This window comes from Bos taurus, chromosome 25, assembly GCF_002263795.3.
Source record: "Bos taurus isolate L1 Dominette 01449 registration number 42190680 breed Hereford chromosome 25, ARS-UCD2.0, whole genome shotgun sequence".
NCBI classification, from domain to species: domain Eukaryota; kingdom Metazoa; phylum Chordata; class Mammalia; order Artiodactyla; family Bovidae; genus Bos; species Bos taurus.
Window position 1 is genome coordinate 26,515,525 of NC_037352.1, and position 138,097 is coordinate 26,653,621.

At 47.6% G+C, this 138,097-nt stretch overlaps 9 protein-coding genes and 4 non-coding genes across 20 annotated transcripts; 7 read left to right on the forward strand and 6 right to left on the reverse strand.

The window, feature by feature from the left end:
- Positions 1-6,922: 6,922 nt before the first annotated feature.
- Positions 6,923-7,029, reverse strand: LOC112444366 (U6 spliceosomal RNA). Its single transcript, XR_003032696.1, has one exon. It is a non-coding gene; the product is annotated as a U6 spliceosomal RNA (small nuclear RNA).
- An 18,032-nt stretch (positions 7,030-25,061) lies between these two features.
- On the reverse strand, positions 25,062-28,615 carry CD2BP2 (CD2 cytoplasmic tail binding protein 2). Of its 4 annotated transcripts, none has more exons than XM_005224901.5 (7): positions 28,527-28,615; positions 26,758-26,857; positions 26,388-26,526; positions 26,105-26,262; positions 25,587-26,022; positions 25,398-25,504; positions 25,062-25,310 (listed from the first exon to the last, which is right to left on the reverse strand). In XM_005224901.5, exons 2-7 carry the CDS (start codon positions 26,830-26,832, stop codon positions 25,200-25,202), a joined length of 1,026 nt encoding a protein of 341 aa, XP_005224958.1. In that variant the 5' UTR covers positions 26,833-26,857; positions 28,527-28,615; the 3' UTR covers positions 25,062-25,199.
- On the forward strand, positions 28,041-29,200 carry LOC614614 (sesquipedalian-1). The gene is made up of 2 exons (XM_002698061.7): positions 28,041-28,129; positions 28,402-29,200. The coding sequence occupies exon 2, from the start codon at positions 28,426-28,428 to the stop codon at positions 29,044-29,046; it is 621 nt and encodes a 206-aa protein (XP_002698107.3). The 5' UTR covers positions 28,041-28,129; positions 28,402-28,425; the 3' UTR covers positions 29,047-29,200.
- TBC1D10B (TBC1 domain family member 10B) lies at positions 28,679-39,926 on the reverse strand. The gene is made up of 9 exons (NM_001205771.1): positions 38,967-39,926; positions 35,744-35,843; positions 35,366-35,473; positions 35,158-35,264; positions 31,825-31,939; positions 31,645-31,710; positions 31,236-31,425; positions 30,747-30,901; positions 28,679-30,658 (listed from the first exon to the last, which is right to left on the reverse strand). The coding sequence occupies exons 1-9, from the start codon at positions 39,896-39,898 to the stop codon at positions 30,023-30,025; spliced, it is 2,409 nt and encodes an 802-aa protein (NP_001192700.1). The 5' UTR covers positions 39,899-39,926; the 3' UTR covers positions 28,679-30,022.
- Positions 39,927-43,870: 3,944 nt separating this feature from the next.
- MYL11 (myosin light chain 11) lies at positions 43,871-46,333 on the forward strand. The gene is made up of 7 exons (NM_001075647.1): positions 43,871-43,910; positions 44,523-44,618; positions 44,870-44,945; positions 45,178-45,282; positions 45,398-45,476; positions 45,995-46,043; positions 46,134-46,333. Exons 1-7 carry the CDS (start codon positions 43,908-43,910, stop codon positions 46,236-46,238), a joined length of 513 nt encoding a protein of 170 aa, NP_001069115.1. The 5' UTR covers positions 43,871-43,907; the 3' UTR covers positions 46,239-46,333.
- Positions 46,334-46,516: 183 nt separating this feature from the next.
- On the reverse strand, positions 46,517-65,012 carry SEPTIN1 (septin 1). Of its 2 annotated transcripts, none has more exons than NM_001098947.2 (11): positions 50,082-50,132; positions 49,819-49,909; positions 49,640-49,726; positions 49,262-49,385; positions 48,820-48,954; positions 48,606-48,723; positions 47,875-47,976; positions 47,652-47,751; positions 47,305-47,470; positions 46,972-47,062; positions 46,517-46,877 (listed from the first exon to the last, which is right to left on the reverse strand). In NM_001098947.2, the coding sequence occupies exons 1-11, from the start codon at positions 50,082-50,084 to the stop codon at positions 46,791-46,793; spliced, it is 1,104 nt and encodes a 367-aa protein (NP_001092417.1). In that variant the 5' UTR covers positions 50,085-50,132; the 3' UTR covers positions 46,517-46,790. The 2 variants fall into 2 exon arrangements, with proteins under 2 accessions (NP_001092417.1, XP_059737254.1); XM_059881271.1 differs by lacking the exon at positions 50,082-50,132 and adding an exon at positions 64,750-65,012 and having other exon boundaries at positions 46,518-46,877.
- ZNF48 (zinc finger protein 48) lies at positions 58,037-64,109 on the forward strand. 3 transcript variants are annotated; one of them, XM_005224886.5, is made up of 4 exons: positions 58,037-59,142; positions 59,433-59,549; positions 60,099-60,225; positions 61,511-64,108. In XM_005224886.5, exons 3-4 carry the CDS (start codon positions 60,114-60,116, stop codon positions 63,310-63,312), a joined length of 1,914 nt encoding a protein of 637 aa, XP_005224943.2. In that variant the 5' UTR covers positions 58,037-59,142; positions 59,433-59,549; positions 60,099-60,113; the 3' UTR covers positions 63,313-64,108.
- Positions 65,013-68,281: 3,269 nt separating the features above from the next.
- ZNF771 (zinc finger protein 771) lies at positions 68,282-76,657 on the forward strand. Of its 2 annotated transcripts, none has more exon segments than NM_001113729.2 (3): positions 68,282-68,360; positions 69,014-69,163; positions 75,598-76,657. In NM_001113729.2, coding segments are annotated over 2 exon segments (945 nt in total). In that variant the 5' UTR covers positions 68,282-68,360; positions 69,014-69,022; the 3' UTR covers positions 76,402-76,657.
- Positions 76,658-80,015: 3,358 nt separating this feature from the next.
- Positions 80,016-83,675, reverse strand: DCTPP1 (dCTP pyrophosphatase 1). Its single transcript, NM_001038202.2, is given in 3 exon segments — positions 80,016-80,507; positions 82,744-82,854; positions 83,538-83,675. Coding segments are annotated over 3 exon segments (510 nt in total). The 5' UTR covers positions 83,636-83,675; the 3' UTR covers positions 80,016-80,206.
- Positions 83,676-94,981: 11,306 nt separating this feature from the next.
- Positions 94,982-97,265, reverse strand: SEPHS2 (selenophosphate synthetase 2). The gene has a single exon (NM_001114732.3). It carries the CDS (start codon positions 97,057-97,059, stop codon positions 95,704-95,706), a length of 1,356 nt encoding a protein of 451 aa, NP_001108204.2. The 5' UTR covers positions 97,060-97,265; the 3' UTR covers positions 94,982-95,703.
- A 2,305-nt stretch (positions 97,266-99,570) lies between these two features.
- Positions 99,571-99,643, forward strand: TRNAR-UCG (transfer RNA arginine (anticodon UCG)). The gene has a single exon. It is a non-coding gene; the product is annotated as a tRNA-Arg (tRNA).
- Positions 99,644-100,279: 636 nt separating this feature from the next.
- TRNAR-UCG (transfer RNA arginine (anticodon UCG)) lies at positions 100,280-100,352 on the forward strand. The gene has a single exon. It is a non-coding gene; the product is annotated as a tRNA-Arg (tRNA).
- Positions 100,353-105,505: 5,153 nt separating this feature from the next.
- Positions 105,506-105,578, forward strand: TRNAR-UCG (transfer RNA arginine (anticodon UCG)). The gene has a single exon. It is a non-coding gene; the product is annotated as a tRNA-Arg (tRNA).
- Positions 105,579-138,097: the final 32,519 nt, after the last annotated feature.

Genomic DNA, 138,097 nt, shown 5'->3' on the forward strand with positions numbered 1-138,097 from the left:
GGCAGAAGAGCCTGGTGGACTACAGGCCATAGGGTCACAAAGAGGTGGACACAACTTAGAGACTGAGCATGCGTGGACATACGCACACATAGCAAGAGTGTGCAAGTGTGCTCTGGGCTGAGGTGGATCGCCTCTTCCACCAGACTCCTTGGAAAACGGCTGATCCCAGGGCTGGAGCCTGGAAAGTATACGATGAACGCCAAGAACTATCTTGTTCCCTGATTTCAAGCTATATCTCATGCTCCAGTAATCAAAACAGCATGGCACTGGCATAAAAACAGAGACATAGACCAATGAAACAGAATAGAGAGCCCAGAAACAAACTCACACTTAATTAATTAATCAATCTGTCAATTAACCTATGACAAATGAGTCAAGAATATGCTATAGAGAAAAGAGCCTCCTCATTAAATGGTGTTGGGGAAACTATACTACTTACAAAAGAGACAAACTGGACTACTTTCTCACACCATAGGCAAAAGTAAACTCAAAATAATTTAAAGACTTGAATGTAAGACTTGAAATCATAAAACTCCTAGAAGAAAATATAGATGATAATCTCGACATTGGTGTTGACAATGACTTTTTAGATTTGACATTAAAAGCAAAAGTCAATAGGACTACATCAAACTAGAAAGCTTATCCACAAAGGAAACCATCAACAAAACAAAAAGACAACCTACAGAATAGGAGAAAATATTTGCAAATCATGCATCTGATAAGGAGTTAATATCCAAAATACATAAGGAACTCATGCAACTCAATAACAACAACAACAAAATCTGATTTAAAAATGGGCAGAGGAGGCTGGTCGGGTCTCTTGAGCCGGTTTGACGGAAGAAGCGGCACGGCAGCGGTGGCTGCGGCGGCGGCAAATTTTAAAAAAAAAAAAAAAAATGGGCAGAGGAAAAAGAAAACTCAAAAAGAATAGAAATGGGCAGAGGACTCAAATAGGCATTTTTTCAAAGAAGACATACAGATGGCCAACAGACATATGAAAAGATGTTCAATATCACTAATCATCAAGGAAATGCAAATCAAAACCACAATGAGATTATCACCTCGCACCTGTCAGAATGACTACTATCAAAAAGACAAGAGGGACCTTGGCGGTCCAGTGGTTAAGACTCCCAGCTCCCACTGCAGGGGGCAGGGGTTCAGCCCCTGGTGAGGGATCTAAGATACCACAGGGCACAACTAAGAATTTGTACATTGGAACTAAAAAAAATTCCTGCTTGCCACAACTAGGACCTGGTGTGGCCAAATAAATAGATATTTAAAATAATGATAATAAAGATAAAAAGACCAAGTTACAACCAACATAATAATAATGGATTCAGATAAGAATGAATATTTAAAACCATTGGGTGAAACTGGAGCAGGGAGGTGTGGCATGCACATAAGGTGTTTTTATAGTGTTAAAGCTATGTATTTATAGTCCACAAGCTATGTATTCATTAAGGGAAAGTAGCAACTTTACAGGCAATGGCACCCCACTCCAGTACTCTTGCCTGGAAAATCCCATGGACGGAGGAGCCTGGAAGGCGGCAGTCCATGGGGTCGCTGAGGGTCGGACATGACTGAGCGACTTCACTTTCACTTTTCACCTCCATGCATTGGAGAAGAAAATGGCAACCCACTCCAGTGTTCTTGCCTGGAGAATCCCAGGGATGGAGGAGCCTGGTGGGCTGCCGTCCATTGGATCGCACAGAGTTGGACATGACTGAAGTGACTTAGCAGCAGCAGCAGCAGCAACTTTACAGTGGAAAAAACTAACAGACACTATCTTACCAGAGCGATCAAAGTTCACATCACCAGTGATGGGACAAACCCAACAAAAGGCTCCAGATATGATGCACTGAGAAGGGTCGCTTCTGTCTTAGCAAACAAATGCAAAACCTGAATCTAATCACTGAGAAATATCAGGCAGATCCAAGTTGAAGGGCACTTTACAAAACCAACTGTCCCTTACTCTTCAAAAATGTCAGTGGCAGGAAGAACAAAGAAAGCCTGAGACACTCTTTCAGAATTTAAGAGTAGAGACTTGAGGACTAAATGCAATATGCGATCGTCAACCGGAAAAAAAAAGATGCTGTAAAGGACACCAAGGGATAACTGGCAAAACTTGACTAGACTGTAGAATAGATAATAATGTTGTTGAGGTAACATTAATTCCTTAAATTTGATAAGCATATTATGGCTATATTCCTAGTTTGAAGGAAATAACATGTTTAAAGAATGTAGGCATCATGGTGCATAATCCAGCAAGTTCCTCTTCAACAGTTTCACACACACAATAATAACAATAGAAAATTTAAAAATTTGGAAGATAAAAACAAAGCACATATGGAAAAATAATATGAAGTGAGGGGGCTTCCAGGTTGATGAACACGCAGAGATGGGGCGAGATGGGGGCGGAGCCTGGAAGCTCCATCCCCTTCCCCCCAGACCTTGCCCTTTTCCTCTCTTCCAACTCGCTGTTCCTGCATTATAAATTTTGATAACAAACCGGTTATCGAATATATCTTAACATTTTCCTAAGCCACCATTTCCCTCTATATATTTAGCACCTGGCCTGATATTTGAGAAGAACTCGACTTCAAAATGAGAAAGCAGAAAGAACTCGACTTCAAAATGAGAAAGCAGAAACGCGTATCTTGCAAATCTCTTCGCAGGTGCCCATAAAAGAAGAAAAAAAAAGGTTTCTAGTTAGCGGTCATTACCAAAAAGGTGAATGGCGTCATTATGTTTCCCCTAAGTCAGGAACAAAGAGGACTCAGAGCTTCTGAGTTTTTAACATGTATCCATATACCCTTCTGAAAATGGAATTTCATCATTCTTCTCTTCTTTTCTTCTATTCTACCCTATTCTTTGTCGTTTAGTTACTGAGTTGTGTCTGACAATCTTTGCCACCCCATGGACTGTAGCCCACCAGGTTCCTCTGTCCATGGGATTTCGCAGGTACGAATACTGGAGTGGGTTGTCATTTTCTTCTCCAGGATATCCTCCCGAAACAGGGATCAAACCTGCGTCTCCTGAATTGCAGGCAAATTCTTTACCTCTGAGCCACCAGGGAAGCCCATTACGTGCTCAGGCATCTAATGAAAGGATTTTTTTTTTTTTTTTTAAGTGGTGAAGACATGTGAAAGATCTGCGGGTGTTCACTATATTATTCTTGGGACTTTTATCTGAAAAATTTCGAAATAAAAGAACATACTTGAAATTCCTTGGCAGTCCAGTGGTTAAGACTCTAGGCTTTCACTGCCAAGGACACGGCTTTGATCTCTGGTCAGAGAACTAAGATCTTGCAAGCCCTGTGGCATACCTCCCCCGACACACACACACACAAAAGATAATAGAAAGACCTAGAATCTGATTACTCTTCCCCCACCTTCACTGTTGTCTCCCTGCTCTCAGCCTTGTCTTTCATCACCTCCTTTGGGCTCTTAGCCAAGGAGCAGCCAGAGGGGCCCGGGTCAAACATCTGATCTCACCCATCCCCTACCCTAAACTCTGAGACAGCCACCCACAGCAAAAGCCCAAGTCCTCAAAGTGGACAACAAGGCCACGTCAATCTGACCCTCCCTCCCTTCCTGCCCTCATTCCCTCTGCTCCTGCCACCCAGGCCTCCAAGCTGTCCCTGGAGAATCTGAGCCCGGAGGCCTTTGTGCCATTTGTGAAGCTGCCTAGAAGGCTCTTCCCCGTTATCTACATGGGTCAAGTGTCGCCTTCTCAGTACGTCTTAAAGGCCTGGCTACTCTACGGTATTGTGCGGGGGGAGGGGGCTAAAACTGCTCTCCCCTCACCCCAGCCTGCATGTCCCAGCCCCTACCCCTGCTTTCTATGGCACTTTTTATTTACTTTTTTTTTAGTTTTGGTTTCGCTGGGTCTTTGTTGATGCACATGGGCTTTCTCTAGTTTTGGCGAACAGGGGCTACTCTCCAGTTGTGGTACGCAAGCTTCTCATTGTGGTGGCTTCTCTTGTTTCCAAGCACAGACTCTAGGGCACGCTGGTTTTACTAACTGTGGCTTGTGGGGTCAGTACTTGTAGCTCATGGGCTCCAGAGTGCTGGCTCATGAGTTGTGGTGCATGGGCTCAGTTGCCCGCGGCCTGTGGGATCTTCCTGAACCAGGGATCAAACTGGCGTTCCTTGCATTGCAAGGTGGATTCTTAACCACTGGGTCACCAGGGAACCCTCGTTGGCTTGCTCGGTAAACAGTAGGTGCTCAGTGATGTTTACTGGCTGACAAGGAGTTCTCTGGCTGAGAGAAGGAAGAAGGCATAGGGTGAAGAATTGTGCCATTGAAGCAAGACTGCTGAAAGGGACCAGACGAAGGTGGAGCTGTGAGCACTGGGTGTGCCTGTAATTGTGAAGTATGCACCCAGCCCACAGACCTCCAGGAAGTCCCGTGAGGTCTTCAGAGTCTGAAGGTGCTAGAGCGGGGCAAGCGACTTGTGTTCTATGAAGATAATATTTCTGCCCTCCCCAGGGTTTGGGCTTTCAGCTCTGATATCCTGCAGGTCTCTGAGGGGCTGTTTCCAGGCAGACATCCAAGCAGATGGGAGCCTGCTCCTCCCTGCCCCTAAGCCTGAGGCCAAGGAAGCCTCAGATGAGGGATCACTGGCACCTGAACTGCATCACTTACCGTCCGCATGGCCTGGGGTCAGTTGTGTCATCTCTCTGACTCAGTTTCTTCATCTATAAATAGGGACAATAATACTATTTTTGGGGACTTCCCTGGCGGTCCAGTGGTTAAGACTCCACGCTTCAGGGACTTCCCTGGTGGTCCAGTGGTTAAGAACCTGCCTCGCAATGCAAGGCATTGCGAGTCTGATCCCTGGTCAGGGAGCTAAGATTCTCTCATGCTGTGTGGCACAGCCAATATATACATATATACATATAATATTTTTCAAAGTTCATAGGAAGATTAAATTAGATAGTGTAGGGGGGCGGGGCAGTCCCTTAGTAAGAGCCTAGTAAACAATAACTGATGTGTATGAGCTGCGTTGTGATGTCCCATCTAATCCTCCAAAGCCTGGGCCTTTTCCTCCCATCCACAGCCCTCTCCAGGAACAGGGCTGACAAGTCAGGCAGCCCTTCCCTCCCTGCCACCTGCCCCCTCCCAGGGACTTTTTATCTAGTCAGAGGGGTGTTTATGTACTACTAATTTATCATTGAATGTAATGGTTTCTCAATTTTTATCAAAGTAACGCATATTATAAGCACAGAGTGTTTATCATGGAGGGTAATACTCCTCCCTCCCCTTTCCCTGCCAAGTCCTAGTCCTGGAAAGGAACCATTCTTTAATCTCCTTAATTTATTCTAGTCTCAATTCTTCTGGTGCCTCCATATTCCTCAACAACATGTTAATTCTGCTGTTTCTAGAACTATCCTTCCTGCCTGTCATTAATCCACTGGCTTCTAGCTCCAATAGAAAAGTATTTGACCCACTGGCCCTGTCCCACTTCCCAGGTCAGTGCCATCTCTCTTTTTTAGGCCCTCTGGAGAAGGCAATGGCACCCCACTCCAGTACTCTTGCCTGGAAAATCCCATGGACGGAGGAGCCTGGTGGGCTTCAGTCCATGGGGTTGCTAAGAGTCGGACACGGCTGAGCGACTTCACTTTCACTTTTCATTTCATGCATTGGAGAAGGAAATGGCAACCCACTCCAGTGTTCTTGCCTGGAGAATCCCAGGGACAGAGGAGCCTAGTGGGCTGCCGTCTATGGGGTCGCACAGAGTCGGCCACGACTGAAGCGACTTAGCAGCAGCAGCAGCAACTGTAACTACAGTTGTTTTTGTTGCTGTAAATTTAGTAGCTCATGGTCATTTTGGTGTCAGCTGTCATGTGTGGTGAGATGATGGTTGGAGAGGACTCTGAGGCCAGACTTCCTAGGGCCAGACCCCGAGACTCAGCCGCTGACAGAGTGTGTGACCCTGGGCAACAAATGCCACCTTCCTGTGCCTCAGGCTACTGAGCTGTGCAAAGGGTTAGCCTTGTCCTAAGGATTCGGTGAGCTAAGCCAGGGGTAGCTGTGCCATCGACCTGTTAAAGAGTAAACTCAACTGAGGACCTAATTGGCTTTATATTAAACAACCCATGAATCCAGCAGCATCTCACCTAGCCAGGAGAAAGGCGCTCTGAGGGGCTGTACAAATCGATGGCTTTTATAGGCCTAAGTTGGGCAGGATGAGGAGGCGATTAGTCAAAGAAAAAAAAGGATTATTTTAGTCAATTATTTCCTTACAGGCAGGGGTCAGGAAAGATAGAAGTCTTATCAAGGAAATTACCTCACTAGTGTTGATCAAGAAGTTCCAGACTGGTTAATTAATTAATTTATTTTTTTAATTTTATTTTATTTTTAAACTTTACAATATTGTATTAGTTTTGCCAAATATCGAAATGAATCCACCACAGGTATACCTGTGTTCCCCATCCTGAACCCTCCTCCCTCCTCCCTCCCCATACCCTCCCTCTGGGTCGTCCCAGTGCACCAGCCCCAAGCATCCAGTATCATGCATCGAACCTGGACTGGCGACTTGTTTCATACATGATATTATACATGTTTCAATGCCATTCTCCCAAATCTCCCCACCCTCTCCCTCTCCCACAGAGTCCATAAGACTGATCTATACATCAGTGTCTCTTTTGCTGTCTCGTACACAGGGTTATTGTTACCATCTTTCTAAATTCCATATATATGCGTTAGTATACTGCATTGGTGTTTTTCTTTCTGGCTTACTTCACTCTGTATAATAGGTTCCAGTTTCATCCATCTCATTAGAACTGATTCAAATGTATTCTTTTTTTTTTTTTTTCCAAATGTATTCTTTTTAATGGCTGAGTAATACTCCATTGTGTATATGTACCACAGCTTTCTTATCCATTCATCTGCTGATGGGCATCTAGGTTGCTTCCATAAAAATATGGAACGCTTCACGAATTTGCGTGTCATCCTTGCACAGGGGCCATGCTAATCTCCTCTGTATCGTTCCAATTTTAGTATATGTGCTGCAGAAGCGAGCACCAGACTGGTTAATTTAAACTTTCATGCCTGGGAACAGCTGAAATTATAATCAGGTTAGGTATTAAGTTTTGGTTTGAATGACTTGGCTCAATACAAATGGACTCCATTTGAGGCCTGTTGCCTCATTTTTAATAGATCATAAGTTCTATGTAAATGTTGGCAATTATAAATCCTTTTTTAGAAAAATATTTATTTATTTGGTCATGCCAGGTCTTACTGCAGCATGTGGGATCTAGTTCCCTGACCAGGGATCGAATCTGGGCCCCCTGCACTGGGGGCATGGAGTATTAGCTGCTGAACCACCAGGGAAGTCCATTTAAAAAAAAATTTTTTTTTTTCTTTTTTCTAATGTCAGTGGCTGGAAACTTTTGTTTATTTATTTTTGGCTGCACCGTGCAGTATGCGGGAATCTTGGTTCCCCAACCAGGAATTGAACCCCATGCAGTAGAAGTGCAGTATCCTAACCACTGGACCACGGGAGTCCCCTCTTATATAGCAACTTCTTGACTGTTGCTTCATGGTTTCCCTTTCCTGATCTCTCTTCTGCCTAGTTTCTGATATGCGCACATTTAGTTTTATAATGCTTAAAGTAGTGAATACTTGCATTCTCTTCTTTGCATTGTCTAGAGCTGTACTGTCCAATACAACACCAACTAGCCAAGTGGGACTATTTTAATTTAAATTAATTAAAATTCATTAAGATTTAAAATTCAATGGAAAGAAAGATGTGGCTTTTATACACACACACACACACACACACACACACACCCCTACACACAATGGAATACTACTCAGTCAAAACAAGAATAAAATAATGCATTTGCAGTAACATGGATGGACCCCTAGGGATTATCACACAAAGTGAAATAAGTCAGAAAAAGACGAATATCATATGATATCACTTATATGTGGAATCTAAAAAAATGATACAAATGAACTTATTTATAAAACTCACAGTCATAGAAAACAAACTTATGGTTATCAAAGGTGAAAGAGATGGGGGAGGGATAAATTAGGAATTTATTTAGGGATAAATTGGGATTAACAGGTACACATCACTGTATATACAATAGATAAATAACAAAGACCTATTTATAGCACAGGGAAACTATATTCAATATCTTATTATATACTGAAAAGAATCTGGAAAAGAATCTGAAAAAGTATATATTATATAATATACATATTTTTATTCTATACATTATATAATATACATATAGGATAAAAGAATATATATATATATATAGCTTCCCAGGTGGCACTAGCGGTAAAGAACCCGTCTTCCAATGCAGAAGACATAAGAGATGTGGGTTCAATCCCTGGGTGGGGAAGATCCTCTGGAGGAGGGCATGGCAACCCACTCAAGTATTCTTGCCTGGAGAACCCCATGGACAGAGGAGCCTGGTGGGCTATAATCCACAGGACTGCAAAGAGTCAGACATGACTGAAGCAATTTAGCATGCATATGTTGTTGTATGGCAGAAACCAACACAACATTGTAAATCAACTATACTTCAATTAAAATTTTTTAGCTAATTAATTTATTTTGGCTACACTGGGTCTTTGTTGCTTAGAATGGGCTTTCTCTGGTTGTGGCGAACAGGGGCTACTTTCTAGTTGCGGTGTGTGGCTTCTCATTGTGGTGGCTCCTCTTGTCGCAGAGCACAGGCTCTAGGGAGTTCGGGCTTCAGCGGTTGTGGCGCACAGGCTTAGCTGCCCTGCGGCATGTGGGATCCTCCCAGACCAGGGATCGAACATGTGTCTCCTGCATCGGCAGGCAGATTCTTAACCACTGGACCAATGTAAAAACCAATGGGAAAAACCAGTGTAAAAAAAAAATTGTTTTAAAGATTTAAAATTCATCTCCTTGGTTGCAACTAGCCAGCTGCATTTCAAGTTCTCAAAAACAACACATGGCCAATGGCTTCACTGTACTGATTAGCACAGAAGTAGAATATTTCAATTATCTCAGAAATTCAAGATCAGCACAGTCTGATCTAGAGTCTGGATCAGCAATGTCTGGTCCAGGGTTTGAGTCTAAAAATGGAACACTATTCATTTTCTTTCCTTTAAATATTATACCAATATTATTCAGTGCACAGTCTAATAATTTACTAAGATTACCCACTCTTAATTATGCTTCTTTATTTTTTCCTAGAATATCAAATTGCTTTTCCTAGTTGCTTGCTCTGAGTGGCCTATCTGTTCCCCTGCCTCTCCTCATGGCTACACAGCTTCATCCTGGGACTGGTGGTTATTTCTCTTGAAAGTGGAATCCCCTGTTACCTGAACCCTACATCCTTCTTTCATGATTTATCCCTCATTTTTGTTGGAACACATCCTCAAGTCACTTCCTAAGAAAGTGACCTTTCTAAGAAGAAGTTAAACTTTCTAAGTAATCTTACACCCTAATATGTCTTTATTTTATTCTTATACTTGCTTGATACAGAATTCTTGGCTAAAAATAATTTTCTTTAGAATCTAGAGGGTGTGGTCTGATCTTCTTCTACTATCTGAATACTTGATTTTGCTGATGAAAAGTCTTTGCAGATGAACAGTCTGATGCTAATCCAGGAGTTTTTTTCTCAAAAAAAAAAAAAAAGGAAAAATTGAATGCTTTCAAGTTGGGAAGCCCTACTCCAGTACCTAAATCCCCAATTAGCTTTATTAGTTCACTGTAAAGTATGAATATACTTAAAATAAATACCAGACAGTCAACAAAAAAGCCCTTGAAATGTGAAAAGAAAGTGCCCAGATTAACCAACCCCATCATCCATCCTGCCTTCCTCCTTCCTCAGAGAACCCCAGTTCATTCAGATGGCCACTCTTTCTGCATATCAGGGACACTGACACACCCTTTCAGCTCCAGGAAAAAGTCTGATGATCTAAAGAAACCACCACCACTTCTACCCACGATTGGATCAGAAAAGAGAATGTGACTCCATTCTAGCCACTGAGTTGCAAACTTAGAAGGTTTGAAAGTTCTTCTTTGCCTAAAACAAAAACAAACAAACAAACAAAACAGGAGAGATGACTTTTCTTTCTTACCACGTGATTAAAACACATCCTACAACTCTGAGAAAAACCAGCCCTAAGATGCTGACAACGTTATGGGTACAGAGAATGGAGACAAATAGCATGGGATCCTGGAGGCATTATAAAAACCCAATCAATGAATCCTGAGTCCCCTTTGGTCCCCTTCTATGGGCTTCCTATTAGTTGGTAAAGTTGCAGAATACAAAATCAGTACCTAAAAATCAACTGTGTTCACATACACTAGTAACAGACTATCAGAAAGAGGAATTAAGAAAACAATCCCATTTATAATTGCATCAAAAAGAATGAAATACCTAGGAATAGATTTAACCAAGGAGGCAAAAGATCTGTACACTGAAAACTCTAAGGCATTCATGAAAGAAACTGAAAAAGACAGAAAAATGACATTATATTTCATGTTCACAGATTAGAAGAATTAATATTGTTAAAATGTCCATACCACCAAAAATAATCTAGATTAAATACAATCCATATCAAAATTCTAGTAGCATTTTTCACAGAAATAGAACAAACAATTCTAAAATTTGCAAGGGATCACAAAAGACCCCAAGAGCCAATGCGGTCTTGAGAAAGAACAAAGCTGGAGGCATTACACCTCCTGACTTCAGCCTATATTACAAAGCTACAATAATCAAAGCAGTATGGCACTGGCATAAAAACAGACACACAAATCAATGAAACAGAATAGAGAGCACAAAAATAAATCCACAAAATATGGTCAATTAATTTACAACAACAAACCTAAGAATATACAATGAAGAAAGGAAAGTTCTTCAATTAATGGTGTTGGGAAAACTGGACAATCACATGTAAAAAAATTAGTCTTTGTTGTTTAGTGACTAAGTCGTGTCTGACTCTTTTATGACCCCATAGCCTGTAGCTCACCAGGCTCTTCTTTCCATGGGATTTTTCAGGGAAGGATACTGGAGTGGGTTGCCATTTCCTTCTGCAAAGGATCTTCCCAACCCAGGGATTGAACCTGCATCTCCTGAATTGGCAGGTGGATTCTTTACCACTGAGCCACCAGGGAAGCCTTAACCTGCACCCTTATCTTACATCATACACAAAAAATATCTCAGAATGGACTGAGGCTGGAACTTAAGACCTGAAACCATAAAACTCCTGGAAGATAACATAGGCAATAAGCTCCTTGACATTGGTTACGACAATGACTTTTTGAACTTAATACCAAAAACAAAAGTAAACAAGTGGGACTACATTAAACTAGAAAGTTTCTGCACAGCAAAGAAAACTATCAATAAAATGAAAAAGCAGGGACTTCCCTGCTGGTCCAGTGGTTAAGAATCCACCTTCCAATTCAGAGGACTCTGGTTTGATCCTTGGTCAGGGAACTAAGACCCCACATGTTGATGAGCAACTGAGCCCACACACCCCAACTAAGACCCAATGCAGCCAAACAAACAAAATCCAAGGCTAAGAAAGAGTAAGTAGAGTGACGAACTCCACATTTGACTATGAACTTCCTGGGGCCGACCCCCAAAGGGACAATTTATATGATGAGTTCTCTTATTCAAGGAGGAAGAAATACAATAGTTCCTCAGAGGAGTCTGGTGTTTTCCTGGCACTCACTTATAAAATTACTTTTCACATGAGAATATCCTTCATGCTGGTTAATGTCAGGGATGACATCAACCAACAACATGTCAGTCATGAGTAAGGTCTAGGCCTTGAAGGCAAACATTCTAGCCTGATTCCCTGACCTTAACTGTGTGAAGTTGGGCACATTTCTTTTCTTTTTTCTTTTTATGGCTGTGCCACGCAGCTTGCAGGATTAGTTCCCCAACCAAAGATGGAACCCTGGCTCCCCCGCAGTTAAAGCACTGGGTCCTAACCACTGGGCCACCAGGCAATTCCCTTGGGCACATTTCTGAGTCTGTTTTCTAGACCTTTGAAATGAGAATAAAGAATCTACCTCACAATGTTATTTAATTTGTTCATTTATTTCATAAATATTTGTTGAACGCTACAGTAAATTCCCCGGTGACTCAGCAGCAAAGAATCTGCCTACAATGCAGATGATGCAGAAGATTCGGGTTTTTTCCCTGGGTGGGGAAGATCCCCTGGAGGAGGGCATGGCAACCCACTCCAGTATTCTTGCCTGGAGAATCCCATGGATAGAGAAGTCTGGAGGGCTACAGTCCATGGGGTCGCAGAGTCGGACACAACTGAAGCCACTGAGCATGAAAGCAACCATGAGTTAGGCATAGTTTGTAATCATGAACCAAAGAAAGTGCCAGTCACCTGTCCTCCTGGAGGTGACCGTCTCCCAAGGGGAGACAGAGTCTAGACAAATCTACAGTGTTTGCTATTATGGAGAACAAAGTCAAATCAAAGATCCTATCAGCAGATCATGCCTGGCGTGTTCTGGGAACCCCAAGGAAGCCAGCATGTCTGAAGCAGAGTGCATGCCAGGGAGAGGGTGGGAGGGGAGGTAGGAGAGAAAATAGGGCCAGATCCTGAGGGCAGGAGTTCCTGCACTGGGTCAGGTGAGAGATGAAGGAGTCCAAACCAGGACGATGGGCAATGTGGAGGGCAGTTCAACTGTTGCTTATTTTCTGAGGTAGAACCAGTGGAATTTCTTAGCCTATTAGCTTTGGTGGGGGTAGGGGGGTGTTGTGAGAGAGAGGATCTGACAACACCAAGATTTCTGTCACAACTAACTGTAAGAACCAAATTGTGGTTTTCAGATACGGGAAGGCTGGGGATGGAGCAGGTTTGGGGGAGAAGATAAAGAATTCATCTGGGAACATGCTAAATTCGATACGCCTCTTAGACACCCAAGTGGAGGTTCCAAGTAAGCAATTCTCTATGAGCCCCTACCAGCTCCCAGAAGACACCCACTCTGAAGTATGAATTTGGGGGTCATCAGACCATGGGGTTGCTAAGAGTTGGACATGACTGAGCAGCTTCACTTTCACTTTTCACTTTTCACTTTCATGCATTGGAGAAGGAAATGACAACCCACTCCAGCGTTCTTACCTGGAGAATCCCAGAGATGGGGGAGCCTGGTGGGCTGCCATCTATGGGGTCGCTAAGTCAGACTAAAGCGACTTGGCAGCAGCAGCAGCAGCAACAGAATATGGTTGGTATTTAAAGCCATGTCCAGATGAGCTCAGCTCAAGAGTGAGTGTGGATGAAGAGATGAGGACATATGAGATGGGTATTACTCCAGTGAAGAATGGGCCACAGTGGCTCAGAGAGGTTAAGTGACTTATCTAAGGTCACACAGCTGGTATGGGGTAGAATCTGCATTGACAACTAGGTCCTGGTACTGCATTCACAAGGGTCTTAGATCTTAAGTACTGCTTTAGAGTTGTCCTTGCAGGCTTCTCTTTATCCAATTGACCTGGGGCTATCATTAAGTGTTTAAAGGGTTTGTGTGCGTGCGTGCTAAGTTGTTTCAGTTGTGTCTGACTCTGTGCAACCCTATGGATTGTATGTATATTTGATTTACAATGTTATGTTAGTTTCAGGTATACAGCAAAGTGATTCAGGTGTGTATATATATTCGTGCAAGCTAAATCGCTTCAGTCGTGTCCAACTCTTTGCGACCCTATGGACTGTAGCCCACCAGGCTCCTCTGTCCATGGGGATTCTCCAGGCAAGAATACTAGAGTGGGTTGCCATGTCTTCCTCCCAGGGATCTTCCCAATCCAGGGATCAAACCTGTGTATCTTAAATCCACCTGTATTGGCAGGCAGGTTCTTTACCATAAGCACCACCTGGGAAACCCTTAGAGGGTTTAACTGGTGTTTAACTGGTGGGCTCTAAAGCCCTTGATGTTTCCAGCTGAGCTTTGAGAAAAGCCAGAGAATCAGGAGTCCAAGTTCAGGCCTGGAGGTCTGATGGGATTCCCACACACCAAGACAGTGAAGATCTGTGTGCTTCGCAAAGCCAGAGGTCGTAGGAATTGAAATACTAGATTTTGGAAGCTAGAGGACCTGGCTGACCAGGTATTGGCCATTAAGGCATGTTTTTGGATCCATTCCAGCCCCAGAATAATTAATGAAGTACTCAGTACACCCGTGCGGCTTTCCTCCAGTCTGGAAAATGTCACCAACGGGTGTCACCAACTGCTTGCCCTCATCCCAGCTCTAAATTGAAGAGAATGGTAAAATGATAAATGACAAATGGTAAGATGGTAAATGATAAAACAAAGATAATGCTTGTCTCTCCAGGAATGCTATAAGGTTAAACAAGAAAATGTCAATGAAATCACCCAGCTTAGGTCAAGCCCTGGCACAGAGTTGAATTCCTTCTCCTGCCTCGGCCATTAAGAATCTCCGCAGAGATCCCTCACAAGCCGTAAGACTTCCAGGGGTCCCCTGTTGCCTTTGCCCCAGGCACTTGTTCAGTTGGACACATCCCACCTAGGAAGTGGTCTTCAGAGTTCCATAGACCCTGGGGTTCAGAAGTGGTGCTTTGGGGCTTGTCACCCTAGCCTGATTAGTCATCTGCCTTCCACCCCGCAGACCCTTCTCTGCCCTGCTCTCTACCCTGGAGGCTCCTTTGCTCTCTGGCTCCCACTTGGGTTCAGCTAAAGGTAGGACAGGCTGGAGATCAGAGGGAAAGAAAAGAGAGGACATTTCTGCCCCGCTCTAGTCACACTTCTGACTTTATCTCTCTGCTCATGTCTATACGATCTGTGAGGTGACCTCCTGTGATACTGTGATTCAAAATAAGAAATATATATTTGACCTTTGTCTCATTTCTGGCACAGAACTCCCCCATACCACACACACACACTGGAATTGATGATCAGAATTATACCCCCTCCTAAGTGTTTCTAGCTTTCACGGGGTTCAGCAACACTATTTCTTCCCTTAAATCTTGGAATTAGTAACATTTTCCCTTTATTGTTAGCCTCTGGGGGCTTCAACATTCTTTGTAGGTTCCTTTAATATCATACCTATAACTCTACCAGGAGTCCCTATATTAAAGCCTCTGGAATTGTGCTGTCCCATACAATAATCACTGCAATTTAACTTACAATAATTAAAATTAAATACAATTTGGGACTTCCCTGGTGGTCCAGTGGTTAAGAATCTGCCTTGCAAGGAAAGGACACTGATTCGATCCCTAGTGGGGGAACTAAAATCCCACATGCCTTTGAGCAACTAAGCCTCAGAGCCACAGCTAGAGAGTCCTCACTACACAACAAAAGATCCCTCATGAAGCAAGGAAGATCCTGTGTGGCACAACTAAGACCTGATACAGCCAAATAAAATAAATTAATTAATTAAAAAAAAAAAAGCCACTGGCCCAAGCCATCCCTCCATTACCCGCCATGGAGTCATTCTGGCTACTCCTTCAGGAAACTCCAGAAGGCCCCACATTCCTGCTACTGATGGGTTTACACCCATATAACAACTGGAGAATGGAATGTAAACCCACTCCAGTACTCTTGTCTGGCAAATCCCATGGACAGAGGAGCCTAGTAGGCTTCAGTCCATGGGGTCGCTAAGAATCGGACACGACTGAGTGACTTCATTTTCACTTTTCACTTTCATGCATTGGAGAAGGAAATGGCAACCTACTCCAGTGTTCTTGCCTGGAGAATCCCAGGGACGGGGGGAGCCTGGTGGGCTGCCATCTATGGGGTCGCACAGAGTCGGACACGACTGAAGTGACTTAGCAGCAGCAGCAGCAGCAGGCATTAAACAAAGTCAAGGACCTTTAGTTCCCTTTCTTATCAAGGGCTACAGATAATACTTGGATCTATTTTGCAGATACTTTCTATTTGCAGAAATCCCCTCCAGGTGGAAGAAGTTCACTATATATTGCCCACAAGCACATAGAACCCAGACAGGTTAGAACCAGAAGGTTGATGATGCTGACTTCCGTCACCTCACTGCAAACCAATCAGAAGAATAACCACATGCTGATCATGGGCCCCGCAACCCTCTCTTCAACATGTAGCTGCTTCCTCTTTCCCCTATACAATCTCCAAGCAAAAACTTGGGAAATGGGAAGTTGGTTTTTTTGGATGTGAGTCCACCTTCTCCCTAGGATTGCCAGCTTCCTCAATAAAGGTGTCTTTCCTTATGTAGCACTTGTCTCGTACTGGACTCTTGAGCAATGAGCAGCCAAAACTGAGTTCAGTAACAAGCCCACAGCCATGACACTCAAGGACTGGCTCCTTCCACCACCCTGTTTCCCCATGCCTGCCTCTAGCCCACACGGCATGGGTGCTCATGAACACAGAGAATGGGGGCTTTCTGCTGACCTCTGTGGAGAACTCTGGGGACATTTGTAGAAGACCAAAAGCTGCCCTCTACTGTCTCAACAGCCACTGATCTGGGGACACAAGGTGGGGCTGGGCTGGGGTGCCACACAGTGTAACCAGAGAGCCTGCCTGAGCTCTGATCAGAATGCAGTAACAGGGGCTGGATATACCTACTTTTAAATTTAAAAAAATTTTAATTTTTTTAAATATTTATCTATTTGGCTGCATCGAGTCAAAGTGGACAAGGATGGGATCTTTCATTGCAGCATCCAGGCTTCTCTAGTTGAGGCACTTGGGATCTAGCATGTTCAGGTTCAGTAGTTGTAATGCGTGGACTTGGTTGTCTCTCTGCATGTGGGATCTTAGTTTCCCAACCAGGGATCGGACCCGCATCTCTTATGTCTCCTGCATTGCAGGTGGATTCTTTATCCACTGAACCATCTGGGAAGCCCTCCAGTCCTGTCTAAGGAATTGTAAAAACAAGTTTTGAAAGCATCAAACTGTTTTCAAGGCACTATGAACCCCCCACTTCCAAACTTCTTGGCCAAGTAATAAAACTGGTTTTTAATTAATTATTTTTGGTTGCACTTGGTGTTTGTCGCTGCGTGTGGGCTTTCTCAAGCTGTGGTGCATGGGCTCAGCTGTCCCCCAGGCCTGTGGAATCTTCTCTGACCAGGAATCAAACCTGTGTCCTCTACATTGACAGGCAGATTCCCGGGACCACTAGGGAAGTCCCAACATAACTGTTTTTGAGAACAAAGTTCAAAATATTTAAAGGAAGAGGTTGCCACCTATGTTTGAGTGAGGAGGTCAGCAAATCCTCTCCCCAAAGGTAACTATAAATCTGGGTAAAACAGACAAAACAGTCACTTTGGAGCTCTGAAACTGACCAAACACATGCCCCAATCTAAGAAGGAATTGACTTGAAAACTGCTCAACTTTGAGTTAGAACTGGGGGAGGCTGTTCCTGTGTTCTTGCTTGAGGCTGCTTCATCTCATCTCATCCCAGCTGCCAAGGTGGGACAGTGTTGAGGACCAGCAGATTCACTGATGAAGGGGGCTCATTGGATTTAGAGATGCAGACAGTGCCCACACCAAGCAATGTTGCTGGTAGAAGTAGCCAAATTGGGGGTGTGCAAGTGAGAAGAGCTGATGCTTTTACTAGCCTGATGCTGTGGTTGAGATTGAGGCACGCATACTCCTAGCTGAGGCTGTGTGCATTTGCAGCGGAGGGCAGGGGGGCCCACTCCATCCTTCCACGCTTGGCTAACCCTGGGGCCACATGCGCAGAGAAGCTTCAAAAGGGCTCAGAGGAAAGTAAATCTGGGGCCAACTTGAAAACAGCTTGAACTTTGTACTCTCCTACCCACACACAGATTTGTTGGCAGAGAACAGAATTCGCACTGATGCGAGGTAACTGAGTACAGCCTCCATTCAATAAGTGGCTGACCATTAAGTGACACTGACACAGAGGTCTTCCTAGGAACCCAAGCTTAAAAATAAAAACATCAATTGGTTAAAAAACAAAACACAAAAAAACAGGGTAGAGACCATGGCCACACGGCATGAAGGAGGCAGATTTCACAGATACTGCCTACCAGGCTAATTATTAAACAAACAAACAAACAAACAAACAAACCAACAACAACCTTTAGGGGGCATCAGTCCAAACTCAGTGGGAAAAAAAATGTAATAGACCAAGACTTTGAAGTACCTATTATAAATATGTTCAAAGAACTAACAAAGAAAAGTGTGACAACAAAACAAAGACTTAAAGCATGCCAATGAATCAAAAATAGATCTTGAGAAGGGGGAGAAATCATGGATTTTTTTCAAAGGAAAGAAGTTCTGATACCTTCTACGACACGGACGAAGCTTCAAAACAGTATGCTAAGTGGAATAAGTCGGACACAAAAGGGCAAATTCAGAGAAACAGCAAAAATGGAGACTACCAGGGATTGGAGGGAGAGAGGAATGGGGAGTTTTTTGTTTAGTGAGGGTACAGAGTGTCTGTTAGGATGGTAAAAAATTTCTGAAGGACTTCCCTGGCAGTTCCGTGGTTAGGAATCTGCCTGCCAACATGGGAGACAAAGGTGTGATCCCTGGTCTGGGAAGATTCCACTTGTCGTGGAGCCACGAAGCCCAGGAGCCACAACTACCAAGACTTGAGCGCCCTAGAGTTCATGCTCTGAAACAAGAGAAGCCACCACAAGGAGAAGTTCGAGCACCGCAACTAGAGAAAGCCCACACATACAGCAACGCAGACTCAGCACAGCCAAAAATAAATACATCATTTTTAAAAATTAGAAAAAAATAAAATAGGCCATAAATTGGGTCAGTTCACTCATCAAAAATCCTGGCTAGACTTCAGGATCACACAGGCCTGGGTTCTATCACTCTCTCATTTTCAGATTCTTCAATATGGGGCAGGTCAGTTTTCCTCACCTCTCTGAGCCTCATTTTTCTCATCAGCAAGATGGGGAAAATATGTAGCTAACTAGTAGGTTGTTGGGAAGATGAAATATAATACTCCTAACTTATTTAGATACTTAAGAAATGTCAGAAATTCCCCGGTGGTCCAGCAGTTGGGACCCTGTGCTAGCACTGCTGAGGGCCTGGGTTCGATCCCTGATCTGGGAACTAAGATCCCACAAGCATGGGAAAAGAAAAGGAAAAGAAAAGAGAGATGTCAAATGACTTCCTCTTCTCTTATCAAATAGAGATGGGTTTAGAGTAGGAAGTCTGAGTCAGATAAGAGGCCTTTAGGTCAGAGGGCAAAAGCCCACATCGTGTCCAAGTGACCATGGAGAGCTTGAAATAGAGAAAGGTGTCCAAAACAGGGAGCCACAGGGCCGGATGCCACAGAGTTGAGTGGGGCAGAGACATGCAGGGTAGTGGGTGGAGAACAGGAAAGTGAGAGCAAGGACGATAGCATCAGAACAGGAAGACCAGATGCTGCCCAAGCAAATCTCAGTCAGCATCAGCATCTGCAGCTAGATTTTACACACTGGTCACATGCAGGGTTTACACAGAGAAAGTGTTAGTTGCTCAGTGGTGTCCAATTCTTTGCCACCCCATGGACTGCAACCCACCAGGCTCCTCTGCACATGGGATTAACCTGGTAAGGATACTGGAGTGGGTTGCCATTTCCTCCTCCAGTGGATCTTCCCAACCCAGGGATGGAACCCGGGTCTCCTACACTGCAGGCACTACACCATCTGAGCCCCCAGGGCAGCTGTGGCTTACACAAGGAGGTGGGCCTTACCTACAGGGCAGGCTGGGCCAGACAAGCCTCCTGGAGAACGGGGTCGTGTCGGCCCCCAGCCAGCCAACTGGAGATGTGAGCTGGGATGTTCCCCCTGAAGGAGGTTGGTGGTGATCTGGGAAGTGGTGAACCTACCACAGTGAAAGTGTATCACTGAACTTGGGGAATAGTCAAAAAGGACCAGGAGCAGCCCAGCCTCTGTGGGGAGTTCAGAAATGGCTACTGACTTTGTCCTTTATCCACCCTCGAATCATGCGCAAAACGTACATGCTCCGACTCCATCAACTGCAGCCCACCAGGCCCCTCTGTCCATGGGATTTTCCTGGCCAGAATACTGGAGTGGGTTGCCATTTCCTCCCCCAGGGATCTTCCCAAAACAGGGATCAAATCTGTGTCTCTGTGTCTCCTGCATTGACAGGCAAATTCTTTACCACTGAGCCACCTGGGAAGCCCTCCATGTGTAAAACATCTGCTACTAAATCCACTCTTGAGGGAATTCCCTGGCAGTTCAGGGGTTAGGACTTTGCACTTTCATTGCTGAGGACACAAGTTCAATCCTGGTCAGGGAACTAAGATCCCGAAAGCTTCTGGGTATGGCCAAGAACAAACCAACCCACACTTGAAAGGAATTCCTCTTGGGTCTCAGCATCAGGAAGAGATGGGCATCTCCAGGGCTCTAGCTTGGTTCTGGCTGGGAGCAGAGTGGAAGGCAGGCTGCCAGGTTCAGGCCTCCCCACTGCCTAGGAGCCTGGGGTTCAGTGACTGTGCAATGAGGCGTCAAGCCAGCCAGGCGGGTCTAGAATGGAGGGCACGTGTGTCAAAGGTATGAATACACCAAACCTCCTCAGGCTTTGTGGATTCTGACTCTTCATTAATCTTAACCCCTTTTGGGGCTCCTTCCCAGACCTCATCTCCCTCAGGACCCCACCAGAGGCCCAGGGCAAAGTGTGATACCCTGGAGTATCCAGACTCCCCTCCCCGAATCCTGCTACTCTTCCAGAAAACAGCCTGCCAAAGGCAAGAGGCTGCATTTCAGAGGGGCAAGTGTCCGATGCAGTAATGACACCTGCAACTTTGACCTTGAACTCTCCTGTAAATCTGCCCCTGGCTCAATGATACCTCAGGATTTAGAATGAAACTAACGACCCCTCAGCCCTGCCTCCCTGGAAGATGCTTGGCCTTCCCAGGTGGCCCAGTGATAAAGAACCTGGCAAGCTGTAGTCCACGGGGTCACTAAGAGCCAGACAGGACTGAGCAACTGAACAAAGCCCTGCTTGTACTCTAATCTTGTCAGAGACCTCACCTGTGAACCACGTTATAAATCCATCATTAAATTCTCCCAGGTTGGGGCACATAGTTTTTAGAGGCAGAATCCCAGTGTGTCCCCCTTCGTCTGGCAAAGTAATAAAGCTCTCCTTTTCTATTCCACCCAAAACTCTGTCTCTGAGATTTGATTTAGCACTGGGGTAGAGAGGCTGAACTTTTGGTAATGGAGCCTGGAGCCTGGAGCTGAGGGAGGCAGCAGGGAAGAGACATGTGGAGCTGGAAGGGCTGGTTCAGGCCAGGCCATAGGAAACCCATCAGCTTCAAGTTTTCAAACTTGATCTTGAGGGCAATGGGGAGCCTTGAAAAAGTTTCAGTGAGGGGCTTCCCTGGTGGCTCAGTGGTAAAGAATCCACCTGCCAATGCTGGAGATGCGGGTTCAATCCTTGGGCCGGGAAGATCCTTCATGCTGCGGAGCAATTAAGCCCGTGCGCCACAACCACTGAACCTGTGCCCTCAAGCCTGTGCACCCCAACTACTGAAGCCTGACTGTCCAAGAGCCTGTGCTCCACACCAACAGAAGCCACAGCAATGAGAAGTCTTCGCACCTCAACTAGAGAGCAGCACCCTGCTCACAACTAGAGATACGCCTGCACAGCAATGAAGACCCAGCATAGCCATAGATAGATAAAAACCAATTCCATTTATATAACATAAAAAAGATGTAAATACTTAAAAGTTTCAGTGAAAGGCAAGGTTCTTCACTTCTGACTTCCTATTCCAAACCCATAACCCAATGGGGATGAATCATAGGGGAAATTTCAGACAAGTCCAAATTTTAGGAATTTGACCAAAAACCACACCAGCACTCCTCAAATTGGTCAAGGTCAGTGAAAACAAGTCGGAGGAGCAGTCAGAACAGAGAAAGCTAAGGAGACAGGACAGCTAAATGTACCGCGGTGTTCCAGACAGGATTCTGAAACAGAAGAGGGATGTTACGGAAAGTTAGTAAAACATAAATAAAAGTTTAATCCATCCACACAATGGAATGTTACCCAACAATAAAGGTACTATTATACATTACATAGATGAATCTTAGAAACATGCCAAGTACAAGAAGCACACACAGAAAACACATTAGACCACATACGGGATGATTCCATTTGTGTGAAATGCCCAAAACAGGCAAATCTCGAGACAGGAAGTAGGTTAGAGGCTCGCAGGGGCTGGAGGGTGTGGGGATGGGGAGAAATGGGGGAGGAACTACTGCCGAGTGGGGTTTCTTTTAGACAAAATTCTAAAATGAGGTTGTAACAATGCTTTCGCAACCCTGTGAATGTACTAAACACAATGGTGCTTTAAGTGGGTGGATTCTATTGCAGTAAAGCTATTTAAAAATAGTAATGTCGAAAACAAAAAGTAAAAAAATAAAAATAGTAATAACATTGGTTCATGGGTTAACAAATGTTCCACTGAAAGATGTTAACAATAGGGGAAACTGGATGTATGCTCTGTGATATTTTTGTAAATCTACAAAACAACTGTAAGATACAAAAAGCTTATTTATATAAAAATTATATAGTGATTTCCCTGGCACTTCAGTGGTTAAGAATCTGTCTGCTAATGCAGGAGACAATGCAGGTTTGATTCCTAGTTTGGGAAGATTCCATATGCTTTAGGGCAGTGGAGACCCCTGTGCCATAACTGTTGAGCCTGTGCTCTGGAGCTCACAAAACACAACCCCTGAGGCCTGAGTGCCCTGGAGCCTGTGCTCTGCAAAAAGAGAAGCCTGTGCACCATAACAAAGAGTAGCCCCCACCCACTGAAACCAGAGAAAGCCCAAACACAACAACGAAGAGCCAGTGCAGCCAAAAATAAATAAAATTAAAACAGGGAAAAGACTCTGTACCTCCAATGCGTGAACGTGAGTTCGATCCCTGGTCAGGGAACTAAGGTCCCACATGCTGTGGGGTGTGGCAAAAAATATTATATACTCACATGTAAAAATTATATATATATATACACACACATATATATACACAGTTTGTTTGGTTTAAGGCAAGGGAGTTAAGTGTTGATAGGGGCTTGAAATAGGGACATGGCCAATGAAGAACTGAGTGAGGTTTAAGATGGGGAGAGGCATTCAGCTGGATGGAGTGCTAGTTTCCTATTGAAGCTGTTAACACAAGACCTCAAACTTATCACAGCACAATTTTATTAGTTCTAGCAGTGGTCAAAAGTCCCAAATGGTTTCACTGGGCCAAAACCCATGGTGGAGCTGCGTTTCTTTGTTTCAGCCTCTACAGGTACCTGCATTCCTTGGTATCTGGCCCCATCTTCCAACTGCAAAGCCAGCAGCAGGTGTAATATCTTCACCTCCTGCTCACTTGGACCCTCCTCAGTCCCGTTCACTTAATAGGACCCATGTGGACATACTGGGCCCACCTCACTAATCCAGGACACATCATTAACGTGATTGTGTCTGCAAGCTCCCTTTTGCCAGAGAGCCATACATTCACAACTTCTGAGGCTTAGGATGTGGCCATTTTGGGGGGCCATTAATCTGCCCACACCTGTTGTCCTCAGGGATGTAAACACAGACGGGATGTGTCCTCAGCTTTGGATGGAGCCTGGGATGCCTGCAGGATATCTGGGGAACTTCCCCTTGGCTTCCATCTATTCACCAAACACTACACACCTCCCATGAGTCAGTTACCGGAGATATAAATGTGAATACTGTATTTCATTGGTTCTAAAACATCTGTTTTTTCACTTTGGAACATATCTGCAATCAGGATGCAGCTTTGAATCAATGACATCTTACAACCGCAACAGGCAGGGTTTTCTTTCTAACACATGAAGACATCTTACAACTGAAGGTATCTTGAAATCAGTGAAATCCAGGTCTGGATGGAGCCCTAGTGTGGGCCCCACTGCTATAGACATTAATTACAGAAGGTAGCTGCCTCACCAGAGAATCAAGTATCCCCACCCAGCCCCTCCATCCTTTCCTGGTTCTGGGCCTGCCTCCTTCCACCCCAGGATGCCCACTGCCCCATGGCTCTGCTGCTCGACTCTTGGCTAACCGAGGCCACCAGAACTTTGGCCACACCCATGTTCAACTCTAACACATGAACTGGTCCGTGAACCGGCCCCTCTCCCGAGGTGTAACCTCGAGCTGGGCCTGTGGTTTTCCACTTGGATGCACATGGGAAACACCTGGGAGTTTTTCAAAGACCCAGGCTATCCCTAGACCCAATCATTCATAATGTCTGAGGAGTGAGATTACAGTTTCCCATAGACTCCATCAGAGAGCCAGGTGGAGGACTAACTGGTGTGAGTGAGGAGAGGCATGAGGCAGCACCGGGGGTAGGTGGAAAGTGTTAGGTCCAGACTACACAATGACACCTATCAGTCTTCCTCCCAATCCTCCCCAGGCGCACTCTGAATGGAGAGGACCAGCCCAGTTCTCGCAGTTTCCTAAAGGAACTAAACTGAGTCAAATATATTATAGGAGCCCAGGAAATGTAAGCTGCACAGACTCCAAGGCCATTCAGAAAAGGCCTGGTGCCCAGAAAGGCCTTCAAAGGGAGTCCTCTGGGTCGGGGACAGTCCTCTGATTCACTGTGTAACCTCCGCGAGACACGGCCCATCTCTGGGCCTGTGCAGACTGGCCCAGGTGGCCTTGAAAGTCCTTTAGGTGCCAACAATGAGTTTAGACTTTACCTCAGAGACCATTTCTATCTGCTTCTAAGAAACCTGAGACAGTGGGGAGCAAGCCAGTGAGCATCAGCCTTTGTGCTCACTCCCAACAGATGTCCCCGCCCATCCAAGCCTCAAGATTCCACTTCTGGGGCTCTATCCTATATTGGTTACAAAGCAGAACATCTTTGGTCCTAGGAGCCAAAGACCTAAGAACAGCAAAACAGGAACCCCCAGGGGATTCTGGAGAACAGCATGTGAGTGGAGAGATTTTTCAGTTGAGAACAAAGTCGGGATTGGGAGGCCACAGGACACCTGACAGGCCCGGCTCTGCCCCAAGGAGTGGGAAACAAAGGTGAGTTGGTTCGAGGGACCAGAGAGAAACTCGCAAGGAGGAAATTCATGAGAGGAAACACTAAGGGCAAGAACAAGTCCAAAGGGACCCGGAAGAGGTTCCCAGCTCCAGCTTCTGGCCATCAGCACAGCCAAGGCCCCTAATACACAACTAAAGGCTTTTATTGGGAAAAGGAAGTTGACTGAAAAGTGGCCCCCAACATCTTCACTGCCTGAGGCAGCTGGGGCCTCCTCCACAGAGTCCAGCAAAGAAGGGACCACCAAACTGGGCCCTCAGGAAGCTCAGGTGTAGAGGTCAAAGTCAATCCGTTTGGAGTTGTAGAACTGGCCACCCGGGGGGTCCAGCTTCCGGCAATAAACGCCATCTGGGAAGTAGCCTTCGTTCACCCAGGTCTGCAGGAAGAGAGGGCAGAGGTGGGAGAGGACTGATGGGGTGGGGGGAGGGAGAGAAGAGGCACAGCAAAGTAGAGGGGAGCTTACCTGCATCTGGGTGCTGGTGAAGGGCCCGTACAGCTCAGCATCCCCTGTGTTCTCCCACTTATACTCCCACATCACATCCGCCAGACCATCTCCGGGTGACTCTACTTCTAAAATAACAGGCCGAGTCATTTGGGCCTCCAGTGGCCTGCCCCCTGTCCACAACCCCACTCCTCTGCCCTTCAATCTTACCTTCCCTCTGGGCAGGGGTTGGGGTCTGCAGCTCCCCTTCCGCCACTTCCTCAGCAAACATGTCCAGGGAGGGGGGCGGTGTGGGGTCACGGGGTCCCTGGGTCTGGCACGCCAACCCCTTCAGTCGCATGGCCAACCGTTCCCTTGTCTCCTGATACACTCCCAGGTTGCCCTGGGCCACCATCTGGTCGGCCAACCCGGAGAGCCGGTCAAGGCGCTGAGGGGAACTGGGCCGCCCGGGCCCCTTGCTGCCTTCTTTCCCTCCCCCTCGGGCTCCCAGACGCCTCAGTGCCCCAGCCACTGTCTCTCTTGGCAACATCAGTTCCAGAAGGCCCTCCAGGAGGGCTTGGGTGCTCATTGGTGTCTGGCCCAGGCTGTCCTCCTCCTCTGAGTCTGACGGTGGCCGCTGATCAGGTGGCCGCTCCCTGATCTTTACCTGCAATGGGAAAACACGAAGGTTTTATTTCTGACAAACTGCCAGCAAAGCCCAGGCCCAGATGCTAATCTCCGGGCCTCACCCAGTCAATGTTATCCAGCCAGCTGTCTCGGATTTGAGCATCCCGGTTCAGGAAATAGTTGCCGTCTGCATCAAAGTGGCCTTCCTCCATCTCTTCCTGCAAGTTGAAGGGTGTGATCCGCACACCTCCCTCACTGGGGAGCGTGGCTGCTTCCTGACCTGCACCCAGACAGACACAAGAATCCCATGCTAGGCGTGCAAGAGACAGGAGCCTCCCGTCCTCTACGACCCCAGAGGTCCCTGTTTGTTCCCCCAGCAAAAAGTCAATTCTTGGTACAGCTCACCTTCCACATCCTCTGAGGCCAAGATGTCATATTTGCTGGACCCTTCCTCCTCCTCCTCCTCCTCCTCATCGCTGTCCAAAGAGTGTTTGCCTTTGAAGCGGCTCCCGGGACCCCCTACCCCAGCTACAGGGTCCACCAACTGTGGGCAGGAGACAGAAGTTAAGAAAGAAGCATGTTACTGACTATGACCCCAAATACTCTTAGGATCTACACTCAAACTGAAAATCTTGCAAAACCGTATCTCAGAAATACACGGAAAAGCTGGCCCTTCCCATCCTTTCTTTGTCCCTCCAATCTCTCTTCTGGCTTCTAATTTATTTTTTTTCTCCCCTCATTCCGCCACAGAACAGAGGAGTCTGGCCCCCCTCACCTTTTTCTTGGGGACACTGATTTCATCCTCGTCATCATCTCCCACGCCTTGGAAGGTCACTTTCCTCTTTGGCATGACTGGACAGAAGGGCTTTTCCAAACTGAGCAGAAAGGGTGCAGATTAAGGGAACTGGGTGAGCAGGCAACTCCCCGCGAGGGGGCCCCCTGCACAACAGATCTTTCACTTGGCGGGTACTAGATCCACTTTGGGAAGGGAGGGAGTACAGAATCAGGAGCCGAAAGGGGAGCTGGCAGTCCACAAACCCCGTGGGACTTGGCTTAGCATCTACAGGAGCCGCTGGAGCGGAGACCCAAGAGCGGACGGGCGGAGGAGCTCCTACGGGCAACCCCCACCCTAGACGAGAGGAGACGGGCTCCCCCACGTGACCACCCTTATTCCAGGCCCCAGCAGTGCTGGGCGCGATGTGCTTCGCGGGCAAACACCCGCTCCACCACCCCCAGCTTCCTCAGAACCCGAGGGGCCCCGGCGGACCCAGGACCTAGCGCCCTGGCAGCCCCGCTCCTCCCTGCGCCGAACTCCCAACTCCGCGGGGTGACTCCCAACTGTCTTGGGCTGTGTACAAATTAGAAAGGCGGCAGGGCCACGGGGACACCAGCAGTCCCGCCGGCACGCGCTCACCTAAGGATCCAGGAAAGGTGGGGGAAGAAAAGGAGAGGTTTTCACCAGGGCTACATCCGGGCCACCCGCCCGCCACCACCCGGAAGAGAACTGCCGAAGGCGTCGGGGAAAGCCGGAAGTGGCTTCACTCGGGTTAGAACAACAACTGAAGGAGCGGGCGGAAGTACGCGCCGAGTGGGGAGAGACGCCCCCTCCCAGAAGTGACGCGAGCCGTGTGGGGCGACTGTGGTGACAAGAGGGGACATTTGAACGCCTAGACCCTGATCGGACGAGGATGGCCGGAAGTGGGCTCGGTTTCCTCCTACAACAGTAGAGGCTCTGAGGAGAAAGGGGCGCCCAGGTTCATGATGGAGGAACAAAGTCCCAGCAGGGCCGGTGGGTTCCTGCCCTAGTTTTCTCTTTCCCGGGTTGAGTCTCCTTTTCCCCACGGCTGGCTCTGCGCCCTTCATCATCTCATTAGAAATCCTGCCTTCCTGCTCTTGGCGTCCAGTTGTCCGTCCTTTGCTAGTCCGAGGTGTTGCCTTGCTCTTGTCCCAGAGGTTCTCCTGGAGGCTCCTGGGACACTTTCCGAACCCAGCTCCTTTTAGGACCCAGGGGAAGTCTAAAATCAGCCGCCTCCTAGCCCCTGGGCAAGTTCCTGGTTTGTGAGGTGGGAAGAGTCAAAAATAGGAGAGGTGGCAGTGGCACCTGTTCCCGGTACCGAGGCCTGAAGTCCCTTGTGCCCTCATCTCAGGTAGGCCTGGGAAAGGACTGTAGTGGACATCCGCCCCCCCACCCCACCCCAAACAGGACCCCAGCCCTACAGTCCTGCCCAGGTTTTGTAATTTGGCTCAAGGGGTAGAGCTGAGGTTGGGAGGTGGGTGGGAGGTCCCTCTTGAGAACTCAAGAGTTTGAATCCCTCTAGACCAAGACAGTGCCCAGAAAGAGCCTATTGGAGCCAGAGGAGGGCAGTGCGGGGGTACCCCAGATAACCAAATGAACCACTCCTCCTTTGTCTGCTCCTAGGGTTTCTTCCCACAGTGGGCTACCATGAAACTGCACCGAAAGTCCGTGCTCCGTTTCTTCCGTGGGTACAGAACACAGGCTCCAGACCGGGAGGGCATCCTGCTAAAGAAGGGGGCCCGAAATACCAGTTATCAGCGCCGCTGGTTCATCCTGCGAGGAAATCTCCTCTTCTACCTGGAACACCAGGCTGACCACACACCCCTGGGTCTCATCCTATTAGAGAACTGCCAGGTGGAGCCACGCCTTGGAGCCACAGAACCCTATGCCTTTACCATTCGGACTCCAGGGGGAGAAGGTGGGCGGGCCTACAGGCTGGCAGCAGAAAACCCGGAGGAGCTGAGAGCCTGGCTGTGGGCGTTGGCCAGAGCCACCTGGACGCGGCTGGCTGAGCTGCTACGCCCCCTGGAGGCCCAGTACCGGGAGCTGTGCCAGGCAGCTGGCCAAGAGCCCGGCTCACCCCCAGAGGACTGTGGCTCCCTAGCCATCCCCAGGACCCTTTTCAGCTTCCAGGAGTTGCACGAGCACTTTGGAAAGGAGATCCGGATGCTGCAGGCTGTCCACAGACAGTTTCAGGAGGCCAGTGACAACGGAGGCAGCAGATCCCCAACAGGTGGAGGTGAAGCAGGAACTCAACAACTGTGTTGATGAGCGACTAATAGACTAAAGGCCCAAAGGTACCTGCCAAGACCAGTCAACAGCTTCCAGAGACACCCAGATCCTTGCTAACTCATCACTCCCTCCCTCCTTGTCCTTAACCCCACTCATCAAATAACAAAGCAGAAGACAGGCCCAGGTACAACAGCAGGTTCTTTTCTGGTTCCTCAAAGCGCCGCACAGGGTTGGGGCAGAGACAGAAGAACATGTAAACATTGGGTTCCACCCCCTGGAGCTTGGGGGAAGACCCCTTACCCAGGAAGGGTAAGGACTGGAAGAGACAAAGTGAAAGGCAGGGGCCCTGGTCAGACAAAGCAGGGGAGGCCTGAGAATACAGAGAAAGGTGGGTGAAGAGGAAGGAGAGCAAGGAGGGTGGTGGTGGGAGGTGGGAGACATTTCCTGTTCCAGTGCGTGTCCCCTTAAATAAACTAGAGTGCAAGAACACTGGGGAGGGGGAACCAGAGAACAGAAGGAGGAGTGAACACCCCCACCCTGCGCCAACCAGGTCCTCTGTACATAATTACAACACAGAGATGTCCAGAAGGAGAGCAAGAAGGGCCTGGGCCCCCAGCCAGGAGCTGGGGAGACAGGCAGGACTGAAGGGGGTAAAGGAACCCAGATTCACTTCACGGGTAAGGGGAGTGACTGGAGTGTAAGAATCTGAAAACTGCTGACTCCCACTGCCACAAGTCACCCCTGTGATGACCAAAGGCCAATCAGGAGGGTGGCACCTGGGAAGGGACCCCACTTGGGCCGAGCTGGAAGTGAGGTGTCCACTGCTTCCCCCCGTTCTCTGACTGTCCTGGCCACGTGGGGATCAGTGGCTGGCACGGAGACGGCGAACAAGCCACTTTCCTCAGAAAGAGGGACAGCCTGCCAAGGGTGGGTTGGGAGCAACACCCCAGGCTAGGTCTGCTCTTGACTGAGGGAAAAGAGGGGGCCACGCAGTCCAGCCCCAGGGCAGAGGTCAGAAGTACGCATCCTGCCGGGCCTCTGATGCTGAGGACCTGTCCCCGCCGTCCTGGGGGGTGGGCGGTCCATCTGCCTTTCGACGCAGCGAGAGCTTCCTGCCCTGGGCCTTCTTCTCCTGCTTCTGCCGCTCCTTCTCCTGTTTCTGCTGCTCCTTCTCCTGCTTCTGCCGCTCCTTCTCCTGCTTCTCCCGTTCTTTTTCCTGTTTCTGCCGCTCCTTCTCGCGTTCCTTTTCCTGTTTTTGCCGCTCCTTCTCCTGCCTCCGGGCCTCCTTGCTGCTGGGGGCCAGAGGGGCGCTGTTGCCAGTAGGCGAAGGAAGGGATGGACGCAGTCCCTCGGCGGTGACCACGGGCCCTGGGGCAGGCCCCGCGCTGGCCCTGCGGACGGGAGGGGGTGGGGAGGGGACCCCTCCACCTGCCCGGGAGCCCCGGCTCTTGAGGCCAGGGAGGCTGAGGAGGCTGGAGGAGGGGCCCAGGGGGGGCAGCTGCCGCCGGCGCTCCTCGTGGATGGCTCGGGAACCGTGTAATCTCCGTGAGGGCCGATACTGCAGCTCGCCCCGGGTCTCCAGCCACTTCTTGAGCTGGGCTGCGTTCTCTCGCTCAATCAGTGCTTCTGTCACTTGGAGGTTGGTCACCTAGATGGAGAAGACATGGGTACCAGGGTGAGGTGGGGGGTGGGGATCTACTGAAGCGGGTGTGAGGTACGCTAAGGCCAGGACCTACCTCATGCACCAGGAAGTCCTCCTGCATGCACTGCTGGGGCAAGTTCCGCAGCTGCTCCATGGTCTCATACATGCCTTGGCAGGAGCGCAGCTTTTCCACCGAGCCCAGCGTGTGCCGCAGCAGCACCAGGGCCACCCGGAAGATGATCTTGACGCCTGCAGGCCCAAAGAGAAGAGGCCATGGGTGATCAGCCTAGGGGTCTCAGCCTGGCCCGTGCACGCGGTACTCACAGCCCCCATCCCTGTGTATTGCTGACCCGACAGATGAGGAAATGGAGGCCTCAAGAAGGAGAAAATGAGCTGCCATGGGTTTTAGGTTCCTGGGAGGTAAAGCAAGCTGTGGCTGGTGGCAGAGCCAATAAGATCAAGTCTCAGTTTCTCCAGCCCCAAGATGGATCTCAGTGAAGCAGCCTTCCGTCAGCAGGCCCCACTCTGGCAGCCACCATGGAAACCCCAGTCCCCCTCCTGGCCTGCGTGGCTACAGAAGTACCTTCACAGAAGAACATATCCCAGACCCGGAGCACTGAAGCCCAGGGCAGGGTGCGGGCGAAGATGCACATGAACCACTCTGTCATGTAGAGCACGGGATCGATGCGCTGCCGTCGTAGGTGCCGATGCGCCAGTGGGGAGGCCCGGCGCAACAGGGCGAAGAAGATCTCTCCGTCCAGCTGAATGGCCTCCTGGAGATGGGATGAGCCATGAGAAGAGGCCCCTGGGTGTGGGCCCCCTGGGGTGGGACTGGTGCTGGCAGTTGGATCCCATCCATGAGGCGGGATGCTCAGCTCTGCAGAGGGCCCAGAACAGCCAGCCAGAAGGGCACCGGGTGAGGCAGGCCCAGCCTGCGCCGCAGTCCTAGGGACAAACCGTAGCCCCAGGCGCACCAGCCTCCACACACTCACCAGCCCTGCGCTGTAGTAACCAGGGAGGTACTTGTCGCAGATCTGCACCAGGCACCAGAAGGCTTGCTGAGAAGGACAAGAACAAGGAGGGAGGGGTGGGGCCAGAGGAACGGGGCAGGGAGCTCCCCCGTCACCCCTGCAGACCCGGCCCCTCCCCGACCAGGTCCGGCGTCTGCTGACCTCGGCAGGCATGTGCATGAGCAACACCGCGGCCACGGGGGCCTGGGCCTGGCAGTAGCCCTCGTCAGGCCGGTAGATCGTGTAGGCCTTCAGGATTCGATACAGGTCCTGCTGCCTGTGGGCATAGGGAAAGACCATAGGGGCAATCACAGCAGTTGGGAGCTCCCTGTCCCCAAACAAACCCCCCACCAACCCCACCCCAGACTCCCCCAGAGCTTGTGCAGGATCAGCCCCGGAGCTGTACCACCACACACCTGATCTAGCTACCTTCCTGATCCTGCCTCCTGAGCTTAAGCCAAAGTCTCAGATCATCATGGAGGCTTTCTCCCAGGTTCCGGCCTTCTACCCTTGCTGCACACCCACGTGCTCCCTACCCATTCCCCACACAGGCTCTGCTCTCTCTCCATCTGCCACCATCCGTAAACCCTCAAGGTCACCTTCTCCAGGAAGCTCTCGACAACCGCGGCATCGGCCCTCCTCTGGCACTGTCTGCATGCTTTAACCTCCCGGCAGGCACTCTCCCAGGGCAGGGCCCGCCGTATCTGTCTGACTGGATTTCATCAGTTTCCCCCCAGGCCAGGGCCTTGGTTCTCATGGAGTCCTGGGAAGCCAGCTGGGCCTCAGATTTTCCTCTTATCTCTGCATCCAGAAGAATACACTCTGCCCCAGATCTGTCCCTTTTGCTTGAGGGTGCTCCATGGCTCCCTCCATGGTATGAGGGAACTCCAACCCCTCAGCTCCCCATTAGACAGCAGAGGGCCCGCCACCCCTCCCCACGGCTGGTCGTCACATCCATCAACACTACATTCTGGATTTCACTCGTGTCTAGGCCTTCTTTCCACCTCCACAGTTACTGAGCAGCAGCCCTTCATCTCTTAACTAGGGAAATGTTCATAACCTCCCAGATCCTCTCCCTGCCTCCAGTCACACACTCCTGACCACAGCCTACAACAGTGTTTCTCAAAATTCAGTCACTGAAGTGTGACCTTCATTTGTGCTTTATCTGCACCCTGCCCCACTGTTATTTTTTCTCTACTTTGTAATAACATCCATGAAATGACAGGTTTGATATACTAGTTATTTCACCTAATATGTATTAAATATGTAACTTCCACAAGCTCTCACGCTACTTTGACCCATCTGCCTGATTCTGTGCCTCTGCCTCCTCCCGCTGCTATGAGTGAACTATTTGTGAATCTGACCAACCACAGCCTTTCCACTGGGTCCCATCCCCTCTTGCCTACATAGGCCATCCTTCCAGCAACCTTCCGATCACTTGTGTATCATCCATTTTTCTCTAACTACAGATGCTGGCAGCATACCAACATGTCAGCTTATAAAAAATAAAAAAATCTATCTATCCAACTTTCTCCTCTGAATATCACACCATTTCTTTCCTGCCTGTTCAGGCAAACCCACCCAGAGTACAGACTTGCTATCCTCAGTTTCTTTCCTCCCATCCTCCAGTTGGACTTTAGTCCTTGCTCCACACAAAACCGCTTTTATCAAGGTCACCAATGACCTCCACATTGCTAAATCCGGAGGTCAGTTTACAGATTTGACTTGAGTCGATCCATCAGCAGCACTTCAAAGAGCTGATCCTGAAACTTCTCTTCACTTTCCTTCCAGGAAACACTCTCCTGGTTTTCCTTCTAGCTTTTTCCAGTCTCCTTTACAGGTCCTTTCCCATCTTCCTATTCTTGAAACATTAGCACTGTAGGCTCAGTCTCTGAACACCTTCCTTTCATACCTACACTTCCTGCTTTGATGACCTCATATAGTCCCACGGGTGAGATCTGGTCCCATCTAGAGGCAGACATCTCTCAACTTCCAATTTATCTCCAGTTTAAATCTCTCCCAGACTTCTCTGGTGGTCCAGTGCTTAAGACTCCACACTCCTAGTGCAGGGGGCACAGCTTTGATTCCTGGTTGGGGAACTAAGATTCTACATGCCAAATAGCATGACCAAAAAAAAACCTCTCCCTGGATGTTGTGTATATTGTATATCCAGCTTACCTGGCATCTCACCTGGATGTCCAGTGAGTATTTCAAACTTCACATTCACAAAATGAGTTCCTGATATACCCCTCAAGGTTACTTTTCCCCATCTACCCATATCAATATATTGTAACTACATTCATTCTAGTTTCTAAGACCAAGAACCTTAAGAGTCTTCCTTATCTACTCTCTCTTCTACTCTCTCTCACACACCACTCCACATCTAATCCACTGGCAAATCCTTTTGGTTCTACCTTGAAAATATATTCAGAGTTCAACCCCTCCTCCCCACAGTTCCACTGCTACCACCCTGGTCTATCTACCATTGTCTCTGTCTGGGATTATGGCAACAGTCAACCTGGTCTCTGTTTCTGCCCTTGTCTCCAATCGTCTATTCTCACCACAGCAGCCAGAACAATCCTAGGGGTTTTTTTTGGCAGAGTTGCACAGTATGTGGGATCTTAGTTCCCAACCAGGAATCCCAGGAATCAAACCCATGCCCCCAGCAGTGGAAGCATGAGTCTTAGCCACTGGACCACCTGGGAAGTCCCAGAATGATTCTTTTAAAACACAAGTCAGATCAGGTCACTTGTAACCCCATATCCACTCACGTTCTCTATTGGCCTTTCTTGCTTTAAACTCTTCTATTTATCACCATTGTACATACAACATATTTTCATTCTTTGTTGTCTATCCCTACTAAAATATAATAAGCCTGGAGAGGGCAGGAATTTTTATCTTTCATTCACTGCTATCATCTGTAACTAAAACAATACCTAGAAGATAGCAGGTGCTTGATAAGCACTTGCTGAGAGGATGAACTTACTGTTAAAGTTTATCCACGTGCTCCCACATGGAGCTGAGAACCATCTAAAAACATCTGGCACACTACTAGGGAGCGATATATAGACTTCTTGAGGAAGTCTGGCAAACAGAACAAAAACCGAACGGCCCTGGCACAGCATTTAAGGGCCCTTAACTACTTTGCCAGCTTCAGCAGCTCTATCCAATGCCACTGCCCAGACAGAGCTTACATAACCCCCGAGCCAGGAAAAACCCTGCCCCTTGCTCTGCTTCTATCTATCCTTCAAAACCTCACTCACATGCAACCTCCCCATTGAGGCTTTGATGTGTCCCACCTCCCCGTCACCAGTACCCCCACACCTCTCCCCCATCACCCCAAGTCAGTGTCTCCCTCCCTGGACCCATCCTTCAGTATGTCTTAATACTCAACTCATGAAAGACCACTCCTGCAGAATTCCTGGAAGGCAAGAACTGTTTTAAGCCCAGCCCTGCATCCACCCACCACGGACTCACACAATCAGGTTGCCTTACCCGTGCCCGCCTCGAGCAGCAAACATCTCGTGGAAAGGGAACTGGCGGTGCAGGTCCTTCTCGATCACATCCAGCCACTTAGGGTCCCCAGGAGCTCGTTCCAGCTCCTGCAGTGGGACAGCTGAGATTACCTCAGACTCTGGGGGTATGGATGATGGCCCTCACACAGACTGTGTCACATAGCCCCACACCCTGGAGCTGTGCGCACCTCAAACTTGCCCGGGTTCTGCTCCAGGAGTTCCTTGCTATTGGACAGGTATTGCCAGGCCTTGGCTCTGAGGGAGGAGGGGATCCCCTTCCGGCAACGCAGCTTCACCTAAGGCAGGGTGGCCAGCAGGGGAACAGCTTCAGGGATAGCCACAGCCTCCAAGCCTTCCCCTGAAGCCCTCAGGCTCCCTGGGACACCTGACCTGGCCTTCTATCTTTTAAAGTTACTCCTTCCCCAGGCCCAAGAACCACCTACCCGCAACATGGTCCAGAGAGCAGGTAAGATCAGGTTCCTGGGCTTCCCCAGAGCCCGTGGGCCCACCCTGTCCTCCCCACCCCTACCACATCCACGGCCCTGCCCACCACAGCCTTCTCAAACCTTCTGGAAACGCCGTGACAGCCACTTATCCCAGTGACTGAACATCTCCAGCCATTTGAGCTCCCGCTGCCGAGCCACATCCACAGGAATGGAGCTTTCTCTGAGGATATGGGGAGTAGGAAAAAAGTCAGTAGCAGCAGTATAAATCCTGATTGCTGGAGGAACTGAGGCAAGCCACCTCCCAATCTCCAACGAGAGCCCAGACCACAAACACATTCTGTGAGCTATCAACACATCAGGATGTCTGGTCACTGGGCCCTTCAAGGCCCTAATTCACCACACTGAAAGAAATTCCTTTTGGACGGAATCTCCGAACAGAGATCACATTCTCATGTTGGACCTCTGTACAGAGGCTGTGTTCAAATCCCACTTCTGACACATAAAAGTTGGGGAGAGAGTACAGGATATGTATAAAGTATACTTTGTACTGGGGCTTCCTGGGTGGCTTAGGTGGTAAAGAACCTGCCTGCAACGCAGGAGACACAGGTTCGATCCCTGGGTTGGGAAGATCCCCCCTGGAGAGGGGAATGGCTACCCACTCCAGTATTCTTGTCTGGAGAATTCCATGGACAAAGGAGCCTGGCAGGCTACAGTCCATGGGGTCGCAAAGAGTCAGACACAACTTAGCAGCTAACACTTTCACTTTCACTTCACATATTTTGCATTAGATCTTCACCACTTACTCACTGTGTGGCCTTGGGCAAGTCATTCTCTAAGCCCCAGTTTCCTCATTTGTAAGATGGAGGAAAAAACAGTATCACCTAGCACGGCCTCAGTGAGTAAACAGCAATTATTATCCACAAAATTAAACACAGAACAAATATCTGTCTCCTTAGAAGCCACTGAGTTTCCTTCTACCAGACTCTTGAGATCCCTTGAACCATCTGCAATTTCCTCTACCTCCTCCTCCTTGGAATCACCCCAGATTACCAAGCAAATGAAGCTCTCCTTGCACTGCCTGCTCACTGTTCTAGCAAAGCTTCACTCACACTCAAGATACCGCATCAGTCTTAAAACAGTTACTTGGAGGAGCCAGCACTAGGTGAGTGGAATGGAAGAAAATGCATGTTCCCAGATAGACCTGAGCTCAAATCCCACTTGTCCCTTGGAAACTGGGGAGTCTTAGTAAGTGAGAATCAAGTCTCTTCCTTATCTGTTAAAAGGGATGCCACTGCCTACATCACCAAGTTAGAAGAGGACTACTGAGAAACTGTATATAAAGGACTGTTAAATGGGAGGTTTAATGTTAGTTTCTTCTGTCCCAGAAGCTCCTTAAACTGAAAGGTGATTTCTCATTAATCTCTATCTTAAAAGTCAATTCCAAACTCTACTAAAGGCCAGGAGGAGTAAGATCCCTTTCCGGCCCTCGAAATGTCAGAAGCTAGCAGAGGGATGACTGCAATGTGATGAGGGAAACGCAATGACAAAGATGCACTGAAGAGGCAGCTAACTGAAGTAGGGGCAACAGATATCAGAGGTTTCCTGGAGGAAAGGACATCAGAGGGAAGCCATGAAGGACTGAGTAAAAGATGGCAGGAAAAGACCAGGAGAAGGGCATTCCTGGCTGATGATACAGCCTGAGTATGCAGGGAGAAAGACCACAATCACTTCAACAGGACACAGCCCACAGCACACGGTGAAAAGTGGTGGGGAAGAGGACCAGAGAGGCTGTCAGGGCTGATAATGAGGAACCTGTGTCCAGGCTAAAGCTTAAACTTTATCCTGTGGACAGTGGGGAGCCGCCAAAAGCTTGTAAGATAACGTGCCCCACGGTCAGCCTGACCTCAGAAGTAGATTCTGCCAGCGTGAAGATGGATTTTAGAAGGACAAAATCACAAAGCTGAGAGTTAGCACCCAGCACAGTGCCCGGTACACAAGAGGGGCTCACTAAAATCCAATTCAATCCAAGTTCCTTAGGGCAGGATAGCTCGGAGGAGAGCACCATAGGTCACGCGGATCCAAATGATTTGAATGGGGCAATTCACTCGATTGCTCTAATCCTGTTTCTTCATCTGTGAATTAGGTACAACAATGCCTCCGTCATGCATGGGAAAGCACCAGCCTTCCCCGCACAGGACCGTGAATGTTGATGTTCGAAGATTTTCTGAAATTTTGTTGTTGTTGTTGGATTATACACCCTGCATTCTTTAGAATACCCTCCCACAGGGCTTCCCCCAACTGACCCCAACACATACAGCCATGACTAAATCCTCCTCGTTCTCCACAATTCAGATCAGTCTGGCTAAATTCCCAGCCTGGGCACAAGATTCCCTCCCCTAGGTGCTCACAAAACCCCGTGATGATCTCCAGGCTAAACCTAACATATGATGTCGAAACCAACGGTTTAAGTATTTGTCTCTCCCTCTAGATGATGAGCACCTTGAAATGCCTATTTGATCCTTAGTACCCAGCACAGGGCCTGGCACCGGGGTTCTCTGGCAAAGCTGTACACTGAACTGACCAGCAGGTTAAAGGGGTACAGGACCAATGGGCAGCATCCAAAGAGAGGAAAGGAAGAAGTCAGAAGTAATTACACCCCCACCTTAGGAGTGACTCAGGCGCCTGGAGGGAACTAGGAAAGAGTAAGCCCGGCTAGGGAGATGAGGAAATGGGGAAGAGGCCTCCCCACCCCCTTTCCTTCAGTGAAAACACAAGCCTGCTCTTCTGTTTCACAGAGATGCCCTGCCTTCAGGTCTCTCTTCCATCACACTTCCCCAACTCATCACCCCATCAGACCTAGGGCTACTGGGGACAGGTGCTTGCATCCCTCCAGACTTTGCCCCTGAGGGGCCAACAATCTCTATCAGAACCCCGGTCTGGTCAAACCTCCAGACTATCCGGCCTGTAGCTGGAGACTCCCATCAAGGAGCTGTGACAACCGGAGTATCATCTCATTCTACCTTTCACTTCATAGAGGAGGCAAGTGAGGCCCTAACTCCAATGGAGAAGGCACTCACTCGAGGGCACGCAACACACCACCAAAGGCAAGGCTTAGACTCAAACCCAGAACTCCTGACACCTGGTCTGAAACCTTAACAGGCTGGTGCCACAGAAAACCTCAGGATGCTCTAGGCAGGATAGGATCCTTAAGCATCCCACTCCCACTGGTCACTCCCTGGATCCTCAGAGGAGGATGCGCTGAGACAGTGCAGGCAAGGTGTATCCTTTCCTCCCCATCCCGCCCCACCTCTGCTTCCTTGAAACAGGCCCACTGGGTACTCACAGGCTGCCTGAATACTGGCTGCCCCCAAGGAAGCCGTACTTGTCCGTCTTGCGCAGAGCCAGACCGTTTATCTCAGAGTCTGAGCCCATGGAGCTCACATCATCCGCCAAGGACTCCAGGGTCCCAGACATGAGGCTCACGGAGTCCAAGTAGCTCAGGGTGTCTGGGGCCTGCCCTCGAGGCCCAGAGATGCCAGGTCCCAGGCTGGACATGGAGCCTAGGTCCTGAGAGTTTTCAGCGGGCTCCGGAGCTGGGGTCACCGTCACGACAGCTACCTGGGCCTCACATGTCCCTGGAGGGCCTGTGCCAGGCCCTGAAGGGTCCTCGGGAGCCTGTCCGGTTGATGCTGATGTTGCTGCCGCAGCTCCATGTCCACTTGTCACCTGTCCTGCTGTCACAGCTGCAATCCGTGCAGTCACACCTGAGGCCACTGTGGTTCCCGGCTTGGGGGCGAGAGGGGGTTTGGCTGTCAGGGCCCCAGGAGCCGTTCTTGAAGGGGTCCTGGTGAGGGTCCCGGGTCCAGGATCGGGTGAGGTTATAGCCTCCTCCGTCTTCGGAGGGTCTGCCCCTGGGGCCTGAGGCACGGACATCTCGGCTCCAGCCACAGCCTCGGGCACCAAGGGCTCCGGGCCGGAGACCTGCGCCCTGGGGGCATCGGGTGAGGCCTCCAGAGTCAGTCCCACCTCCGTGCTGGCTGTGACCGTCGGGCCGGGGACCGAGTCTGAGGTCTGGGTCAGACCCGGTACCCATGCGGGCCGCGCCTCCCCGGGGGCCACCAGGGTGACCGGGGCCGAAGTGGCCGTGGTCACTGGCGGCCCCGGAGCCACCACCAGGACGGGCCCGGCCCGAGAGCCGCGGGGCGGCGGCGAAGGGGCCGCGGGGGCGCCATGACGGCGCGGCGGGGCCACCAGGGGCGCCGGGCCCGTCTCCATGTCCGCGGGCCGCCCCTCACATCCCCCCGCAGCGGCGGCCGCAAAAGGCGCCGCCCCTCAGGCCGCTCCGCGCCGCCCGCCGAGGAAGGGGAGAAGGCGAAGGGCGCGGCCCGGCGCGCGCCGGGGTCGAGGGCGGCGCGCGGGCGGCTGCCCAGCGCGCGGAGCCGGGGAAAGGGTCCCGGGTCGCCAGGCGCCGGGGTCTCGCTCGCGCCCTCTACCTCCCTCTCGCTCTCTCGCCGCCGCCCCCTCCCTCCCGCTTCGGGCGAGCGGCCGACCTCGCGCCTGCGCACACGCCCCGGTGCCGGCCAAGGGGCCTGCGTCTCGGCGCTTTACGCCTGCGCACGGGCAGTCCCATCGCGCTCCTTTTTTCTCCCGCCTCGTCAGAGGTCTTGGACGAATAATAGGAGAGAGGGAACTGGGTTTCTGCCAATCGTTGGGAGGGTGGGTGGGGCTGGAGGTGGGAAGGGGGTGGGTAATTTGGGAAGAGGAAACAGAGAAGGCGGAGGGTTATAAAACCAATGAGAGGGCGGGTGAAACCTAGAGGAGGCGGGACGAAGGGATTAACTAATAGAAAAGCGGAAAGCCGAACCTCCTGGCCAATAAAGATGACTGAAGAGTGACAGACCGTGGAAGGAGGCGGGTGCTGTGCGAGAAGAGGCGGGCCTACCTAAAAAAGAATGGTTAAAAGGGAGCCAATGAAAAGGGAAGTGGGCGGAGGTCAGGTTGACAGACAGAGATAGCTATTTGGGCGACGACAGACAGCATCCGCAGTCAATAGCAGCTGAGGGATTCTTTGGGTCTTCCAAGAAGGTCTGGAAGGAATGACAGCTGCGAGGGGCGGGCCAAATTTGCGATTAATTTGCCTCATCAGCCAATGAATGCATCCTCTCACTTTAGCAATAAGGGAGGGAGAGAGACAGCTGTCTCAGCCAATGGCAACATCCAAAGGAAAGGGGTGCTACCAGCAGACGGTGCCAAGCCAGGGATGTCGGTGACAACCGGAGACAAGCGCGGGAGGGGGTGACAGTTGGGGACAGCGCGGAGAGGGGCGGGGTTCGGGGGCATTGGTGAAACCCTTAGCCAATAAGCGCCACGCTGTCCTGCCTGAGTCCTCTCTTGGGCCAGTTCTCCTTTCAGCTCCCAAACCCACCACGGGGCACTTGATTAGGTGCTCTCTGATCAAGTACTCTTGCCCTTCACTCTGTCTCCAATTCTTATCCCAGTCCGCTACAAACCCCAGGTGACTATAACAAGAGCCCCCAAATCCTGTAAGTGACTCATCCTTCTGGATCCACCATTTCCTGCGGGTATCCCAACCCCTAGGTCCCTGTCCTCAGATCCATCTATCTGAGCTCCTCCCAGAATCCAGGCTCCAGTTCCTCAGAACTCATCCTCCGAGTGCCCCCTCCATTCTAGTGGGGATCCCAGACCCCAAATCATGGATTCCCACTACGATGAACTCCCATATCTCTGTTCTTATTCTTTGGAGGATGCAGAATAAACCCTCTGGACTCCTCTCTCCTCATTGATACACAGTTCTGTGCTCCTCCTTCTCTGCTAGGAAACCAGACCCTAATCTCATAATCCCCCTACTCCCCCCGTACCCCACCCCAGGCTACCCTAGACCACAAACACAAAGCCCAGATTTTACCAGCCCCTCCTCTCTCTGGGCTCCATCTCCCTGGGGCCCAGGATTCAGGATTCATCCCCAGAAGGGCTCCAATTTCTGTGCAAAATCCACCATCCTGAAATTTCAGTCAGGCCTAGCTAGCTCTCAGTTTCCCAGTTCCTTGGTCTCTGAGTTCTCTGAGGCTCCTTTCCCCAGCTCAGACTCAGATCCTGTGAACTCCAGTGTCTGAGATCTGCCGTTCTTGATCTCATTCTCTTCAAACTCCCCACTTTGCATTAGGCCCAAGCTTCCTAAGCACTTCCTCCATTCCCCTCTATTGAGTTCTCCTCCCCTCCCACAACCCAGTAAGAAGTGGGCTCTTCCCTGTGCCTGGACCCCCATGGTAACCTTATAAGGTGAGGCAGCTGTCAACTGAGGCAGGGAGGGGCCAGTGCAGGAGGCCAAGGGCAGCTGCTAAGTTTAGGGTGGCTCCTTCTCCCTTCTTAGAGACAACAGGTGGTTCGACCTCAGTGCCCAGAAGAGAAACTGTCTTAGAGGCATTGGCATGAGTCTGGAGGAGGGAGTAGGGCGGAGGCAACTTCTTCAGGACATCAGGTCCTAAAGGGAGCAGGAGGAGGAGGAGACACAGGTGTCCTTGCCAACCTTGAACCTTCTGGGGCTTCCTCAGCCACTATTTCCCCAGACCTCCACTGTATGGAATGGACAGGCACTGAGGCCCAGAGGGTTGGGAGAGGGGACCTCAAAATCACACAGTCAACCAAGCTGGTTCTTGCCCAGATTGGAGAGAGAAGCCATTGGCCATCCAGCCACCAAGGTGGAGGTGATTAATTCGCTTCTCTCTTGGTGTCTTTGACTCCCTTCCTCTTGAGTTCCAACTTTTACATCCATATCCAAAAAAGTGATTATAGACTCACACTAGACCATGTCCTTCTCCTGTTTCAAAACTTTTCAAGGCTCTCAAGGTCTCAGCCCTCAGTCTGGCATTGAAGACCCTCCAATCTCTGGTGTCCAGGCCCTTGTATCCTCTGCTCAAGCCCCATCCCAACTCTGGCGAGCTGAACACTTCTGATCTTTGATTTTTCCAGGGCTTTGTCCATCCTTGCCCTCCACTTAGCATGCCTGTTCCTCCACTTCTACCTGACACTTCCAGCGGCCTTCATAAGGTCACTTCAGTACTCCTACACAGGCCTGCTATGCCCTCTACTTCTATATTCCAACTGGTGCGTCATTTTCTGCATTAACCCTCTCTCCACAGCTAGACTGTAAGTTCTACCAAGGCAGGGCCTGAATATTAACTGTAATGATTGTAAGAATTCCCTGGATGTCCAGTGGTTAGGACTCCAGGCTTTCACTGCCGAAGGCCCAAGTTCAATCCCTAGTCAGGGAACTAAGATCCCACAAATTGTGCAGTGCTACCAAAAAAAAGAAAAGAAATTATAATGATCATACATCACTAATTGTTTCCCAATATGTTCACATCCACAAGTTCTTTGGCCTGGGAATTACCTTCCCATTTTACAGAGCCGGAAACCAGGGCCCAGAGAGTTGGAACACAAAACCCAATGTCACAGAGGAGACTCTCTGCTCCAGGCTGTCTAGTCTCTTCATACTTAGTGATTCCATGCCCCACATCTTCCCTCACAGACTCCCCTCTCTCCTTGAAGGGGATGTAGAAGACTTCCTGATCCTTCAGCTTCCCCAGATAGCTCTCTCCCACTTTTAACCTCCGTCACTACCCAGACACATACATACTCTTGACTGTGAACTCCACAATGGAGGAGGACTGTGTTTGTCCAAGTGCACCCACGTGGTGCACTTGGAGGGACAGCAAGGGGTGTCTTTGGTCAGCCTTCAGCCTCCCTTCTCCAATGCCTCCATGTTTGATCAGACCCAGATCCAGGAGTTCAAAGAGGTGAATATGGGGAGAAGGGAGACTGAAGTATGGTCCAGTGCCTGGTACACCATTGATGCTTAATAAATTTACTGGGTTTAAACCTTGCAGGGATGCAGGAGCCTGGTTCCTCTCTCTCCTAGTCCTGTGTCTCAGCCTGGGCCCTCTCTGAAATCTGGCACATTCCAGCCTCCTTTGGGGAGTAAGAACATCCCTTCCTGCTCAGGTCCTAGTGAGACATGCAGCCCAAGACACCCTCCCTCCTTTGTCCCTCCCTAGGCTCCAGCTGCTGCTGGCCCTCCAAGAAAGGAGAGGCCCTGAGCTGGGCTATTTTGGTATCTGGGGTGGGCACCCACAGGGCTAAGGTTACAGTGGTATGTTAAGGGCTCCCTGGGGCAGGACTATATAACTCCAGAGGGAGTGCTCCAGACGGACTCTCTGCTCCCTTCCAGCCAGAGCCACTGCCTTGCCCACAGGAGACCTAAGACATGGTGAGTGAAAATCCCCCAGCCCAAGCTCAGATCTCTCAGACCTCAGGGAAGCCTCACCCCTTGAAAGAAAGGAGCTGGTTCCAAGTCTGGCAAGAGGAAAAAAGATGAATCTTCCCTTTCTTGGTATCGTTAATGGGGAATATATAGAATGATGCCCTAAAGGACCCAACCAAGGATAATCTGCCCAGACACTCCACTCTCAGGAGCCTAGTCCCTCTGAAAGCACACTCCTCCACCTTCCTAAATCCCCTGGAACCAGCCAGGCCAGGATTCCCACTCCCATTTTATAAATGAGAAGGTAGAGTTTCAGACAAGGTGAATAAGTGGATCAGGGACACACAGCAAGTCTAGGACTCAGAGGAGCCAGGCTCAGGGCACTCAGAAGGCAAGAAACATTTCAGTTGTTGGGTAGGGTGGAAGGATGGGTACTTGAGGGCTTCAGATAGAAATCTGACAATCAAACTGAAACAAGTCCCCTCAGCAAAGAGTCGTAAGGAAGGGGAAGCCTAGAGCCAGAAGAGTTGCTTTAGAAGAATGAACTCAAAGAATCCACTGCCTTCAGAGGAGTAAGGATGGGTCCACGAACCCCTCTGCCCAACCCTCACCTTTCAGGCACCCAAGAAGGCCAAGAGAAGGGCAGCGGCAGAGGGCGGAAGCTCCAGTGTCTTCTCCATGTTTGATCAGACCCAAATCCAGGAGTTCAAGGAGGTAAGTGTGGGCAGAAGGGAGACTGAAGGCTGACCAAAGGCACCCCTTGCTGCCCCTCCCCCACCCCTCCCTGGAATGTGCACCTGTTTGGGGGAAGGAGAAGGGCTTAGATTCCTTACTCCCCTCCCTGCTTGGAGTGTAAGAGGACCTCTGGCTGGCAACCAGAATCTCAGAATCTGATCTGCCTGGAATAAGGATGCTGAAACTCAGCCACGGGAGACCTAATCTCTCCTTGCCTCTGCCCTCCACAGGCCTTCACAGTAATTGACCAGAACCGGGATGGCATTATTGACAAGGAAGACCTGCGGGACACTTTTGCAGCCATGGGTGAGCTGCCTCCTCTACCTGGAAAGATTCAAGGCTGCAGAGTCCTGGGAGTTCAGCAGCTGTGGGTCCCAGTCCTGCCAGGCCACCTTGGGACTCAGTCTATCCAGGATAAAATTGGATGGGATAAAAAAAAAAAAAAAAAAAATGGATGGGATGATCTGAATTTATAGGAAGCATTATTCTCTGGCCGCAAGACCCCACTCCAGCCCCTGCTTTCCCAACCCTGTTCCAGGGCGTCTCAATGTGAAGAATGAGGAGCTAGACGCCATGATGAAGGAAGCCAGTGGGCCCATCAACTTCACTGTCTTCCTGAACATGTTTGGGGAGAAGCTCAAAGGTGAATGAAGTATGACGTGTCCTTGGTCCAACCCCTCAGCTGCCTCTTCTCAGAACTTTCAGGGACTGACCCCTTAGCAACCTTTCAGCTACATGTGCCCTCTGACCCCCTCTAGGTGCCGACCCTGAGGATGTGATCACTGGAGCCTTCAAGGTCTTAGACCCTGAGGGAAAAGGCACCATCAAGAAAAAATTGTAAGTGACACTCTCCAGCTGCTCCCACAAAGAAAGCCTCTTTCAATTCCCACCAAGAATAGGCACTGCCAGGGATAAGGGTGGCTCAGACAGTAAAGAATCTGCCTGCAATGCGGGAGACCTGGGTTTGATCCTTGGGTTGGGAAGAACCCCTGGAGGAGGGCATAGTAACCCATTCCAGTATTCTTGCCTGTATTCGAGAATTCAAGAATCCCTTGAGAAGCTCTTCAGAGGAACCTGGCAGGCTACAGTCCATGGGGTCTTAAAGAGTCGGACACGACTAAGCACGGCACAGCACAGGGATAAGGGAAAAATCAGGACTGTGGAAATGGGCGATGGGACACAGGAAGAAGGGCAAAAGGGGAGGCCAGAGTGTTTGGGAGACCAATGAGGAATCCAGAGTGACCCTGGTTTTCAAGACGAGACTGGGAATGGCAAGGGGGATGAGGTGGGAGGGCATGGAATGGAATCACAAAGTCCAATCTCAAACCTCCTGTATATCAATCACCTCTCTCCAGCCTGGAGGAGCTGCTGACCACTCAGTGTGACCGCTTCTCCCAGGAAGAGGTGAGTGGAGGAGGGGTCTGGGAGAAGCGGAAGGATGGGGGAAGGGGAACGTAAGGAACCAGTTGGTGATACTCTGCCTATTTTCCGCAGATCAAGAACATGTGGGCTGCCTTCCCCCCCGACGTGGGCGGCAACGTAGACTACAAGAACATCTGCTACGTCATCACGCATGGTGACGCCAAGGACCAGGAGTAGAGCGGGCCCTTTTCGGTCTCTGCTAATCAACACCTTCCTGCCAGTCCGACCTCCCCACCCAGACTCCTAATAAATTGAAAGGGTCTCATTTCTTATCCGCGGCGCCTTCAGTGCGTTTGTGCGAGTGGGACTCAGGTGGGAGGCTGGGCAGACACACTGGCACGAAAGGAGTGCCCAGCAAATGAATGAATAAATAGTGGCCCGGAGGCCTGGGTGGAGCGGTTCCACCCGCTAAGCTCGCCACTTATTCCCGCTGGGAAACAGAAGATTTGCGTGGCCTCAGAGAAACTCAGTTTTTTATTGAAGTCACGGATAGGGAGAAGTGGGGAGGGGATGGGGGTGTTCAGGGTTGGAAGAGGAGGTCGCGCTCCAGAAGTGAGCCGGGGTGGAGCCAAAGGCGGGGCTACAAATTCCAGGATTGGGAGAACCTGAGAAGGGCGGGCCTTACAGGCTGGGGCTCCGAGATTAGGCGCCTGGCAGTCTGGGGCTCAGGGATTGGACAAGAGACGAACCGAAGGCGGACGCGAGGAAAAGAAAACCCCGATGGGGGCCTCAGAGAGCGTCCGACTGCTCGCCTTGAGCCTGGCTTAGCTGCATCTGGGCCTGCATCTTCTCCAACATCTCTTGCATGCGGCGAAGCTGTGCGGGGCAAGATTGCAGGCATTGGGTCCGGGCGAGGCCAGAAAGGGACTCCGAAGAGGACTTGGGGGTCTTGATCTGGGGGAAAGCTCACCTCTTCGTCTTTCTCGCGAATCAACTTTTCCGTGTCTGCCAGAGGCAGCATGGGCAGTGGGATCTCTGTGGCGCTTTGGCGGGAAAGCTTACTAGGGGATGGGAGAGAAGGAAAGGAATCAAAGGCGAGGGCCTTGGTTGAGTCACCGCTGCGAGACAGGATCTGGAGTTTGAGAGTCTAGGAGGCGGAGCCATATCCTTAGGTTAGGGAGGTAAGCAAAGGGGATGGGGAAAGAAAGGCCCTGGGAGAGAGAGGTCTAGAAGGTGAAGGTCGAGGTCATGGAGAGTGAGGGTGGGGCCTTGGAAGCATCTAACTGTCCGCGCTGGCTCTCACCTCCGGCTGGCTCGATCCCGCGCCCCGGGCCGGGCCAGGCTCTGTAGGCAGCGGGCCCGGTAGCCCTCGTAGAGCAGGTCGTGTGTCACCTCCTTCAGGTCCTGCAGGTGTGTCTGCACGAGCATCCGTCGCAGGTTCAGGAAATCGCAGTGATGTGGGTTCTCCACTGGGGGGCGGACCCGCGAGCGTCAGGGAACTTAGGTCGGGTCGGCTGCCAAGGACCCCTCTTTGGGCTCCTAGGACCCCTGGGACCAGAACTTTCCCCAACTTCACATGTTGGGTACGGTTGGCTGGGAGGCGGCCTCGGCTCCCTGCTGGCCTCAGAACGCGTACCCGGCCTTACTCACCCTCTACAGTGCCCCAGGAGTAGTGGCGTCCCCTCACCGGTCGGGGCCCGCCGTCCCGCACTACTTCGCAGGAACCGACGACGGCAAAAGGGATGCTTTCCTAAAGGGGAGGAGTCAACGATCTCCATCCTCTCCCCGCCCCGTGGACAGAAACCTTTCTCAGCTCCCACCTCCACATCCGCCTCCCCTGGCTTCTCAGTCTCGTCCTGCTTTGCCTCTGTACCTTCATCTCTGCATCCTGCCTCTTGAAGTCTTCATCCTCATCAGAGTCACATTCAGGGAACTGGTAGATATTGATCTCTTCCTCCTTCAACTGTTCTCGGATCTTGGAGGAGACAGATGCAGACAGAAACTGTGAGCCACAAAGACATTGCCTGACCAGAGACAGTGAGATCTAGATACAGACAGGGGATGAAAGAGACAGAGAGGAAGGCGTGAAAAACAAAGATGGTGAGAGATGGGCATCCAGGAAGACTGAAAACAAAATCTCAGACGATGAGAGAAAGAGACATAGATGATGAAAAACTGAGACCTTCCCCTAAGAGGAAAAAGACTGATGTTTGCAAAGTCTTAAAGATGAGCAGACACCAAAAGACTAGGAGAGAGAGACATAAGTAGAAACAGTGGGAGAGGGCGCTGAAGAAGTGGGGAAATGGGGGCATGGTGAGCATCCTGGGGCCAGACGGATAACATGGGTTGTTATGTCCACACTTCTGCCCTCAGACAGATCTTAGCCAAGCATCCAGCCCAGGGATTCTGTTCTGAGCCTCCAGAGATGTGGCTTCCTGAGGCAGCTAATGACCCACCTTTCTCAAAAACTTTCTTCCAGTCTAGCCTGACATATCACACTCCGAAAAGGCTACCCCGAGATCAAAGAAGTCAAAGCTGAGCTCAGCTTTCGTCATGACTTTTGGCTTCATGTGCAGACCAAAGGTCAGAGGCCACCACACATACCTTCTGTTTGAGGGCCTGCGTTTCCTTTGGCATCAGGGCATCTGCTTTGCCAATGACTGGGATGATGTTTACCTTCTCGTGCACTGCCCGGAGGAAGGCCACATCTAGGGGACGGAGTCTGCACCCAGAAATTGGTCAGGGCTCAGTTTCAGGGCACAGAGACCCACCCCCCACCCTCCCCAAATGTCCCAACCCCCTAGGGTGTCCCACAGACCCCCGGCCAAAGGGTGAGATGAAATAGAGGCAGCAGTGGACACGGGAATCCTGGATGTTCTTCCGGTTCAGGCCACTCTCATCCCGAAGATACTGCTCAAACTGCTCCTCGATGAAGCGCACCACAGGTAGCCAGCTGGGGGTGTGGGGAGAGTGCCGGCAGTCAGAGATCCGGACCACAGTAGAGGGCAAGGGGCAAGGCTAGCCAGGACTGTAGGGGTGAGAAGCAGGGTCTTTGGCTACAACCAAAGATGTCAGAGGAAACTGGCAGGAGAGATGTTGGGAAGCACAAGGCGTTTTGGGCCCCAAGACCACCAGAAACAGCTCCTGCTGTTGCAGGGGCGTGAGTAGGGCAGGGCAGACCAGCCCTGAATCCGACCCCTTGGTCTCCACAGAGTAGCCACATTGGGAAGCTGAGTCCTGGGCTCTCCCCAATTCCTCACCAGTCTGAACAGTCCACTGAGTCCCCAAAGCCAGGTGTGTCCACCACAGTCAGCTTCACCTTAATACCCCCCTCCTCGATCTCCACGCCCCGGCGCTCGATGGTCAGCGTTTGCGTCAAGCGAGCTATGAGGATGGGGAGAGGTCAGGGAGCTGGCGAGGGGTCTGAAGCAGGACTAATTTCCTTTCTCAGACTCACAGTTGCCCCCCACCCATTTTTCAGGGGAGGAGACTGAGTCTCAGAGAAAAGCAATGAGCTGCCTGAGTTCCCCAGAATGTCATGGGAGACCCAGAAGGAAAGGAAGAGTGTGCAGTCTGGGGACATGGGAGGAGAGGGGTCAGAGGGCATGGGCAGCGTGGTGGGGAGAGGGGCATCTTACCACTGGCTTCTGGTATTTGCCGATCCTCATAGAGGTTGGTGAGAAATAGGCTGTTGATGAGGGTAGATTTTCCCAGGCCTGACTCCCCTGTGGACAGGTCAAGCCCAGCTGGTCAGGTGAGGGGACAGCCAAGGTCTCTTGAGGACACCCTACCAGGCCCCTCTCCAAAACCCTCAGACCTGCCACCATGAGTGTGAAGTCAAACCCCTTCTTGACAGACTTGCGATGCAGCTGGTTGGGGAGGGCGGCAAACCCCACATACTCCTTGTCCTGTTGGTGAAGGTGGACGATATGAGGCTGCTGGGGGTGGCAGGCAGGGTCCCCCAGTATGACCTGACCTCAGAAGCTAGGAGAAGTCAGCCTACTGTGGGTTGACCAGGACCTGGCTACCCTGCTGGCTGGGGACGGAGAGATGCCTGGATTCCTGGGCATAAGGACTCACCATGGCCCCGATAGCTGTTGCTGCACCTGATGGCTCTCCCCACTTCCTCTGGTGGGCAGGAAGTTGAGGGCGGCAAACAAGGGGGCGGGCAGTATAGGAGCTGAGATGCTCCAACTGGCCCAGAGAGTGGGGAAAACCAAGATTGAGATCAGCTGGTTCTCGATTCCTGGGTCCCTTTGCCCATCACCCTGATAGGAAGCCTCAATCCCTCTGTTCTCTGTACACGTTTATTCCAAGCCCTGCTGTGGCCCCATCACCCTGATGGAAGGTAGGGTGTAAGCAGAGAGGAAGGAAGTGGGTTGATCTCTCTAGCAAGTGAGGTGAAGGCTTGGATAAAGACAGTTTAAAACAGTTTCAGCCTGGTGCTCTGTGATGACCTCAAGGGGTGTGATGGGGGTGAGGTAGGGAGAAGGCTCAAAAGAGAGGGGATATATACATACTTATGACTGATTCATGCTGTGGTATGGCAGAAACCAACACACCATTGTAAAACAATTATCTTCCAATTAAAAAATAATAAAATTTTAAACAATTTCCAAGGGTCTGAGTGGACCAAAAGCAACAAGATTGAGGGTAGGAGGGACCATCAATTTTCCTCCCCAGCTCATGCACTGGATTCTTAAAAAAGGACTTCAGATCTTTGGACACTACTGCCAGAGAGCCTGCTTTCAAAATCCTAGCCAAGGCACTCCTCTGCTCAAAACCCTTCACGGACTTCCCAGTGATCTTAGAATCAAGTCTGAGAGTCCTGGCCAAAGCCTCCTGCATCTGACCTCATCACCTCCTTTTTGATTCGCCCTTGGCAAGTGCCCACATCCTTGGCTCTGTCTACAATTTTGTTTATTTTTGCCTGTGCTGGGTCTTCATTGCTGCAAAGGCTTTTCTCTAGTTTCAGTGAGCAAGGACTTCTCTCCAGTTGGGACGTACAGGCTTCTCATTGCGATGGCTCCTCTTGTTGCAAAGCACAGGCTCTGGGCGCAAGGGCTTCAGTAGTTGCTGCCCCTGGGCTCTAGAGCAGTCTCAGTAGTGGTGCACAGGCTTAGTTACTCCTTGGCGCGTGGGGTCTTCCCAGATCAGGGATGGAACCCATGTCTCCTGCACTGACAGGTGGATTCTTTACCACTGAGTCACCAGGGTAGCACCCTTGGCTCTGTCTATATTGGGCTTTTCCTTCTTCTGCACAGGTGAACTCTGTCTTTCAAGAGTTTGATTCAAAGGGTTCTTCTTCCTCCTGTATGAAATCTTCCCCACCCACAAAAGGTAGAGTCATTTTCCATCCTCTGGACTCCCCAGCACCTTTCATAGCCCATCCAATGCCCACCTTTGCTTACCTGGCTGTCTCTTCTACTCCTGGCTGAACTTTCTGAGGGCAGGAACTATGTCTTCCTAACGTTTACATCCCTGGTGTCTTGCACAGGGCCTGGCACCAAGAAGGTGCCAATAAATAATATACCAGATGAATGAATGCATAAAAGAGTGAGTGATTGAAGTTAGTTAGGGAAAAGGCAGGGAGGCTGCAGAATATGTAAAAGGAGCTTGTCTTTGGAGTCAGAAAGAACTTCCCAGACTTCAGTTCTATCACTTGCTGTGTGATCTTGGGCGAGTCATTTGCCCTCTCTGAACTCCATTTTTTTCATAGTAAGATGAAATGCACACACTTAGACTTTCTATCAGGAATTAGAGTGGTTTTGGATGACACAGGCTTTGGAGCTAATCATTTATGTATACAACATACCATATATACATATATATATATATTAATATATATGTACACATGTTGTTGTTGTTTAGTCGCTAAGTTGTGCCTGACTTGTTTGCAACTCCATGGACTGTAGCCCGCCAGGCTCCTCTATCCATGAAATTTGCCAGGTAAGAATACTGGAGTGGGTTGCCATTTCCTTCTCCAGGGGATCATCCTGACCCAGGGATTGAACCTGCATCTCCTGCTTGGTGCACACACACACACACACACACACACACATATATACATCCCAACTTTAGAATTTATGAACTGAAAGGCCTCTCTGAACCTTAATATGACCTATAAAGCATTGTTTGGTTTGTGTGTGTGTGTGTTAGTCACTCATTCATGTCTGACTCTGCAACTCCATGGGCTATAGCCTGCCAGGCTCCTCTGTCCATGAGATTTTCCTGACAAGAATACTGGAGTGGGTAGCCATTCCCTTTTCCATGAGATCTTCCCAACCCAGGGATAGAACCCACGTCTCCTGCATTGCAGGCAGATTCTTTACCATCTGAGCCACCAGGGAAGCCCATTGCTTGGTCTAGATCCTGCCTATTGCTCCAACCCCATTTTCGTCCTTCACTCCTTGTGGTTCTGTTTATCATTTCCCATTTAGCCCCTGTTGTGTCCCTCCCCCACCTTCTTGTGTTGGAGCCCTAACCCCCATGTGACTACATTTGGAAGTAAAACCTTTAAGGAGGTAATTAAGGTTAAATGAGGTCAGGAGGGTGGGGCCCTGATTGGATAGATCTGGTGTCCTTATAAGAAAAGACACCAGCCATCTCTGCGCACGCACAGAGAAAAGGCCATGTGAGGACATAGTGAGAAGGTGGCTGTCTGCAACCCAAGAAAAGAGGCCTCACCAGAAACCGCCTCTGCTGGCATTTTGATCTTGGACCTCCAGTCTCCAGAATTATGAGAAAATAAATATCTGTTGTTTAAGACTTCTAGTCTGTGGTTCTCTGTTATGCCAGCCTGAGTTAATACAGCTTCATAGCACCCTCCTTTCCCCTTATCCTAAGGCAACCACTCTAATGTGCACAATATGTAATTTTTTTTTGGTTCGTATATATTTTGAAAAATGTGTAGTACATGGTACACAAATGTTTATAGAAATAGTTGTATGTGTTTACATATGTGTTATATATATGTTATGTATGTAATGGGCTTCACTGGTGGTTCAGAAGGTAAAGAATCTGCCTGCAATGCAGGAGACCTGGGTTCAATCCCTGGGTTGGGAAGATTCCCTGGAGAAGGGAACAGCTACCCACTCCAGTATTCTGTTCTGGAGAATTCCATAGACAGAGGAGCCTGGCAGGCTACAGTCCACGGGGCCACAAAGAGTTGGACACGACTGAGCGACTTCCGCTATGTATGTAATATATGTACACGGTACACAAACGTTTACACAAATAGCAGTGTAGTAGTGAAAGTCACTCAGTCGTGTCCGACTCTTTGTGACCCCATGGACTATACAGTTCATGCAATTCTCCAGGCCAGAATACTGGAGTGGGTAGCTGTTCCCTTCTCCAGGGGATCTTCCCAACCCAGGAATCAAACCCAGGTCTCCTGCATTGCAGACTGATTCTTTACCAGTTAAGCCACAAATAGTTATCTGTGTTAATATATATTTCTACTTATTAATTTATTCAATTAGCATTAACTTTTAAGACCCATCCATGCTGCCACCTTATCCTTGTTTCAACCTCATTTTTATTATATACATGTCTATTTCAAATTATTAATCTTTGGCTGTGCTGGGTCTTAGTTGCTGCACGCAGGCTTTCCCTAGTTGCAGCGAGTGGGGGCTACTCTCTAGTTGCTGAGCACAGCCTCTAGAGTGTGGGCTTCAGCAGTTGTAGGGCATGAGTTCTGTAGTTGTGGCACACGGGCTTAGTTGCCCCAGAGCATGTGGGATCTCCCCAGACCAGGGATCAAATGCATGTCTTTGGCAGGCAGATTCAAAACCACTGGACCACCAGGGAAGTCCTTCAACCTCATTTTTAGTACTCCCTTTCTGTAACCCTGTGAAAACCACCCCTCTGGGCCTTACTTTCCTCATCTATCATATGGGATTGCATACTCCTGCCACACTGAATTCACAGAAGTTGTTCAAGTTTCCTATGCTTATAAAGACATATAGGGATTAAGAGCTGTGTGACCCTGGGCATCTTACTTTCCTGTGACTTGGTTTCTGCATCTGTTAAATGATTCATTAATAATTTCACCTCATAGGGCCATGATGAGGATTATGTATCTGACACACATAAAACTCTTAGCGGAGCCTGACATAAAAGATGAGCTTGAATGCCAGCTTGCTATGACATGAGCTGAGAGGTGTGACAGTGCCAATGATCCAACCTAGCGACTGCTCTTCTGGATCAGTTGCTGAGAATCCAGACGGAGTGAATCAGTCAGGGTTGCCGCCCTCTGGGGAGACGGAGACAGCCACAGGTAAGGCTGACACACAGCACTGGCGCTAAAAATGTAGCGTAAGAAGGAGATAAACAGAGTGCTCTGAGAAGCCGAGGGACGGGATAATTACACCCTTCCCCTGCACCACAACCCTTCCTTCTGCACTTCTCATCAGGCCAAGCAGCCCTACCATTTTAGTTAAAACTCTGAAGCCTCCCTCCCTTGCCCTCTGCAAATATATCCAGTTGATTTTCAAGTCCTTTCTACTGATGAGAAAAAGCAGCCCTTCCTGCCTACATCCCTTACTGTTTTGCCCCTGCCCTGGTTTCAGACTCAAATCAGGCTCTTGCCCCAATTACTCAACAACCTTTAAGAAAATAACATGGGCACACCTGTCAGAATGGCTATCATCAAAAAGACCACAAATAACAAATGCTGGCGAGGATGTAGAGAAAAGAGAACTCTCGTACACTGTCGGTGGGGATGTAAATTGGTGTAGGCAATGTGGAAAACAGTATGGAGGTTCTGTAAACAACTAAAAATAGACCCACCATGTGATCCAACAATACCACTCATGGGAATGGATCTGAAGAAAATAAAAGCACTAACTCAGAAAGATACACGCACCCCAGTGTCCGAAGTATGGAAGCAATAACAGCCAAAATGTGGAGCAACCGGTGTCCATCAACAGATGAATGGATAAATAAGATGTGGTGTTACACACACACACACACACACACACACACACACACACAATGGAATACTACCTACTCAGTCATAAAAAAGAATAAAATTTTGCCATTTGCAACAACATGGATGGACTTGGAGAGTATTATACTTAGTGAAATAAGTCAGACAAAGACAAAGACTATATACTATCACTTACATATGGAATCTAAAAAATAAAACAAGCTAATGAATATAACAAAACAGAAAGAGATTCCCAGATCTAGAGAGTAAACTGGTGGTTACCAGCAGGGAGTTGAGGGGGAGAAGGGCAAGATAGGGCTGAGAGATTAAGAGATACAAGCTCCTATGTGTAAAATAAATAAACCACAAGGATATATTGTACAGCACAAGAAATAGGGCCAACATTTTATAATAACTATAAATGCAGTATAATCTTTAAAAATTGTGAATCACTAGGTCACAGACCTGAAGCTTATATAATATTGTAAATCAACTATACCTCAACAAAAAAAGAAAACAAAAGAAAAATAACATGTATATTCATTTATTGTATAAGCAATACATATTCTCATGGAAAAATGAGCAACTGCAAATGGTTAGAAAAACATACATCTAATATCATTACTGATATAACCTCATTTTGATTTTCATCCTTTTGGATTTTCTCATATGCCTATGCATATGAATAAATATATATTCACAAAACTAAGATTATACTATAATTTTAGAAACCTGTTTTTGTCATTTAATATGTCCTGTAAGTCTATGATCATAAACACACATCTACATTATCATTTTTTAATAATTTTATTTATCATTTATATACACTTATATTTCATTTGTATTTATTTATTTGGCTGTGCCAGGTCTTAATTGCGGCATGGGGGAGAGAAGCTGGGCCCCGTGCATTGGGAGTGTGGCGTCTTAGCCTACATTATCGTTTTCATAGCTGCTTAGTATTTAGGTGGCACTAGTAAAGAACCCGCCTGCCAACGCAGAAGACGTTAAGACATATAGATTCAATCCCTGGGTCCGGAAGATACCTTGGAGGAGGAAATGGAGTGAAAGTGTTTGGGCTGTATTCTTGCCAGGAGAATCCCACTCCAGTATTCTTGGCAGGAGAATCTCACGGACAGAGAAGCCTGGCAGGCTACGGTCCCTATAGCAGGACGTGACTGAAGCGACTTAGTGCACACACACACACACATTTAGGTTGATTCCCACTCTTCCCCATGATAAACAACACTGAGCTGGGATGACTATGTGGTGCTATCATTGTGCACTTGTCCAAACCATTTCCTGGGGCCTCATTTCTATAAGGGGAATTACTGAGTCAAAGGAAGTCACATATTTAAGGCATTTGTGCATATTAACAAATGCCCTCAAAAAAGGTTCGTGGCCTGGTTAAGTTCAGAAATGACACGAATTAGTAGTGACTTTTCACTTTCATGCATTGGAGGAGGAAATGGCAACCCACTCCAGTGTTCTTGCCTGGAGAAACCCATGGACAGAGGAGCCTGGTGGGCTGCCATCTATGGGGTCGCGCAGAGTCAGACACGACTGAAGCGACTTAGCAGCAGCAGCAGCAGTGACACAGTATTCCATTTACATGCTTATTAATTCCAACAAATTATGCTCAGTCCTTCCTGGGATAAAGACTTTATAATGATAAAATTTGGGGCCTGTTTGGAAGGTTTCTATGGGGCAGTGAATGGTAGGCAGCAGTCTTTCCATTTCATGGTCATCTGGATCACTTCTTTTTCATCTCAGCATATCTTCATAACCACCTATGGCCCTACCAGACATCCCTGGAAGGGCTTCTGTATCTTTAGACCTGAGTTCAGATTCAGACCCAATAACTCCAGGTTTCATCTTCTCAAAGTTAGACCTTGTTCTACAAGTAACTATGGCATGAAGGCTGACCAGCCTTTGGGGGGCTCCCTCCAAGAGGGGCTGGCTCTTTGCCATTTTGGTGCCCTCTCACCTCTGTTTCCCAGCAATGTGCCTGGTACATGTTGGACCCCCAGGAAATGTTTGTGGAACTAATCATTAACTTACCATCTTATCTGCAGCTTCCATTACTTTCCTATTATATAAACTTATGACACACTAATCAGAGCTATTATTTATTTTCCTCTTTTGAGGATTGATCGTGATCATGGAGGATATATATATATATATATAAAGATAAATACAGTCTATATAGGGCTTCCCTGGTGGCTCAGACAGTAAAATATCTGCAGAATTTGCCTGCAATGCAGGAGGTCCGGGTTTGATCCCTGGTTTGGGAAGATCCCCTAGAGAAGGGAATGACTTACCCACTCCTTCCCACTATTCTTACCTGGAGAATTCCATGGACAGAGGAATCTGGCAGGCTACAGTCCATGGGACTGCAGAGTTGGACACAACTGAGCGACTAACACATTTTTTCATATCTATATATGTATGTATTTGCCTGCTCCAAGTCTTAGCTGCAGCATGCAGGATCTTCAATCTTCATTGCACATTAGGGATCTCTTAGTTACAGCATGTGGGATCTACCTTCCCAACCAGGAATTGAATCCGTGTCCTCTGCATTGGGAGCTTGGAGTCTTAGCCACCAGATGACCAGGAAAGTCCCCTTAATCATCTTTGGATCCCCAAGCTTCTAGCGCATAGTAGGTTCTCCATTAGTGTGTGAGCGACTGTGCCTGGAGTTCTTCATTCAGGATCCCCTTCAGCCAGGCTCTGGACTTTGCTGAAATCTTAGCTGATTGAAAGGATCAGCTTGAAAACACCACCTTCTTCCTTGGTTACTTCAGCCCAAAGAGTCACAACTGATATTTTTTACTGAGTACTTTACACATATTATTCTCAACCATTCAAATTAGGTAGTATTTCCATTTTACAGTTCAGGAAACAGAAGTAACTTCCCCACCCAAGGTTAAAGGGAGTAAATGACGAGATCAGGAATAAAACTCTTCATGAATGACCTTAAAGATAATGTCCGCAGCCACTAAACTCTACAGGTTTCTCTCTGTACTACATTCCTATCATATCTTTGTTCATTAGGTCAATGTAGACTGTCCACACATCTGTATGTCTCCATGTTCTAGATGTGAGAAATTGGGCCATAAAGAAGGCTGAGCACCAAAGAATTAATGCTTTCAAACTGCAGTACTGGAGAAGACTTTTGAGAGTCTCTTGGACAGCAAGGAGACCAAACCAGTCAATCCTAAAGGAAATCAACCCTGAATATTAACTGGAAGGATTGATGCTGAAGTTTAAGCTCCGATACTTTGGCCCCTGATGCAAAGAGCTGACTCATGGGAAAAGACCCTGATGCCGGGAAAGATTGAGGGCAGGAGGAGAAGCGGGCAACAGAGCATGAGATGGTTAGATAGCATCACCAACTCAATGAACATGAATTTAAGCAAACTCCGGGAGACAGTGAAGGACAGGGAAGCTTGTCTTGGGGTCACAAAGAGTTGGACATGACTTAGCAACTAAACAACAAATATTTGTGCACACTCATTCCCACAAATAAGACCTCTTCCTGGTCTCCCATACTATAATATCTTGAATTAGTGCACATAACTCTCACGCCCTTACAGTTCTTATTTATCATGAATTGTGTGCTTGCCCCTTTAAATTGGTAGCACCCCAAAGACAACCCTTACACGTGTTTTCTCTCTTTATCAAACTGTTGGCATAGTACTGAGGCACTAATAATTGTTGATTAATACACAAATCTTAATTAACCCTCTCCATCATTAGATGAGCTGCAAACAGAGGCACCCCACCCGCTCCCCAAAGGCAAACATGCCCAGAGGAGATACTGGGGATCACACCCCTGGGTCCACTGAAACAGCCCCAACCAGGGCCGCACCAAGCTAGGAAACAAGGTTTAATGTTTTCGCTTCTCCCTGGGTTCTTTTGTAGCGCCGTAGACCTGTCCCTAGTCTTCCCATGGCCTCTTTTCTATGCGTCTGTCTCTCTTTGTCTCTGCCAGCTTCACTCTTTGTTCCTCTGCCTCCGGGCTTGTTTCTCACCAGGTGCCCTGCCCAGTTCCTCCGACTCTGCTTCAACGACTTTATATCTCTCTTATCTGTTTCTACATGTCTTTGTTTCAGGAGGCCAGTCTTTTGCTCCTGTGTGTTTGGTCCGCTGCAGTCTCTCGGTCTCTCTGCCTCTGCATCCTCTCTGACTGGGGGCTCTTCGGGTTACGACTCTGTGAGTCTCCGGATCCAAGTCTAAGTCCATCGGCCTGCCTCTCCCCAGCATTTATCTGGCGTCTGCCACTAGCTCCCGATCCCGCCTCGGTCTCCCCCAGCCCAGCCCAGCCCAGCCCCCACCCTCGGCCCCCGGCCTCGCCGACCAGACCGGCTTTGTTTCCTGCGTCTCGGCGCCCCGCCCCCGCCCCGTCTGGGGTCTCCGCCGCCCTCTGCCGCCCTTTGTCTGCCTCGGTCTTTCCCCCACCCCTTTCCCTGGGTCTGTCTTTGGCTGTCTCTTTGTTTCTCCAGGCTGGGGTGGCTGGAGCTGTTTGCCACCTCTGAAGGTCGGCGCGTGTGGCAGGACACAGCGACAATTAGAAAGAGTCTTCGGCCCTCCGCATCCAGCTCCAGCCCAGGAAACACACGGTTAATACCACAGAGTTCGGGCAATTGGACTTGGCTCAGAGTAGCCCTCTCCGCGGCACGCGGCTGCCCGCCGGCTACCGAGCTCCAGAGGACACGGGCGGCTCCCACAGGCGTGCAGCTCCTCCAGGGTCCTAGAGCGGCCCGGTGCCGCCTGGCGCTTCCGCTTCCCGTCCCCGCCCCCGGCGGCCGCCCCCGGGACGCCCGGGTCCGAGCCCCCTCCCCGTTTGGCGCCGAGCCCGATCCCCGAGCCACTAGTGGCACGGGCACCGGAGCCCCGCGGAGGAGCTCTGGAGGGCCCCAGACTGGCGAAAGTGGAGGCTGAAGCAGCGGCGGCAGCGGCGGGAGGGGAAGGGGGCGGCTGCGCGCCGGAAGGAGCAGCAGGTGCAGGGGCGGCCGGTGGCGCGGGCGGGGGTCACCGGAGCCGCGCCCCGTATCTCGGACACCCGAATGCTGTCCGGTGCCCGTGCCGGCCGGCAGAGGGCAGCGGCAGGGCCCCGCCGTCCGCACATGGCTGTGTGACCGTGAAACTGTGTTTGTCTCCTTGCTCAGGGCGGCGTGCCGGCGATGGAGCGCGCGGTGGGGCCCTGGGGTTCGGATCTCCGTAGCTCAGAGGAGAGAGAGCAGCTGAGAGGCGCCCGCACAGGTGAGGGCCGAAGCGGTGCACCTCCATGGGCAGGTAATGGCCGGGTGGGGCCCCCGGTTCTGGGCTTTGCGTAGCCCAGACCCAGAAAAATAGGACGTGAACTGTGCTTCCAGGGAGGGGGAGGGAACCAGTGTTTCTGAGCACCTACTAAGCGACACGCCTTGAGGGGCATCATTTCAAGGACTCTCCCCATCCCCTGCAGTCACCATCATCCTCGCTGCTTCAGTCCTACTTCAGGCCTCGTTCTGTCTCATCCTGGCAAATGCAACGGCCTCCCCTCAGCCCTTTTCTCTCCAGTGTTGCACCCACTGTGCAGCCACATTGATCTGAGTCCTGGTCTAATCCTGTCTCCCTCCACAAAAGTCTTCCCTAGCTCCCTTCTGCTACTAATTAAAAGCGTTAGTCTAGCGTTCAATTCAGATCTCCCATGCTTTATCTAGTCCCAACATCCTTTTCCAGCTTTATCACACATTCCTTTCCATGGCTTACTTTTTTTCTGCACTGTGAAAGCCTAGCCCTATCTCTCTAATGTCCTCTCTCTAGTGACAGCACAGTTCATTCTGAGCCTGCAATTATAATTATTTGTGTTTTATCTTATTTCTCCTACCAACGTTAAGTATCCTGAGGGACATCTTTGTGTCTGGCTCCTTTCAGGTACATACAAGATGATTGAAGAAATAAACTACAGATTGGGCTAATAAAAGATAAAATCTAATTAGTAAATACCAGGCTTTCCACATAGAATATAAGGTAGGGCTTAACAGCAGGCTTGGGAATTAGACCTGAGTTAGAAACATGGCTTTGTTACTTTATAACCTTGAGCGAGTGACTTAGAATTCTCAGAGACTGCATGTCTGTAAAATGGGGACAGTTAATAGTATTACCTCATAGGATTGTTTGCAAGGATTCAGTAATGCTTACTTAAGTGATTGGCACATATGAAAGGCATGGTAAAAGGAGGTTACTGTTACTGAGAGGCACAGACAATATAAGGGCTTTGGAAATTCAGAGGAGAGAGATCTTTGCGACCACAGATTGTCAGGGATGCCTTTCGGGGGAGACTGCTATTGAAGATAGTGTGTTAATCGCTCAGTCATGTCCGACTCTGCGATCCCATGGACCCACCAGGCTTCTCTGTCTGTGGAATTCTCCAGGCCAGAATACTGGAGTGGGTGGCCATTCCCTTTTCCAGGTGGTCTTCCCAACCCAGGGATCGAACTTGTTTCTCCCACGTCACAGGCTGATTGTTTACCATCTGAGCCTCAGTGGGAAGGCTGAGCCAAAAGGCAGGATCTACCGCTCCTTTTTCTTTCCCCAGGTCTAGGGAGTGAGCATGCGGAGATTTCTCAGCCAGATGAGTTTGAACATGCCCCACAGGAGGATGACTTGGAGTTCAAGGAAGAGGAAGATTTGGCCCCAGGTCATGAAGTAGGAAATGCCTCTCTCAAACCTGAAGGCATTCAGACTTGGGATGACCTGTGGGTCCAGAGGGAGGGGCCTGGAAAACCTCAGGCTCGGGACAGAGGCCCTCGGCTCCTAGGAGAACCACGCTGGGGCCAGGCTAGTGATCGGGCTGCTGTATGTGGCGAGTGTGGCAAGAGCTTTCGGCAGATGTCAGATCTGGTGAAACACCAGCGAACCCACACCGGGGAGAAGCCCTACAAGTGCGGGGTCTGTGGCAAGGGCTTTGGGGACAGCTCTGCCCGGATCAAACACCAACGAACTCATAGTGGTGAAAAGCCCTACAGAGCCCGGGCGCCAGCCCAGGGGCCCCCAAAGATTCCTCGGTCCAGGATCCCAGCTGGCGAGCGCCCCACTATCTGCGGTGAATGTGGCAAGAGCTTCCGGCAGAGTTCGGACCTGGTGAAACACCAGCGGACACACACGGGCGAGAAGCCGTACAAGTGTGGCATCTGTGGCAAGGGCTTTGGCGACAGTTCTGCCCGCATAAAGCACCAGCGGACACACCGAGGGGAGCAGCCCCCCCGGCCCGTGGTGCCCCGGCGGCAGCCATCTCGAGCTGCCACGGCAGCCGCCCAGGGACCTAAGGCCCAGGACAAGCCATACATCTGCACCGATTGTGGCAAAAGATTTGTGCTCAGCTGCAGCCTCCTGAGCCACCAACGCAGTCACCTGGGGCCCAAGCCCTTCGGCTGCGATGTGTGTGGAAAGGAGTTTGCCCGGGGCTCAGATCTGGTGAAGCACCTGCGAGTGCACACGGGAGAGAAGCCCTACCTCTGCCCCGAGTGTGGCAAGGGCTTCGCTGACAGCTCTGCGCGGGTCAAGCACCTCCGCACCCACAGTGGCGAAAGGCCTCACGCCTGTCCCGAGTGTGACCGTACCTTCAGCCTCAGCTCCACCCTCCTCCGCCACCGCCTCACTCACATGGAGCCCCAGGACTTCAGCTTCCCAGGCTACCCTCTGGCCCCCCTGATCCCCAGCCCACCCCCCAGCTCCAGCCCGCCCCCACCTCCTCTAGGCACCAGCCCCCCGCTGACGCCTCGAAGCCCTTCACACTCAGGAGATGGCCCTTTTGGCCTGCCTGGCTTGGAGCCGGAGCCCGGGGGCCCACAGGCTGGAGAGCCGCCACCACCACTGGAGGGTGACAAGCCCCACAAGTGCCCTGAGTGTGGCAAGGGCTTCCGCCGGAGCTCGGACCTGATGAAACACCATCGTGTACACACGGGGGAAAAACCCTACCTCTGCCCAGAATGCGGCAAAGGTTTTGCCGACAGCTCAGCCCGAGTCAAGCACCTCCGCACCCATCGTGGGGAACGGGCTAGGCCACCACCACCATCCACTCTCCTGAGGCCACATAACCCCCCTGGCCCAGCACCCACTGCCCCTCGATCACGAGTCCGGGCTCAGCCCTCTGGACCCAGCCAGCCCCATGTGTGCGGCTTCTGCGGGAAGGAGTTTCCCCGGAGCTCAGACCTGGTCAAACACAGGCGCACACACACTGGGGAGAAGCCATACAAGTGTGCAGAGTGTGGCAAGGGCTTTGGTGACAGTTCTGCCCGTATCAAGCACCAGCGTGGGCACCTGATCCTGAGGCCCTTTGGAACAGGAGATGGTCGGGCAAGGCCCCTCAAAGAGGAGCCACCAATGGGACTGGAATGATGGGGTCCAGGGAGGGTGGAGGCCCAAGAGACCAAAGGGAGGGTATCTGCTGCTTAAGCAGAGAAGAAAGGGCCTGGGAGGTGGTGGGAGGGAGAAGGAAGGGAAGAAACAAAGGGAAGAAAGGAGTGAATAGATAGAAATAGAGATTTGGAGACAAACGATCTTGAAGCTCAGGAAACAGTCCTGGCTGGGCTGGGTCAGGACCTTGCCAGTTTGGTTTATACCCCCAGCTTCTAGAACACTGCCTGGAATACAGTAGGCAATAAATACTTGTTGATAAACTAGCGTTAGCCTGAGGGCCCTTAAAGAATTCTAAATTCCTACTGCCTCTTAACCTGTAAATTGACCCCTCCCGACCTTGCCTTCCCCCCCACCCCGACCACCCAGACCGGCATCCTGAACCAGGTTTGTTAGACCTAGGAGCAGTGAGACTTCTGAGGTTAAGGGTAAGAGTGAGGCAGGGCCATCTTGACCATCTGCTGATGGGGAGAGTACTGTTGGTAGGCAGGCAGTACCCAGCCTCGGGCCACTGGACATGGTCGGAGCCAGGAAGAGGACACTTGGAGTGAGTCCAGGCCCAACTGCCCTGACCACCTGGACACAACAGAATAGGAGGGAGACAGCGGAATGAGCACTCATTTGCTCTGGATGCCAAGCCCAGGTCCTGGTGGATGGCAGCAGAGACACGTTGGCTGGAAGAAGGGCAGTATAGGAGTGAGGAAAGGCCAGGGAAGTACCAAGGCCTGACAGCCACATCTCCATATGTCTTCTCGCCAATAAACTGCTTCTTATCTGAGGCTTGGACTGGTGTGTGCGTGTGTGTGCATCGTGAGGGGTGAAAAAGCTGAAGGGTCACCACAGGCAAAACCCACAAGCCATGTGTAAACTTGGCCTCTTTGAGCCCGTCAAAGAAATTGGGTGGTCAAAGCTGCTTTTTAGCTCAGGCAACGGGTTAAAAAACGGCCCCCAGGTCTGTCAGTTGATGCCCTAGACCTGAGTGCTGGCTGCCCACAGGCGCCACCTACGCCACAGGATCTAGCGCGACCCTTAAAAGGAAAAACGCGACGCCACGGGTGGGAGCGTGAGGGGTCGGTGTTAGGCAAGCGCTGTTGCTATGGCGACAAGTACCCGGAGAAAAGTGGCCAGCGGGTCTGGTAGGGGCGCAGAAGACCCAGACGCTGATGCTCTGCCTTCAGGGAAACCCCGCCTCCCTACGATCCCTTTTTATTTGTCGAGAAACGGGTCATTAGGCTGCATAGCCCGAAGGCGATGTCTCTATCCCCCGGAAGAGGCAACCATATTTCCCAGCCATCCGTGCGTCGTTAGATGCTGGACTCTTAATTCCCAGCTTTTTCCAAGGAGGGCGCCAGTAGGGAGGAAAGGGGAAAAAGGAACTGACCTGATTGGCCAGGGACCAAAAAGACTAGGGCGGCTCACCCATCTAAGAAACGAAGTACAAGACTGCTCTGCAACTTCGCTGGCTTGGCATTTCAGCTAATCTGCGTGCGGTAACGGTCCCTGGGTAGAAGCTCTCGCGACATCTTACCCATTAGCCGGGCTTCCCTAGAAACCAATGAAAGCTTGCTGCAGCGCGGTTCCTCCCAGCCTTCCCATCCCTACCAAGTTGTTACACAGACTCGAAATCCCAGTGTTTTGACTTCAGCCCCGGGGTTCTTTGCGGCTTCTGTCCTTAGATACACACACCCCTCAAAGACTTTAATGGAGGCCTTTGGGCAGGTCGTTTCTGCTGGTTTCCGTGTCTCCCCACACTACCAGGTCGGCTTCCAAGCTAATCTGCAGTGAACTTTGTAAAAATTTGACCACATCGCTCCCCTATTAAAAACCCTGCCGTATAGCAGCATGCCCTGTCTGTAAAACTTAACTCCTTAGTTGGCATTCAAGACCTTCCACTTGTGTGGTTTCAACTCTGTGCCTCTTAAATGTTTTGTTTTCGTAACTTGGAATGCTCCCCACCCCCAATCCAAATACCTTAAGCGTTACTTCCTCCCAGAAGCCTTCCCTAAACTTCCAACCTGGGTTAGAACCCCCTTCCTCTGAGCCCTTAACACATCAAGAGCTTCTTTAGGATAAAGAGACACTCAACAACAGCATTACCTACTGCTGCTGGGTATTGGGCATAGAATAGATGAACGAGACAAAATGTCTGCCCTCAGTTTCTATGCAGAAGATAAACATTGAACAAATATTTTCAAGTGTGGTAAAGACTATGCAGGAAGCTTGCAGGTAGGAGAGAATCCTACATGATCCAATGCCTCTTCAAAGAAGTGGCAATTATGTTAAGACGTAAAGAATGATGGATGGCGGATGGTGTGTTCCCTGTACCAAGTCCTTAGGGATTCAGGAGCCCAAGTAAACCACTGAGGCTGAAGGCAAATAGTGAAATGCAGAATAGTGAAAAGTAAGATAAAGACTTTTCCAAATTCAACTTTCCACTGCCTAGTCCTAAACGGGGCCTGGCACATAATAACCCTCCCTCAATACTTTGGTGAATGATGTCCTTGAACATGATGTGCTCTTCACAAGAGTTCATAATCTCACAAACTGCTACCTGTTTGTCCATCTGGCAAACCCCCACTCATCTTTGAAGGTCCATTATCTCTTCAGTGGAGAAGGAAATGGCAACCCACTCCAGTACTCTTGCCTGGAAAATTCCATGGACTGAGGAGCCTGGTAGCCTACAGTCCAGGGGTCAGAAAGAGTCGGACACGACTGAGCGACTTCACTCACTCACTATCTCTTCAGTGAGTCCTGCACCCAATATCCACTCCCTTCCAGGGAGTTATTCACTCACCCCACTATTCTGCCAGAACATCTATTATTTCTTTTTCATATGTATATTATATATAAAATATTATCTAGGCTTCCCTGGTGGCTCAGACAGTAAAGAATCTGCCCACAATGCAGGAGACCCGGGTTCGATCCCTGGGTTGGGAAGATCCCCTGGAGAATATATTACTGGGTTTTAAAACTTTTTATTTTTGGCTGTGCTGGGTCTTTGTTGCTGCACGGGCCACTCTCTAGTTGCAATGTGCAGGTTTCTCATTTCAGTGGCTTCTCGCTATGGAGCACAGGCTGTAGTCGCACAGGCTCCAGTAGTTGCGGCTCCCCAGCTCTAGAGCACAGGCTCAATAGTTGTGGCACACAGGCTTAGTTGCTCAATGGCATGTGGAATCTTCTCCGATTAGGGATTGAACCTGTGTCTCCTGCACTGGCAGGGGGATTCTTTACCACTTAGCCCCTAGGGAAGCCCTACATGTGTGTTTTAAAATCATGATCTTCTTTACTAAACAAAGAGATTCTCAGGAACAAGCTCGGATTCCAGATAGGTACTTGTTCATGATCTTCCTTCTACAAGTGTCTATTCCCAAATCCTCCCACAGTAGGAGGACCTTCCAGTAGGGACTTTCACTGCTCTCGGCTGAGTCTCCTCACTGATTCTCCAAACCCGGGGGAAGCATGTCTGGCCTTTTGCTAGATTTCCAGCCATAATCTGGCCCCTGCCTGCCTCTTTTCCAATTCCCACATGACATTTCTCCTCACTTGGCTCCAGCCACACGTCTTCTCTCTTTCCCTCAGACATGCCAACTTTAATCTCACTGTAAAGTTTCTGTAGTTCTGTCTAGAACATTCTTCATCTAGATTTTCAAATGATTAACCCTTTCTCATTATTCAAGTTTCATTTCATGTATTATTTCCTAAGAGATGCCTTCCATGCTCACATTAAAGAAGCCCCCAACCATAGCCACCCCCTGTTGCACCATCTGATCCTATTTCCTTCTGATACTTATCCTTAGCTGAAATTACCTTATTTACTTGTTGACATTTTGTACACCCTGAGAAGTGCCATAGTAGTCAAGGTTTTCATCTCTTTTGTTCATGCCTGCATCTCCAATATCTAAAATGGTGTCAGGCACACAGTAGGGCTCAATAAATATTTGATGAGAGAACGAACACAAAGTGATTTTGGGGATCCTGATTGTATCATACTCATTTACCCTCTTTTCACAGCTCTGAGGAAGAGCAAAACTTTGACCAGATGTAATCCCAACATCCAAATTATGCTCTGGGTTCTGCAGACTGAGGATCAGGCTTCACTCCTGGCTCTGCTACAATTTCCTCATGTAACCTCAGTTCTGAGAGATAGTTTGGTGCAACAGAAACAATATGAGCTTTGGAATTTGTTACTTACCAGCTATGTGACTTTGAGAAATTACTTAAGCTCTCTAAGCTTTTAGTTCCCTCATTTGTCAAAGGAAGATAATATTATTGATCCCCACAGGGTTGTTGTAAGGACACTAGGGATTGTAAGCACTTACTGAATGTTATTTCTCTTTCTTTCGTCATTTCTGAATCCACATTGCCCCATTCATAAAATGGGAGAATTAAGTATCTTTTTCAAGAGAAGTGGGAAAATACAGATCTTTATATATGAACTATCTCAATTTTTAAATGTTGGGAATTAAAATTTGTAAAAGACCTCTCAGGCTTTTTTTGAAGTTTACTTTTAAACTTGAGGGCCAAAATACTTCTGTGGACTGGATCTGGTCTGTGTGCTATAAATTTCCACTTCGGCTACTGGGCTGTCAGAGATGCTATGACGACACTTACTGTGGAACTTAGGTAAATCAGTTTACCTCCTTGAACATCAGTTAGCTCATCTGTGAAATGGACCCACCTTTGTGAGATCAGGGGTGTAAAAGGTTTAGCATAACGATGGCGCCCAAGAGGCGCACCACACAATAAATGGCAGCGATAACTTGGGTGCCTGTTGTTAATTATGTACTAAAGGGGCAAGCTATCCCAGAGACCAATGCCCCAAGGCAGTGCCGGGAAAGCAGAAAAGATGGAAGAAGAAGCAAAAAGAGGGAAGGAAAGAGGTAAGGAGGCAACAGGGTCCGCCCTCCAGGCGGGGCGCCAGCGAGAGGCCCAGGCAGGGGCGGGAGTGCACGTGGCCTATTTCGGGCGGAGCAGACGCGCTTGGCCGCCACGGAGACCTCCGAGCCGGCCACAGGAAACGAGCCTTGAAGGTAGGTCACAACTGGACTGTGAGGACGTTGAACACCGAGTAGGCCGGCCTGGGGTCTTTGGGAGTTAGGGAAGAGCGGAAGGCGCTGGGTGTGGGCTTGCCACCCTCCCAGGGCAGTTTGGGCCGGACGCCTGGGTCCTCTGACCCCTCCCCCTCGGGGGCGGAGTTATGTGTTCTGAACCAATGGCCGGTCGCCTCTGAGGCCCCGCCCACGCCCCGCCCCCGGAGTCGCGGCGTCGCAGAGTGCCCAACCGCCCGGCGCCCTGGCCTGGGGCAGCGCGAGCGCCCGAACCTGCGGCTGGTGAGTGCGCAGCCCCCAGGGTCTCCGCCCCGATCCCGCCTCCAGCCCGTGCCCTAGAGCTCCGGGCCGCTGACCCAGGCTCCTGGGAGTGACTCAGCGCGGGGAGGGTGGCGTCTCACTGGGGCTGGAGATTCGAAGTGTTCAGGGCCTTGAATGCCAGGATGAGTAGCGTGAACGAGTCTTTCGAGCTGGTCCCGGGACAAGGCTGGGGCCTAGGGCCGGGCTGGGATACAGGGAAGAGGGTCAGACACAGATCTGGGCATGGGAGGAGAAGCCACGGCTGCATCGCCTTGTGTGGGCCAGAGCCATGGTCGGGGGGGCGGGTCCTGAGCTGACTCAGCTCCCTGCCCCAGGACACCAAGATGCCCGGTGAACAGCAGACGGAGGAGGAGGAGGAGGAAGAGATGCAAGAGGAGATGGTGCTGCTGGTGAAGGGTGAGGAGGAAGAGGGTGAAGAGAAGTATGAAGTGGTGAAACTCAAGATCCCTATGGACAACAAGGAGGTACGTGTCCCACACCACGGGGGTCCCATCGGTCCTAAATCTGGTGCAGGTCCATCCTCCCTCAGTCAGAAGCCGGGGATCCTGCCCCTACTTTGCCTGGACTCTCAGGCTTAGAATCTCAGAGTTGGCCACCCATCCTTCTGTCCCATTGTCCATTCTGCCACAATACAGATGTCACGCCTACTGTGCCAGGCTCTGTGCTGGGTGCTGGAGAGTAAATGCCCTCCTCGTTTTCTCGTGGAGCTTGATGTGTAGCAGGGTTAGACTGACAAAGGTGTGGAAGGTTTAAAGAGGGGAGTTTTAAGGAGATCAAAGTATGAGTTAGATTTCCCCTTTCAGGACCCTAGCTTCCACTAGGTATATTTCTATTTCCCAGAACTTTACAACACTCCCACCCCCAGCCAGAGCAGCCCTTGTGTCCATATGCAGGGTTTCTGGGCCCGGGTTCCCTGATTTCTTCCTGCACAGGGGCCAGTTCCCAGGAAAAGAAAGTTCTGCTGCCCCCTAGTGGGTGTGGTGGGCCCTAGGGGGAGGGGGCTGGCTTCTGTGGCCTCCTCTTCCAGTCAAAATAACTATTTAGGGAATTCCCTGGCGGTTCAGTGGTTAGGACTCCGAGCTTTCACTGCCTTGGCCCGTTTAGTTCTGTTTTTCTCAGGCCTCCTTGGCCCATCCTCCTAGCTCAGCCTGCCTCTTCCGGCCCTGTGAATCCCCTGGTCTCCTTTGGCCTGTAAGTTAAGAACTCAAGACTCCAGAGTTTAGGGTGGACTTTCAACTCCATCACTTACTTACCAGCTGTGTGACCTTTGGCAAGTTTAACCTCTTTGTGCCTCAGTTTCCTTATTGGTAAAAGTGAAATCATAATAGCACCTACTTCTTGGGATTGGAAGGATTAAATGAGTTGATACTTGTAAAGAGTTAGAACTGTGTCTGGCACACAATAAACATTCTGTACATATTTGTTGCTATTATTATTCATTCTTCCTCCTAAAGTTCAGGACTTTGGGCGAGGTCATCCTTCTGGAGATGTTTCAGTTAATTTTTATCAAGGCCTCAATAAGGCTGAATCCTGGGGCTGGATGTGAACAGGGAAACCAACATGGAGGCCTAGACAGAGGATTGAAGGCAAATAAGGCAGTAGGAAAGGTTTCAAGGAAATAACATGGGCCTTGTAAACTTAGTGGGAATATGGCAAATAGAGGAGGACGAAGGGCATTCCAGGATGAGGAAACAGCAAGTGCTCAGAAAGATAAGGCCAGAGAAACAGATGGACCAGAGTGTTTGCGTATAGTGAGCCTATAGATTTGTACCTACTGTGTTAGGTTATGCAGTGCTGTGAGAAGCTTCAAATCAGAGAAGAGGCATGATCACATTTCCTTTTTAGAAGAATCGTTGGCTGTTATGGGGAGACCAGGTCAGGTAAGGCTGATAGCCTGCTCTAAGGTAGTGGCAGCAGTGGAGGGAACATGGAAAGAGGGAGATATTTGGGAACACTGATTGGAGTGGCTGGAGCTAAGGATGGGAAGGGTGGAGGTAGGCATGGCTAGTCATGAAAGGGCGGTAGGGCTACACTCTGAATGGTGTCACTTAGTGGTTAAAAGCATCGGTTCAAATCCTAAAGACCACATTTACCAGCTTTGCTTCAAGAGCTCTCTCATCTATAAAATGAGATAATGAAAGTAAAATCCTTGAAATCTAGTCTAAATATCACGTGGGTGACTGGATTTGGAGGAGAGTAGAAATGAGTTACACACACACATCCCACAAAGATTTAGCACTGTGCCCACAAAATAGCTCATCAACTTGCTGTGTGGTCTCCTTGAGTCTGGGTTCTTATGAAATAGTGGTCTCCAAAGCTCAGTGTCCACATTCTATGAGTCTCAGCTCTCACCCAGTCCCGTGGCCAGTCATTGTCCAGGACAGGCCCTAATTATGCTACACGCAGGGATTAGAGTAGTCTCTCACCCCCTATCAAAATCCAAACTATCTTAAAGAATAGAAAGATTTTTTTTCCCAGAGGGCTCTATGTACATTCAGTTCTGTCTTTCCTTGCTTAAAATCGAACCTTGAGTGGTTTTGTTTCCCTAAGCTCCCACGCCTGGCATTCCAGGCTCTTCATCCTTCGACCTCGTGGCTTCATCTCTAGTCAGTCAGCATCCTTCCCATGCCCCAGTTTCAAGTACACCTGACCTCGAAGACTTTGCCCGTGTGATCTTTTGGCCTGTAAAATGCTCTTTACTTTTCCCATCTGCTTTCTCTGGAAGTAGTGCGCCTCTCTTCTAGATCAGCTTTTATTTTTAACATGCATACATTCCACTTGGGGATCTTGCTAAAGTGAAGATTCAGATTTAGTAGGTTTGGAGTGGGATTTGAGATTCTGCATTTCTAGCAAGTTGCCAGTGACGCTGCTGGTCTGTGGACCACCCTTCTTGTAGCAATGAGTGAGGGAGGTCAGGATTGTATTTTATACTCTGTACTCCAAAGAAGGGAGATTCAGATAGCTAAAAGAATCCAGGGGAGGGAGACAAGCTGTGGAGGTGACCTCAAACTTGTCAGTGAGATAGGATTGCATCATGGCTGAGAGAAACGGCATTTTGGACAATGACAGCCTTCCAGTGTAAACCCTGGCCTTGCTGATGGATCAGGTGTAGGGCCTTGATAGTCACTTACTTCTGAGTCTTCTATCCTTATTTTAAAATGGAGCTAATACAACCTAACCCAAAGGGTTAGGAGAATTTAAAACAAGAACATGGGTGAAAAGTATTTATTGCAGTTCCTGGCACATATTGAGTGCTTAGTAAATGGTAGTTATTTATTAATTAGAAAAGTAATGGTTGAAGAAGAAACTGGAACGCTTGCTCTTTTTTTTAACTTAAGCAGAAAGACAAAAATCACTAACTTTAAATACTTGGATTATCATATTATTATACTACATTGTATCCCCCTAGTGCCCTCATGTTAAGAGTGGAGATACCCATTATTCTAATTTTAAAATCTGACAGTTGTAGAATTGAAAAGACATGTAAGTCTAGTATTTGCCAAACTTCATTCACGTGTCTATTGCTCACCTGTTGTGCTCATTTAGTTGCCTTCTTCAAATAGATTCACATTGTTTTGATAAATAAATTTACCTTCATCTGAACAATAATGCTGATAAAACTGTGGGTTTCATGGGATCTGTTGTTTTTCTAATAACCATGAAGATAAATACATGATGATCATACTAAGATAAAAGTAAGCCTACATAATACTTAGAAGCCTCTTGCATTCTGTGATGTGCATACTTCAAGTCGGGAGATACTTGATGTTACCTAGCCTACCTTGCCCTCCTTGGTTCAGTGAGGCAGGGGGAGGGAGGGACTTGCCTGGGGTCTTAGTGAGCTAGACTCAACCCCTCTTACCAAGATTCTTCCTGGGGCACCCAGGGCCTTTCTTCCTGGAGTTAGAGATTCCAAGGGTACTTGGGTGAAGAATTTCTTTTTCCCAAATTAGTGGATCCAGGGTTAAGAAAGTCCTCAGACTGGTCAGTTACCTAAAGGAAGGGTGCCAAAGAAAAAAATGGGCCAGAAAAATATAGATATAATGAGAAAAATTCTTTCCACGATATAAACCCCATAGTTGTTAAAACCAGGGCAAGACTGGAAAGTATGACCTTGAGTTCAGACTGTGCCAAATTGCTGTGGGGAGTTTCTCAATTTAAAGTATCAAGTTGTATTTTAACCTTGAATCCCTCTTGGAGAGTGCCAGGCACTTGGAATCCAGCCGCTGGCACATCTTGGCACTCTGAGTGCAGGGAAGCAGTGTAGCCTACTGCTGAAGGATGAGAACTCTAAAAAGTCAGTCCTGACTCCCATGGGCTATATCAATTTAATCTCTCTCAGCTAAGTTTTCTCAGTTACCAAAAGATAAGGCCTGATCCTGGGGGTAGGACTGGGGGAGAGGGGTAACAGGAAGATTTAATACAATAATGTAATGTACTAACAACACTGTCAAATCTTACAGTCTAATGTTGTTATCAGTAATATCATTATATAAACTGTTGTAGCCAGGGTTGCTTTGGTTGGTGACTAATTTTTCAAACTGCTTTGTTTCCACATTTCTGAAAAAGTGAAAGTGAAAGTCACTCAGTCATGTCTGACTCTTTGCGACCCCTTGGACTGTATACAGTCCATGGAATTCTCCAGGCCAGAATACTGGAGTGGGTAGCCTTTCCCTTGTCCAGGGGATCTTCCCAACCCAGGGATTGAACCCAGGTCTCCCACATGGCAGGCAGTTTCTTGACCAGCTGAGCCACAAGGGAAGCCCCACATTTCTGAGGTGGTTACCAAAAAGCTGCTGTCTTTTTAAAATTAATTAATTGATTATTTTGGCTGTGCCAGGTCTTAGTTGTGGGATGTAGGATCTAGTTCCCTGACTAGGGATTGAACCAGGGCCCCCTGCATTGGGAGCATGGAGGCTTAGCCACTGGACCACCAGGGGAGTCCCAAAAGCTACTGTCTTTAACAAAGGATCTTGAAGGCCCTGAAGCTGCTCTCCTTACAACTTCAGAAAAAGGCCTTACTACTCCCTAGTGGTCACCTCTCGTTTCTTTATCTAGAAAAGAATAATGATAATTACTTGGTAGAGAAGGAATATGGGGAGACAGAAGCTAATGCTGTCTTATCCTTAATACATGTCTGGTTTTGCACTTGGTCATGAATTAATATTCTATTTGCTTAGTCCATGAATGTGAACGTGAAGTCTCTCAGTTGTGCCCGACTCTTTGCGACCCCATGGACTGTAGCCTACCAGGCTCCTCTGTCCATGGGATTTTCCAGACAAGAGTACTGAAGTGGGTTGCCATTTCCTTCTCCAGGGGATCTTCCCAGCCCAGGGATCGAACCCAGGTCTCCCGCATTGCAGACAGGCACTTTACCATCTGAGCCACCAGGGAAGCCCTGCTTAGTCCATAGTAGAGATTCAACATCACTTTTGCTAGGATGAGCCATCTCTTTTCTACGAAGGAAGCAGTGTATCCTCAGTACTCTTTACTGTTAGTACAAATTGTTTTCCCTTCATCTGCCTCTTATAAAGCATTTCTTTTTTCTGATTTTATCTCTAGAGACCCAGACCTCATGAAACTGATTTATTCTCAAATTTTTTTCATTTCAGGCCTCAGAGTATTTGGGTTTCACCTTTGCTGCCTTTTGTGCAGCTTAAAAAAATGATAGGTGCTTGCTCTTAAAAGTTTATTAAAGAGCCTGAACTTGATTGTAGCCTGGCTCTAATCACCATGCTCTCCTGGGTCTCTGACCTCACTGGCTGCTCAATCTCCTTTGCTGGCTGCTTTGCATCTTGCCTCCCAGTTCTCTTTAGTCCCTGAGTGAACACATCCAGTCTCAAGGCTTTAAAAATCCCCCGCAGGCTGATGTCTTCCCAATTTACATCTCCAGCCTGGGCCTCTCTCCTGAGCTCCAGATGTGTCCAGGACAACTGTGGATAGGATCAGAAACAGATCACAGGTACCAAGTCGTTGTTCCCCCGAAACTGCCCCCCCACCATTCTGTAGATGATAACTCTGCCTTTGCGATTGCTAAGCTCAAAATCCTTGGAGTCATCTTGACGCCTCTCTTTTCTTTATATCTCATGTCTAATCTATCATTAGGTTGGCTGTCTCCGATTGCGGAATATATCCAGAAGCAGACCACTTCTCACCACTTTCACTTTCCACCTCTGTCACCTGGGTCCAACCCATTGTCTTCTCTGGCCTGCAGTACAGGGGCCTCCTCGGTGGGTTTCTGCCCCTTCTCCTCCTTTATTCTGTGGAACCTTTTAAAATATGAGTCTTATCTGTACCTCATTGCTCAGAACCTTCCCACATCTCCTCTACTGGTTCCTCATCAGATTCTCATTCAAGGCTAATATAACGCCTTAAGGACCATTCCATGGATTGCTCCTCCCCTCCTGTGTTCTGCCCTAGGCATTTTTTCTTGCCATTCCTGGAACAGAAAAACTCCTGCCTCGGGGCCTTGCTTTCCCTTCTGGAACCTGCTCTTTCACCTCCTTTAGGTAAAGGCTCATGACATCAGTGAGGTTTCTTAACCCTAATTAAATTTGCACCATCCCCCCAGTACCAGCACCCCTTTCATCCATTCTTCCTGAAATTATGAATTCAGAAAAATTTTAATGCTGAATCCCCAGTTCCTAAAACAGAGTCTGGCACATTACGCGCTCAATAAATTTTGGTTGAATTAATAAAGAATAGCTGGAACGACACCAGGCATTGTGATATGTGCGTTAATTATCTCCTTAGACGCGCACAACCGTCCTGAGAGGTGCACCCCTTGGCTTTTAACTACTGTAAAAACGGGGGACGGAGAGGCTGCAGCTGGCGGAGCCCCAGGTCTCCGGCTCCTGGGTCTCTCCGTCAGGGCTGACCTGTTCCCCTCTCCCCGCAGGTCCCGAGCGAGGCGCCAGCGCCGTCTGCGGACCCGGCGCGCCCACACGCGTGCCGGGACTGCGGCCGCGCCTTTGCACGCCGCTCCACTCTGGCCAAGCACGTCCGCATACACACGGGCGAGCGGCCCTTTGCGTGCACCGAGTGCGGCCGGCGCTTCTCGCAGAAGTCGGCGCTGACCAAACACAGCCGCACCCACACGGGCGAACGGCCTTACGAGTGCCCGGAGTGCGACAAGCGCTTCTCGGCCGCCTCGAACCTGCGGCAGCACCGGCGGCGCCACACTGGCGAGAAGCCGTACGCATGCGCACAATGCGGCCGCCGCTTCGCGCAGAGCTCCAACTACGCACAGCATCTGCGCGTGCACACGGGCGAGAAGCCGTACGCGTGCCCGGACTGCGGACGCGCCTTCGGCGGCAGTTCATGCCTGGCGCGCCACCGACGCACGCACACGGGCGAGCGGCCGTACGCCTGCGCCGACTGTGGCACGCGCTTTGCCCAGAGTTCGGCGCTGGCCAAGCACCGGCGCGTGCACACGGGCGAGAAGCCGCACCGCTGCCCTGTGTGCGGCCGCGGCTTCGGCCACCGCTCCAACCTGGCGGAGCATGCGCGCACGCACACTGGCGAGCGGCCCTATCCTTGCTCCGAGTGCGGCCGGCGCTTCCGCCTCAGCTCGCACTTCATCCGCCACCGTCGCGCGCATATGCGGCGCCGTCTCTATATCTGCGCCGGCTGCGGCCGGGACTTCAAGCTACCAGCTGGAGCCACTGCCACCGAGCGCTGCCCAGATTGTGAGGGCAGCTGAGCCGCCGTTTCTTTTCTCCGCGGGGTGCGAGCCTCCATGTGGGGAGAGGCACTCTGGGATCTTAACCTGGGGCTGCGTTAATCTGGACAACTCCCCGCCCCACCACCAGCGTCTTGAATAGGATGGGACTGGCAGGCCTGGCTGCCCTGGAACTGGGAGACAGGATTCCCCTACCGGGATCCCTGGAAACGTGCCCACTTCCCCCTCATTACATCCCCTCCGCCCATGTTAGAGTGAATAAAGTATTATATCCTCACCCCACCTGTGCCTGTGAATGAGGTGGGTGGGGAGAGGCAGAAAGCTGGGGGTCTCCCTAGGCTTAGGTGAATCGGCATGGATTCAAGAGGGGCTATAAGCCCAAAAGGGTTCCAGGAACTGCGTTTATGGGTGTGGAGTCATTCTACACTTGCTCCTTGGTTATGTCTTCATGAACTCAGATCTAGAAGGTTCATAAATTTGTCACATTCGTAATCAATGGGCACTGCATTTCGCAGAACTTTGGTGAGCGGGCATGAACCTTATGCAACTCAGTCTAGCAAAGAGAAGCAACAGTGGCAACTTGGTGTGCAGGTGTACGCTCACTCATGTCTCTTTGTCAGTGGTAACCCACCAGGCCCCTCTGGCCGTGTAATTTCCCAGGAAGAGTACTGGAGCAGGTTGCTATTTCCTTCAGAATTTTCCCAACCCAGAAATTGAACTCATGTCTCGGCTTTCCTGCATTGGCAGGCGGATTCTTTACCATTGCACCAGTGCTACATTATTACTAGCTCATTTTCATCATCAAAGCATTACAAAGTTAGGTAACTCATTTTACGTCTATTTCTGCAGATTATCAGGTACTGACAGCGTCAGTAGTCCCTTGGGGGACTGACAGCAGTCTCTTGTCACTGGGACGATGATGGTGGAGCTGTTGGATAGGAGAGGTCCTCAGTGCAATCTTGGAGTTTAGAGAACCTCTTCCCAGAGGTGACATTTTTTTTTTAGCTGTGCCCTGCAGGCATCTTAGTTCCCTGACCAGGGATGGAACCTGCACCTCCCTGCATTGGAAGCGTGGAGTCTTAACCACTGGACTGCCAGGGAAGTTCCCTCAGAGGTGACATTTAAGCTGGTCTTAAGGTCAAGAGAGTTGGCGTTGGGGAAGTATGGCGAACCTGCATGGCAGACTTGTTAGAGCTTGCAGACATCCCGGGGGGTGGAATGTAGGGACAAAAAGCAAGGAGGTTGGCAGGAGACAGACCACTAAGGACATTGAAAACCAGGCAAACGGTTGAGAGGCCACAGAGAAGCCTTGAGGGATTAGAGGGGAGGGAGGGATCTGACATATTATAGAACTAGAATTCATAGGAGTTAAAGTGGACCTGGGACACGGGAGAGTTGGGGCTGATTTCACTTCTTAGCTTGGGGGACTGCAGGCAGTGTCACTGAAATGGGGACAGATGATGAGCAGGATGGGAGTTGAGGTGGCGGCCATTGTTGCAGCCCAGTCTGGACATACTGAGTGTGAAGTAAGCGGAGGCATCAGGGAGGTGATAGAAGTAACAGCTCAGGGATGTCAGGTCCGGAAGGTATGGCACCACATCCAGAAAAAGGTACTCGAGAATGTGAATCTGTAAAGGAACAGCCAGAGGTAGAAAGAAAACCAAAAGTGTCTGGGAAATCTAGAGCAAAGTGTTTCACAGAGGAAACTTAGCTGTCAGATGCGGCTCTGGTGAACACTGTGTGTGTGTGAATTTAGGGAAAGCGAAGAGAACAGTTTCAGTTGAGGTGTGTGCATGCTCAGTCGTGTTGTGTCCAACTCTATGAGCCCATGGACTGTAGCCCGCCAGGATCCTCTCTTCATGGAATTCTCCAGGCAAGAATACTGGAGTGGATTGCCATTTCCTCCTCCACAGGATCTTCCTGACCCAGGGTTTGAACGCACGCCTCCTGTATCACAGATGGATTCTTTACCCCTGAGCCAACAGGGAAGCCCCTCCAGGGAAGGGGTGGGGGTGAAAGCCAACCTTGAGTGGGTTAGGGCAGAAATGAGGAAGCAGAGTGGGTGGCTTGGCTATGAAAAGCACGATGGAAGTAGCTGGAGTTTTGTTGGTTTTTCCTTACCAGTAGGGAAGAGGCTCGATTATGCTTTATGGGCTGGTGGGAAGGGCTAATGGAAAGGAAGAGACCTTGATTATATAGAGGAGAGGGGAGATAATTGATCAAGGAGACAGGATGAAATAAGAGATCAATAAGATAAAGCTCTTGCTATCACTGTTGGGAAGAGGAAAGGAAGGTTTGGAAACTTAAAGCAGTTCCAGTCTGATGAATTCTCTTACCAGGGAAGTAAGAGAGGTCACTGGTTAAGAGGGAGTGAGGTCATTAATTAGAGGACTGAGGCCAGTAAAGTGGAAGGCTTCATTTCACTGATGTGGAAATAGGGTGAAGGAGGCAGGCCACAGGTATCTCTGAAAAGGAAGTGACGTGCCTGAGGTCACACAACGTGTGAATCATACATTCCCAACGCTAGGTATAGAAGTGGAACAAACAAACTGGCCTTGGGAAGGAAGGCCACGGAGGGGATGGGGAATGTTAGGCATTCCAAGGTCCAAAAGAAAAGAAGCCTTGTTCTGCTCCACACCAGACAGACCTGACCCTGATCTGTGCTGCGGGCCAAGGGAGAGGGGCGGAGGGCTCACAGCTCTGGGGTCTGATGGACAAGACTGGGGCCTGAGACTCAGCCCTAGGCCCAGGCTGGCCTTAACATGATATTTCCTGCCTTGGGCCCCTGAAAGTTTTGAGTTGAAAGAGCAAACTGATAACGACAAATGCAAACTTAACAACTACCTACTATGCACCAGACACTGTCCTAAACACTCTACTTTTTTTTTTTTTTTTTTTTGACCATGTGGCATATGGGATCTTAGTTCCGCGACCAGGGATCAGACCCAGGCCCCTTGCATTGGAAGTGTAGGGTCTTAACCACTGCGCCACCTGGGAAGTCCAGCACTCTATTTATAATATAATAGCTTATTTAAACCTTACAGCCCTACTAAGTAGATACCATTATTTCCATTTTAGATGAGGAAATGGAGGTACAGAAAGATAAAAATATAATGAACATCGTGTTGCATGCTAAGTTGCTTCAGTCGTGTCCAACTCTTTGCAACCCTATGGACTGTAGCCTGCCAGGCTCCTCTGTCCATGGGATTCTCCAGACAAGAATACTGAGTGGGTTGCCATGACCTCCTCCAGGGGATCTTCCCCACCCAGGGATCAAACCTGTGTGTCTTATGTCTCCTGCATTGGGAGGTAGGTTCTTTATCACTAACACCACCTGAGAAGCTCCATAATGAACATCATCTAGTACCAAAGATGGCATCTGAGCCCAGATAGCCTGGCTCCAGAATCTGGGCTCCTATCCAACACTACATAAAGCCTCTGATCTTATTTAGAGAAGGGGAAGGGACTTACGTGAGATCAGACAGGGAACTTTCTAGAAATCAGATCTCTCTGCTCTGCAGGTGGGAGATACAATAGAAAAACATGGGAGTTGGGCTCACAGGCATTCCGGGTGCCCCTCTCCAGCATGGACTGGGACAGAGCCTCCCCGGCTGCCCTAGGAAGAGTCTAGAAGGTGGTAACCAAAAGTTTTATTGAGGGAGAAAAAAACAGGAGGCTATCTTCTGGAGGTTCTGGGGCCTTAGACCTCAAGAAGTGTAGCGCCAGGTCCATGACCTCTTAGGAAAGAACTAGAATGAGGTACCTTGACCAGGCACCCTCTGCTGCTCAGAGGCCATGCTGAGCTGCAGGTTCTGTGCCCATGTTTCTAGGTTGAGACCTGACCTGTGGACTCAGAGGCAGGGTCTGCAGGCCCCATGGCCTGGTTTTCAGAGGTGGCCCCGTGGGGCAAGTCTGTATACTTGCAGGCAGAACCACGGGATAGATGCACTGGGTAGCGTCGCCGGTTGGTGTCCATCTTGCAGAGCACTGCTTGGGGCAGGTCTACACGGCAGCGGGCTGCCAATGCTACCAGGTAGATGAGGACATCACTGAGCTCCTCTTGAAGGGCTGCTCGTTCCCTGGGGGACCAGGCTTGGGGCCCAGGCTCCTCATCAGGCTTCCACTGACTGGGGACAGAAGACACAAGACAGGCACACACACACAGATGCTAGCTAGGACAGTGGGTTCCACCTCTCTCAGGAGCAGCCCACATCTTGAAGCAGTGAACTCCCACCTCCTAGGAAGTTTCTTCCAGGACAAGTCAACCCATCTGGGCCCTGGACTCCTTATGGTGGGGAAGAGACCTCATCAGATGATTCACCCAGACCTCTGTGTCCCTACCTAAGCCAAGGAGAGGACATTTCACTTATTGGGACCCAGTCCTACCTGCCAACCCCGTCACTTCTACCCCAGACTAAACCTTAGACCTGGACCACTGCAAAAGTCTGCTAACTCATCTTCTCTTCTTACCCTGCTGCTGCTGCTGCTGCTAAGTCGCTTCAGTCGTGTCCAACTCTGTGTGACACCATAGATGATAGTCCACCAGGCTCCCCCGTCCCTGGGGTTCTCCAGGCAAGAACACTGGAGTGGGTTGCCATTTCCTTCTCCAATGCATGAAAGTGAAAAGTGAAAGTGAAGTCGCTTAGTCGTGTCTGACTCTTAGCTACCCCATGGACTGCAGCCCACCAGGCTCCTCCGTCCATGGGATTTTCCAGGCGAGAGTACTGGAGTGGGGTGCCATCGCCTTCTCTGCTTCTTACCATACCATCTTTTAAAAGAACAAATTACATTTCATCCCTCCCCTGCTTAAAACTCCCCCAGCTGGACCTCTCTGGTGGTCCAGTGGTTAAGAATCTGCCTGCCAATGCAGGGGACATGGGTTCAATCCCTAGTCCGGGAAGATTCCACATGCCATAGGGGCAGCTAAGCCCATGTGCCACAACTGTGAGCCCATGCACTGCAACTACTGAAGCTCGAGTGCCCCAGAGTCCATGCTCTGCAATAAGAGAAGCCACTACACCTAGAGAGTAGACCCTACTCACTGCAACTAGAGAAAGCTCACATGCAGCAACAAAGACCCAGCACAGCCAAAAACAAAAATGACAACTCCTCCAACTGTTTTTGGAATAAAATCCAAACTCCTACCTCGCCCTCCAGGTTCTGTATGAAATGACTCCTGTCTCTGCCAATGTCATTATCCACCACGCTCCCTCTCACCTGGCCCCCCCACCCCCTTAAAGCCACTCATTCTGGCCTCGTCTGTCTTGCAAATAGGCCAAACAGTCACAGGGCCTTTGCACTTACTCTGCTCCCACAACCTTGAATGCTCTACCCGACCCATGCTTCCCATCAGGTCTCAGCTCAAATGTTACCTCCTTAGAACAGCCTTCTCCCTCTGTTACTTTCTTTCTCAACACCTCGTGTTATTTGCCTCCTAGAACTTGTCACAATTCCATATCTTTTAAAGTTAGTTCACTTATTTATTGTCAGTCTCTTTGCACTGTGAGCGTATCCATCTTGTTCAAGACCATATCTTGATTCTAGATGACCTAGCACCCAGACGGTGCTCGTGGACCGTAATGAATGAATGAATGGATTGCCTTCCCACACATCTGTGCTGTCATTTCTCCATGCCCCTGAGACTACCCTGGTTTAGTCCTCACCACATTTTGCCTCGTCTACACCAGCCTCCTCACTGATCTCCCCTGACACAATTCTCCTAGGGGATCAAATCCACTCTGCAGGTACAGTGATCTTTCTACCATTCAAATCGGGTCAGGTGTTCTGTCCAGAACTCCATTACTTCCCAGCCAAATCCTACCATTCTGTGTTCCTATCCTACCCCTCTCCTCCGCAGCCACAAGAGATTTATGTATTGAGTACTTATTGTGTGTCGGGTACTTGAGACACACCAGAGAACAAGACAGATACAAAACCCTCACCCTTTGTCAAGAAGCTTACACTAAAGGAATCCTACATTATTGCTGAATTCCTACATTCTCACTGAATTTAACTCGCCCTTTTCCATCTCACTACCTTTGCAAATGTGGTTCCCCCTCTCTGGAATGCCTTCTATAGAAGACCAGCCTTTCTACCCCAGAGGCAGAGGTATAGGAAGGTTCCCACCACCCCTTCTCAGACCTGGATCTGCCTTGCTGTTTTTACACCTTTCTCTCCCAGGAGACTGGGAGCCCCTAAAGGGCAGCAGACCCATAAGTCATCTCTCTGGATGCCCAGCAACCAGGTACAGAAGAGCTTGGTAGTGAGGAGCGGAAACTGGATCCATGGATATTTGATGGTCAAATGAATCCTCCCCTCCCCTCCTCAACACAGACTCTTCCAGAAAACCTGTCATCTACTCACAAGAGCTCTGCCAGCTCCCCAACTTCCCCCACCAAGGCCAGGAGGAGGTTTCGAGGCTGATGGAACTGCTCCCAGTCTCGTTCAGCAGCGAACTCAGCATGGAGGCGGCGACTAGAATGGGAGAAAGGGGTGGAAGTCCAGGTCCAAGGTTAGGGGATGGGGGAGGAGATGCAGGGCCCTGGCAGGTACTCAGTGAGATGCAATGGGGGCATGCGAGTCAGAGAGGATTCTGCAACTAATTCTTTGGATGGCCTAAACAGGTCATCTCTTTTTTAGAGGATTTGGTTTTCTCATCTGTAAAATGGGTGCATCCTTACACAGACCCTAAACTATCGAAATCTAATAATACCCTCATTTTCTTTATTCCATTTCCTGTTGCTGCTTCTGCAGTTTTCCTCCACCCGGAATAACCCTGTCTCTGCATATCTAAATCCTATTGATTTTACAGAATGCAGCCCCAGGACACTTCCCCCAAGAAGCCCTCCTGGATTTCCTCCAGAAAGAAATGTTTTCGATGTCTCAACACTACATTTGCTCCCATCCTACCTCCCGCTCCTGGAGGACAGAGGCAGGGCAGAAGCATCACCGTACTCCGGTAGGTCCCCTGCCTCAGATGTGTATAGTTAAGCCCATTTTGCAGAGGAGAAGGTTAGAAGTTTCGCCTGCGGTCAGCCCCCAGAACTAGGACCTGAGCACAGCCACTAGCCTTTTTTTCCGAACACGTGGAGGGACCCTACCCGAAAGGAGGGAGGAGGGGCGATCTCCCCAGCTCAGGCTGGGCAAGGACGGCTTACATGTCCTCCAGCGTTGGTTCCGAGCTGAAGCTGAAGGGGCCGGTAGCAGTAGTGCTCTCTCCTCTGGCACCTCCAAGCATCTCTTCACTCGCGGACATGCCGCCCACCGAGCTGCCGCCGGGACCGTCTGGGAGAACCGGGAGCCAAGCTCGGAGCCCCCGCCTCCAGAGCCCCTGACCAATCACAGGCGTTTGTGATTGCTCCACGGGGGCGGGGCTGAAGGAAAGACCAATTACTTATGTGGAGCTCGCTAAATCCCTCCCCTTACCCGGACTGGACCAACCTGAGAGGACTTCAAGCGGGCGTTCCTTGGCTCCCGCCCCTGAATTCTTGAGTCTTGACCGAGAACCTTAAAGATATAGGTACCAGATTCGACCAGGGGACGAGACAAAGGGCAGAGGTTGGAGAGCGCAAGCGCGTCACTTCCCTTTGGGGCACCAGATGGCACCAAAGCGAAATGACAGAGCGGGGAGCCTCGTGGCGAATCCCAGAAACGAATGATTTAAAGGAGAGAGGGGAGCTTATTAAAACGATACAGGAATGTCTCCAGGATAAAACTGAGCCTGAGGAATGAACTAGAACTAGGGTTGTTGTTCAGTCGCTCAGTCGTGACCGACTCTGCGACCCCATAGACTGCAGCATGCCAGGCTTCCCTATTCTTCACTCTCTCGGAGTTTGCTCAAATTCGTGTCCATTGAGGACTTCTCTGTAACCTAAAAGGTAAAAAATCTGCCTGCAATGCCAGAGACCAGGGTTCGATCCCTGGGTCTGGAAGATCCTCTGGAGAAAGGAATGGCAATCCACTCCAGTATTCTTGCCTGAGAATCCCATGGACAGAGAAGCCGGGTTGGCTGCAGTCTGTGGGGTCGCCAAGAGTCGGACACGGTTGAGCGACTAAAACACACACACACACACATGTCCATTGAGTTGATGATGCCATGCAACCATCTCATCCTCTAGGGGAACTAGGGAAGCTGTTTCAATTTTACATATTTAATCCTCACAGCTATTCATTCAGTCCTCAAATCAGCCCTCTGAGGTAGTTAATATTATAATCATCATCTCCATTTTACAGATACAGAAACTGAGGGATTGAGTAATTTAACTCTACAGCTAGTAAAGTGGTAGCCAGGTTACAAATTTAAGCAGTTTGGCTTCAGAATCTGGGATAACTCCTACACTGCTGCTGCTGCGAAGTCGCTTCAGTCGTGTCTGAGTCTGTGCAACCCCATAGACAGCAGCCCAGCAGGCTTCCCCGTCCCTGGGATTCTCCAGGCAAGAACACTGGAGTGGGTATATTGTCTCAAATGGTGATAAGTACTATGGTAGATAGCAAGATAGAAAGGACCTGGATCCTTGATAACATTGCTGAGCCACTTATTTTAAAATAGGTTATAAAGATGCCCTGATTTAAGACTCTGGTTATATAAGATAATAAATCCCTTTATGGGTCAAACCACTTTTAGTGTTTTTGTTACTTGTCTTTGAGAAATTGACATTTAACCTGAGTAATTATTAATAAATCAAGGGGAATAGGGGACTTCACTGGTGGTCCAGTGGCTAAGACTCTGCACACCCAATGCAGGGGGCCCAGGTTCAGTCCCTGGTCAGGAAACTAGATTCCACATGCTGCAATTAAATATTCCAAATGCTGCAATGACGATCAAAGATCCTGCATGTTGCAACTAAGACCTGGCGCAGTCAAATAAATATTTTTTAAAAAACATTAAAGAAAAATCAAGGGGAATAGAGTAGTAGGTATAGAGAACACCAGTGGTTAAAGCAGGGAAGGCTTGTTGCTGCTGCTGCTGCTGCTAAGTCGCTTCAGTCGTGTCTGACTCTGTGCGACCCCATAGACAGCAGCCCACTAGGCTCCTCTGTCCCTGGGATTCTCCAGGCAAGAACACTGGAGTGGGGTGCCATTTCCTTCTCTAATGCATGAAAGTGAAAAGTGAAAGTGAAGTCGCTCAGTCATGCCCGACTCTTAGCGACCCCATGGACTGAAGCCTACCAGGCTTCTCCGTCCATGGGATTTTCCAGGCAAAAGTACTGGAGTGGGGTGCCATTGCCTTCTTGGCATGTTCTAAATGCAAAAAGAGTTCCAGTGTGGCAGGAATGCTGTGAACAAACAAGGGGGATAATGGTGGGATGTGGTGTTGGAGAAGTAAAAAGAGATCAGATCAGATCAATCAACCATTGATTTTATTTCATATTTTATTTTATTTTGGATTTTAAGTATATGGGGACCTTTTGAAGGATTTTAGGCAGGGGAGCCATATGATCATATTTCATATTTCTGAACCCTCTTACTGCTGTGTTAAGAATGAACTTGAGGAAGGACTTGCCTGGTGGTGCTGTGGTTAAGAAGATAAGGTGGCATCCATCTGCCAGTGCAGGAGACACCAGGTCAATCCCTGATCCAGGAAGATTCCACATGTCAGCTAACAACTAAGCCAGTGCACCATGACTACTGAGCCTGTGCTGCAACTGTTGAAGCCCACATGCCCTAGAGCCCATGCCCCACAACAAGAGAAGCCACTGCAGTGAGAAGCTCTCATATGGCAACTAGGGAGTAGCCCCCACTCACCACAACTAGAGAAAGCCCTCACAAAGATTCAGTGCAGCCAAAAATAAATAAATAGTTTTAAAAAGAATGAACCAGAGGAGGGCAAGAGTAAGAAGCAGGGAGATGCGTTACTGCAGTTTTCCAGCAAGAGACGTTGATGAGTTGGCCTGGGTTGATGGCGGGTGAAGATGAAAAGAAGTAGATGCATATCCTGGAGATAGACCTATAGGTTTTGTTGGCTTTGAACTAGTGAGATGGGAGAAAGGGTAGAATCAAGCATGGCTTGCAGGTTTTGAGTGTTGGGCAGCTTGGCAGATGGATGGTGACTAATATTGGGATGAGGAAAATGAGATGCAGGATGGAACACAAAAGGCATCGGAAGTGTGGTTGGGACAAAGCAAGTGAAGACCCACATCAAGTTGGCAGGTGGATTTATGAGCCTAAGGGTTAGAGGCAAGATGAGGGCTGGAAATTCAGATTTGGTAGTCTCTGTCATTTAAACACTACTTAAAGTTTGGGAATTCGAGAAGAATAACTAGTACAAGAATCTAGGTAGGCAAGACTAAGATTTGGGGTACTCTGACATTTAGCAGTTGAGCAGAAGAGAGGAAAAGGGCTTCCCTGGTGGCTCATTGGTAAAGAATCCGCTTGCCAATGCGAGAGAGAGGAGGACTGATCCCTGGGTCGGGAAGATCTCCTGGAACAGGAAAAGGCAACCCACTCCAGTATTCTTGCCTGGGAAATCCCATGGACAGAGGAGCCTGGCAGGCTACAGCCCATGGGGTCGCAGAGTCAGACATGACTGAGTGACTCAACAACAAGGGAAGAGAAGGTGAGGTAGGAGGAAAATCGACAGAGTGTGAAGTTATGGACACTAAGAGAGTGTATTCCAGAGTGAATGGACATCTGATGCGGCTGAGCAGCTGGGTAAAATGAGAGCACAGAATTTGCTACTGGATTAGGCAACATGGAATTTAGATATGGGAGGTAGGAGATATGAGGGCGTCCTGGGTAACTCCTAGGTTTCTGGCTTGAGTAAATAGATGAATAGTTTTGTCATTTGCTGAAATGAGGACATAGAAGACCTGAAGTTGTGGTAGGTGGGAAGATACTGAATTCAGTTTGGGACAGGTTGAGTCTGAGATCTAGGCAAAACATCCAGGCAATGTCCAGCAGGTCTGAAGTTTGGAGCATTGAGCTGCCTTATGGATCTGGGTACTGAAAGTTTCAGGAGCCAAGCACCACCCCTAGCACCTTCCCTGGTGTTTACTAAGCTTCTCCAGTTGTGTGTGTGCTCAGCCACGTCTGACTTTGCCGCCCCATGGACCATAGCCCGCCAGGCTCCTCTGCCCATGGAATTCTCCAGGCAAGAATACTGGAGTGGACTGCAATTTCCTACACCAGGGGATCTTCCCTGACCCAAAGGTTGAACCCTTATCTCTTGTGTCTCCTCCACTAACAGGCGGACTCTTTACCACTAGTGCCACCTGGGAAGCCCAGCTTCTCTAGCCTAAAGACAAACTTACTGGAATATAAAACACCACTTGGAGAGCAACTTTCTCGGGAGTCCTCTGCATCGCAGATTTTTTAAGAGTCAGGTTTTCAGGACTTCTAGAGTTCACAGGTCAAATGGTCCTTGGAGACTGATCTGAAGGAGGAGGCACTCTCACTGAGATTGTCTCTGGCCATTCCCCCCGCCACCCCGCAGGAGGTTCCCTGGCAGAGCTGTAAAGCTCTTCCAAAGCATCCTGCAGGGACATCCAAGTTCTTTGCTTCCACGACATCATCCTCTAGAGACCAACCGGGACTTCTCTAGCTGTCCAGCGGTTAAGACTCTGCTTCCACTGCAGGGGGCCTGGGTTCACCCCTGGTCAGGAAATTAAGACACTGCGTGCTGGGCAGCGCAGCTAAAACAAACAAACAAAGGTGTTTCTCCATCGCCAGCTAATAAATCTTTAATGACACAGTGGACGGAACTTTGTTTTTGCTGGAACAGGACAGCATGTAACACATTTAAAACATGTAAATGCACACATACACCCTTGTACCACTCAAGAGTTTGGCCACCTTCCCTGCTAGAGCCAAACAGGTGCAACTGGTCTCAGTAAGGCTCTTTGGGAAAACCTGGAGTGGAAGTGGCCACAGCAGCTGGAGAACAAAGCAGCAAAGGCCTGTAAATTGCGAAGGTGGTGTCCGGGTAGGGGAACCTGGGCCAGTCAGAGGTCCCAGAGACAACAGAGAGCGATGGAAAACTAGGACTCAGGTGACTGATTGGGAGCCTACCTGCCAGTGCCCTTGGGAAGACTGTTTCTCTTCTCTGAGCCTTGATTTCCCTATCTGTATAATGGGGATCTGGCCTAGGTGGCCTCCAAGGACACTTCATAGTGTGCTAGGAGGACCAGGACAATATGTATTTTGTCCATGGCTGGGTCCCAATAATCTACTTCAGTTCTGTTTGCTTTTCTTTTTTTGCCTTGCTAAGCAGTTTGTGGTATCTTAGTTCCCTGACCAGGGTTCGAACCTGGGCCCTTGGCAATGAAAACTCGGAGAGTCCTAACCACTGGATTGCCAGGGGATTCCCAGTGCTGTTCTTATTGGAGGTAGATCTGTAGGCCTTATTGGTTGTGAACTTGGGAATGGGAGAAAGGGTGCTGCTATAATTAAGATGGGCTTCCCAGTTGGTGCAGTGGTAAAGAATCTGCCTGCCAGTGCAAGGGACATGGGTTCGATCCCTGGGTCAAGAAGATCCTATGAAGGAGGAAATGGCAACCTGCTCCAGTATTCTTGCCTGGAGGATCTCGTGGACAGAGGATTCTGGCAGGCTATAGTCCATGGGGTCACAAAGAGTCAGACACAACTGAGTGATTGAGCATGCACGCATATAAATTTTTCAGGGGCAGTCATAACAGAGCCTTTTTCAGAAACTCCAGCCTAGCCCTGTCAGGCCAGACAGTCCCCAACACCCTTAGAAGTCCTTCACCAACCTATTTATCTGGCCATATCCCCCTACACACAGGCTGAAATCCACTCTCCCTGCCTTTGCTCACCCATTCCCCTTCTTCTGGAATGCCCATCCCCATTCTCTGCATATCCAAATCCAAATTCTACCCATCCTGTAGAGCCCTGCTTCAAAGCCTCCTCTAGGAAGCCTTCCGAAACTTCCTCCAAAAGAACAGAATTTGGTTTTATATAGTACTTCCTTCACTCTTATGCCATGGCACTTACCACTTCTTACTTTAATTTGGGGGAGACTGGTGACCCTGTTCTAGATCTACCCTCAGTCCGGTCTCCTGGAGAACAAAAGCAGTGTCAGGCTTTTGTTTCCCAGGACCTGGTACTTGAGTTGATCTATACATACATTTAGAGGAGGGTATCTCACGGGATCTTCTCCATGACTTGCCTGCCATAGGTGAGTATGGCTGTATGAAGAAGGCTGAGCGCCGAAGAATTGATGCTTTTGAACTGTGGTGTTGGAGAAGACTCCTGAGAGTCCCTTGGACTGCAAGGAGATCCAACCAGTCCATTCTGAAGGAGATCAGCCCTGGGATTTCTTTGGAAGGAATGATGCTAAAGCTGAAACTCCAGTACTTTGGCCACCTCATGCAAAGAGTTGACTCACTGGAAAAGACTCTGATGCTGGGAGGGATTGGGGGCAGGAGGAGAAGGGGAAGACAGAGGATGAGATGGCTGGATGGCATCATTGACTTGATGGACGTGAGTCTCAGTGAACTCCGGGAGATGGTGATGGACAGGGAGGCCTGGCGTGCTGTGATTCATGGGGTCGCAAAGAGTTGGACACGACTGAGTGACTGATCTGATCTGATCTGATTTTACAAATGAGGAAACAGACCCAGAGAGGTCTGGAGACTCGAGATCATCCGGAAGGGCGAAGGCTGAAGCTCCCCAGAGCCCCCAGTGCTCTTCAGCATGGAGTAGAGGAGGCAGCTCACACACGCCTGAGTATCTGCTGAGGTTGCCTGGCACTGCCTTTCCTTCTGTCCTTTCTGTCCCTCCTCTTCATCTTCCTCTCTCTCTACTTTCAATGTCCTCTCCTTTTTCTTTTCTTTCTTTGGCTCCCTTTTTCTTCCTCTTTCTTTCTCTCCATCACCTTTTAAGAAAAACTTTTTTTGCTTTTTCTTTATTATTATTTATTTTTGATTATGCTGGGTCTTCATTGCTACCCTCAGGCTTTCTCCAGTTGCAGTGATCAGGGGCTATTCTCCAGTTGCAGCATGCAGGCTTCTCATTGCTGTGGTTTCTCTAGTTGTGGAGCAGGTATGCAGGCTCAGTAGTTGTGTCCCATGGGCTTAGTTGCCCTGTGGCACGTGAAATCTTCCCAGAACAGGGATCGAACCCATGTCCCCTGCATTGGCAGGAGGATTCTTAACCACTGGACCACCAGGGACATCCTCCTTCACCTTTGTTACACCTCTGTTTATACCTGTGATTCTGTTCTGATTTCCACCCCAGGCCTGTTACCTCCCATTACCTGCTACTTCCACTTTGCTGCCCAGGCCCTCTTCAAGGAATAGTTGGATGCCTACCTCACTTCCAACCCCCTAACCCTTCCTAGGTTAACTAAGAGGACCCAGGCCAGGGAAGCATCCAATCATTTTCCTTCCCTTTTCTACTGTCGAGCCCAAGCAAGAAAATAAACCAGTTAGAGAGTCGTGTTCTTTAGTAAGCAGAACCAAGGCCCCAATTTCTTATCCAAAGCCTTGTCTTGAGATTGGTGGTACCAACTTCCACCACTAGGAGACACTAAGAGCAAGGAAAGTGTGAAAACAGAGGGTGCTGGAGTCCCGAGTGTGTCTCACTCACTCACTCATTGATTCAGTATATCCTGAGCATTAACTGTGGGCCAGACACTGTACAGGTGCTGGGGATATAGAACGTCCTCTGCCATCTTGGAGCTTACACACTTGCAGAAAGGGACAATTAAAAAGTAAACTAAGAAGGAACTTTCCTGATAATCAAGTGGATGAGACTCCGAACTCCAAATGCAGGGGCTCTGAGTTTGATCCCTAGTTGGGTAACTAGATCCCACATACCTCAAACTGAGACCCGGCATGGCCAAATAAAAAAACTGAAATATCTAAGAAGCCAAGAAAGGGCTTCCCTGGTGACTCAGCAGTAAAGAATCTGCCTGCAATGCAGGAGACACGATTTTGATCCCTGGGTCAGGAAGATCCCCTGAAAGAAGGTATGGCAACCCACTCCAGTATTCTTCCTGGGAGAATCCCGTGGACTGAGGAGTCTGGTGGGCTACAGTCCATTGGGTCGCAAAGAGCTGGACATGACTGAAGCAACTGAGCACGCAGACACGTGAAAGGTAATACATAGGATGATGAGTTGGAGAGTTGCCGGGTGTTGGCTGAGGTCAGAAGGGCTTTTATGAAGAGATTTTATTCTAACTGAGCTAGGACTGAGAGTTAGCCAGTTGGATAGAGAGATGGAGAACAAAGGATCTCGATTTGTTTGAGAGAAGTAACTCAGTCATGTCTGACTCTTTGCGATCCCACAGACTATAGCCTACCAGGCTCATCTATCCATGGGATTTTCCAGGCAAGAGTACTGGAGTGGGTTACCATTTCCTTCTCCAGGGGATCTTCCTGGCCCAGGGATCAAACCCAGGTCTCCCACATTGCAGGCAGACGCTTTACCATCTGAGCCACCAGGGAAGCCCAAATACTTCTTTGAGCCCCTTTTTTTGGGGGGGGGGCAAGAATACTGGAGTGGGTTGCCATTCCCTTCTCCAGGAGATCTTCCCAAACCAGGGATTGAACCTGAGTTTCCTGCATTGTAGGCAGACACTTTACTGTCTGAGCCACCAGGGAAGTCATAGAAAGGCTACTGGGCTAGAGTTCAGTGAGAAAGGCAGTGAGTGTGCAGTGAGATAAAGTGTCTTGAGATGAGGCAGGGGTTTTGTGGAAAGTAATTTGAGAGCTTTGAGCTCTGAGAAAACCTGATTGAATTTATCCATTTATTGTTGATACATTACATTTTGTTTATTTTTGGCTAGAGTTGATAACTGCCTCAGTTTTTTTTTTTTTTTTAATTTGCTAATTTTCTATGTTGTTGCTGTCGTTTAGTTGCTCAGTTGAGCCTGACTCTTTTGTGACCCCACGGACTGCAGCCTGATGGGTGCCTCTGTCCATGGGATCTCCAGGTAACAGTACTAGAGTGAGTTGCCATATCCTTCTTCAGGCGATCTTCCTAAGCCAGGGATTGAACCTGAGTTGCCTGCATTGCAGATGGATTCTTTACTGCTGAGCCACTGGAGAAGCCCCAATTTCCTATGTAATTATCACTAATTCTTTTTACATCTTCCGATTACCTTCCAATACAATTTTTCACACAATTAAACATATCAATACTCTTATCAGTTCCATTTTCCTTTTCCTAGAAGCCTTCCAAGCTTCTGCTCCAGCATGAGCTGGTTCTTCTCTGTGCCTGGCGGACAGCTCTTACCTTGAGAGCTCCCTTCACCTTTCACCTGGGCTGGGTTGCATTTCCTGGACCCCATGTTCTTCCTCTTTCTCCGTTTGCTCCCTTGTTTTGCTGGAGCACATCTTCCAGCAGTTTCTTAAGAAAGAGTGAATGCGATGAAAACACTTCAATACCTTGCACGTCTAAAAATTTTTGGAAAAAAAAAGCATGGCTATAGAATTACACAGAGAAAATCGCTTACCCTCAGAATTTTGGAAGCACTTTCTCATTGTCTTTTAGCTTCCAGTTCACTGCTGAGAAGTCTGATACCAAACCTTTGTGATCTCCTCTCCTCCCAGAAGCTTTAGGAGCTCACCATGACTGGAAGTATGGACTTGGAAACCAGGCCGTTTAGTTAGTAGACCGCCAGTGCAACCTTGACCAAATTTCTCAATCTGCTTGCACCTCAGTTTGCAAATGGGGTTGGAAGTTTACAGAAGTTAATACATATAAAACCTCTTAGAACAGTGCCTGGCAAAGAGTATTATATAAGCATTTGCTATTGTTTTTATTATGGTCTTTTAATCTGTAGTATTTTAACAATAGTTAATAATAAAATGAATGTAGGCCTTTTTCCACTCCCAGTGCTGGGAACTCAAAAGGCATGCTAACAGACACAACTTTTAAATTTCATAAACCTTTCTTGTATAATCCTTTGTTTTCTTCCTCTCATATGCTTTATTACCTCTTTCTGGAACTCTTATTTGTTAAGCCTCCGGGCCCATCTCTGATTTTCCTGTTTTCCCTTCATTGTGCATCTTTTTGTTTTGTTCTCCTTTCTGATAAGTGTCAGCTTTACCTTCTAAATCTTCTACTGAGGACTTCCCTGGTGGTCCAGTGGTTAAGACTCCAAGCTTCCAATCCCCGATTGGGGAACTAAGATCCCTTATGTCTTATAGTGCAGCCAAATAAATAACAAAAACTACTGAATTTAAAGATTTTTAGCTGTATTTTTATATTCTAAGTGCTTTGCTCTCTTATCTTTCAATGGCTGCTTTTTCTTCTTTTATTCCTTTTTTTTTTTGCTCCCTGTATAGTCTCTTTTTTAAAGTCTTTGTTTGCTTTGACTTCTTTCCAGTTGGAACTTGCCTCAAATGTCTGGTGATCCTTTACTGCTTCTATTTGACAATGAGGCATTAAAAAGAATCTTTTTAAGTGAAGCTTTCCAACTGGGAGGCTTCCTGGTACAGGGATTTTTCACTGGGGGCTCCCTAAATGTTTGAATTTATAGGTTTTTCTCCCCTAGGCAGATTTATTTTCTCCAGAGAAGTACCTTCCACCTGTGCCAGGCAGGGGCAATATAAGCTTCCCAGTGTTTCTAATACCAAAGCAGAGAGAGCAGACTGGACAATCTCATTTTCGTCTTTATTCTTGCTCTTGATGAGGCTCCCTGTCCTCTGCTCTGCTGATTGCCCCCGACTTTATAGTATTTTTAAAGTTCACATTTTCCAGAGACCAAACTGCCCTTTACCTACAGAGGTGAGAGGCAGTCATGTGGCTGTATGACACAGTGTGGGGAGATGTTTGACAACTGTGAAGATCTAATTACCCTACGCATAAACTTTTAACCAGCATCTTTGACCCCATCTTCCTTGGTATATTTGGAGCCTATCTCTTTGCTTCTTGTTAAGTGTTCCCCAACTCTGAAGGCATTTTTTTAGGGGGGGGCCACACCTTGCAACTTTTTAACTGTGGTGTTGGAGAAGACTGTTGAGTCTCTTGGACTGCAAGGAGCTCAAACCAATCAATCCTAAAGGAAATCAGTGCTGAATATTCATTGGAAGGACTAATGCTGAAACTGAAGTTCCAATACTTTGGCCACCTGATATGAACTGACTCATTAGAAAAGACCCTGATGCTGGGAAAGACTGAAGGCAGGAGAAGGGGACGACAGAGGATGAGATGGTTAGAAGGCATCACCGACTCGATGGATAGGAGTTTGAGCAAGCTCTGGGAGTTGGTGATGGACAGGGAAGCCTGGCATGCTGCGGTCCATGGAGTTGCAAAGAGTCAGACATGACTGAGCGATTGAACTGAACACCTCACAGCATGTGGGGTCTAAGTTCCCCAACCAGGGATGGAACCCATGCCCCTTGCAGTGGAAGTTTGGAGTCTAACCATTGGACCACCAGGAAAGTCCTTCTGAAGGCATTTATACTTTGGCCTCCTCTGTTCTAAGTCAATTACCCCTCTTACACCCACCTTCCATCTTCCAAGAAAGGCTGACACCTTTCCTTTGCCATTTCCTCTCCCACCCTCTAGGCCTTGGAATTTATGACTATTCATGATCCTTTGCTGTCAACACCAAATGTTATGTTGGTTCATTTTATAAAACTGTAAAAGATGAATAATTCCAAAGATACATTCGCCAGAAGAATTTTAAACAAAATTATTTCACTAGAAATTGCTTTATTGATGAAATCACCAGGAATTTTCAACACAAGATTTAACATCTTAACGTCCACCAAAGCCTGGTCTCTGGGGTTTGGTCTGCCTCTCCCAGTCCTTAAAGGGGTTTAGAGAGAGACGTCATTAACAGAGACCAAGTAAGGTGGTTGGAGGTCCTCCTTTCCCAGTCATTGGACAAGCTGCTCAATTCTTGTCCAGAGTAGGAAAGAGCCAGTGTTTCAGAGTAATCTAATAAGAATTTGACATTGTATTTAAATCTCTCATAACAATTTCAATTTATCAACAGTATTGGTCCAAACTTATTTATTTCTGATCTAAGTGTTTTTCATTTTGCATTTTTGGTGTAATTTTAATAAATAATTTCACTCCCTGTGCAGAAATCAATTAATCCCGTGCCAAGAAAAATATCTCAAACCTGAGTAATCTCTTGCTCTTGGAAAGAGGAAACAGGGGGGGTTTCTGCTTTTTCCACTCAAGAGATGACCAAATATACACCCCCCGACCCCCCAGAAGTCCAAAATGTTACTTCTGGCCTTGGAATGTGCAGCTTTTGATGGGCTGATTCAAATCACCTAGGAAGAGCAGCTGGAACTACGATGCAGGCAGCCTTCTTTGGAAATTTCTTCCTAAAATCAACTCTAGCGGATGGTCCATGCTTGTGTACAAAGGCTGTACAGTCTGAACAACTTCTGCTGTTCTATCTCACAAGCTAGGCTCAGAGGAGGCACTGGAGTTCTCAGGAACAAGAGGAGTAGCAGTGGCCCCACGAGGTAGGACCTCAATAACGCGAGGCTTGTCAATGATCCGGGCTGTCCGGTTTCCCTTTTCCACAATACCGACGATCCAGGCTTGATGACCCTCTCCATACTTTGAAGATTTGATTTCTGAACAAAAGCGAGCTGCCTGTTCTCTTGGCAGACAAATTAGTAGCCCCCCAGAAGTTTCTGCTGAGGTTCCTTGCAGGAGACCGAAGCGCCCGCTGGCCTTGCTGATGGCAGCCATCTTGGCAATGATGGGCAGATTATGAATGACAAAGGAGACCTCATTTCTTTGTTGTTTTGCAAGGTTCTGAGAGTGACCCAGAATGCCAAAGCCAGTGATATCTGTGGCTGCATGGGCATTAAACGTGTGCATCAGCCCGGCAGCAATTCTATTGAGGGTAGCCATGTTGAACATGGCTTCCTGATAACCCAGCTCTACCTCTTCTCTGGAGACCACCATCTTTATCTTATTCCATCGTTCAGGATTATCCAGCCATTGGTGGGCATTGACGGCAACCTGAGTTCCTAAGGGTTTAGTTAACACGAGCACATCCCCAACAACGGCACTGTCAGGCAGGATGAATTCATTTGGTTGACATACTACAGTGGCAACTCCACCGATGATAATCCAAGGGTTTACCACCGTTTGCCCACCAGTCACTGCAGTCCCTCCTTCCTCGGCAGCATCTCGAAAGCCTTTGATCATGAGTGGTGTTATCTTTTCTCGCTCCTCCTCAGGCATACTCTGGCTGACGCTGAGTAGCATCAACATGTTGTCACACTCAGTAATGCCCATCGCGTAAAGGTCACTCAGCACGTTGGCACATGCGATGCGCCCCATCATGTAGGGATCTTCCACCAGCGGGTAAAAGAAGTCGGTGGTCTGCACCAAGGACAGGCCCCCGTGTCTCAGGGGTATGACGCAGGAGTCCATCCCAATGCCCAGGGTGGGGAAGGGAGGGCTGGGTTCCGCCCTCACCGGCAGACCGGCTTCCTGGGCCGTCTCTTCAAGGCCTCCGACCAGGCCCCGGCCCGGCGCGGGCAGCACCTCCGGTCGCGTCAGTCCCGCCAGGAGTTTGAGCAGCGTCTCCTGGGGGACCTTGCAGCCTCAGCCCTTCATGCCAGAGAAGCCGGTGAGCCGCCAGCTCGGGCTGAGACCCAACGCCTGGGGCTCGAAGGGCCGGTAGCTCGAGAAGCCCCGGCCTAGAGGCAAGCCCACGGGGCCCGAGGAGCCTTCCCCCGCCGCCACTGCCGCCATAGCTTCTCCGCCGGCACCAGTCGCCGCGACTTCCGCCATTACGCCTGCCCGGCAGGGAGGGAGAAAAGAGGATGGAGGAGGAGAGGTCCCTTTTACTTTCCACTCCAGTTAGTAAGGCGTAACGACATTACCGCAGAGACTCTCTCTGGCACGACTCGCGCAGCCTAACTGCCGCCACACCACGCGCTCCAGGACGTCCTGAGGAAAGAGCCACCGGTCTCTCCGTATTTATCTTGCTGGTGATTGACAGCCGTACCAGCCAATGACGGCTTCGCTACCAAGGGGCGGGCTTCCTTTAGTCTAAAAGATACACTACAAATCAACCACAGCTTGCAAAATTGGTCTCGGCAAATTACTGAGCAAATGCTCTGGTTCATTTCCCTTGATGTAATTTAAATGATCTCTTAGGAGTGCTTGGCGGAACTCTGATTCCCTAGAGACAGTTTACCAAGTCCAGCATATTCAAGACGAGGGCAGATCGGTCACTTGGTCAACCTCAAGCCGGTCAGATTTGTCCAAGGGTCACTTGGTAGCGCACATGATCTATCCAGGGTAGAAAAATAGCCCAGGAGAAAAATCGGGACGAATATTGAGAAATTAGATATTAAGTTACTACCATTATGTAAGCAAACTGCAGCATCAACATAATAAAATGTTAACGAGGACTTAGTCAGACATGACTGAGCGACTAAGAACAGCGACTGAACAACAAGGACTTTAAAGCGTTTTAAGAACTCTTAAATCCAGACAGCTGCGAGGGTTTTGGTGCTATTTCCACCACTAAACCTATGCCAGTCACTTCCTCTCTCTTGGCATCAGCTGACTCATCTGAACAGTAAAGTAGCTTTACCTAGGGTTCTTCTAGTCTAAATTTTTTATATCCCTTTAAGTTAATATATATGAGAGTGTGTGGTGTATTCATGAAGGAAAGCTTCTCAATATCCGTTAAAATGATAGCTGCACTAAATACCTTTGACCCAGCAGTTCCATTCTAGAACTTTATCTTTTAGATATATTCACCTGTGTGAGTGGGAAATGATAGTTATTTATTGCTGTGCTATAAACATACCTGAACAACTTAAATGTTTATCAATTATGATTAAAATAAATTCATACATTTATATAATGGACTATAAGACAGCCATAAAAAAGAATGAGAAAGCATTGATATGATTATGCTGACAATAGTTACAGTTCTAATAGGCAGGATTCTAAATGCTCTACACATATTAAGTAATTTAATTCTCATAAAGACCTTATAAGTTAGGATTCGTCCCACATTTTACAGATAAGTAATATAAGACACAGAGAGATTAAATGACCTAATCGAAATCACCATGAGTTTAGCATGAAGCTGGATATGAATCCAGGCAACCTGCTCCAGAGACCAAATTATATTGCCTATAATGTTTGTTAAGAGAAACAAACAAGCTTCAGATGTATGTATAGAATGCTACAAATTGTTGTTGTAAAAGGGGGAAATATATGCAAAAACATATTTCTGGAAGGGTGATCACCAGAAACGTAATTTTGATTATCTGTGGGGAGACAATAAGATGATTAGGGGACAGATTTTTTTCACTGTGTTGTCTTTTTGATCTTTTTGTGTTGGAACTTAAAAATAAAATTTAACATTTGAATGTAATACTTAAAACAAAATTAAATGCCTATGGGAGTATAAACTGATGCAAACTTTGAAAAAGAGCCTGACCTTAACTGATAAAGTCGGACATATGCAAACCCATGTGATTCCACTCAAGGACGTGCCCTAGAGAAAAATCCTGCTCTTGTGCCCCAGATGATATATACAAGAATGGCTGTAAGAGGTCTGGAGAGGATTGTAAAACAGTGTGAATGTACTTAACACTACTCAACTTAAAAATACTTCAGATTTTAAGAAGTAGTTAAGACGGTAAATTTTATGTTGTATGTGTGTGGTGTTTTTGGTTTCTTGTTTGGCTGAGCTGAGAGGCATGTGGTATCTTAGTTCCCTGACCAGGGATCGAATCCGTGCCGGCTACAATGGAAGCACAGTGTCCTAACCACTGTATCGCCAAGGAATCCCACTATGTGTGTTTTACCACAGCCACGAATATTAAAAAATATAGTAGACACTTACAGATTTTATAGTCCACCATTACATTTGGTTTTTATTCCTGCATAAGTGAAGTGAAGTTGCTCAGTCGTGTCCAACACTTTGAGACCCCATAGACTGTAGACCAACAGGCTCCTCCATCCATGGGATTCTCCAGGCAAGAACACTGGAGTTGGTTGCCCTTTCCTTCTCCAATGCATGAAAGTGAAAAGTGAAAGTGAAGTCGCTCAGTCGTGTCCGACTTTTAGCAACCCCATGGACTGCAGCCTACCAGGCTCCTCCGTCCATGGGATTTTCCAGGCAAGAGTACTGGAGTGGGGTGCCATTGCCTTCTCCATAGCAGGCATAGTACAGTATTAAGTCCTGGAGTGAATTGGAAGGAACCAGAATGTTAGATTTAGACTGAGCTGTCATCTTGACTCTCCTAACAGCCTTACCTGAGTTGTCTAGTGGGTGGCTGTGTGGCCTAATGGATAAGGCGTATGACTTCGGATCAGAAGTTTGCAGGTTCGAGTCCTGCCACAGTCGCAAGGGGATGGGTAGCTTTTCGAGGGCTTCGAGCTTGGGTCTCGAAGAAGCACATGACTGAGCTACTTCACTTTCACTTTTCACTTTCATGCATTGGAGAAGGAAATGGCAACCCACTCCAGTGTTTTTGCCTGGAGAATCCCAGGAATGGAGGAGCCTGGTGGGCTGCCATCTATGGGGTCCCACAGAGTAGGACACGACTGAAGCGACTTAGCAGCAGCAGCAGCAGTGTATGTATGTCAACATCACTCTCTCAAGTTGTCCCACCCTCTCCTCCCTCACCCTCAGGGACTCTTTTGGGGGAAAGCGTGTATCCATATTACTTCCTGTCACTTCTACCTGGGAGCAATGTTCCCTGGGGCCAGTGCAAAGAAAGTCAGGAATTTTCCTTGGCCAATGACCAACCCCCCGGGCCAGAACAAGATCATGTGCCTTTGTGCAGACCTTTGTACCTTGACCAGGGATTGAACCCATGCTGCTTGCATTGGAAGCGCAGAGTCTTAACCACTGGATCACAAGGGAATTTCCTGTGGGAAGATAGACATTCTATACATTTTCAGTGCACTGAAAACACTTCAGCAGGCTTTCCATTACCTTTTTTTCTTGTTACAAAATCACTGTCTTGTCATTGTCAGTGGCTGTGTGGCCTAATGGATAAGGCGTCTGACTTCGGATCAGAAGATTACAGGTTCGAGTCCTGTCACGGTCGCAAGGACGGGTTGCTTTTTGAGGGCTTCCCGGGTGGCTCAAGTGGTAAAGAATCCACCTGCAATGCAGGAGCCGCAGGAAATGCAGGTTTGATCCCTGGGTGACCCCCTGGAGGAGGAAATGGTAACCCACTCCAGAATACTTGCCTGGAGAATCCCATGGACAGAGGAGCCTGGTGGGCTACAGTCCACGGAATCACAAAGAATCAGACACGAATGAAGTGGTGACTTAGCACAGCACAAATTGTCTAACCTCCAAAACCTCAGTTTCACTGCCTAAAAGATAATAATACATATCAAATAGGAATGTTAGGAGAATTAACTTTTTTAAATGTGTGTGAAGTTCCTGGCTGATGGTAAACTCAAAATAAATGCTAGAACTTCTATCATATAGTACTGATATTGTGGTTGTAGGGACTGAAATTTAAATTCACAAATCTTGTAACATCTTCCAGAGTTTTTTATAAAAACAAATTTATCCATCTTTCAAAAGAAAAAAGAAGAACTGTAACAGAAAAACACTGAAATGACCCAAGTTCTCATTAACCTAAGAGTGTGCAAACAAGCTGTTGTGTAACCACACAAGGGAATATTATTTATCTTTAAAAATGAGGTATAGGCATCATCAGTATGAATAATCTCAAAAACAAAACATTGAAAAGAAGAAGCAAGTTATAGAAGAAAACATAATCTAGGATACCATTTATAAACAAGCAATACTATTTATTATTAATAACTATTAATATTTTATTAATGACAAGCAATAATATTGTTGAGATGCATACTTGATAAAGACTCTTAAAAGGTAAAAGAATGAATGATTAACAAAGGAGTTGTTAAAAGATTAGCATAGGAATTACTTCTGGGGAAGGATATGTAAAAGAACTTTTGGGCTATGTTAAATTCTGTTCCTTAGACTGAGTAGTAGTTACATAGGGTTTCTTTAAACCACGCACATATATTTTCCCATGCTTTTTGTAAATAAACTCTATAGTTCAACATTTTCAAAAGAAGAAAATAGGCTATATTTCAGAATTGAAAAAAAAATGAGATACTGAAAAAGCAATAGATGCGGAAGCGGAAGCAAAGGACCTCTGGGTTTTATCTTATCTCTGGGCTTGCAAAGGACCTCTGGGTTTTATCTTATCTCTGGGCTTGCCCTCAGTGATTTGTCTGGCCTTAAGGAAGTTACATAACCTCTCTACAGCTTAGTTTTAATCTCTGTTAAATGAGCATCATCTTCTCCGCTTCAGACCACATGAGCATCTCAACTATGAAAAGTTCTTTGCAAAATGTTGAGCGTATTGTTCACGTGAAGAATTCTCTTATCATTGAGTGAAACACAAAAACAGCCCATGACCTCTGTAGTAATTTCATCTGGGTTAAAAAGTGACTAGATTAGGTGGTCCTGGTTATATGTTCTCTTAGTTCTCTGGACTTTTCCTTCTCAGTATTTGGTGCAATTTGTACTTCTTTAGTCATGTGCTTACACCATGACTATCTGCTCCACTGATCTGTAAGCTCCACAGAGCAGGGGCTGCTCAGTTTCATCCACTCTAGCGTTTATATGACAAAAACATTCATTGAATGAATACTTTATTTTATACAGTTTGCTGAGCACAGGAGTCATGTGATGCGCGCATGCGTGCTAAGTCGCTTCAGTCGTCTCCGATTCTTTGCGATCCCGTGGACAGGACTGTAGCCCACCAGGCTCCTATGTCCATGGGATTCTCCAGGCAAAAACTCTGGAGTGGGTTACTGTTTCCTCCTCCAGGGGATCTTCCTGACCCAGGGATCAAACCTGCAGCTCCTGGATTGCAGGCAGATTCCTTACTGCTTGAGTCACCAGGGAAGTGCCCTGAGTGACATGATAGTACTGAGCATTTTGCGTTTATTTATCTCCTCATTTCATCCTCAGAGCAGCCCCAGGAAATCGGCATTCTTACCTCCATTTTACAGATGCAGAAACTGAGGTCCCTGATAGGTTAGGAGAGTCTTGCACAGGGTCAACCAGCTAGGAATCAACCTGGTGAGAACTGCAAATCCAAGTCTGTCTAGCCTGAAGGCTGGTGCCCTACCCCTCAGTTGGGTGGGCCATTTGAAAATACTGGTGGCTCAGAGGTTAAAGCGTCTGCCTGCATGTGGGAGACCCGGGTTCGATCCCTCGATCAGGAAGATCCCCTCTAGAAGGAAATGGCAACCCATTTCAGTATTCTTGCTTGGAGAATCCCATGGATGGAGGAGCCTGGTAGGCTACAGTCCACGGGGTTGCAAAGAGTCGGACACGACTGAGAGACTTCACTTTCACTTTGAAAATACTAGTAACCCTCACCACACCCCTCAAGAAAACAGGATTCTTTCTTTTTATAGGTACATAAGGTAATTTTTAAAAATTTAGTTTTAGTTGGAGTATAATTGCTTTAGAATGTTGTGTTTGTTTCTGCTATACAAGAATCGGCAACAAGTATGTATATATTTGCGCTTCCCAGGTGGCTCTAGTGGGAAAGAACACATCTGTCAATGCAGTAGACGAAAGAGACATGAGTTCAACCCCTGGGTCAGAAAGATCCCCTGGAGGAGGGCATGGCAACCCACTCCAGTATTCTTGTCTGGAGAATCCCATGGTCAGAGGAGCCTGGCAGGCTACAGTCCATAGGGTCACAAAGAGTAAGACACGACTGAAGCAACTTAGCACAGCACAGCACGTACATATATCCGCTGCCTCTGGAGTCTCTCTCCCACTCCTTCCCCTATCGCCACCCTTCTAGGTCATCACAGAGCACTCAGCTGAATTCCCTGTTGATTCCCTGATTCCCACTAGCTGTCTATTTAAACATGATAGTGTATGTATGTCAACATCACTCTCTAAAGTTGTCCCACCCTCTCCTCCCTCACCCCCAGGGACTCTTTCAGGGAAAAGTGTGTATCCATATTACTTCCTGTCACTTCTACCTGGGAGCAATGTTCCCTGGCGCCAGTGCAAAGAAAGTCAGGGATTTTCCTTGGCCAGTGACCAAACCCCTCGGTCAGGACAAGTTCCTGTGCCTTTGTGCCGACTGTCCACTTGGGTGGATCCTTGTGATCGCATCATGAGCTTTCGAAAGCATCCTATTTATCTTTTTCTTATTTTTTCACTGAGAGATTCATTAAACTACATTTGCCATTTGGGCCAAAGACTGCAAGGTAGAAACCTGGAGGTGGAGTTGGGAGAGCAGACAAAAGAGAAGAAAGAGGGATTTTAAAGAATAAGATAATCTGAGTACCAGCCCATCATTTTAAAGAAAAATAGAGATATATAGTTGATTTACAATATGATACTACTGATGTTCAAGCTGGTTTTAGAAAAGGCAGAGGAACGAGAGATCAAATTGCCAACATCCGCTGGATCATGGAAAAAGCAAGAGAGTTCCAGAAAAACATCTATTTCTGCTTTATTGACTATGCCAAAGCCTTTGACTGTGTGGATCACAATAAACTGTGGAAAATTCTGAAAGAGATGGGAATACCAGACCACCTGACCTGCCTCTTGAGAAATTTGTATACAGGTCAGGAAGCAACAGTTAGAACTGGACATGGAACAACAGACTGGTTCCAAATAGGAAAAGGAGTTCGTCAAGGCTGTATATTGTCACCCTGTTTATTTAACTTATATGCAGAGTACATCATGAGAAACGCTGGACTGGAAGAAGCACAAGCTGGAATCAAGATTGCTGGGAGAAACATCAATAACCTCAGATATGCAGATGACACCACCCTTATGGCAGAAAGTGAAGAGGAACTAAAAAGCCTCTTGATGAAAGTGAAAGTGGAGAGTGAAAAAGTTGGCTTAAAGCTCAACATTCAGAAAACGAAGATCATGGCATCTGGTCCCACCACTTCATGGGAAATAGATGGGGAAACAGTGGAAACAGTGTCAGACTTTTTTTGGGGGGGCTCAAAAATCACGGCAGATGGTGACTGCAGCCATGAAATTAAAAGACGCTTACTCCTTGGAAGGAAAGTTATGACCAACCTAGATAGCATATTCAAAAGCAGAGACATTACTTTGCCAACAAAGGTCCGTCTAGTCAAGGGTATGCTTTTTCCTGTGGTCATGTATGGATGTGAGAGTTGGACTGTGAAGAAGGCTGAGCGCCAAAGAATTGATGCTTTTGAACTGTGGTGTTGGAGAAGACTCTTGAGAGTCCCTTGGACTGCAAGGAGATCCAACCAGTCCATTCTGAAGGAGATCAGCCCTGGGTGTTTTTTGGAAGGAATGATGCTAAAGCTGAAACTCCAGCACTTTGGCCACCTCATGCGAAGAGTTGACTCATTGGAAAAGACTCTGATGCTGGGAGGGATTGGGGGCAGGAGGAGAAGGGGAAGACAGAGGATGAGATGGCTGGATGGCATCACTGACTTGATGGACGTGAGTCTCAGTGAACTCGGGGAGTTGGTGATGGACAGGGAGGCCTAGCGTGCTTCGATTCATGGGGTAGCAAAGAGTCGGACACGACTGAGCGACTGATCTGATCTGATCAGGTATACTGCATAAAGCTTCAAAACTTACAGATGTATTCAATTTAAAGTTATTATCAAATATTGGCTATACTTCCCCCGAGCTGTACAATACATCCCGTAGCTTACTTACTTTATACACAGTATCAGTAGTTTGTACCTCAATCCCTTACCCCTGTCTGCTGCCCCTCATTCCCCCCATTTGTTTTTCAGATGCAATAAAAGCCTCGGGGCTGGGGCTACTTACAGTGATTTCCAGTTATAATCATTCAGAATCCTAACACTACACTTCAGGGTTCAGGGCACTTTTCGTTTCATTTTATTGAGTTGGCCAAAAAGTCTGTTTGGATATTTCTGTACTATCTTATTGAAAAGCCCAAACTATTTTTTGGCCAACTCAATACATGCTGCCCTGTGGAGCCGCAGGCAGGATCTTTGTACCTTGACCAGGGATTGAACCCATGCTGCTTGCATTGGAAGTGCAGAGTCTTAACCACTGGATCACGAGGGAATTTCCTCCATACACTTGGAAAATTTTGTGGTTGTTGTGGGAAGATAGACATTCTGTACATTTTCAATACACTGAAAACACTTCAGCAGGCTCTTTCCATTACATTTTTTTTTCTTGTTACAAAATCACTGGCTTGTTGTTGTCAGTGGCCATGTGGCCTAATGGATAAGGCGTCTGACTTCGGATCAGAAGATTACAGGTTCGAGTCCTGTCATGGTCGCAAGGAGGGGTTGCTTTTTGAGGGCTTCCCGGGTGGCAGGAGCCACAGGAAATGCAGGTTTGATCCCTGGCTCAGGAAAATCCCCTGGAGGAGGAAATGGCAGCCCACTCTAGTATTCTTGCCTGGAGAATCCCATGGACAGGGGAGCCTGGTGGGCTATACAGTCCATGGGGTCGCAAAGAGTTGGAAACGACTGAAGCGACCTAGCATGCACGTCATTGTAGAAAAAGCACAAATTGCAACTTAGTAAGGAGGAAAAAAGTTTTAAAAAGCACTTGAAAGCCTTTCTCCCAGAAAGGGTGTTAATGACCCCTTAGTGCAGCACAGCTAAGTTTTTCTTCCTGTGCTACGTGGAGGGCCACCACTCCACACTGAGCCCTAGGGGGCGCCCAGTCATTCCCTCCAGGCTGTGTGGAGCTACTGCGTATTTGGTGCATTACATAACCTTACACACACAAAGAGATGGAGGACTACCCTAGAGGTCCAATGGTTAAGATTCTGCACTTCCACTGCAGAGGGTGCGGGTTTGATTCCTGGTGGGGGAACTGAAATCCTGCATGCCTCTTGGCCAAAAAAAAAAAAAAAAATTCTTGAACTGAATGAAAATACAACATATCAACTTACACTTTTAATAATTATTTTATTATTTTTATTGTTATTTTACTTATTTTTATTTTTTGGTTGTACCTTGCAGCATGTGGCTGGACTGTACTCCAAATTGGGAAAGGGGTACATCAAGGCTGTATATTGTCACCCTGCTTATTTAACTTATATGCAGGATGGTGGTGGTTTAGTCACTAAGTCATCTCCAACTCTTGCGACCCCATGGACTGTAGCCTGCCAGACTCCTCTGTCCATGGGATTCTCCAGGCAAGAATACTGGAGTGAGTTGCCACTTCCTTCTCCAAGGGATCTTCCCGACCTAGGAATTGAACCTGAATCTCCTGCATTACAGGCAGATTCTTTACCAACTGAACTATGAGGGAAGCCCTATATGCAGAATACATCACGGGAAATGCCGAGCTGGATGAAGCACAAGCTGGAATCAAGATTGCCGGGAGGAATATCAATAACCTCAGATATGCAGATGACACCACCGGTATGGCAGAAGGTGAAGAGGAACTAAAGAGCCTCTTGTTGAAAGTGAAAGAGGTGAGTGAAAAAGTTGGCTTAAAACTCAACATTCAAAAAACTAAGATCATGGCATCCAGTCCCATCACTTCATGGCAAATAGATAGGAAAACAATGGAAACATTGAGAGAGTTTATTTTTGGGGGCTCCAAAATCACTGCAGATGGTGACTGCAGGCTTGAAATTAAAAGACGCTTACTCCTTGGAAGGAAAGTTATGACCAACCTAGATAGCATATTAAAAAGCAGAGACAAAAAAATAAAAAAAATAAAAAATAAAAAGCAGAGACATTACTTTGCCAACAAAGGTCCATCTAGTCAAGGCTATGGTTTTTCCTGTGGTCACGTATGGATGTGAGAGTTAGATTATAAAGAAAGCTGAGCACTGAAGAATTGATGCTTTTGAATTGTGGTGTTGGAGAAGACTCTTGAGAGTCCCTTGGACTGCAAGGAGACCCAACCCGTCCATCCTAAAGGAAATTGGTCTGGAATATTCATTGGAAGGACTGATGCTGAAGCTGGAACTCCAATACTTTGGCCATCTGATGAGAAGAACTGACTCATTGGAAAAGACCCTGATGCTGGGAAAAATTGAAGGCAGGAGGAGACGGGGATGACAGAGGATAAGATGGTTGGATGACATCACTGACTCAGTGGACATGAGTTTGAGTAAGCTCTGGGAGTTGGTGATGGACAGGGAAGCCTGGTGTGCTGCAATCCATGGGGTCACAATGAGTCGGACATGACTGAGCGACTGAACTGAACTAACAAATGATTGCCCTTATCTGTTGTTATCTCTGTCTCCATTAGCATGTCAACAGACTGATGACAGGGATTGCTGTTCACTGCTATATCTCTAAGAGCCAGTGCATAAAGGTGGTCTTCTATAAATATTTGTGAATGAACCTGGGGGAGTCTCAAGCATCTATTACTTGCCGGGTATTTTCCAACCACTCTTTTATTTCTTACTAGAAATAAATAGGATGATCCTCTTTTTATTTTTTTTTAATTTTTAATTTAAACTGGGGCTTCCCTGGTGGTCCAGGGGTTAAGACTCTGTGCCTCCACTATAGGGGTCTTGGGTTTGATCCCTGGTCAGGGAACTAAGATCCCACATGTTGCAGTTCAGTCCAGTCTCTCAGTCATGTCCGACTCCTTATGGCTTAGCTGGTAAGGAATCCACATGCAATGAAGACTTGGGTTTGATCCCTGGGTCGGGAAGATCCCCTGGAGAAGGGAAAGGCTACCCACTCTAGTATTCTGGCCTGGAGAATAGTCCATGGGGTCACAAAGAGTCAGACACAACTGAGCACCTTTCATTTTCTTTCAGGTTGCTCATAGCTTTCCTTCCAAGGAGCAAGCATCTTTTAATTTCAAGGCTGCAGTCACCATCCACAAGTGATTATGGAGCCCCAGAAAATAAAGTCTGTCACTGTTTCCATTGTTTCCCCATCTATTTGCCATGAAGTGATGGGACCAGATGCCATGATCTTCGTTTTCTGAATGTTGGGTTTTAAGCCAACTTTTTCACTCTCCACTTTCACTTTCAACAAGAGGCTCTTTAGTTCCTCTTCGCTTTCTCCCATAAGGGTGGTTTCATCTGCATATCTGAGGTTATTGATATTTCTCCCAGCAATCTTGATTCCAGCTTGTGAGTCATCCAGCCCGGCATTTCGCGTGATGTACTCTGCATATAAGTTAAATAAGCAGGGTGACAATATACAGCCTTGATGTACTCCTTTCCTGATTTGGAACCAGTCTGTTGTTCCATGTCCAGTTCTATCTCTAATTTGTTAGTTAGGGATAGATATTAAGAAGAAAAAGTAAAATCTGGAGAGAGGGAGCTAAGAAGTCTGGTATGTGAGTGTGTAGTGTGCGATCAGGGCCAAGGAAGGCCTCACTGAAAAGGTGACCTTGAAGTAAAGACCTGAATGAAAAAAGGAATAAGAATGCAGACTCCTGGGAGAGAGTGTTTCAGGAAGAGAGAATGGCAATTGCGAAGGCCCTGGGGCAGGAAGGAATGCACCTGGGGAGTTCTAGGAACAAGGAGCCCAGAGTGCCTGCTGCACGGAGTGGGGAGAGTTTGAGGAGATGAAGTCAGACAGATGGGCACAGCGTAGCAGGCACAGGACATAGGGTTTCATAGGTCTTTGTAGGATTTTTTTTTTTCCCACCGTTGCCGCCACGGCCTCCTCTTTGTAGGATTAATAGAACCTAACTTTTAAGCTTTTAATCCTCAGTCAAATCCCAAAGGTTCCAAACTTTTCCCAGCAGCTTGAGCTCCCCTGCTCTGGCCTGACACCCAGGTCAGTGTTCTCATTGCTGGTCCCTGATTTGGACCTGACCCAAGCCACATTCAACCCTAGTTCCCAATTCTCACCTCGCCTGAACTTGCCCCGTGGGACATCTAGCAATGTTGTGGCCACGCGTTCCGGGAAACAAACTCACTCAGGACAGTGCAGATAGCAGAGTGCACTATCTTGGGCCGGCGGGCCCAAGGCAGAGTCTCCTCTTAGCCAAGGACCCCGACCAGTTTTTGAGAAAACCTTATATACCCTAAGTGTACTTGCTCAAACCCACCTCTCCGAATTCCTTGAAACTGTCTGGACAAGGTAAAAGAGAGATAGGATCAAAGTTAACCCATGATTCATGTGTTACAAGACTAGATAAACAGTGGATATTTATCAATAGGCCTGTGGTTATATCCCGATAAACATAATGGAATTTACCACTCTGTTCTGTTACAGAGATAATTAGCATATTCTTTTAGGCAACAGAGAGTCCAAGTGCAAGTCCTGAGGCTCTTTTATCCGGGGGTCTGGTTTTCCATTGGTATGCTATTTATATAGACACCGGGCACAAAGTTCAGAGTCCATTGGGAGGGTGACCATACTTGTAGCCTAATGTTCACAGCCTGGCCTAAGATGGAGTCCAGCTCTGTTTTCTCCCTCAGCAAGAGCCTCTACCTCAGAAAATTTGAGAAATGACACCCACAGCCACATAGCTATCACACTCTTAACCACCTGCCATCATCCCAAATGGCAGGAAGTTTCATCTCTGTATCTGGGGCAAATGTGAGAAGTCAATGAGTGAGTCAATGCTTGCCACAAGAAAAAGAGAGAAGCAAGGAGAGAAAGAGGCTGGGAGTGATAATGGTACTCAGGGAAGAGAGGGTTCTGAGATAAAGATAGAAATCAGGAGAGCGGTTTTGAAGATGGTGAGAGAGGAAGTCATGTGATCATCTAGGGGCATAGAATTCCAAACAGAGAAACCCCGGAGCAAAGGCCCCAGGCCAGAGTGAGCCCGATGTGAGCGGAAGAGCAGGAGGCCATTGTGAGTGGTGACAAGTGGGTGAGAGAAGAGGTGGGTGAGAGAAGAGGTGGGTGAGAGAAGAGCAGGAAGGGGTGACGTCAGAGGGGCAATGAAGAGCCTGATGTGCAGAGACCGTGGGTCACTATGAAGGCTTTGGCTTTGGCTCTGGGTGAAATAGGAGATGTTGGAAGTTTAGACCAGAGGCCTGACATGATGACTCTGACTAAGCTGGGGGCAGATGGGTTTGGGAGTTAGAAGCAGAAGGACAGTGAGAAAGTTTCTTTGAAAACACAGGGAAGAGGCAATGGTGGTTTGCAGCAGTGGCTACAGTGAAGATGGCGAGAGGCAGTCGGAGTCAGGACATGTTTTGAAAGTAGAACCAACAGATTTCCTGATAACTTGAGTGCAGGATCTGCTGGGTGGAGGATCTTTGGACTTTTTTCCCCCTAGTCACAAGAGGAAGCCACAGAGTTGGTTTTGAGCAGGGGGTTGACATGGTTGCCTTTATGTTTTTGAAAGATCACTCTACTGTTAGGTCAGAGATAGTCTGGAGGGGAAGAATGCAGTGGAGGGCAGTGAGGGATGGTGATAGCTTGGACTAGGAGGAAATAGGTGGACGGTTAAGCAAAACACAGCACAGCTCTTTCTGCCTCTGGGCCTTTGCACAGGCTACTCTCAATCACCCAAAAGCTGTCTATGGTTAACAAATGCTATTATCGTCAAGACTCAGGGAGCCCCTCCCCCAGTGATTTCCTCTGTTTTAGCATTTATCATGCTGGGTTTTCTCTGACATCTGTGAGCTTCTCACAGCGGGGATCACACCTCACTAAGCTCTAAGAGCCCAAGGCCCAGCACGAGGTCTGGTGCAGAGAAGGCCTTAAAGAGCATTTGTTGAATGAATAAACAAAAAGAATGTGACGGAGGAAATAGATCAACACCGTGATATTCAGAGCTCACCGAAGCACTGTCAATCCTTTATTGTTGTCGCTGTTTTCTGATTATGAAAGTAATATGTGCTCTTTATAAAAAACATTACAGATATCAATTATATCATTACGATCCCCCAAACCTCATCCTCTATACTCTGGAAACAAGACATCTCTAGTATTTAGAAATAAGTATGCAGCGTTCAGGAAACATTCTCCCCCCATTTGTATATAGATACACTAGAAAACAAAATGTCTAAGAGGCAGAGAGATAGGAGAGAGAGAAACTGAGAAAGACAGACTTCCTGCCTAGCAGACAAACAGATGTCACACACACTGTTTTGCAACTTGTTTTTTTCTACTCGCATTATCATGACAATCTTTCTATGCTGAAAATCTACCACTTTTTGGTAAAAGGCTGAACAATATTCTATAAAACGAATTTGTTTAAGCGATATAAGCTAATTCTTATTCATGTTGGCTATTTAACTTATTTTCTACCTTTTTTTTAATGTAAAGATTTCTTTGGATATCTTTGTTGTATTTATTTTGAGACACCACCTTTTTTTTTTCTTGGCTGAGCCTTGTCTTCATAGCGGCCTGAGGGTATTTCTCTACTTGCAGCCCTTGGGTTTAATTGCCTCATGCCATGCCATGGAAATCTTAGTTTCCCCACCAGGCAGTAAACCCAAGTCCCCTGTATTGACCACCAGGGAAGTCCCTTGAGACACCAGATTTTAGAAGCAGAGTTGAAACATGTGTTCCTCCTGCAGTGGTTTTAAGACTTGGGTCTTGGTCTTATGTGACTATTAGATATAGTCTAATATCTAATAGTATAATTAGATCACATAGTGATCACACATGATGGTGTGATCACTCACCTAGAGCCAGACATTCTGGAATGTGAAGTCAAGTGGGCCTTAGAAAGCATCACTATGAACAAAGCTAGTGGAGGTGATGGAATCCCAGTGAGCTATTTCAAATCCTGAAAGATGATTCTGTGCAAGTGCTGCACTCAATATGCCAGTAAATTTGGAAAACTCATCAGTGGCCACAGGACTGGAAAAGGTCAGTGTTCATTCCAATCCCAAAGAAAGGCAAGGCCAAAGAATGCTCAAACTACCACACAATTGCACTCATCTCACATGCTAGTAAAGTAATGCTCAAAATTCTCCAAGCCAGGCTTCAGCAATACATGAACTATGAACTTCCAGATGTTCAAGCTGGTTTTAGAAAAGGCAAAGGAACCAGAGATCAAATTGCCAACATCTGCTGGATCATCGAAAAAGCAAGAGAGTTCCAGAAAAACATCTATTTCTGCTTTATTGACTATGCCAAAGCTTTTGACTGTGTGGATCACAATAAACTGTGGAAAATTCTGAAAGAGATGGGCATACCAGACCACCTGACCTGCCTCTTGAGAAACCTATATGCAGTCAGGTAGCAACAGTTAGAACTGTTAGAACTGTTCCAGATAGGAATAGGTATACGTCAAGGCTGTATATTGTCACCCTGCTTATTTAACTTATATGCAGAGTACATCATGAGAAACGCTGGGCTGGAAGAAGCACAAGCTGGAATCAAGATTGCTGGGAGAAATATCAATAACCTCAGATACGTAGATGACACCACCCTTATGGCAGAAAGTGAAGAACTCAAAAGCCTCTTGATGAAAGTGAAAGAGGAGAGTAAAAAAGTTGGCTTAAAACTCAACATTCAGAAAACAAAGATCATGGCATCTGGTCCCATCACTTCATGGGAAATAGATGGGGAAACAGTGGAAACAATGTCAGACTTTATTTTTTTGGGCTCCAAAATCACTGCAGATGGTAATTGCAGCCATGAAATTAAAAGATGCTTACTCCTTGGAAGGAAAGTTATGACCAACCTAGATAGCATATTCAAAAGCAGAGCCATTACTTTGCCAACAAAGGTTCGTCTAGTCAAGGCTGTGGTTTTTCCAGTGGTCATATAAGTGTCACGCGAGTGTATGTTCCACGGTTCTTTGTCTCGTCACAACAAAGATTTGGAGCAACGGACATTAAAGCCCTCGGCGCGTCACAGCTCTCAGGTCTTGGACAAACCGCGCTACAGCTCTATTTTATTTATAAGATAGGAGGAGAATCCAAAACTCGAAGAGAAGAGAGTGGAGAAGTGCGTGGGGAGGGAGAAAGAGAGAGAGAGAAAGAGAGAGAGAGCGTGCATGCATGCGGGAGAGAGAGTCCGAGAGAAAGCGCTTTGGCTCCTCCTTTTATATGTTTTTTCCTCCACCTGGGCCTGCCCTATGCAAATTGGGCTTAGCCAGGAGTGCTGTTTGTTCTGTTTGTTCTGCCTGAAGTCTTCACTCTGGTCCTCGGACCTTCCTTGTCTTTTAGCCACCGCCATTTTGGACTCCTTTTCCCTATTCTACCTACCTAACATAAGGATGTGAGAGTTGGACTATAAAGAAAGCTGAGTGCCGAAGAATTGATGCTTTTAAACTGTGGTGTTGGAGAAGACTCTTGAGAGTCCCTTGGACTGCAAAGAGATCCAACCAGTCTATTTTAAAGGTGATCAGTCCTGGGTGTTCATTGGAAGGACTGATGTTGAAGCTGAAACTCCAAGACTTTGGCCACCTGATGCGAAAAGCTGACTCACTGGAAAAGACCCTGATGCTGGGACTGACTGGGGGCAGGAGGAGAAGGGGACGACAGAGGATGAGTATGGCTGGATGGACATGAGTTTGGGTAAACTCTGGGAGTTGATGACGGACAGGGAAGCCTGGCGTGCTGCAATTCATGGGGTCGCAAAGAGTCCGACACGACTGAGTGACTGAACTGAACTGAACTGAGGATGTTCAGCTAGGAAGAGACTAAGGGCTGATATGAGCCCTGTTCACATTTCTCAAGAGGCTTCCAGGTGGGAAAATGAATAGACTAGTTCTAAGCATTTCCCCAGGCTTGCCCAGTGGATCAGTGGTAAAGAATCCACCTGCCAGTTAGGAGCCCCACCCAGAAGATGTGGTTCAATCCCTGGGTCAGGAAGATCCCCTGGAGGAAGGTGATAGCTTATGGCAAAAGGTCAGATTCCTGATCTCCAAAGAAGATTTAACTTCGGGACAAGAGACCAGGCTTGATCACTCAAGAGCTTTTGTATAGCAGAGTTTTATTAAAGTATAAAAAGAGACAGAGAAAGCTTCTGACACAGATACCAGAAGGGGGATGGAGTGTGCCCCCCTCGCCAGTGTTAGCAAGGGAGTTATATACTTTTTAAATTGGTTATTACAATATATCAAAAGAATGGCTCAAGGTTGTAAAGATCTGACTAGACCCACTCCCACAATTTACATTTTAAGATAACAGGATTAGTCAGGTTTTCAAAAAGGAGAAACTGTCCTCAAGCAGGGTATATTGTTATTATGTAATCCTTAGTACAGAGTTTAAACTTAGTTGTTTGTTGTGTAGTCATCAGTTCTGGGCTTAAAGAAAAGACGTTTTATGTGACTAAGGCTAAGGAATGTAGAGAAAAAAATGATGTTTGTCCTTTTCTCCTTGAGAATTCCAGACCCCTATCTCCGCTTTGAGAACCCCAGACCCCTTTCTCCTCCCCGGGAACTCCGGACTTCTTATCAACCTACCTAGGAATTGACTCTCTCATTCCCCTCCCCCCCACCCTTTTCTTTTAGGAGAATTATGTTGCCAAGGGAAAGGAGTGTCGTTTTCATTCCATAACTACTTCCTGCTGTTGAGAGGCGTGGTCTATAAATTGTTGAGACAACATATTCCCCTAAGGCTCGTATTGAGGGTCTCTGATCCAGGGGCCCCAAATAATATTTGGAAGAGGTTGTGGCATTTGTAGGAGCCTGGACAACCATTTGTAACTTAAAAGCTTTCAAATGGTTAGAAACAAATCCAGTTATACAGTTACAGATGCAGGGAGCAAACAGTAAATACAGAACAATTAGAATTATTACGATTAAGATAGTTTTCCACCATGGGGAGCTAGTTAACGTTTCCCAAAGTGAGGTGACTGAGGCTTCAGGAGAATCTGTAGCCTGAATCATCTTGTTCATGTGTTTAGTAAAGTGAGTAACATTAGAACTCATACTGGGTATGAATAATGGCACAAGTTTCTCCATGTGCAGCCGTTAGAATATCTAAGGCCAATCTGTTTTGTAAAACCACCTTTCTAATTTGTATTTGTTCACCATTAAGGGCTAAGTTAGTCAGAGCATCCACTTATAGCATAACATCTTATCTGTAGTTCCTAGAGAGGGAACGAATATGCAGCCAGACAATCATACCAGTGAAATACATATCTTGCCCAATGAGTTTTAACATTGGCAGATTAGTAAGGCTTCTCTGCAAGCTCTGAAAATATGAAGCCAAGAGTAAAAGCTAGACCTAGGGTGCATCTCCCTATTCAACCGGGGGAAGCCATGCCCATAGGTAAGAGCCACATATCCAGTAGACCCTGTTTGGGGCAAGCCAGCATGACTAAGGGATCCAGTCCCAATCAGTGCCTGGCCAGACAAAAGGAGGACCTGAACTGGGATTGGAAAACACAGGAATGATTACATTGCATATTTCTTGAGGCAAAAATCCCAATTGTTTCTAATCATTATAATTAAGTTGTCGGCTAACTTCTGGGGATGGCTCTATTTGTTTCCAGCATATAGGAGCATTAGATAGTAGGCGTCCCTCTTTAGGAGTTAGCCATATAACCTCATTCCATATTTGATAAACATCAGGTAGAAAACCACCAGATCTACACCCATTTACCTTCTTTTGTGCAGCAAAATAGTCATTAAACCAAGTTAAAACATAATCAAAATTAAAAGTTACATTATGCCCATAGTTACATCCATCTTAGGATTGTTGCTGCTGCTGCTGCTAAGTAGCTTCAGTCGTGTCCGACTCTGTGCGACCCCATAGATGGCAGCCCACCAGGCCCCACCGTCCCTGGGATTCTCCAGGCAAGAACACTGGAGTGGGGTGCCATTTCCTCCTCCCCTTAGGATTGTTAGATGTCATCAAATTAAGAAGAGGAGTCACATATGATTGTTGTTGGTGAAGATATTCTCAGAATTGAAGAAAGTCCTTTCCTTGAAGTGGAGAAACTCACCATGGGAAGTCTTCAATTGATGAGGAGGGGAGTGCTCCGCAGACCCAGCAATTATGTGGCATAGGAATGAGCCCAGGACAGGAAGGCATTGTCTTGAGGGTCAACTGACAGACTCAGGACTTGTGGAGTCAGCGCAGCAAGCCCACATAGATTCTCAGGCCCATCTCGGTTCCTGGCTCAAACACCGTCTTGTTTGATTCAAAGGCTGGGTCAGGAGTTAACCTCCCAGTAATGTCTGTTGAAGAGCTAAAAGCTGAGTCACATAGTTAATTTTAAGGCTTCAGAATCTATGACAATATCTGTGCACAAAAACAGTCTGTCATAGAGACAGCCACTTATTTGGGTAGGGAGGGCAGTTCAAGACCTCATTAAAGCTATGCGTAGAACTGTAAACCAGCTGTCTTATATTTCCTGAGTTATCTTACATGGGTGTCTTTTAATAATGTCACTAGCCTTTTCAACTTTTTCTGAAGATTGGGGTCTCCAGGAACAGTGTAAGTGATATACTATTCCTAGAGCTTTTGACACCCCTTGAGTTACAGCAGCTTTAAAGGTGGAGCATTGTTGCTCTGAACTTTAGAGTTTAAGATCCCACTTACATCATGAGAAGTCAGTACAGTAAGATTTTGCCCATTAGTCAACTTAAAAGCTTTAGGCATTAGTAAAACAATAGTAACAATCACCCTTAAACAATATGGCTGTAGCCTTTATTTTCAGTAACAAACAAACTAAACTCTGATCCTGTGGGCAAACTCAAAGTTGAAGCCTGCAAGAGAGCAATTTGAAGAGCCTTAAAAGCCTTTTGGCGCGCTGCGATTTGTGGGGTCACAGAGTCGGACACGACTGAGCGACTGAACTGAACTGACTGACTGAAAAGCCTTTTGAGTAACTAGAGACCAAACCAGCTCGTCGGTTTGGGCCTGCTGAGTCTCAGTTATAAGTTTATATAAAGGCCAGGCAAGTTCCCCATAACCTGGAATCCAAATGTGGCAGTAGCCTGAAAATGCCCAAGAATCCTTTCAATTGTCTTAAACTCATAGGTAGAGGATGATTTAACATAGGCTTAACTCTAGAAAGCATCCTTCAAATCAATGATTGAAAAATATTTGGCTTGTCCAGACAGCCCCATTTATGGTAGTGGATCATGAAAGCAGACCAGAAGCTTTAGTGAGCAGAAAGTTACCCCAGTGTCCAAAAGAAAAGATTGATTGGCCCTCCACAGTTATTAATACCCGGGGTTCCTCAGGTGTTACTAGGACAGGAGCTTGTGTGGGGACCCCCGAGCACTTCCGGTCTGATTGTCTTGAGAGTCTGACCCCTGGGGCCTACACCTTGGAGGGCAATCTATTCTCCAGTAAGGTCCTTTGCAGACAGGACAGGGAGCTGGGGCGGCTTAGATGCCTGAGGGCAATCCCACTTGAGATGCCCCTCCTTTCCACAATAATAGCAAGCCCGTCCCTTTTCACCTGGGTTCCTCTGGGCATTTTTCCTGAGGCTGTTTCAGAGCAGATCTAACAGCTTGGGGCTTCAGTGTTTTGCCTGGTTCTCTTTTTCCTTCTATTTTCCTCCTTCTGCCCTTTGAAGATCGACATTAGTAAACTGGTGGAGAGCCTCCCGTAGTCTATACTAGGAGTTTATCAGGAGTTTCCTTCTCTCCCTGTTCTATGTCAGCAAACAGCATAGTTTAAAGTCTTAGCATGTGCTCACTTGAGTCCTTTAAGAATACACCTGACAAAATGACTCTGTTATAGGAACTGCTTGGCTCCTAGTAGGAAGGAGGGCTATTTCATGTTCCCTCTTTCCCCTTGTCTCACGTTCAAGCCATTCATCTCCCAAAGTAGTAGCTTCTCTCAGAACTAGAGCTCTCGAGTCAGGAGTCAGCATCTGTCCCAAGACATATGTTACATCTTTCCAAGAAAGGTCATAAAGTAAAGTTAGTCCTGTAAAGGCTTCTATATACTTTTCTGGATTCTCTAGATAGTCTCGACTGCGATTGGTACTGTTTGAATTTCTACCGAGACTGAGGCAACCCTTTCTGGAAGGGTGCCTTGATTTTCAGCCCGTTCAGTTGGGAGCCCCTGATACAGGGGCAAAGTAAGAGGACAGGAAGGAGCTGAAGATTTCACACCCAAATCTGCGCCCTTAGGACATTAGTCTGACATGTCTTGCAGAGAGATAAAGAGCAACACATATGTCACTTCTACCCGTTTCTCTTGTTTTCTACAGATCCTGTCTAGTTGTAAAACAGTGATAATTGAGATCCTTCAACAGGCCGGCATTTCCCATCTTCTAAAGGATACTGTGGCCATTCAGTATCACAGAAGATCAGGAGTGTCCTTTTTAAACTCTGGGGATGAAACTTGTCCCAGTTTTTAAAAATACATTTTGAAGAAGTGGTTCTGGAATTGCTAGCTCCCATCTATAAGAGAGAAAAAAGCAGCATCCACAGCCATGACTTTTTCCCAATGGAAATGTCCTTCCCTGCTCTAGATGGGGATGTAGACACTCTCCACTGCAGCTTTCTTTCCCAGGTCGGACTTAGTCTGTCCCTTACCAATGCAGGGGTCTTACTCGTCCCTCCTGGTTCTACCACTGAGGCAGGGTGGAGATGCACCAGGGATAGACCTAATGGCATCCCAGATTGATTTAGTTCCATACTGCCAAGACCTTTATTTGATTTCCCCTTTTCCTCTGATGCCACCCAGAATGTAACAGATTAGCTTTCCCGGAATGTTTCCCAAACAAGTACTACTAGGGGGAATCATCCATCTTACATGTGCCCATGTACATTCCTGAGTACAGTCCTGACTGCAGTAGAAATGGTGAGTTATAAAGGGACGAACAACAACCAAGATGTCCCTTCTGTGTGTCACCATGCCAGTATATGTGACAGCAAAAGAGGTGGCGGAGGGTTGGTCAGCGAGGAAAAAGTGATTTTTCTCCTCAAGCTACTAGGGCCAATCCTTCCAGTTCATTTCCACAGATTACACAGAAAGTAATATCTAAGGAATTGAGATAAAGGCCATCAGAAGAGCAAGCGCTACCAAAGGAAGAAGCCCATTGTATTTCCAATCTGACCAGATCCTGTAAACTGATCTGTGTCCTCAATAACCACGTGGTCACCAGCAGTGCTTCTATCCACGTAGATGGGAGACACAGCCATGACAAAGACTCACTTTCAGGTTGCTGGCCCCTGAGGCAGGTAGCCAAGGGAGTAACGTCTAGCCTGAGAGGCGTTCCTGGAGCTCGAGTTCTGCCTAGTTCCCGAACATGCTGCTGGAGCTAGAGTTACGTGCTCCTAGTAACTTTCTAGGAGAAGGCAATGGCAACAAACTCCAGTACTCTTGCCTGGAAAATCCCATGGACGGAGGAGGCTGATAAGCTGCAGTCCACAGGGTCGCTAAGAAATGACTCAGCGACTTCACTTTCACTTTTCACTGTCATGCATTGGAGAAGGAAATGGCAACCTACTCCAGTGTTCTTGCCTGGAGAATCCCAGGGACAGTGGAGCCTGGTGGGCTGCCGTCTCTGGGGTCACACAGAATCGGACATGACTGAAGGGACTTAGCAGCAGCAGCAGCAGTAACTTTCTAGCAAAGCTTGCCTAGTCTAGCAAGGCTAAGCGCTTCCATCAGTTCAATTTAGTCACTCAGTCGTGTCCAACTCTTTTCGACCCCGTGAATTGCAGCACGCCTGGCCTCCCTGTCCATCACCATCTCCTGGAGTTCACTCAAACTCACGTCCATTGAGTCGGTGATGCCACCCAGCCATCTCATCCTCTGTCTTCCCCTTCTCCTCCTACCCCCAATCCCTCCCAGCATCAGGGTCTTTTCCAATGAGTCAACTCTTTGCATGAGGTGGCCAAAGTACTGGAGTTTCAGCTTTAGCATCATTCCTTCCAAAGAGCACCCAGAACTGAACTCCTTTAGAATAGACTAGTTGGATCTCCTAGCAGTCCAAGGGACTCTCAAGAGTCTTCTCTAACACCACAGTTCAAGCATCAATTCTTCCACGTTCAGCTTTCTTCACAGTCTAACTCTCACATCCATACATGACCACTGGAAAAACCATACCCGTGACCAGACAGACCTTTGTTGGCAAAGTAATGTCTCTGCTTTTGAATATGCTATCTAGGTTGGTCATAACTTTCCTTCCAAGGAGTAAGCGTCTTTTAATTTCATGGCTGCAATCACCATCTGCAGTGATTTTGGAGCCCCCCAAAAAATGAAGTCTGACACTGTTTCCACTGTTTCCCCATCTATTTCCCATGAAGTGATGGGACCAGATGCTATGATCTTAGTTTTCTGAATGTTGAGCTTTAAGCCAACTTTTTCACTCTCCACTTTCACTTTCATCAAGAGGCTTTTTAGTTCCTCTTCACTTTCTGCCATACCGGTGGTGTCATCTGTATATCTGAGGTTATTGATATTTCTCCTGGCAATCTTGATTCCAGCTTGTGCTTCTTCCAGCCCAGCATTTCTCATGATGTACTCTGCGTATAAGTTAAATAAGCAGGGTGACAATATACAGCCTTGACGTACCCCTTTTCCTATTTGGAACCAGTCTGTTGTTCCATGTCCAGTTCTAACTGTTGCTACCTGACCTGCATATAGGTTTCTCAAGAGGCAGGTCAGGTGGTCTGGTATTCCCATCGCTTTCAGAATTTTCCACAGTTTATTGTGATCTACACAATCAAAGGCTTTGGCATAGTCAATAAAACAGAAGTAGATGTTTTTCTGGAACTTTCTTGCTTTTTCCATGATCCAGAAGATGTTGGCAATTTGATCTCTGGTTCCTCTGCCTTTTCTAAAACCAGCTTGAACATCTGGAAGTTCACGGTTCATGTATTACTGAAGCCCGGCTTGGAGAATTTTGAGCATTACTTTACTAGCATGTGAGATGAGTGCAATTGTGCGGTAGTTTGAGCATTCTTTGGCCTTGCCTTTCTTTGGGATTGGAATGAAAACTGACCTTTTCCAGTCCTGTGGCCACTTCTGAGTTTTCCAAATTTGCTGGCATATTTCAGGATTTGAAATCACTCAACTGGAATTCCATCACCTCCACTAGCTTTGTTCATAGTGATGCTTTCTAAGGCCCACTTGACTTCACATTCCAGGATGTCTGGCTCCAGGTCAGTGATCACACCATCGTGATTATCTGGGTTGTGAAGATCTTTTTTGTACAGTTCTTCTGTGTATTCTTGCCACCTCTTCTTAATATCTTCTGCTTCTGTTGGGTCCATACCATTTCTGTCCTTTATCGAGCCCATCTTTGCGTGAAATATTCCTTTGGTATCTCTAATTTTCTTGAAGAGATCTCTAGTCTTTCCCATTCTGTTGTTTTCCTCTATTCTTTGCATTGATCACTGAGGAAGTCTTTCTTATCTCTTCTTGCTATTCTTTGGAACTCTGCATTCAGATACTTATATCTTTTCTTTTCTCCTTTGCTTTTCACTTCTCTTCTTTTCACAGCTATTTGTAAGGCCTCCCCAGACAGCCATTTTGCTATTTTGCATTTCTTTTCCATGGGGATGGTCTTGATCCCTGTCTCCTGTACAATGTCACAAACCTCCATCCATAGTTCATCAGGCACTCTATGTATCAGATCTAGGCCCTTAAATCTATTTCTCACTTCCATTGTATAATCATAAGGGATTTGATTTAGGTCATACCTGAACGGTCTAGTGGTTTTCCCTACTTTCTTCAATTTCAGTCTGAATTTGGCAATAAAGAGTTCATGATCTGAGCCACAGTCAGCTCCTGGTCTTGTTTTTGCTGACTGTATAGAGCTTCTCCATCTTTGGCTGCAAAGAATATAATCAATCTGCTTTCGGTGTTGACCATCTGGTGATGTCCATGTATAGAGTTTTCTCTTGTGTTGTTGGAAGAGGGTGTTTGCTATGACCAGTGCCTTCTCTTGGCAAAACTCTATTAGCCTTTGCCCTGCTTCATTCCGTATTCCAAGGCCAAATTTGCCTGTTATTCCAGGTGTTTCTTGACTTCCTACTTTTGCATTCCAGTCCCCTATAATGAAAAGGACATCTTTTTTGGGTGTTAGTTCTAAAAGGTCTTGTAGGTCTTCATAGAACCATTCAGCTTCAGCTTCTTCAGCATTACTGGTTGGGACATAGACTTGGATTACTGTGATATTGAATGGTTTGTCTTGGAAACGAACAGAGATCATTCTGTCATTTTTGAGATTGCATCCAAGTACTGCATTTCGGACTCTTTTGTTGACCATGATGGCTACTCCATTTCTTCTGAGTGATTCCTGCCCGCAGTAGTAGATATAATGGTCATCTGAGTTAAGTTCACCCACTCCAGTCCATTTTAGTTCGGTGATTCCTAGAATGTCGACATTCACTCTTGCCATCTTCTGTTTGACCACTTCCAATTTGCCTTGATTCATGAACCTGACATTCCAGGTTCCTATGCAATATTGCTCTTTACAGCATCGGACCTTGCTTCTATCACCAGTCACATCCACAGCTGGGTATTGTTTTTGCTTTGGCTCCATCCCTTCATTCTTTCTGGAGTTATTTCTCCACTGATCTCCAGTAGCATATTGGGCACCTACCAACCTCTTTCAGTATCCTATCATTTGCCTTTTGTTCATGGGGTCCTCAAGGCAAGAATACTGAAGTGGTTTGCCATTTGGTTGTCAGACCTAACAGCACTTCCATACATGGGGTCTGAGTAAAAGTACATAGTAACAGCATGGATCACAATTCCCTTGAAAGTCTATGATATGACAAATTAGGTTAGTAGTTCTAATGCCCCATGCAATTATGAAATGGTCAGAGACCAGGAAAAGATGACCAAGAAAGGAAAGTTCAGTCCACAGACTTTGCCCATCTCTGGCCGCTCCACTAGCAGGGACCTTGAGTGTCTTTTGGCCTTGACAGGTCGGTATAAACCTCCGACAAGACTCCCTTTTTTGGGATTGCCTTCAGTCATTGCGAGGCACCATGAAACCACAGAGCAGGGCTCATCACTTGCATCTCGCAGGGCATGTCATTCATTTACATAAGCACACCATAGAGTTAGTAAAGTAAAGCAGAAAATGTGCATACTGAGAAAGCAGAGAGGCTAGAGCTCTGAGTGTTCTTACCTTGTCCTGAAGATACCAGACAAGCTCCCAAGATGATAGCTTGCGGTGAATAGTGTTGGATTTGTGATCTCCGAAGAAGAAGATTTAATTTCAGGACCAGGGACCACTTGATCACTCAAGAGCTTTTGTATAGCAGGGTTTTGTTAAAGTATAAAAAGGGACAGAAAAAGCTTCTGACATAGACATCAGATGGGGGATGGAGAGTGTCCCCCTTGCTAGTGTTAGCAAGGGAGTTATATACTTTTTTAATAAAGAAGCGAGAGGCAAAGGAGAAAAGGAAAGATATACCCATTAGAATGCAGAATTAAAGAATAGTAAGGAGAGATAAGAAAGCCTTCCTCAGTGATCAATGCAAAGAAATAGAGGAAAGCAATAAAATGGGAAAGACAAGAGATCTCTTCAAGAAAATTAGAGGGAACATTTCATGAAAATATGGGCACAACAAAGGACAGAAATGGTATGGACCTAACAGAAGCAGAAGATATTAAGAAAGTGAAGTCGCTCAGTCGTGCCTGACTCTTTGCGATCCCATGGACTGTAGTCTACCAGGCTTCTCTGTCCATGGGATTTTCCAGGCAAGAGTACTGGAGTGGGGTGCCATTTCCTTCTCCAGGGGATCTTCCTGACACAGGGATCGAACCCAGGTCTCCTGCAATGCAGGCAGAGCTTTACCCTCTGAGCCACCAGGGAAGATATTAAGAGGTGGCAATAATACACAGAGAACTATGCAAAAAAGATCTTCGTGACCCAGATAATCATGATGGTGTGATAACTCACCTAGAGCCAGACATCCTGGAATGGGAAGTCAAGTGGGCCTTAGAAAGCATCACTACGAACAAAGCTAGTAAAGATGATGGAATTCCAGATGAGCTATTTCAAATCCTAAAAGATGATGCTGTGAAAGTGCTGCACTCAATTTGCCAGCAAATTTGGAAAACTCAGCAGTGGCCACAGGACTGGAAAAGGTCAGTTTTCATTCTGATCCCAAAGAAAGGCAATGTTAAAGAATACTCAAACTACTGCACAATTGCACTCATCTCACATGCTAGCAAAGTAATGCTCAAAATTCTCCAAGCCAGGCTTCAACAGTATGTGAACTGTGAACTTCCAGATGTTCAAGCTGGATTTAGAAAAGGCAGCAGAGCCAGAGATCAAGTTTCCAACATCTGTTGGATCATAGAAAAAGCAAGAGAGTTCCAGAGAAACATCTACTTCTGTTTTATTGACTATGCCAAAGCCTTTGACTGTGTGAGTCACAACAAACTATGGAAAATTCTTAAAGGAAAGGGAATACCAGACGCCCTGACCTGACTCCTGAGAAATCTGTACATAGGTCAGGAAGCAACAGTTAGGACCTGACATGGAACAATAGACTGGTTCCAAATTGGGAAAGGAGTACATCAAGGTTGTATATTGTCACCCTGCTTATTTAACTTATATGCAGAGTACATCATGTGAAATGTTGGGCTGGATGAAGCACAAGCTAGAGTCAAGATTGCCAGGAGAAATGTCAATAACCTCAGATATGGAGATGACACCACCCTTTTGGCAGAAAGTAAAGAGGAACTAAAGAGCCTCTTGATGAAAGTGAAAGAGGAGAGTGAAAAAGTTGGCTTAAACTCAACATTCAAAAAACGAAGATCATGGCATCTGGTCCCATTACTTCATGGCAAATAGATGGGGAAACAATAGAAACAATGACAGACTTTATTTTCTGGGGCTCCAAAATCACTCAGATGGTGACTGCAGCCATGAAATTAAAAGACACTTGCTCCTTGGAAGAAAAGCTATGACCAACCTAGATAGCATATTGAAAAGCAGAGACATTACTCTGCCAACAAAGGTCTGTCTAGTCAAAGCTATGGTTTTTCCAGTAGTCATGTACGGATGTGAGAGTTGGACTATAAAGAAAGCTGAGTGCTGAAGAATTGATGCTTTTGAACCTGTGGTGTAGAGAAAACTCTTGAGAATCCCTTGGACCACAAGGAGATCCAACCAGTGCATCCTAAAGAAAATCAGTCCTGAATATTCTTTGGAAGGACTGATGCTGAAGCTGAAACTCCAATACTTCTGCCACCTGATGCAAAGAACTGACTCTTTCGAAAAGACCCTGATGCTGGGAAAGATTGAAGGCAGGAGGAGAAGGGGATGACAGAGGATGAGATGGTTGGATGGCATCACTGACTCGGTGGACATGACTTTGAGCAAGCTCCAGGAGTTGGTGATGGACAGGGAGGCCTGGCATGCTATAGTCCATGGGGTTGCAAAGAGTCAAACATGACTGAGGGACTGAACTGAACTGAACTGACAATAAATCAAAAGAATGTCTCAAGATTGTAAATTTACATTTTAGGATAACAGATTTAGCCAGAAGGTTTTCCAGGAAGGAAAAACTGTCCTCAAGCAGGATACACTGTTGTTATATAATCCTTAGTACAGAGTTTCAAGAGCGTTGTTTGCTGTGTAATCATCAGTTCCCAGCTTAAAGAAAAAAACGTTTTATGTGACTAAGATTAAGGAATGTGGAGAAAAACAGATGTTTGTCCTTTCTTCTTTCTTGAGAATTCCAGACCGCTATCTCCATTTTGAGAACCCCAGACCCCTTTCTCCTCCCTGGGGACCCCAGACTTCTTATCAACCTGCCTAGGAATTGACTCTCTCAAAGGAATGGCAACCCACTCCAGTATTCTTGCCTGGAGAATCCCATGGATAGAGAAGTCTGACAGGTTGTAGTCCATTGGGTTGCAAAGAGCCAGACATGACTGAAGTGACTGAGTACACAAGAATGCAAGTACAAGCATTTCCCCAGGGCAGAACCAAGTCTAAAGCATGGGAGATTTCCCTGACATTCCAGTGGTTGGGACACCTCACTTCCAGTGCAAAGGGCACAGGTTCAGTCCTGGTTGGGAAATGGAGATCCCACATGCCATGCAGGAAAAAAAAAAGTTTAAAGAATAGAAGTTGCAGGAAGGCACATTGGCATGTAATACAAGAAAGCATTTTCCTACAGGCAGCAGTGCTGGAGACTCAGTGAATCTCCTTGAGAAGTCATGTGTGTCCCATCTCTGGAGGTGTGTGAGTGGCCCCTGGCTGAAGATTTGGTACAAGTTAAAATATAGCAGATTTATGTGAAGTGGGAGAAGGTTGGATTAGGTGATTCAGGAGTTCTTTCAAATCAGAAATTTTCTTATTACACTTCTAGCAGAAGGTGTCATAAAGGATGGCATGGAGAAGCTGGCGTGAAGCCTTCGAGATAACCTTGGGAAGATTCTGACACATGGTGATGGGGAATGCACATTTCCAGCAAAAGGGATGGGCCAATGAGAGACTGAGGAAGAAAGAGTAGGACATGAAGCTAAAGAAGTTTCAGCCTAGTTATGTCGTAAGATTGAAATTTACCCCCAATAACAAAGAACTTTTGGCATTTCTGCCTCACCCTAGCCTCACAACTTCTATTTGAGTACTACTGCCCCTTCCAGGGGAGTTGAGGATGAGACGGCCAGATGCAGGTTTACAGGCTGGTTTATATTTCGAATGTGGCCCTGTCCCCTTGGCCTCAGCTGATTACTGTAGAGTAGACATTGGTGCTGTAGCTGGCCCAGTCAGGTTCTCCCTTTTTAGATGGGGTGCCTGCTCCAACCACCTGGAAGACTCAGTTGTTTTGAGGTCCCCCTGAGGGCCCCATGGTCTTTTCATTTGGGATGAGGTTGTCAATAATGGGCAAACTCGGGACTTCCCTGGTGGTCCAGTGGCTAAGATTCTGCGCTCCCAAGGGTTCAATCCCTGGTCATGGAACTATAGCCCACAAGCTACAGCTAACAGTTTGCATGCCACAACTGAAGATCCCGCATGCCACAACTAGGACTGGGTCAGCCAAATAAATAAATATTTAAAAAATAATAAAGGGCAACCATTTTGAGCTTTGTTGAAGAGGTAGAAAAAGGTGGTCTGCAGAGAGGAAGTGAAGGATGAGGGGAGATGGGGTGCCTGCTCCAGCCACCTGGAAGACTCAGTTGTTTTGAGGTCCCCCTTAGGGCTCTGTGATATCCTTTAAACAGATTTATTCTTTTAATTTTAGCCAGTTCAGATGGGCTCCTGGTACTTGCCACAGTGTGAGATTTGGTCAAGATCTTCTTTCATAGGGAGTCAACCAAGGCCTTGAAGGGAATTATCCATAGTTCCTGAAGGAGTTTCAGGAATATTCATCTGGAGGAGGGGTGGCAGAGAGGGTGAGGACAGTCTGATAGGTGATGAGCCTGAAAGGAGGCCCCCTGATCACTTAGATATCCCCCCAAACAGTTCATACGGTGCAAACACTTGTACAATAACCAGTCTTCCAGATTCTGTTTTTCTGTTTGATCTACTCTGGGCAGTTCTACCTTCTAACCTCCTGGCAGCTGGGAAGAAGAAGAAGGAACCTTGTGGTGACCCAAATAGTTGTGTCAGAGTCATCCTGACAAGGGTGTCAAGACACCCAAGAGGAAGTAGTGGGTGGGGAGCCCGTGTCTGGGAAATAGCAGCTGATAGCAGCCGGTGGCATTTACACCAGCAGATCGGCTGTGAATCTAAAAAGAGAACTCTGCCCTGATTTGACCTGGGTTTAGAGGCAGTTGGGCCTGGTGGATGGTGGGTGTGGCAGGGAGGCCTCAGCCCCTTCCTGTTGCCAGCTACATCAACCAGAGGCCCACTGGTCCCTGCACACTGGAGTCTCCCTCCTGCCGCAACCTTGCTTAGTCAATATTTTATTCATTCAAGAGCCACAGGAAAGGGACTTCTTTTCTGGTCCAGTGGGTAACAGTCTGTTCTCCCAATGCAGGGAGCCTGGGTTTGATCCCTGGTCAGGGAACCATTATTAGATCCTGCATGCTGCAACTAAGACCCAGCATAACCAAATAAACAAGCTTTAAAAAAAAAAAAATGAGCCACAGGGAAGAAAAGGCTCAGTGTGAGAGTCTGAGTGGACTGGGACACGAGAGGCCATTAGGAGTGGACGCCGCCTTCCAAGTTATTGCTGTACCTGGCTCATGGAGCTCATATTTCTATCTCTCATGACACATATTTCTCTGCATGTTTGCACTGCCCTCTCCTCACTTATAACTGGCCAATCCTCTCTCTGTTCCCCAGCTCACATTCTGGCAGAAGCCAATGGATTGCTTACCTGCCACCAGTGTGTTGTTTCGTGTTATACAGCCATTAAGTAAATTTCTGGTTCTAGGAACTCGGCCTTCTTCTTTAAACTCCTTCAACCTCTTCCTTTAGGATGATACAGATTTTTGGTTCTGAAGAGCCTAGATCCTGGAAAGCAAAAGCCTCTTAACTATCCTTAGAGAAAAGGGTAGCCCCAAGCATTCATTCATTCAGTAAATACTTATCAATTCAATATTTATTCACTCTGCTCCAAGTACTGTTTTAGGTACTGGGCATACACTGAGGGCTTCCCAGGTGGCGCTAGTGGTAAAAAACAAAACAAAACAAAACCCGCCTCCCAATGCAGAAGACACGAGGGAAGATCCCTTGGAAGAGGGCATGGCAACCCACTCCACTATTCTTGCCTGGAGAATCCCCCAAGGACAGAGGAGGCTGGCAGGCTACAGCCCATAGGGTTGCAAAGAGTCGGACATGACTGAGTGACTAAGCACAGCACAGGGAGGACGGACAATCAACTGGATGGCTAAGGAAATTAGGTAGTAGAAAGAAGTAGTTTGTTAGTGTTAAGGAACAAGAACCTCAAGGAGATGAAGGAAGGAGCCTGCAAGAGAACAAGCGTCTGGAGGCAGAGGGTGATCAAAGAGCCGGGAGAGCAGAGAGGCTGAAAACGAGTGAGCTTGAGGGGGACAAGCTCAAACAGATAATGAGATGTCTGATGGATTAAAGCTGCATGGGCAATGGTGAGAACTTTGACTGGTATTTTGAGTGAAATAAGAGGAAGTTGGAGGGTTTTGAGCAAGAGACTGATGTGATCTTTTATTTTTATTTATTTATTTTTGGCTGAGCACATGCCATGTGGGATCCCAGTTCCTCAACCAGGGATCAACCCATGTCCCCTGCATTGGAAGCCTGAAGTCTTAACCACTGGACTACCAGGGATGTCTCTGACATATTTTCAAAGGACCCCTCTGGCTGTAGCAGAGGCAAAGTTGGAAGCAGGACAAGTTAGTTAGGGGACTGCCACAAAATCTAGGTACAAGGAGCTTCTGCAATGGTGAACAGGTGGAGGTGCTGGGAGAGGGTGATGCCTGGAGAGGACAAGGAAGCTCTTTCCTCACACCCTGCCCTGTTCATCTTTTCCTTCTGGCTGTTTCTGAATTATCACTTCAGTTTAGTCACTCAGTTGTGTCCGACTCTTTGTGACTCCAAGGATTGAAGCATGCCAGGCCTCCCTGTCCATCACCAAATCCTGGAGCTTGCTCAAAGTCATGTCCATCGAGTCAGTGATGCCATCCAACCATTTCATCCTCTGTCATCCCCTTCTCCTCCTGCCTTCAATCTTTCCCAGCATCTTCGCATAAGGTGGCCAAAGTATTGGAGTTTCAGCTGCAGCATCAGTCCTTCCAAAGAATATTCAGGACTGATTTTCTTTAGGATGGACTGGTTGGATCTCCTTGTGGTCCAAGGGACTCTCAAGAGTCTTCTCCAACACCACAGTTCAAAAGCATCAATTCTGCGGCGCTCAGCTTTCTTTATAGTCCAACTCTCACATCCATACATGACTACTGGAAAAACCATAGCTTTGACTAGATAGACCTTTGTTGGCAAAGTAATGTCTCTGATTTTCAATATGCTGTCTATGTTGGTCATAGCTTTTCTTCCAAGGAGCAAGCATCGTTTAATTTCATGGCTGCAGTCACCATCCACAAGTGATTTTGGAGCCCCGCAAAATAAAGTCTGTCATTGTTTCTATTGTTTCCCCATCTATTTGCCATGAAGTAATGGGACCAGATGCCATGATCTTCGTTTTTTGAATGTTGAGTTTTAAGCCAACTTTTTCACTCTCCTCTTTCACCTTCATCAAGAAGCTCTTTAGTTCCTCTTTACTTTCTGCCATAAGGGTGGTGTCATCTGAGTATCTGAGGTTATTGACATTTCTCCTGGCAATCTTGATTCCAGCTTGTGCTTCCTCCAGCCCGGCATTTCGCGTGATGTACCCTGCATATAAGTTAAATATACAGGGTGACAATATACAGCCTTGACGTACTCCTTTCCCAACTTGGAACCAGTCTGTTGCTCCATGTCTGGTTCTAACTGTTGCTTCATGACCTGCATACAGATTTCTCAGGAAGCAGGTCAGGCAGTCTGGTATTCCTATCTGTTGAAGAATTTTCCACAGTTTGTTGTGATCTACACGGTCAAAGGCTTTGGTGTAATCAATAAAGCAGAAGTAGATGTTTTTCTGGAACTCTCTTGCTTTTTTGATGGTCCAATGGATGTTGATCTCTGGTTCCTCTGCCTTTTCTAAATCCAGCCTGAACATCTGGTAGTTCATGGTTCACATACTATTGAAGCCTCGCTTGGAGAATTTTGAGCATTACTTTGCTAGCATGTGAGATGAGTGCAATTGTGCGATAGTTTGAGCATTTTTTGGCGTTGCTCTTCTTTGGGATTGGAATGAAAACTGACTTCTTCCAGCCCTGTAGCCACTGCTGAGTTTTCCAAATTTGCTGGCATACTGAGTGCAGCACTTTCACAGCATTATCTTTTAGGATTTGAAATAGGTCAACTGAAATTCCATCACCTCCACTAGCTTTGTTCGTAGTGATGCTTCCTAAGGCCCACTTGACTTTGCATTCCAGGATGTCTGGCTCTAGGTGAGTGATCACACCATCATGGTTATCTGGGTCATGAAGATCTTTTTTTGTATAATTGTTCTGTGTATTCTTGCCACTTCTTCTTAATATCTTCTGCTTCTGTTAGGTCCATACCATTTCTGTCCTTTGTTGTGCCAATCTTTGCATGAAATGTTCTCTTGGTATCTCTAATTTTCTTGAAGAGATCTCTCATCTTTCCCATTCTATTGTTTTCCTCTATTTCTTTGCACTGATCACTGAGGAAGGCTTTCTTACCAGTCTTTGCTATTCTTTGGAGCTCTGCATTCAAATGGGTTTATCTTTCCTTTTCTCCTTTGCCTTTCACTTCTCTTCTTTTCTCAGCTATTTGAAAGGCCTCCTCAGATGACCGTTTTGCCTTTTTGCATTTCTTTTTTAACAAATAAATACTTTAAAAACACCTAGACATTACAACAGAGAAGGCAATGGCACCCCACTCCAGTACTTTTGCCTGGAAAATCCCATGGATGGAGGAGCCTGGTAGGCTGCAGTCCATGGGGTCGCTAAGAGTCAGACACAACTGAGCGACTTCACTTTCACTTTTTACTTTTCATGCATTGGAGAAGGAAATGGCAACCCACTCCAGTGTTCTTACCTGGAGAATCCCAGGGACGGGGGAGCCTGGTGGGCTGCCGTCTATGAAGTCACAGAGAGTCAGACACGACTGAAGTGACTTAGCAGACATTACAATGGAAACAATGTTGCCCACCATTCCTGTTCTACAGGATTAAGTTGTAAACCACAGCAGTTGCCCACTGACAGTGCAGGGAATTCCAGAAGAAAAATAGGTGGAGCTTTCTGTGTTTGGGATGTAGATAATTAAGATGCATGTCTAAGGAAGAATGTCAATGACCCCAGAGCTTGCATCTTCTTATATGTAGAAAAGTAGTAAAATCATTAATTTAAGATCTCTGGCTTTGTGATTAGATTAGTAATCTTTTACCAAGATGTGTGGGCTTCCCAGGTGGTGCTAGTCGTAAAGAATACACCTGCCAATGCAGGAGACTAAGAGACCGGAGTTTGATCCCTGGATCTGGAAGATCCCTTGGAGTAGGAAATGGCAACCCACTCCAGTATTCTTGCCTGGAAGATTCCATGGACAGAGAAGCCTGGGAGGCTACAGTCCATGGGGTGGCAAAGAGTTGGACACAGCTGAGTGACTGAGCACACACACACCAAGACGTATGCTTGACAACATGTATTTCCCAGCCCCAAAGTCACATGTATCCTGGCTCCTCACTTCCCACTTGAGAGCAGTTCCTCAGAGCTATCTGAGAGGCCAGCTCCTGGGTATAATACTCAATAAGGTCTCAGATAAAACTGAAATTTGATGCTTTTATGGTGTGCATTTCTTTTTTTTTGGGGGGGGGTTGCTTCCCTTATGGCTCAGCTGGTAAAGAATCTGCCTACAATGTGGGAGACCTGGGTCCAATCCCTGGGTTGGGAAGATTCCCTGGAGAAGGGAAAGGCTATCCACTCCAGTATTCTGGCCTGGAGAATTCCATGGACTGTATAGTCCATGGTGTTGCAAAGAATCGGACACGACTGAGAGACTTTCACTTTTCTTTTTTTTTCAGTTGACAAGACCATCAAGAAAAAAAAAGGTGAGACATTGACAAGTAAAGAAAAGGAGAATTGGTGGAATTGCCATAACTCCTCTGAAAGACAATTTATTATTATGTATTGTTTTTGAAGATATATATGCCTTATGACTTTAATTCTTATGGATATATCATAAGGAAATTTATAAAGAATAATGAAAGAGACATATACCAGGATTTTTATTGAAGCATTGCAACTCAATATCTATCAGAAAAGGAAGACTTAAAAAAAAAAAAGAAAAGACTACATGTGAGCATAATCAAATAATGGAATATTACATAGCTGTCAAAATGAATAAACCAGAGCTATACATATCTGGGCTTTCCAGGTGATGCTAGTGGTAAAGAACCCACCTGCTAATACAGGAGACATGAGATGTGGGTTCGATCCCTGGGTGGGGAAGATCTGCTGGAGGAGGGCCATGGCAACCCACTCCAGTATTCTTGCCTGGAGAATCCCATAGACAGAGGAGTCTGGCAAGCTACAGTCCATAGGGTCACAAAGAGTTGGACATGATTGAAGTGACTTAGCACACACACATGCATTCATATCTACTTTGATTGGGCTCACAGACACTGAGTTAACAAAGCAAAGTACAGAACATTTTATACAGTTTGGAAATTATTTTATGTCAATTAAAAATCATAAATATCACAAGATGTATATTGTGACATATATACATACTAAAATATAAAAGCATCACTACCTTCAAACAATTGTAATTATTGCCTTGAGGAGAGGGCATCAGGGAGGATTACAGTATTATTTGTACTGATACACTTACCAAAAATTATAGAATAATCTGATGCAAAAAAAAAATTCTGTGCACAAAATGATGATGACTTGAACCATGGAATGATCAATGATGAAGGTACAAAAGAACATAATATAAGGAATTCCCTGGTAGTTTAGTGGTTAAGACTCCACACTTCCAGCGCAAGGGCATGGGTTTGATCCCTGGTTGGGGAAGATCCCACATGCTGCAAGCTGTGGACAAAAAAAAAAAAAAGCATGATACAAAGTCCTGTTTGCTTTCTTCAGTGGAGTAAGAGAAAATTCTCTCATCATTTTCAGATGAACCTACAGAAAAGTAAGACAATGAAAATCATTTTACCCTAGAGAGGGCACAGAGACTTGAGGCATCCGAGACACTGGTTCAGTCTTAGTTTCGTGGATTTTGTGTAACCTGGAACTTCCCAATCTGAGATCTCACTTGTCACTCCTCTGTGAGGTGATAAGTTTGAGCTCATTTCCATGGTCCTGTATGGAACAATTCTTAAGTGGAACTACCATGCCATTCTGAAGACAGCTGCATCTGTTGAGTCCAACCTATCCATGGCCATCTTTGCCCTGGGCTTGACCTCAGGTCCCATCAGCCATCACCATGCCAACAGGATCTATTTCACACTGTTCATGTGATGCAGCCAAGATGACATAACACAGAAACCAGCTGCTGAAGCGGCTTCCTTAGAAGGAGGTGCATGTATGACCAACACTATGTGAGTTTCATCCTTTTTTCTCTAGATACTTGGTCTGTTTGAACACTGAGGAGACATTTGTAGCTTCCTGAAGCTACAAAGTGCAAGTAAGCCCCCCACATTCTGGGAAGTCAGAGGCCCAGTGCGGGAGACAGCAAGTGATTCTTCTGGTTTTTTCTTTTTTCAAACTGAAAACCAGAACGTGATAAATATACAAAAGAGTATACCCACCTGCTAAAACATACACATAAACTATAATCCAAAAAGTGGAGACTTTGAGATTGTTTCCTGAATTCCTTGCATCCCAGGTGCTCTATTCATTGCTACTGATACACTTAAAGTTTCTATAAACTTAAGCCCTAACTCAAGCATCTAAAATTTGAAGCTGGTGTGAAGCAAGGATTCCCAACCTCTGAGATCTAAAATGCCTGATAATCTGAGGTGGCACTGATGTAGTAAAAATAGAAATAAAGTGCACAATAAATGTAATGCTCTTGAATCATTCTGAAACCATCACCATCCCCCCACCTGACTCCCTGTCCAAGGAAATGTTGTCTTCCATAAAACCAGTCTCTGGTGCCAAAAAGTTTGGAGACTGCTGGACTGTATAGGAAAACCTTCACACTGGAGATGGCTAATTTGACTATTAATTCTGGGTTAGATGTTCCATGGGCCTCCCTGGTGGCTCAGTGGTAAAGAGTCCATCTGCCAATGCAGGAGATATAGGTTCCATCCCTGGGTTGGGAAGATCCCCTGGAGGAGGGCATGGCAACCCACTCCAGTATTCTTGCCTGGAGAACCCTACGGACAGAGGAGCCTGGTGAACTATAATTCATGGGGTTGCAAAGAGTCAGTCGGACATGACTGAGCAAGTAAACAACAACAACAGATGCTCCATGGCGAGAGGAGAATTATAATTTTTCTAGACAGATAGAATCTGTATGCATTTAACTACTAGAATAATTTTTTGTCACAAAGAATGTACGACTCCAAATGGTTTTGTCATTTTTTAGTTGCTAAGTCGTGTCCAACTCTTTGAGACCCTATGAACCGTAGCACTTCAGGCTTCCCTGTCTTCTACTTTCTCCTGGAGTTTGCTTAAACTCATGTTCATTGAGTCAGTGATGCCCATGGTTATTCTAGAGATTTTATTCTGTTACTTTATATACTTCTCTGATGCTTGAATTTTAAAATGTGCATTCTTTTTGTAGTTAAAAAACGGAAGAATTTGGTTAGCTGTAAATTGGAACTGCTGTACAGAGAATTAACGAAATCAGTCTGACTTACCAGATTTTAACTGAATTTGAAAAAGACTACTTAACATCATCTCATTACCAAGAGCTAGCTTGTCACATTGTAACTGCTTGGCAGTAGATTACCGGTAATCTGCTTGCAAAAGCTTTCCCCAGGGGACTTCCCTGGTTATGACTGGGACTCCATGCTTCCAATACAGAGGGTGCAGGTTCGAACTCACTTACTGTGGTGCAGCCAAAAAGAAAAAAGAAAAAAAGCCTTCCTTAAGGCAATAATACTGGAAGTGATCTTACTGGTTGACCAGGATCTCCTCACAACAGGAATATAATCTGAAGTGTATCAGCATTCCCGTCCCATAAACAAGTACACTTCCTCTATTCTGTTGTGTTTTTAATATATATATATATTTTTAAATTACCCAGGTTGGGGTTTCCCTAGTGGCTCAGTGGTAAAGTAGCCACCTGCCAATGCAAGAGACATGGCTTTGATCCCCAATCTGGGAGGATGCTACATGCTTTGGAGGAACTCAGCCCGTGCACCACAACGGTTCTCTAGAGCCCACAAGCCACAGCTGCTGAGCTTCGTGCCCTAGACCCCATGCTCCGCAACAAGAGAAGCTGCTGTAATGAGAAGCCCAAGCACCACACCAGAGAGTAGCTCCCTCTCACCGCAACTAGAGAAAAGCCCTCACAGCGACGAAGACCCAGTGCAGCCAAAAACAAATGAGTAAATAAAATTAAAGCTACCCAAGTTTTACATCTTTGTTGTTAAAAAAAAAAAAATGTTTTTTCCAGAAATATGTAATCTATATTCTGCCTAGGTAGCCACTGTTTGGAGTCTGGTTGTGTCCTTTCAGATTATTATTTTTTCTACACACTCATGATTTCAACTTCCATTTTCCCCTCTTTCTTTTTTTAAAAGATATAAATCACACACTATTCATCAGTTTCTCAAACATTCACAAAGTTGTGCAACTATCACCTCTAATTTCAGAACATTTCCTCACTCTAACTACCAATCTATTTTCTGTCCCTAGAGATTTGCCTGTTCTAGAGATTTCACCTCAGTGCAATTATACAGTATCTGAACTTTTGTGCCCGACTTCTTTCACATAGCATGATTTTCAAGGCTTATCCATGTTGAAGCATGTACTAATACTTCATCCTTCTAAAAATATTTGTTTTTTAAGCTCAACAATTTGTATTTATTTATTTAGCTGCCTTGGGTCTTAGCTCTGGCACGGGGGATCTTTTGTCGTTGTTGCAGCACATGGACTATCTACTTGTGGCCTGCAGGCTCCAGAGCTTGTAGGCTCAGTAGTTGTGACTTGGACTTAGTAGCTCTGAGGCCTGTGGGATCTTAGTCCCCAGACCAGGAATTGAACTCGGGTCCCTTGCATTGCAAGGAGGATTCTTAATCACTGGACCTCAAGGGAAGTCCCTAATTTTTTTAAATTTATTTTTTTTCTTATTCGCTTATTTTTCTTAGCCACACTGCATGACATATACGATCCTCGTTCCCCGACCAGGGACCAAACCCAAGCCCCAAGTGGATGCACAGAATGTCAGCCACTGGACCATCAGGGAGGTACCAACTTCATTCTTTTTTAAAAAAAATTTCTTTAACACCAAAAATACTTTGTACTGGGGTATAGACGATTAACAATGTTGTGATAGTTTTAGGTGAACAGCAAAGGGTCTCAGCCATACATACACATTTATCCATTCTCTACCAAACGCCCTCCCATCCAGGCTGGCACATAACATTGAGCAGGATTCCATGTGCTATACAACGGGTCTTTGTTGGTTACCCATTTCAAAGACAGCAGTGTGTTCTTGACCCTCCTGAAGTCCTTAACTATCCCTTCCCCCTGGGGCAACCATGAGTTCGTTTTCTGAGTCTGTGAGTCTCTTTCTGTTTTGTAAATAAGTTTATTTGTGTCATTTCTTTTTAGATTCCACATGTAGGGGATGTCATAACGTTCTGTTGTACGAATAGACCATGTTTTGCTTACCCATTCATCAGTTGGTAGATGTTTGCATTGTTGCCAATTTTGGGTTAATATGAATAATGCTGATTTGAGCACTCTTGCACAAGTTTTTTTGCAAACACGTGTTTTCAGTTCTTTTGGATCTAGACTGAAACTGTGTTTAACTTTTCTGAGGAACTGTCAAAGTGTTTTCCACAGTAGTTTAAATTCCCACTGGTAAAGTAAGAAGGGTTCCGATGTCTCCACATTCTCACGAACGCTTACTTCTTCTCTTTCTTTCATTTTTAGTCTAGCCATCCTCGTGGGTGTGAAGTGGTATCTTTTAGTGTTGATTTGCATTTCTCTAATGACTAATAATGTTGGACATTTTCATGTGCTCAGTGGCCATTTTATATACTGTCTTTGGAGAAATGTCTGTTAAAATTCTTTGCCCACTTGAAAAACTGGGTTGTCTTTTTATCATTGAGCTACAAGAGTTCTGCATATATTCTGTTTTGTTTTTCCCTTTTTCGGCTACACCTCACAGCATGTGGGATCTTAGTCCCCAGAACAAGAATTAAATCCACTCCCCCTGCAGTAGAAGCTTGAAATCCTAGCCACTGAACCGCCTGGGAAGTCTCACCAGAGTTCTTTATATATTCTGGATACAAGTCCTGTACCAGATGATTTACAAATCATATATCTTCCATTCTGTGGAAATTAGTGTTTTGTTGTTATTTTTTAGACTCAAAATGAATGATTAAATACACTGTTCTGTAACTTGCTTTTTTTTTTTTTTCTTCAACAGTGAT

Excerpts from the sequence above, each read along its gene's own strand:
- CD2BP2 (XM_005224901.5), bottom strand. The coding sequence starts at position 26,832 with ATGCCAAAGAGGAAAGTGACCTTCCAAGGCGTGGGAGATGATGACGAG. Across the intron at positions 26,023-26,104 it reads GGCTGGATAACATTGACTGG|GTAAAGATCAGGGAGCGGCC; the intron begins GTGAGGCCCGGA and ends TTCCCATTGCAG. Across the intron at positions 25,311-25,397 it reads TCACCAGCACCCAGATGCAG|ACCTGGGTGAACGAAGGCTA; the intron begins GTAAGCTCCCCT and ends CTCTTCCTGCAG.
- LOC614614 (XM_002698061.7), top strand. The coding sequence starts at position 28,426 with ATGAAACTGCACCGAAAGTCCGTGCTCCGTTTCTTCCGTGGGTACAGA.
- TBC1D10B (NM_001205771.1), bottom strand. The coding sequence starts at position 39,898 with ATGGAGACGGGCCCGGCGCCCCTGGTGGCCCCGCCGCGCCGTCATGGC. Across the intron at positions 31,711-31,824 it reads TCATGCACATGCCTGCCGAG|CAAGCCTTCTGGTGCCTGGT; the intron begins GTCAGCAGACGC and ends TGTCCTTCTCAG. Across the intron at positions 31,426-31,644 it reads GTTACTACAGCGCAGGGCTG|GAGGCCATTCAGCTGGACGG; the intron begins GTGAGTGTGTGG and ends TCCCATCTCCAG.
- MYL11 (NM_001075647.1), top strand. Across the intron at positions 44,946-45,177 it reads GGACACTTTTGCAGCCATGG|GGCGTCTCAATGTGAAGAAT; the intron begins GTGAGCTGCCTC and ends ACCCTGTTCCAG. Across the intron at positions 45,283-45,397 it reads GTTTGGGGAGAAGCTCAAAG|GTGCCGACCCTGAGGATGTG; the intron begins GTGAATGAAGTA and ends GACCCCCTCTAG.
- SEPTIN1 (NM_001098947.2), bottom strand. Across the intron at positions 48,724-48,819 it reads ATCTCACCCTTTGGCCGGGG|ACTCCGTCCCCTAGATGTGG; the intron begins GTCTGTGGGACA and ends TTCTGGGTGCAG. Across the intron at positions 47,977-48,605 it reads CGCAGGCCCTCAAACAGAAG|ATCCGAGAACAGTTGAAGGA; the intron begins GTATGTGTGGTG and ends GTCTCCTCCAAG.
- ZNF48 (XM_005224886.5), top strand. The coding sequence starts at position 60,114 with ATGGAGCGCGCGGTGGGGCCCTGGGGTTCGGATCTCCGTAGCTCAGAG. Across the intron at positions 60,226-61,510 it reads CGGTGCACCTCCATGGGCAG|GTCTAGGGAGTGAGCATGCG; the intron begins GTAATGGCCGGG and ends TTCTTTCCCCAG.
- ZNF771 (XM_005224826.4), top strand. The coding sequence starts at position 69,023 with ATGCCCGGTGAACAGCAGACGGAGGAGGAGGAGGAGGAAGAGATGCAA. Across the intron at positions 69,164-75,597 it reads TCCCTATGGACAACAAGGAG|GTCCCGAGCGAGGCGCCAGC; the intron begins GTACGTGTCCCA and ends CTCTCCCCGCAG.